Here is a 144,179-nt window from a genome sequence, read left to right as displayed (position 1 = left end):
CAGGTGATAGTTGGATTCCTTGCTATAGCTTGTTATTTCATACACTCTGTAGCCATTTCAGACTTTCGAACCGTTTGCCGCATGCCAACTGCGATGCTATTTTACGGATGAAGGGGTGGTAATGAAAGATTTAGTTAGTTGTTGAAGGTAAGGTGAGGGGGTTAACGTAACAGCAAGTACACTAATTTAATTTGGTGTGACGCGGCCAGGGTATCGAACTTCCAACGTTCCGTTCCTCGGGAAGAAGCTCTATCCACTAGGCCACTGAGTAAATCTGAAGCAAGTGACACCTGTCGTAGATACTTACTACTGTAGCGAAACCCACGACAAAGCATTATGATCAGGGCTGACTGACACAAGGATTATGATGAGAGTTGATAGACAAAGGATTGTAATTGGTACTGACAGACAAAGGATTATGATTGAAACTGGGAGACAAAGAATAATTATTGATCCTGACAGAAAAAGAATTATGATTGGTACTGACAGACAAAGAATTATGATTGGTGCTGACAGATAAAGAATTATGATTGGTCCTGACTGATAAAGAATTGTGATTGGTGCTGACAGGTAAGAATTGTGATTGGTAAGGACAGACAAAGAATTATGATTGGTACTGACAGACAAAGAATTATGATTGGTCCTGACTGATAAAGAATTGTGATTGGTGCTGACAGGTAAGAATTGTGATTGGTAATGACAGACAAAGAATTATGATTGGTGCTGACAGACAAAGAATTATGATTGGTACTGACAGACAAAGAATTATGATTGGTCCTGACTGATAAAGAATTGTGATTGGTGCTGACAGGTAAGAATTGTGATTGGTAATGACAGACAAAGAATTATGATTGGTGCTGACAGACAAAGAATTATGATTGGTACTGACAGACAAAGAATTATGATTGGTCCTGACTGATAAAGAATTATGATTGGTGCTGACAGGTAAGAATTGTGATTGGTAATGACAGACAAAGACTTATGATCATGGCTGACATCAAAGGATTGTGTGATAAGGCTGACAGAGATAAAATCATTATCAGAAAAAGTGTCATGGTCGGTACGAAGATGGGCCTCAAACTGACGATAAATGCATTTTTGCTGCAACGTTATGATAAAAACGATACGCCGTAGCTTATGTTTGTTTATGAAGTGATTTATGTTTCTTTGTTTATACAGTTACAGACAGTTTGTTAGCAATGTCTTATTTCTACGTAGATAAAAATGAAAAGGTATTGACGTTCCCCTAGGGGAATCTGGGTTAGAATTGGTCCTAACGCTGGTCGAAAGATACGACTTAACGGTTGGTCAGGCTCGGTGACTTGGTTGTCTGGTTTAATCGTTCACCCGACATTTCTCGTAATATCACAAACTGGCTTGACAGGTCCACACTCGAATATTTACAAGGCGTCGTCATTTAGCTTGAATATTGCTATTGATACATAAACAAACATACCATAGACTATTAATTTCCCATTGTAATACATGTTTCTACAATCGCGCAAGGGTTATAAAGTCAGGTGAGACTTGGTCCCCTGAACAGGTGTTCTTAAGGCCTGAATCATTTTGTTTATGAACGTAAACATATTTGCACAGTATTTTTTACATTTAAACCTGCATAAACGCAAAAACATGTTTACGTTACTTGAAATACGTCTATAATAATAATTTCACAGACTGCTCATATAATCATTTACGGACAAAAATTCAGTGACATTGTCTGGCGCAATAATGCAACACAAGCCACGCCCACCTTGTTTCTGCCAATCAAAACACAGTAATCCGCTTGGGGGCGTGTACTAATTATTTGTTTCGGTCTATGGGAACACAACGCACAAAATAGCTTGTTCAGCTCATCAAATGCCATGGAAATTGTAATGTATATATATATAACCAATTATTATACCATATTCATTATCATGCTAAAAAGGTAACAATGTTTGAAGTGGTACACTATAAATAACTCCAGATTATTATTCAACCATTACCCTGTTTCATGCCAAAGGGGGGCACGGGTGGCCCAGTCGTCTAAGGCGCCGCGGTTCGCTGTGCAGAGTTGCGTCCCTTGGGCACACCATAAACCTATGATTGTAGGTTCGAATCCCGGTTTTCCCCCGATTGTGTTTCTAGGTTTGTCAGCACCATACCCGTACTCGTGGGTTTCACCGAAGTGGTAAATGTCTGAGACCTGCATCACTTCGGGCTTTCGTCCCACATTAAGATGACACGCCGCGATATAACTGTAATACTGTTAAAACCAGCGTGAAACCCAACTCACTCACTCACTCATGCCAAAGATTAAAACGAGGTATGAGCTAATATCAGTGTGGAACATCAGCGAACTATCAGAACTACCTTCTAGTGTCACACATTCCTCTTTGTTGTTTCATGGTAATAAACTGGAGACGGTTCCAGGATCACGACAAGAGGTAGATCCTCTTTCAATGTGTGTTAATTGATGAAACCCGATTGCGCGGATCTGCTTCGCGTGTGTGATGCAGAGACCTACATAACCATGGTATGGTGTTACTGCCTATGAGACTTGAGACATTTCAATCTTTAGTATATAAAGTGAAAAAAACGTATTATTGTCAATGTACCACTATGTAATGGGAATGAGCATTTGATAATAGGAGGGTGTAGGTGTGCGGGGTGGTGTGTGTGTGTGTGTGGGGGGGGGGGGGGGGGGGGGGATGTGTGATGAGTGGGGGGGGGAGGAGATATTTTGAGTAAGCTGTCAGTTTATTACAGAATTTCTACAGCTGAAACTATAGGGTGACGTCATAGCTGTGTACAGTTATACAGTAAACTACGGTTATAACGAACACGCTTATAACGAACTGACGGATATAACGAGCTTACTGTTTTGGTCCCGACTATTTGCTGTAGTTATGCTGTATATATGCTTATAACGAACTACGGTTAAAACGAACTAAAATAAGTAGTCCCTTTGAGTTCGTTATAACCGTACTTTACTGTACTTGTTTAGTTTGCTGGTATCACGTGAAAGATAGATTAGGTCCCACTGCTTTGATTACCAGCGCATGCAAAACTCCAGTGATTGATAGTGTGAGTGTTTGATACGATGCTACACTACATCAGCCAGGTTCTACCTGCGTCTACGTCTTATACAGCCATTATGACAAATTATCCCCTATGAAGATTGCATATTACAAGCAGTCAATACAGGGAACTTAACGTAGTTTAAGTAAGTGAGTGGGGTTTAAAGCCGCTTTTAACAGTATTCCAGTTATCACGGCGTAGACCGCCTCCGTGGTCTAGTGGTAGAGCGTCCGCCCGGAGAGCGGAAGGTCAGGGGTTCGATCCCCGACCGCGTCATACCAAAAGACGTTAAAAGATGGTACTTGTTGTTACCCTGTGTGGCGCTCGGCATTAAGGGGCTAAAACAAGGACCGGTCGCAATATACGCAATGATTACCTTGTTGCTGTATTTAAGTAGGTTGCTAAATGTCATGATGTGTGAACATCACATACATTATCTAGTCATGATTACTCGAAGGCAAAAAAATATTATATCCAAAATATCAATTCGCTACAATTTAGTTTGCAATACCTTATTTCAATGGCACCATAACAGTTAGCAAAGGCACCAGTACTCATTGAATCCATGTAGTCCGCATGAATAGTCCGCGGAGGGATCTGACGCCAGACAGATATAGAGGTTAACCGTGCTGTTGGCGACGTTAAACGACACAGTCATGCCGCACTGCATGTTTCGAATACATCTTTGAATTTGATTATGGAAACAGTTTTGTCGCTTATATTTACAAATTGACTCCATTTAGTGTCAATGACTCCCTAAAACAACTCCCTGTTGATATGTTTCTCCATTTATCCCAGGTTGACTACTTCCTTCATGCAAGCACTGCACGAAAGGCAAGAGTTAAAGCAGTACGATCTATATTCAGATTTGTCAGCTAAGGAGATGTTTGTGTCGCTGGTCAAACAGTTTACATCACTCATGATGTTTCTTTCATGAAAGGACACTGAATGACTGGGATAAAAAAAAACGCGGATAAAGTTACATTGTACATATTTTGAGGTCACTGTATGCAACAAGTCCCTATATTAATACATGGATTCACTGGGAGTGGTCGAGCTTTGAACAGTGTTTCAATTATATCATTACATGTCAGGTTTATGTGGGCAGAGAGACCAAACTGATACAGGTCGTTGACGTTTACCGCATTGGTGAAACCCTCGAGTACATGTATGGTGCTTACAAACCCAGAAAAAATGATAAGGACGAACCTTGATTCGAACCAACGTCCATATGTTTCTTTCACGCCTAAGGAATGCAACTCTGCACAGCGAATTGCGAGGCCTACCGGTTAGAATATAGTTCCCGGGCAACCTATGTATGTCCCCAAGAGTAATTCCGATTTAGAATATAGGTCCCCAGCAACCTATGATTGTCTCCAAGAGGGATTCCGATTTAGAATATAGGTCCCCAGCAATCTATGCTTGTCTCCAAATGGGATTCCGATTTAGAATATAGGTCCCCAGCAATCTATGCTTGTCTCCAAATGGGATTCCGATTTAGTATATAGGTCCCCAGCAACCTATGATTGTCTCCAAGAGGGATTCCGATTTAGAATATAGGTCCCAAGCAATCTATGATTGTCTCTAAGAGGGATTCCGATTTAGAATATAGGTCCCCAGCAATCTATGCTTGTCTCTAAGAGGGATTCCGATTTAGAATATAGGTCCCCAGCAACCTATGATTGTCTCCAAGGGGGATTCCGATTTAGAATATAGGTTCCCAGCAACCTGTGATTGTCGGCAACCCTTGAAGTGGCGAGTAAATGGATCGGGAGGGTAGGCATTGAGTATTTGTGTTCGTGTCCTTGTAGCGTCGAGAGATGCTCATGATATTCCTCACTTGATTATCTTGTCCAAACTCGAGTATTTCTATACCGCTGTCATATAGCTAGACAACTGCGGTGCGGCTTTAAGCAACAAACAAACTAAACTAAACCTTTATTTCCATCATTATCAGCTAACAATATCAGAAGTGTTTGTCAGTAGTTATTGAATTCTCGGTAGTATTTCGTGGTCGGTCCTTATAAGAGGCGGGCACAATATACCAATCCGCTCACACCAATGCAAACAATGTCACACTTGACCATTGACTTGTATGCATCTTGAAACCTGCACGTGTTGACAGAACTCTCTATGGTCACGAACATGTAAATGTACATACTTCAAAGGGCAGTAAATCTAGAGCGCTTCAATCAAGGTTAAAAGGGGGTAGTTATTCAGTTCTTGACCTTGTTTAAATGAGGTCACATATTGGGAGGATAATTAGATAAAGGCTCACCGGTCCTCTCTATCAGACATTCAGAGTACGGGGAGGTGACTAGCACGTTCAAACCATGTAGGTGAGGTTTTTTAAACTTTTTATGCTTACTCGCGCTCCCTTTCTCGTTTTACCTTATGCCTCTGTTCTGTTTTCCCAGTATCTGACTTCACCACGGTTGTGATTCTAGGTTTATTAGTATTTTGTATTCCTCTGAGGCCTGCACCACTTCGGGATTTCCTTTCTGACAAGCCGTGATATGACTGCAATACTGTTCAGCAATATTCAGATTGTTTTATTCATTGCAAACTGAAAGGCCATAGGCCCATAGTTCAACGTATTTACAAGGTATGGGTGTTTCTTCTAACTAACAATGCATGATGTATGTACAATGCAATATTTTGTAATTTAAGTAATATTCAAAGTTGACATGAGGATACAAAACAAATTAATATTTGGGTAAGTTTTAAACTTCTTTGGAATGTACTTGTTTCTTAATTGACGATAGAGTTTACACACAAGCATAAAATGATACTCATTTTCTACAACATTAAGGTTACAAGATGTACAGATATTGTTAGACTTTTTAAATATACCTTTATAGATTTTTAAATCATAATATCCTGCTTGGAACTGCGCTAGCGATACTCGATTTTTTTTTTATGGTAACAGATATTAGATATTCTTCGAGTATAAATTGTTGTTTGAAGAGAGAATAGGTATATGTACATTTGCTATTTCTTAGTTTTTCTATCCACATTTGCTGAAAACAATCTTTAGCTCTTTAAAGTAATAATGACATAAACATCTTGACATTTCCAACACCCTGATCCATCCTTGCGTATCCAAGGCCTAAACTGAAAAGGGTGATTTTGATATTTGTTGCCCAATTATTTTTATTGCGTGAGTGACTGGCATTTTGATCCAGATAGAACAGCATGTTATAGGCTTTTACTGGGTATCGCGTGGATGGAAGAGTCGTCCGTAATACTGTTCAAAGCGGCGTTAAACCAAACTCGCTCGCTCACTCACTCACTCACTCACTCACTCACTCTCTGTTTATGTCCACTTTGTCCTTTCCACTTCTCTGAATGCGACCGCTGCCTTTATTAGTGAGCGCGACTGTCTTGTTCTTGGTGAAATGGGGTTTAACGTTGCGTTCAAGATTATTTCACTTTTATAGCTACGCGCATGCAAGTGCGTGTGCGTGCATGTGTGCGTGCGTGTGTGTGGCTGCTTGTGCTAGTACCGATTGTATAATGCTAGCCCTTGAGATATCATATTGCAGTTTAACATGAAGACTCCAAACCAACCAGTCCCTTAATGCCGAGCGCCAGGCTGGGTAACACCAAGCAACATCTTTTAACGTCTTTTCGTATGACGCGGCCTGGGATCCACGCAAGAGGGGTGATGTAACATCTTAGTTAAGCCGATTCCAAGCCGACCACTCCCTTTTTATACCGAGCGCCAGGCAGGTATTTTGGTATAGAACCAAAGCATTTCTGCTCACTACACCGGGGGTTGCCGGTCTTGTTCTAACTTTCTAACATGCGACATTACGGCCTAACTTCTCATTTCACTCAGTTTGCTAACGTAGATACAAATCCTAAACTTTAAAACTTTCAACAAAATTCCCACAGGGATTATCACACATGTTGACATGAAACAGACTTCGTTCACCTGAAATTGTTGTATCAAATATACACGTAACGGCTACGCAGTGACCTTCTTTTATCGGTGTAAAGATCCAACTGGAGATTTGAACTTTCAATACGACTAAAGATATTTACTTAACAGGGAAAATACAACGTCGCCCAATCATGGTTGATTCCACACATCTGCCAAGTCTCGGGAAATCTCGCCCGACTTATCGCATTAAGGGACACAGGTTTTTACGGTACACAGTGAAAATATTAATAAAACAGCCAAAATCACTAGACAACTGCGCCTCAGAGTATGTCTGGAATGCGTCAAACTTCTTTTGTTTGAAATCCCTTACTTTTCACATAAAACCTGATTTCCTGGACTTCCGGCATAGTCTAGCTGAAGCGTGAAGAGGAGATGGCGTTTACACTTCATCTTCGGATATAAAAATGACATCTCAAAACTCATGTAATCTTTATGGGCAAAAGAAACATTTTTTTTTTTCAGTTTGAGTAGATATTGTTTTTAGTGGTTAATACTGTGACATATCCGTATTGACTTCGCCAGTATTCAAGAGGAATCTCGCACACAGTCGATGCCTGTAGAAGGCACGGCAGTGAAGCTAACCCAGGCCAATGAGCGAATGTTGTGTAAAGCAAGTCAGCAAAGTCCCGGTTATATCCCGACAACCTGTAAATAACCAAGTCTAGACCAAACAAATGTGTAGCAAAGATTCCCATTTTAGTCGATTCTTATGGCAAGACAGAAAAAACTATGCAACTTAAATGGTATTTTCAGAAGCTATAACATAAAACGTCAACACCAGAGATTAACCAGTCTCGATGAGTGATAAAAAAATCCATTTGGTATGGAATATTGTAAGCGACATTCTCGCGATCCCGACCTATGGAAACGCGAGAATGTCCCTTACAGTATTCCATAATTTGGCGTGAAAGGCAAGACAGCGGTCGTGACTACATAAAGGGATCACCTAAGATTAGTTATGACACCAAGTGTTCGCGTAACGTATTAATGTGTAAATGCCGAATGCTATATATTACCTGAAGCAGTTTGGTGACTACAAGTATCAAATACCGTTTGAGGTACAATTGACCATACTCTTTCTACGAAGGTTTCAAAGAGTTTCATACGACTCTTTCTTCAAAGTTGTTTGATCAGAGTTGCAATATTCAAGGACTTAATTACTTAAGCTTTCAAAACGTATTATGGGAGACATGTGGATAACATTTCCAAATTTGACAAACTGGTAACCAACACAGTTCCCTTTTGTGCATGTATCGTGAGTTACCGAGTTTTTATACTGACCTTTGCATGTGTTTGTGACGGGTGTCACCGGTGGTGCAGGATACGCTCACCTTTTCTCAAACACCTGGTATCATCACTTTTGGGACACCAGAAATTGGCTTCACACATTGTATCCCTGGTCAAAAACACATGCAAAGGTAAGTCAATCGCCTCGTGTGTTTCATATCTACGTCTATGCATAAAGAGTCACTAAAACCTATCAAAAATACTGTATGACAAGCTATGTGAGGGGTGCCACCGCTGGGGCAGGATACGCTCACTCACCTTTTTGCGAACACCTGGTATCATTACTATTTGATATAGTCGGAATCGTACCATCGACTCTTCTGTGCAGAGATTTCTATTGGATATGGAAAAGGTTTTGTGGCTTTACTTTCAATATTCCACAAATAATTTCAGTTTTTGTTTAGATTTACTCCTATTCCAGTAGATATACAGCCATTTTTTAAGAACATTGTTTTGTAGCTGTAAAACACTGTCCGCACGGGTACATGGTCTGCGTATAGATGTGGTATCTCAGTACTAATAAATTGGCCTTGATTCGTCAACACATGTTTCTGGTATAGTCGGAATCGTACAATGGATTTCATATCTGAATAAAAGCGACAAACCTTTTCCAATCTCTGGGAGACAAGTCCATTGTATGATTCCTACTAAATTATAATAGTAATTAATAGTAATAGTATGTAAGGAAGCAGTGGTACGTTTGTCCTCACATCCACATTGCAATGAAGCATCACATTTCTTTGATGGGCATCTGACATATTCACTGATGAACTATGCGGGCATATGTGATACATAGAATACTAAACGAGCTCCCGTGTAATACTAATTTTATGAAACGAGTGAATAATTCTGGTAAGGGGGCGAGTTTAGTCTTTATTTAATACTTGCCGTTTAAAACCTTTTTTTTAGAATTTCTATGTCGTGAGTGAACATGGGCAGACATCTTCCACAGCATAAACCCTTTGTGTTTTACAAAACAATACTTCAAACACGTCAAAAGTTATTACATGACAGGTATTGGTTTAATACCATGCAACGGCCCAACTTAATAATTCAGGGTCCCTTTTCAGAAAGTTATCGTAGCGCTGGACATCAATTACTCCAATATACCTAGACATACAAGTGTCATGGCGCTACGATCGCCTTGTGGAACGTCACAATATCCTATGACGTAATTTGTGAAATTTCGTTTCAAGATCCATCGGCTAAACAATGCCATGTGACGTCAGCCTAACAACAGGGTTGCTGGGGTCATCGACTGACAAGGCTCCTTTCAGTGATCTATCATCTCTACACGCAATGTCGTTGAATAAGCCCAGGGATGTTGAGAGTTTTCAATCTTTGTTCGTGAAATGTGTTCCAGCAGTACGTCAACATGCGCTTTGGTAACGGGTGATCTCTTCACGGGCCAGTAATAAATACTGATATGTCCATTCCGTGGCATTGTTAAAACTAATCAGTTGGCACCCTTCTACCCATTTCTCATAAGAAACGGTGCTTCACAATATATTTAGATAAAGAGTTACAGGAACTATTTCATTTCAGAACTGTATGGTTATTCTGACCTTTTAAGGAACACATGTAATTCTAAAATTACATTCGTCGCGAGTTTCGCTATATCGCTGTATCATATTTTGTTTTCCCTTAAATCTATCAAATGCAAATTCTGAGAAAAGGAAAGTTTGCTCAAGATTAATCCTACAAGTTTACATTCATGTGCAAATACGTAAAATTTAATTTGAGAATTTAATCCCCATCAGTGCGAGTGAGAGCGCGTGAATGCGTGAAAACATGCCACGTTTTATGTACACATCTCTACATCGAAGGCAACCAAACTGTACACCAAGAGCACCTGATATTGCTGAAGCATATGTAACACATGTGGCGTCTCCTTGGGCAAGAAACTTTGTTCGAATTGTGCCTCTGTTCACGTGCACCCAGCAGTGGACGGGTACCCGGTAGGATGGGATGCCAATGTGGAATTCAACCTTCTAGCGCCTGACAGACAGCTGGGGTTGTATGGTCCCCAAGGAGCTGAGAAGGATTCTTGAGTGCACAATGATCCAGTGACCGCAAGGGCCGGAGCATGCCCCTGAGTGGTGTGGAAATATGAGAAATATAGCTTTATATTATTATGTACAGATTAAAATTAAACTACAACAAAAATGCGCAAAGAGGGTTTGGGTTATCCGGGCACAGTCAGGATGGTTAGGCTCATCATCAGCTCGGGGCCCTTGCACCCTCTACACGTAGCCCAGACATCGAATGGGACTTCTCCCTTGTCAAACCCACCCAGAACTTTTCGGAGACTCCCCAGCCTTCTGCATTACCCAGATTGTCAGAAGGGCTGTATTGCGGGTACTCTCCCAATGTCAGTCAACAGATTGGGAGGTACCAAACCTAAGGCACCGAGAACAATGGGGAGTCGGACAACTTGGTACTTGGGATGAAAGCGTGACATTTCGAGGTCTGCATATTTGCATATTTGCATATTTAGTAGTAGTAGTAGTAGTAGTAGTAGTAGTAGTAGTAGTAGTAGTAGTAGTAGTAGTAACCTTAATGCATGGCGGACACGTCGAGGTTGATTCTAATAAGACATTTGGTTTGAGCAAAACACCTTTATGTGAATTTATGACTGTCATTTGTCTTCATGTAATTTTGTTTTCTTTAATTTCAGACGACATGAACAACACAAGAATTTCAATCCTCGTCGTAGTTCTCTCCCTTTTATTAGCAGCTTTGACAGACGCCAGGGGGCTTCCGGATGTTAAAAATAGGTATGTTACGTGTACTCTGATTAGTTGTATAACAAAAGCGCTCCAAATGAGATGCTGTGTAAAATATCATTTCATCGCTTTATGTTTTATTACTCTCTACTTTTTAGTGAATAGTTTATATTTCGGGTGTCTTGATCATGCGAAGGATGGATGGTGTGCACTTAACTTTTTAAATTCTATATGCATATCATCGTGTGTGACATATTATTAATTCACTTTTTAGAAGTAATAACATATTTAACGCCTCATGGAATAGTTTTGTGATTGGAGAGTTATGTTTGACGAAAGCTTGCAGTATATTCTTTTTCATATTCCATTGTACACCCATTTTTTGTAAATCCCATGTAAACATGTTTGTGAGATTCAAATTGACCCGTGTTGAATCAGGTGTAAAGAAGAGATCCCCCGCAAACCATGCTTGCCGTAAGAGGCGACAAACAGGACGGGTGGTCAGGCTCGGTGACTGGGTTGGTTGCGTGTCATAGTACCCCGACGGTATCGATCATTGCTCACAATATCAATCACTGGCGTGCCTGGTCCAGACTCAATATTTACAGGCCGCCGGCATCTGAGTGAACAAACAAATAAACAAACAAACAAACAATCACACTGACGGTGATGTTACCATGTCTTCTACAAACAAAATGCTTTACATTAATGAAATGTGTTATCGTTCCAGTCATAATAGTTCCCACGCACCAGCTGATACTGTCATCCAATCACAAATCGCGTAGCAAATGTTAACAACGGGTGTTGCGTTTCGGCGCTGTTTGCTTTCAGGGTAAAACGCCAGTCAGCCGACGTGCAGGCGGCAGAATACTTGGCATGGATTGCACTTGGCGGAAGGTTACCTCGAAACGGCTGTGCTCAGGTTGCGTGTGGGGTGGTCGATATAGTCAATAGGTTTGTTAGCATTTGGTGATAGAGGGGACACAAAGTAGTCCTACCAATGTTGAAATCACAGATCAAATTGACCTTTCGTAATTAAAAAATTATACAAGGAGAGTTTCGGTCAAAAAAGTTAAAAACGAGGCACTTCTTCTGAACCAGGTAATATGTTTAATCAATACTGGTTGCGATCTTTTTCTCGACGATGCCCGTAATACATTTCTATAAATGATGTTTGGAAACGTTTTTTGTTTGCATTTTCATCTTGGTCGTGGCAGTTTGTAAACCTAGATTGTCGTTGGCTGGACTACTGATGATTGTGCACGAGGCAATGTTACAGTTCGCATGCTGGTTGTGTACCACTACACATGTATGCCTATATACTGCATGCAGTCCTGCATGATGTATTATTATTATTATTATCATTATTATTATTATTATCATCATATACCAATGCAACACTCTTGATCTGTTTGATATTAATCTCAACAAATTGCGTTGTAGTTGATAATCACCGAATTCCTATCTCTCTCTCTCTCACACACACACACACACACACACACACACACACACACACACACACACACACACACACACACACACATCCATTTCCATCGTATTTAGGGCGCCATTCGGAGTGTGAAGATTGTTTCGTCACTACGACCAATGGAACCTGCTAACGTTCTTGTCTGACTTTTAAGGGAGGGATGTGCTGTCATTGCGACCAATGAAACCTGCTCACGTTAATGTCTGACTATTTATGTCTCTTTCAGACAATCGTTACAATACTGAAGGATGTCGTATTCATTCATTTTCTTTCAGGGGACTTCTTAAACAATGGTCAGAGCGCACTGCTTTGACTGTCAGCGAAGCGGCTAAACGCTAAGTTGTCTCTCATAGATGCTTACCCACATAGGAACATCGTCTCAAGCTCTGCGCTTATTGCTGTGTGATTATTTCCTCCAGTAACCATGGTTAACAGTTGTGTCTCTCACTTTGTTTAGAATCAGGCGGTCATCATCCGATCAGAGAATAGCAGAGTTACAGGCCCTGATGGCCTTGGTACAAAGTGGCGGCATGGTTGCCCATGGACAGTATGACCCCCTTAGTATGTAGGTATCCCTGTCGGTCGGTCACGTGTGGGACCATTGTTGGGTCACAAGTGGCGACATCACGTGGTGATGTCACGTGTTCTACGTCCACCGTACAGCGTCACCATGGCAACGTCTTGCCCTGTGCGTATATGTGTTCAACCCGTTACGTCGGATCAAACTCGACTATCTGTGTTTGGTTTTAAAAGGGATATTCCTTTGGGAGCGCAGTATGTGTGCTGTAAACAATGATGTGTCTATGCTGTAAACAATGTGTTAAGAATGTACACACGCGAGATATGTTTAGATCTAAACATGATTAGGGGTGGGTCAAAATCTAAAACGGAATGCACATTAGGTGTGTTGATCGCATTTAGGTCAAAACATATGAAATGAGCTGTCGTCTCACAGCCTTAACCTCATCGAAAAACAATGTCAAAATTATGGGACAAGGAACGTGTTTAAGTTTGTGTTCAAGATCTAAACACATTTTGTACTGTGTGTATAATGTGTCATACTATGCCCGGATATGTTACCTGCGCGTTACTCATGTGTTTTGTGTGATTATTTTCGTGATAGAAACTCGGTCTTTTGTCCCAGATATTCAAACTATGGGTTGGGCGGTCGGGTAGCCGAGTGGTTAAAGCGTTCGCTCGTCACGCCGAAGCCCCGGGTTCGATTCCCGACATGGGTACAATGTGTGAAGCCCAATTCTGGTGTCCCCCGCCGTGATATTGATGGAATATTGCTAAAAGCGCTGTAAATCGCAACTCACTCACTCACTCAAACTATGGGTACTAATATGTGACGTGTTCTCAATTGAATGTTTTTTTGAAAATCGATATTGATTAATCTATATGGATATATTGAGTGTTCTACCTGTATGTATATATCTGTAATGTCGTCTCTTTGTTTGTGAATATTTGTATGGAGATAATACTGTGAATATCGTCTTCGAACGACAAACATGGAGACCGTTCACTTTTGTTTTGTAATATTAGGAATGGGGCGAAGTATTTGAACACGCTGCTCTATTGATAAGCTGTAAAGAGAATGTCGCCCTGTATCTGCGTCTGTCTGTTTGTATGATTGACCTTACTGTATGATTGTCTTTACTGTATGATTGATAAAAATGTATGATTGTCTTATTTTATGTTAACCTTACTGTATGATTGGTCATACTGTATGATGTATTTACGGTGTGATTGACCATACAGTATGATTGGCCATACTGTATGATTTATTTACCGTGTGATTTATTTACTGTGTAAATTACCATACTGTATGATTGGTCATACTGTATGATTTATTTACTGTGTGATTGACCATACAGTATGATTGGGCATACTGTATGATTTATTTACCGTGTGATTTATTTACTGTGTAAATTACCATACTGTATGATTGACCTTACTGTATGATTGAAAATACTGTATGATTGAAAATACTGTATGATTATCTTGTTTTATGTTAACCTTACTGTATGATTGGCCATACTGTATGATGTATTTACTGTGTGATTGACCATACATGTATGATTGGCCATACTGTATGATTTATTTACCGTGTGACTTATTTACTGTGTAAATTACCATAGTGTGTGATTGACCTTACTGTATGATTGTCTTTACTGTATGATTGACAATACTGTATGATGCTCTTATTTTATGTTAACCTTACTGTATGATTGGTCATACTGTATGATGTATTTACTGTATGATTGGCCATACTGTATGATTTATTTACTGTGTGATTGACGATACAGTATGATTGACCTCACTGTATCATTGTCATTACTGTGTGATTGGCCTTTCTGTGTCATTGTCTTCATTGTATGAATGACCTTATTGTATGATTGGCTTTACTTTATGATTGACCTTACGGTTACAGCACCATACAGTGTGTGGCTTAATCCTGGTGGCGATACCCTAATACGGTCGAACATTGTGTTGCATTATAGCGGGTTCGCGCTCTGGTGTTGGGGATTTTGTTACTTTGCCTCAATGCAAAAACACGTGTATTATTAAAATGACTATTGTATGTGCATGTATATGTATATGTAACTCAAAGCACTTTGTATTGAGATATACCTGACCTGTCTCCTCCCTGTATGCGTCCTTCACCGTGTCTGCATGTTCCCTTTGTACAAGACGTGTGTGATACAATGCCTACTATACTAACACAACCAACCGTCACGATATAACAGTCCATAAAAATTGTCATGTTTGTGATTTGAAAACAACTTCTTTATTGCTTGTAACGACGTTTCAGGGCTACTTTTTTGTCTCTTAATTCACAGTTTTCCAAAACAAATACTTGACTGCATGATCAAATTGGGCAAACGTTAATGTGTCTTACTTGAACACGTTCCAAGGCTGTAAAATGCATACACAATACATGCACTTACACTTGTGCTACCGAGACTAATAGATATGATTGTTTCGTTTGTGCGTCAGTACATGTATCCGTAACACTTTGTGACGTAACATGTTTGTATGGTTTGTTTACAATATATCATATCGTCTTTGTGTGTATACGGCAAACTGTTTTTTCTTATGGCTAATTCCTCACGTGTTCATAACACCATGACTATCTAAATCTTGATGCATGTCCGCGATGTCTTTAATATCAGTCTTACTGCAGTCATTTAATGGAACGACTTTTCAAGACATATATTGCTGAAAATGAACCAATACATGCTAAAAGGTTTTTTTCTAAAAATAGGTTTTAATTCATGTATTCGAAAACACTTAATTCATTACTACACTTTTTGCGACAGTGGAAAGAGGAAGCGATCCGGATTCCGGCCGGAAATTCAGTCTGAGGATGACGAGAGGAGATGGGCACTAGTTAACGCCATTGTACAGAAGGAAGCCAATGAGATTTCAAGAGAAAGTGAACAGTGAACCTTTACATTAGGTAAATGACGTATTAATCATATATATAACACATTTGATGAAACTTGGTCAACGCGAACTTCATTAAGTCGATACATTGTTTAAGACTATGTCTGTTTCTAGGACCGGCAGAATCTGCAACGATAATGGTTCATTATTCCAAGGACCTTTTGTTAATGAGTGTCAATTAAGTGAAGAAACATTATATTTATAAGTTTTTCTCATCATAATGACTAAAATATAGAATTTAGCTATACAAATCCTTTCCACTGCCCTACCTCATAATTTGTATTGACCCTTTGGAGATTCCGAGTTAGAATCTGCATGGGCGTTAAGTCCAACTCACTCACTCACTCATTTCCGAATTCGATTTGTTGGTTCACAGCAAGAGAATGAATATGACATCATTATCAGTATCGCAAATTGGGCCACCTTAAAACAATCTGGGATATATACTTACGCACTGTCCATAGCATACGTATGCATAGAGCCGTATTGGTCATCTAACACCTGTTTAATCTTCACAAAGGTAAGTCCCTGATTATCAATATATGATTTGTGAACACATATGTTAACTCAGCTTATTCCTTATTTAATAAAAAAAAAGCTCTTATTAAATCAATGTATTTTTGACGTTTCAGCATTCCTACAAAAGCCGAGAAATCCTTCCAATTCAGCAACAGGGGCGAGACTTCAGCAGGGAAAGGCGTGATTTGTGTTTGAGTTCCAGTACCACGTGACATGCATGAACCAATCACAGTGACCTCGAGAGGAGTTGTTCCACTCTATATTTCTACGGGCGTTATATACATATTTTATTGAGCATCCAACCAAAACCATCCTCTTTCAATAAAAGAATTGTGTAAAAAGGGTCATACGTGCTCCGTGTTCTTAATTATCAAGTTTTGTTTGTTTTGTCACAGAGGATTCATCATCTCAAGTCGCAAAGAAAATATATTTTAAATTATCTATCAGACGTTTACAGGGGCGTCGGGTAGCCTAGTGGTTAAAGCGTTCGCCCGTCACGCCGAAGACCGGGTTCGATTCACCACATGGGTACAATGTGTGAAGCCTATTTCTGGTGTCCCCCGCCGTGGTATTGCTGGAATATTGCTAAAAGCGGCGTAAAACCACACTCACTAACTTTACACATAGTACCGTTTTGTTGGTAGGTATGCTCGCTAGTTATCACAAACAACCATGTAGATCACGATATGGTATTTGCTCTTAAAATGATGTGTAGGCCAGCGGTTAAAATGGACACAGGTTTGATTCAACTATTGGCGTGTCTCACACTGATCTCGCTGGAATAAGACTACAGAGGAATAAACTCGCACCCACTCACTCACTCACTCACTCACTTACTCACTAAACTTAAGCGCCATTTCAATACTGGAAGTAGCACCTTTATTCAAGGCAAGAGAAAGAATAATGCTTGATAAAGGTGACAGAACATGCGCCAAGACTGGCTAATAGGAAACAATTCTCATTCTTTCTATTGTTTTCGATAGCCCCACAATACACAAGTAAGACTTTTTCAAAACATTCAATCTATATTCGGGGGCACGGGTGGCCCAGTCGTCTAAGGCGCCGCGATTCGCTGTGCAGAGTTGCGTCCCTTGGGCACGCCAGAAACCTATGATTGTGGGTTCGAATCCCGATTCTCCCCGATTTTGTTTCTAGGTTTGTCAGCACCATACCCGTGCTCGTGGGTTTCACCGAAGTGGTAAACGTCTGAGACCTGCATCACTTCGGGCTTTCCTCCCATATTAAGCTGACACTCCGTGATGTAACTGGAATACTGTTAAAAACGGCGTTAAACACAACTCACTCACTCACTCACTCAGTCAATCTATATTAACGTTAGTACATTCTTAGTAAGTTTCCTCCCTTATTAAGCTGACACGCCGTGATGTAACTGGAATACTGTTAAAAATGGCGTTAAACCCAACTCACTCACTCACTCACTCTATATTAACGTTAGTACATTCTTTAATTTATACCCCTCCCAACCCCACCCACACGCTTTACACCCCGCCCCCGCGACGTAACACAAAACCCTCTCGTATTTAATCTTTCCTGTCCATTACAAGATCGCGGGTTGATTGCATGTTTCCATCGATAAATCTGTTTCTAGTAGCACCTTCGATCCTTGCGGGTGATTTACATTATGTCCGCACACACCGTGGTGCTTTCCTAAACTAGGAGAACATGCGACCATCAATTATAAGCTTGCATTCCGCCTCAGAATTTTAACTTTGCCTCATGGTCAGTTCTGTGGGAGTATGTTTCATATCCTAATATGGTACTGTCCGATGCAAATATGTAATGTCGACGTCAGAGAATAACCAATTTCTCATTCGTCACCACTCGCCCCTTTCCGTAACCTGCAAGAAGACTCGTCCCCCTATCATGAATGTTATGTGCGGAAATACGACAAACCAATCAGAATGATTTTAAGTTCTTCGTCAAAGAATCCCTCGGAAATAAGTTTTGATTTTACATATGTCTTGCATCTAAAATATACCCAAGACACAGTTAAATGTGTTCAATCATACTGTATAACTTCGCACGTCCCGATGTGCATTAAATTGCATCTCAAATATATATAATATATTGGGAAATATACGTGAACCATTACGCAACGAGTTGACAATTGTTTTCGGCTTGTCCCGGAATAAAACGAGTTGGTCATGAATGCCAATTTCTATTATCATTGGGCGCGAAAAGCAAAACAGTGTTGAAACTTATATGAATGGATTATTAAAAATCAGTGATGACACCAGGTGTCTAACAAACTAAAATCAATGATTCGGGAAACACTTTGTTCGCCACAAATGAGTCAATTATTTTGTTATGTTGAAAACGTATCGCCAAATGTTTTAGTTTATATATCTTTATACTTCAAAACCATCACCCCTCTGGGTGAGGTTGCTTATATAAATACATCACTTCACCGACATTGGGTGAGAATCTGATATTTCAAATCTGTAACAAGCTTCCTCCATGGTGAGGTGAGGTGAGGTGAAATGGGGTTTAACGTCGCGTCCAAGATTATTGCACTTATATAGCGACGTGCACGTACGTGTGTGTGTTTGTGTGGCTGCTTGTACAAGTCCGGACTGATGCCGATTTATAGTCCTAGCTCACTGAGATACCATGCCGTAGTTTAACATGAATACCCCACTCAGACACAGTATACTGACCAGTCCTTGTTTTAGCCCCTTAATGCAGAGCGCCAGACAGGGTAACAACAAGTACCATCTTTTAACGTCTTTTGGTATCTTCCGTCTTTTGGTACCTTCCGCGCTCCGGGCGGACGCTCTACCACTAGACCACGGAGGCGGTCATAATTATATAAATCTGTAATGATATCTCTTTATAAGAAGTCCATTGTTTGATGTTTCATTGAATCATTGGATCGCAGTGATGATGCCAGGTCTCATTGACGTATCCTGCCCCACCTGTTGAAACGTGGGCACGGGTGGCTCAGGCGTCTAAGGCCCTGCAATTTGCTGTGCGGAGTTGCGCCCCTTGGGCAAGTCAGAAACCTATGATCGTGGGTTCGAATTACGTCACGATTATGTTTCTAGGTTTACGCTCTACCACTGGACCACGGAGGCGGTCCCATCGTGAGTTGAATTAAAACATAAACAAATATTGAGTAGGAGCTGAGGTACACCTTGGTACAGTAAAAAAGGGACTGAGTGCAAAAAAGATGACGGCCAAGGGTCGCAACTCTTTGCAGCAGCAGCAGCAGCAGCCGCGCCTCAGACCACTTTACCACACAAGTAAACCTCAACTTGACGTGATGAGTGAGTGATCCAGACAATCTAGTGATTGATATTATGAGCAACGATCCACTCCGTCGGATAACACTGTCACCGAGCCTGACCACCCGATCAAGCACAGTTAGCTGGCCAGGACTCCCCACAGCCCAGCTCAAGAGTGAGTGAGTATGGTTTTACGCCGCTTTTAGCAATATTCCAGCAATATCACGGCGGGGGACACCAGAAATGGGCTTCACTGGCGTGATGAGAGTGCACGTGGATGCAATATTACGAAGACCCACTTTTTAATTCATTCAAGGTTCATTCTACAGAATTGTCACCAACACGCTACCAATACATTAAAGAGGGCTGCGCCATACTGCGTTATAATAGGCTCACGCCTAAGGCCACGCAAGGTAGCATGTACTAGGTATATTTGTTGCGCTACATTAATGGACGAGTGACTTAGGATTCTAGGATTCACGGGACGTTATTCTATTCCCAGCTCACTGGGATTGAAGTCCGATGTCGCGCTGATATAACCATTGTTTCTAATGATTGTAGGGGTGATCTTGTTGGCACTGCAATTTCGCTGTGCAGAGTTGCGTCCCTTAGGCACACCAGAAACCATTGAGTGTAGGTTCGAATCCCTGTTCGCCACGATTATGTTTCTAGGCTTGTCAGCACCATACCCATGCTCGTGGATTTCACCGAAGTGGTAAACGTCTGAGGCCTGCATCACTTCGGGCTTTTCTCCCACATTGAGCTGGCACGCTGTGATTTAACTGGAATACTGTTAAAAGCGGCGTTGAACCCAACTCACTCACCCACTCTAAGACATTTATATCGGATTGGAAGGGTAGAGTCTTTCAATGCGTGATCTTTGTGACGTTTTGGTGTAGGACTGATGGAACGTCATATGATGCAGAAACAGCCCACGGTGACAATAACACCACCCTCTGCACAGGCATTTCTACGTTTCAAGTCAAAAACAAAAACACATCACACACGTCAATGTCCTCCTACATGGACACTGTAAGTCTGACGTCATTATAACTGTTTTTAACTTATTGCGCCTACTTTATCCATCTTTCAAACCATTTTTAAAATTTGACAAAACAGACCGTTAAAGCAATCGGGAGTTCCGCCAATTACGTAAATCACAATTTGCATTTTTCTTGATTTCTCATAGTTTTAAATCCAGGCCTGTGTCATTTTCAGCGTGAAGCTGATCCGCCTATATATTGCTTTTTGCAGAGTTATGCCAACGTGAATTCAGTTTCTACATGAAATGGGTATTGGGATGGTGCCTTTGCATGTGTTTGTGACCTGTCGGACAGGATACGCCCACCTTTTCGCAAACACCTGGTATCATCACTTTTTGATAGTGGTTCATAAACACAAACTCATTATAAAGTCCGAATCGACTTTTGTTCTGAATATGGAAAGGGTTTGGGCGCTTTCATTTATGAGACAGAGAGTGGTCATTTAAAACAGCTTTTCGTCGTGCACTGATGACGAAGGCCCCAGACTTTGACTAGTTTTTGTGAAACCCTCTGGAACATGTATGGTGCTGACAGACCAAGGTCGAATCCTTTGTTCGTCTAAGGCGCCGCAATTCGCTGTGCAGGGTTGCGTCCCTTGGTCACGCCAGAAACCTATGATTTTGGGTTCGAATCCCGGTTCGCCCCGATTATGTTTCTAGGTTTGTCAGCACCATACCCGTGCTCGTGGGTTTCAACGAAGTGGTAAACGTCTGAGACCTGCATCACTTGGGGCTTTCCTTCCACATTAAGCTGACACGCAGCGATATAACTGGAATACTGTTAAAAGCGGCGTTAAACCCAACTCACTCACTCACGCACTCGAACCCACGTTTAGCTGACAGACACACCATTGGGAACAGAAACGTTGAAATTGATACAATACAGAAACATAATACCACGAATAGGTGGGCGTGGGGCACACGCGTCAGATCGGACACACTAGCAAGTGAGTGAGTTTGGCTTAGCGCCTCATTGAAAACAATTTCAGTTACGTCAAGTTTGATGTAGGAGTCAAACCCCGAAATGTAGGTCTTAGACATTTACCACTTCTGTAAAACCACGAACACCAGAATGGTGCTGACAAACCTAGAAAAAGAATCAGGGCGAACCTTGGTTCGGATCCACATCATAGGTTTCTGGCACGCCTAAGGGACGCAACTCTGCAGAGAGAGCACTGAGACAACTGGGCCACCCATGCCCCGATCTGACATACGCTTGTTTGTTTGTTTGTTTGTTTGTTTGTTTGTTTGACGCCGCACTCAGTAATAGCACGGCGGTCTTGACCAGACAGTCCAGTGATTGACATCATGAGCATCGATCCACGCAATTGGGATACGATGACATGCATCAACCAAGTCAGCGAGCCTGACCACTCGATTCCGTTAGTCGCCTCTTACGACAAGCATAGTCGCCTTTTACGGCAAGCATGGGTTGCTGAAGACCCATTCTTTCCCGGATCTTCACGGGTCTGACATACGTAAGACGTATAAGCAAATACGCGCTATATCCGAGCGCACAAGTGAATATGACTCGCTAAAGCACAAAATGAAGCACACTTTGATGCAATATCTGAGCACAAATGAATACGAAGAAGATCTGACACACTATACATACGTACATCAGTAGAGTTGGGGATTCAAAATATCAAAGCATTACAGAATATCTGAGTGGTGTGTTTACAGATTACAGAGGACGACATTGAGGGGATATCAGAGAACACTCATGTTCGTTAAATCTATTTAGATTACACCAAGTATGTATAAAATAAATTTGTTTATTAATGTTCAGTTTAGGCAACATTTAGGAGTAGATAGACAATTCTTAACTGTATCATTTCAAGGAGGAAACAAAAGAATCCATGGAGGTGAGAGACATAAAGGATTCAACAGGGGCATCGTTTGTCGTGCTGTAAAAACTTTGATTGGCATTTTGAAATTTTGGCGTGCCAGTCCATGATCGACCAGATGAAGCCATATGGTATAGAGGGGAGAGATGTCTTGTGTCATGTGGTCGATTTCCATTCTCGCGAGTCACTGCTGCCAGGCGCTGCCCTGTCGGTATCCTTGATTTAGATGAATTGGGAATTGGCGTTTTTACCCTATTCCCCATCTCTGGGGAAGTATTGCCCTACAAAGTCATTAAAAGCCCAGACTAGCTTTTTTAAATGTTGCGGCTGACAAAATTAAAATTCTCATCACAGACGAGCGACATCGCCTGATGAATGTTGTTTGAACTTTAAGGAATATGGAATTGACGAGGTTGATATGTAACGTAATGGTAACTTGATTCCTTTCCATTCCGAAGCAGTGTTTGGAGGACGTTGACTAGTAATGCACAGAGATGCCAGGACATTCTATGATAGATGTTTTCTTATATTTTTTAAAATACCACTTCCAAATGGATGTAATCACACAAACTTTAAATGTACGCGTTGTTAACACGAAATTTTATTCCCCAGACGCACACACATTATCCGTCACAGAGGGACACACACATACATTATCACACAACATGAACAGCACGCACGCACGCACTCCAAACAATATGTTTAGATTCTAAACGTGAACCTAAGCGCGTTCATTGTCTCATAATTTGGACCTGCCTCCGTTTACAGGATGCAAGAAATACTATAACTCATGATCCGTAATGATCCGGGGTAGAATAGGTCTTCAGCAACCCATGCTTGCCGTAAAAGGCGACTAAGCTTGTCGTAAGAGGCGACTAACGGGATAGGGTGGTCAGGCTCGCTGACTTGGTTGATGCATGTCATCGTATCCCAATTGCGTGGATCGATGCTCTTGATGTCAATCACTGGATTGTCTGGTCCAGACTCGATTATTTACAGAGCGCCGTCATAAAGCTGCGGCGTTAAACAACAAACAAACAAACATACCACCTCAACACGTGCATGAACACGACACTGTTAAATACTCGGGGGATACAAACCTGAAAATTCTTGATTTTTGGTGCTGTACGCTACCACTTGACTGTCGTCACAAATGTCAACTTTCAGGTCACGATTAACATGGTTTGGATTTTATTTAACTACAATATCTAAATTATACATCTTTACCGCATTTGACTTTAAAAATGTCCAATGATATGCACTTTATTCAAACATGTTCACATTCTAAACATGTTTAGATTGCGGGTATGTAATACTATGTTGAGGTGTGTTTAGGCTGTGAGACGTAGCTCATTTCATGTGTCTGGACCCCAAAAGTGTTTAGACAGAACATGTCGTGTATGTGTTTTTTATTACATTCTTAACACATTTCACAGTTCACACACTGTTCACAATATAACAAAGGTCACTCAGGGGCCCTCTCAAAAACTAAACACAAAACGCCAAGTACTACCATCTACTCCGTCGTTATTTGGTTTCCTTTAATTTCATTTGACATACTGTTATGACTCAACTCATAAGGCACGAAAAGATCCCAGAATGATGTATCACTGTACGTTAAGCGAGTCGTGTTCGTGATGGATCGACTGTGTTCTGATCACAACCGACAGGTCTTTCAGATTGCAACTTTACCCCGGAAATGTTATTTCGGAAACAATTCTACATTACTTTCATGTGTCTATGACGTATTATTGCAATATATGGTAAAGTATTGCAGTTTAGCGTTTTCAGATGTTGGGGAGGACGTATTACCATGACTCATATTCTGGCGAAGACTTCCGCCTAGCACTTTGGCTCAGAAATGTTAAATTATGATCTTGTAGTAGATGGACAGCTTTTTAACATTTAAATGGATAAAACATTCCATTGATAAGTCAAATATTAAATATCACCGACAAAAACATGTTCATTATTATAAGAAATCTATAATGATATCTATTTTATAAGAAGTCCATTGTTTGATGTTTCATTGAATCATTGGATCGCAGTGATGATGCCAGGTCTCATTAACGTATCCTGACCCACCTGTTGAAACGTGGGCACGGGTGGCTCAGGCGTCTAAGGCCCCGCAATTTGCTGTGCAGAGTTGCGTCCCTTGGGCAAGTCAGAAACCTATGATCGTGGGTTCGAATTCCGTCACGATTGTTTCTAGGTTTGTCAGCACCATACCCGTCCTTGTCTGTTAGACCAAAGTGGCAAACGTCTGAGACCTGCTTCACTTACGGCTTTCCTATCGCATTAAGCTGATATGAAAGCGACATTGAACTCAACTCACTCACCCAACCTAAGACATTTGTGTCAGATTGGATTGGTTGGTTGGTTAGTTTGTAGTTTAACGCCGCACTCAGCAATATACGAGCTTTATGACAGCGGTCTGTAAATAATCGAGTCTGGACCACACATCAGTGATTGACATCATGAGCATCGATCCACGCAATTGGGATCGATGACATGCATCAACCAAGTCAGCGAGCCTGACCACCCGATCCCGTTAGTCGCCTCCTACGACGAGCTTAGTCGCTTTTTACGGCAAGCATGGGTTGCTTATGACCTATTCTACCCCGGATCTTCATGGGTCAGATTGGAAGGATAGAGTTTTTAATAGGTGATCGTTGTGTCGTTCTTGTGTAGGACTGACTGAATGTCATATGATGCAGACACGCGGTAATAACTGGAATAATCGGCGTTACACCCAAGTCACTAACTCACGCACTTGAAAGACAAGCCTACGATGGAAGCTAATACAGTGGTCTTCGTGATTGCTACCGTTGCTTCTGATTGGCATGTCTTCTCCATAGCATTCACGATGTGATCGCATGGTATCACATGAGACACTTGGCCTACGTCTTGGCGTGTACCATACAATCCTAGACAATGTTCGTTGAAGTTTGTATATGTAATTCTGCATTAGATGCTTTACTTGCTATTGTGCAAGTCACCGAGCCCGTCCACAAGTCCCATTAAGTCGCCTCTTACGACCACCAAGGTGTACTATGTACCAGTTCTAACGACTCCAACATCCGGGGTAAAATTGGTCTTCAGCAACCCATGCTTGTCGTAAGAGGCAACACACGGGATCGGATGGTCAGGCTCGCTGACTTGACTGATGCATGTCCAATAACCCAATTGCGTAGATCGATGCTCATGATGTCAATCACTGGATAGTCTGGTCCAGACTCGATGATTTACAGACCGCCTTCATGTAGATAGAATATTGCAGAGTGCAGCGTTTAACAACAAACAAACAAAGACAGTTTCGCTGTGAATAGAATCCACCCTAATCCAGCATGATATACTGATCTTCCCGATTATGAATGATCCTCTGTCTGCCAGATCCAGACTGGGGCTACCAGATCTGCGTCAATTCGTGTTTTCTGAAGAAGACAAATTCCAAATTTGACGCATCAGTGATAAGAGTATGTTCCCCATTTTGACATGTATCACATGTTCCCGTGTTTTGTCAGGTGAACAATTGACTTGCCTTTCCATGTGTTTGTGACGGGTGCTAGGTGGGGCAGGGTTACCCTCCTGTTCGCGAACACCTGGCATCATCACTATTTGATCGTGATTCATAGACAGATGCTCGTGATACAGCCGGAATCGTACATAGGGCTCTGCTTTTAGTTGAAATTCCGGGTGCTACCGGTAGAGCAGGGAGTGCTTAGCCATTTCTGAACACCTGGTTTCATCCATGAATATCAGTGATCCATTCATATAATTTTCAGTATAAGTTATCATTTTACGCTCATCGAATCTGTTTCGGCGGATAATCGAGACTTGTTATTCTCTGGCGTTGACGTTTTATTATACATTATGATCATGTAAAGTTGAAGTCCCTCTTGTCATACAGGCTTCTGGGTTGTTTTCTGTCACTGTGAACCTTTATGCATAGATCTAAAATGTGAAACAGATCAGGTGGAATTCTCTAGATTGATATATTTCTATTTCAGGTAAGTAAATCAGTGGAAGTGAATTGGTTATTTGACCGTTTTGTAACGATTTCTGAGCATCGATATATCTGAAGCCATTCCTGGCCATTAACACGACACCGTCAGTATAAAGAAAACAATCCGCAGAGATTGATTGATTGTTGGTTGTTTAACGCCGCACCCAGCAATATTCCAGCTATATGACGGCGGTCTGTAAATAATCGAATCTGGACCAGCCAATCCTGCGATTGATATCATGAGCACGCAGTTGGGATCGATGCAATGCATCAACCAATTCAGCGAGCCTGACCACCCGATCCCGTTAGTCGCCTCTTACGACGAGTGTAGTCGCTTTTTACGGCAAGCATGGGTTGCTGAAGACCGGATCTTCAGGTAGGGAAGCACAATAGATAACCATGGAATGCCTACTTCTTGCTTTAATGTCTTCACCCAAATTTCACCAAGATGTTATCTGTGAGGACGTCCAGCATTTCACAATTTGTTTTCTCAGTAAACTTCGGACATCATTTGCTTTCTTTGGTCCTACACCTTTGATGACAGTGATGTAATTGTGTGTCTATGGCCACCATGTTTATCCAATAGTTTCTCATGTGAGATACTGTTGTACAAAATTAAAAATTAAAATGCCTTGACATTACTGAACTGGGTTCTCTTCCAAGATTGCAAACATTCAAGCAAATCAATTGAGATTTTGAGAATCCCCATTGTATTAATTCAACTTGTCTCAAATAATTTCTATGATTATATAGAAAGTCCTTCCTTGATTGCTTTAAGGATTCTGGTTAATCTGTGAGACAGGGATTTAGTGGAACATTTGCCGGATGCAGCAATGTGTCTCTCTTTGTACAGATTCTTTTGAGCTTTTGCATCAATAACGGTCTAAACTGGTCTAAAACTGGCATTATTTGATATGTCAATTACACCATGTTTTTTTTTATATATAAAACAATTAATATAGTGTAATGGTTATGTTATTTGAGGTCTTGTCCGTGGGAACTACAAACTGTCCATGTATGGCAGCCATACTTTGGATGACAGCTCGCTCTATTTCATTTGGTGAATTCTACCACAAAATCACGCACTTTACCAACTCTGATAGACATTCATCAGGTTCAAGTTCTCTTTTAGCCCGTTTTAGCGTACACTTCGACAGGATCGATACTTATTTTCAAGGTTTGTTCCCAACTGATACCAATCTGCTCGTGATACGTGGGGCTCTATTTGAACAACTGACTAAGGTTGTTATAGCCAACAATAGAGAAGTCACCTGTGATTATCTAACCTACTTGTTGGAAGCAGCATGATGTTGGTTGGTTGGTTGGTTGTTTAACGCCGCGCCCAGCAATATTCCAGCTATATGACGGCGGTCTGTAAATAATCGAGTCTGGACCAGACAATCCAGTGATTAATATCATGAGCATCGATCCACGCAATTGGGATCGATGACATGCATCAACCAAGTCAGCGAGCCAGACCAACCGATCCCGTTAGTCGCCGTTTACGACAAGCATAGTTACCTTTTACGGCAAGCATGGGTTGCTGCAGACCTATTCTACCCCGGATCTTCACGGATCCATGATGAGTCTTGGCATCCACAAGTAGTGGAGTTTACATCATGACCGGCCAGATGCTATACAGGTTCCTACAATGGAACAACTTGAATGAGATGCTGATGGCATTGGGGAATAAACCGTTGAAAATTTGAAATATTGTGGAATATATAGGAAAATGAGTTTTGTCTGAGAATATCTCTGTTTAATATAAATAAAACGTCATCGCCAGACGATAACCGGTTTCCAGTATCCGTCGAAACAGATTTCATTTCATTCGGCGTAAAAGGCGAAATTACAGTGAAACTTGGATGGATGAATGGATAACTGAAAATCAGTGATGACACCATCTATCTATCTAACGCTGCAGTTAACAAGAGAAACAACAACCTTATTGACTCCAGGGGACCACCAGCGGTGGTACATGAGCAATACATTGGTTGGTTGGTTGGTTGTTTAACGCCGCACTCAGCAATATTCAAGCTATATGACGGCGGTCTGTAAATAATCGAGTCTGGACAGACAGTCCAGTGATTAATATCATGAGCATCGATCCACGCAATTGGGATCGATGACATGCATCAACCAAGTCAGCGAGCCTGACCACCCGATCCCGTTAGTCGCCGTTTACGACAAGTATAGTCACCTTTTACGGCAAGCATGGGGTGCTGAAGACCTATTCTACCCCGGATCTTCACGGGTCCATGAGCAATACAATTAATTGACAGTTACATTATATACATAACATGAGGCACAGCAAAATGACAAGCCCATAAATACTATTGATCTATGTTAAACTAAAATGAGTATCTAGGAATACGATGAACTTTGATAATTTCTTGATAACAGACATAAGTTTTGTGTTCAAACGTTTTGCAAACTTAAAGATGTTTGGCCAATCGTAAAAGCGATTTACAACGGAACAGGTAGTGAAATTCGTCACCAAGTGTACTTATTTCATATAATGTGCACAGGTAGTCTTCACGAGGTATAGGACCCGTGACGATCCGGGGTAGAATATATCTTCAGCAACTCATGCTTGCCGTAAAAGGCGACTAACGGGACTAATGATTGATGCATGTCATCGTAGATCGATGCTCAAGATGTCATTCACTGGATTGTCAATCCAGTGATTGACATCATGAGCATCGATCCACGCAGTTGGGATTGATGACATGCATCAACCAAGTCAGCGAGCCTGACCACCCGATCCCGTCAGTCGCCTCTTACGACAAGCATGGGTTGGTGAAGGCGTTTTCTAACCCGGATCTTCACAGGTCTCTTATTGAAGAATCTACGGTGTGCCACACCAACGCTAACAAAATAATTCATTGTCAACAATCAAGTTTCCGGCCATGAAGGTATTTATATATTAATCTGAGATACATTGATGTCTAGACTTGTTCATTTACTTCACTGAACGTAGAAACATAAGGTTACAAACGTGTCTAGGAGGAAATGTCAGATGATCAGATCGCTCTGTTGCGATACATCGGTATTCGCCCTTATAACGCATCATCGTGGGTTCGAACCCAGATTCGTCCCGATTGAGTCTAAAGGTTTGTCAGCACGCTACCCCTGCTCATGAATTTGACTAAAGTTGTATGTAGGCCTGCATCACTTTGAACTTCAGATCATCCGATGTAAGGGGGACAGGCGCGAATATTACTGAAATACTATTCAAAGTGGGTTTAAACCCAAACATCTTTGTGTAGTGCGTTTCTCGTGCTCTGTCGTCAATGTAACGTTTCCCTCCATATATTGAAATGCGTTGGACAGAATCTTGGCACCCTAAACAAGTTGAGACCCGTGAAGATTCCGGGGTAGAATAGGTCTTCAGCAACCCATGCTTGCCGTAAAAGATGACTATGCTTGTGGTAAAAGGCGACAAACGGGATGGGTGGTCAGGCTCGCTGACTTGGTTGATACATGTCATCGTATCCCAATTGCGTGGATCGATGCGCATGATATTAATCACTGGATTGTCTGGTCCAGACTCGATTATATACAGACCGCCGTCATATAGCTGGAGTATTGCTGAGTGCGGCGTTAAACAACAAACCAACCTACCAACTAAACAAGTTGACATGGGGTGCTTGATTTATCATAGGGTGTATTGGACAGCACTACACACGGCATCCATTGGTCCTCTGTATCTAAATTGAATGAAAACAAATAACTGTCGAGAAGAAAGGACGAGGAAAGGAAATCAGTAAAACTGATACTTTTCTTTCTTGTTTAGCGCCACACATTTAGCAATATTCCAACTATATTATGCCTGTCTGTCAATTTTCGATTCTGGACCAGACAGTGCCGTAAATGAGATCATGAGCATCGATCTACGCAATTGGGATACGATGACATGCATCAACCAGGTTACCGAGCCTGACCACCCGATGTCATTAGTCGCTTCCTTCGACATGCATGGTTTCCTGAAGACCAATTCTTACTCAGATCTTTGACTGGCATTTAGAAGTTTGAAGTACATGAATACGTGATGCTTTTCTATTTTAACAGATAGTTAGATAGATAGATAGATAGATTCAGGTGAGTACTGAATAGATAGATAGATAGATATGTGCTCCCCTTATGGCTGATCTGTGTTGTTTTTTTATACATGTGTATCGGAATTACTGCTGGGATTGGCAAATTCAAAACAAGAATAGGAAGAGTAACTTAAGCTTCAGGTATATCGACACTCTAATATCGTTCAATAACGGTCAAATAGCCAATTTACTTCCACTGATTTACCCACGAGAACTAGAAATAGGAGACTCTAGTGAAAAACCCTCGTCTGATTCATATTTAGATCGATGCTTAAAGATTCGGAGTGGCAAAACATTCTCCACAAGACTGTGTGACAAGAGGGGTGACTTCAACTTCTCCATAGTCAACTTTTCCTTTCTTTCGAGCAATATTCCAGCAGCTTCTGCCTTTGATGCCTAAATGTCACAACTTTTAAGGTACAGTGGAGCATGCTCTTTCAATGAAGATTTCAAAGAGCAGCATACGACTCTTGATCAAAACCTCAGCAAAGTTTTCAAATGACATGTTGAAGACATTACCAAATTTGTAGCATACGTGACAAAAACAATGTCCGATGCAATTCCCTTTTGTACTTGTTATGTTCCCGTGTTGTTTGCTTTGTTGTTTTGGGTTGTTGTTTTTTGTTTTTTGGGTTGTTTTTTGTTGTTGTTTGTTTGTTTGTTTTTGGTTTTTTTGGGGGGGTGTTGTTTTTTGGGGGGGTGCAGGTGAACAGCTGCTTTGCTTTTGTAAACGTATGCTCATGATACGGTCATAATCGTACTGTGGCCTCCGCTTTTAACAGAGCTTTTTTAGGGGGGGGGGGGGTTGTTGTTGGGGTTTGTTTTTGTTGTGTTTTTGTTGTGTGTTTTTTTGTTGTTTTTTTTGTTGTTGTTTTTTTTTTGGGGGGGGTGCAGGTGAACAGCTGCTTTGCCTTTGCAAACGTATGCTTATGATATTGTCATAATCGTACTGTGGCCTCCGCTTTTAACAGAGCTTTTTAGGATTATAGAACGGATTGTGTCACTTCTATTAACTATGCCCGTACTTCTCTCATAATTCTCTGCTGATGGCTATATATATATTTGACCCATTGTATTACATATTTTGATTGTCAACCTGCAAGAGTGTGTTCGAATATAATTTGTTGAATATATACTCTGCAAAAAAAAAAAAAAAAAGTAGTAAAATCGTAAAAATCTAACAGACTGTTGCCGACATCCATACAGATATTAATACCAAAAATGAATTGGTCATTTTTGCATGATTGGGATTTTATTGTGTGGAAAGAATACAACCACGTTAGAGCCTGGCGCCGAAACACACCAACATGACATGCACGTGCAACAATTTGTTGGGCTATGAAAACGTTGGGCTTTCATTTACATGCCATCACAATCTTACTGCAAAGCGAACAGCGAAAACATGCCACGCCTGAAGGAAGCCCAACGCAATAAGTCCATCGGCCGACTGCAAACAGGAGAATCATCTTCGGATGTAGCCTGTTGTTTCCACACAGCACCAAGCACCATTACAAGACTGTGCAACCGTTATCAGACACACGGGACAACTCGTGACCTTCCCAGATCCTGTCGACCACGTATCACTACTAGAGCACAGGACAGATTCATACGTTACTTACGTGGAAGAACCACAAAGGCCACCTCTACCACTACGTAGGATGTCATCCCAGACAGTGAGGAACCCTTTACGCGCTGAAGGTTTTCGCGCTAGACGACCAGTTCGAGGTGTCATTTTGCATCGTCGGCTGCGACGTCAATGTGTCAAAGTCACAGAGTATGGCCACAACTGCGATGGTTTTGTGTCACGTCTTATTCTGTGCTGTGCGGATGATGGACGTCGTGTTTACAGGCGTCGCGGGGAATATTATGCACGAAACTGCATGCAGGAAGTGAACGGATTTGGTGATGGTAGTGTGATGATGTGGGCGGCCATCTCCTACACTGGTAGAATAGACTTGGTGCAACTTCTGGGGAATTTAACGGCGCGACGTTATTCAGATGATATTCTTCGGCCACACGTCCTTCGCATACTGAAACAAGACAACGCCCGACTTCACACGGCAAGAATGACAACAACCTTTTTCGGGAATTACAACATCCAGTTCCTGCTATAGCCCTCCAGGTCTCCGAATTTAAACACGGTCGAAAATTTATGGGATGCACTGGATCAACTACTCCGAGCACGTCAGAAACAACAACAGTTGAAGCTATGCATCCGCGCCAGTCAGTTTTGGACTCTCATGGTGGCCATACAAGATACAGATGGCCTTCACCTTGAAAAGCTACTGTTCCATGTGTGACACTAATGACGTCAATGACAATGATGTGTGCCAATTTTGAACAATCCATTGTCATTTGTCGATTATTTATATGATATATAAAATATATATATTTAATATCAATTCTGTGTTTCTCTTTTTAGTATTCAGTAATCTTTTTGTGATCTGATTTGACAATTTAGTTCTCTACGAGCCAGTTCCTAAGTTTCAATTTGGAAATCACACCCTGAAAACATACTGTTTTACTCGTTTAACATTGGTGTACACCTGGTATCATAACTATTTGATAGCGATTCATAAAACATATGCTCATGATATCGTCGCAATCATACAATAGACTCATGGTTTGATACAAATTGTGTGAGTGAGAAAAAAGAAAAAACAAATGACCCTGAAAGGCTTCTATAGAAAAAGGACATTTGTCGGATAATTTCCACATCGCGACTTGATATTTCCAGTTGGCCATAAAGTGCCTTGTTTCTCCTTCTTCCTTTGTTATGAAGAAGAACTGCTCCCCACAAACTTATCGTCAGTTTGTTACATAAGCTGTATCGCCCAAACAAAATTTAGACATGTATATAAGGCTCCATGTTTATTCACATTCGTAATTAAGAACGCCACATGTTGGCCAGAGGCGCTTTCGAAACAGTAAAGAGAGTGTAAGGAATATGCAATCTGTCCCCCAAATCTGTCCTGATAAAGCACGTTTCATACTGAATTTACAAATCAATTGCTTCCCTACCCATATTGGCACGTGTACCTTTTAGAATTGGTCCTCGGTACCCCATACTTGTAATCAGAGGTGACTAACGAGATCGGGTGGTCAGGTTGATGCATGTCATTGTATCCCAATTGCAAGTGTGCTTGTCTTAAGAGGCGATCGCTGACTTAATAGATTGCTTGGATTGATGCTCATGATGTCAATCACTGGTTTGGCTGGTCCAGACGCTAGTATTTACAGAATATCAGTCATATAGCTGAGACATTGCGGTGTACGACTTTGAATAACACACTAGCAAAATAGGCCACGACAGATACGAGAGGGGTGTACATATCTTTGGTGCTTGTATTCCTGGTGTCCATTATTATTCAACATAATTAAGATTTAATAAGGTGATGATAATGTGAATATGTATTTATAAATCACTTAATGGTTAAACATATCATTGTGGAATATCAAAAATGTGCCTTCCATTTCTCGGAATCGTGACATTGACATGGCTCAACGCCGAAATAGTCATACATTTTTATATCTGTCTGGAGTGGCGATGAGATGTGAGATGACGAGATCAGTCTGCCTCGTTTTCGTACTGTCTCGAGTATTCCCGTGAGATTACGCACAAGGAACCTCTCTGACGCGTCCATCCAAAATGCATACTTCGATACCAGGAGACGAGCCTCCATATCTTTACAAGTGATCTGATGCACTTCTCGAGGTTAGACCCGTGTTTTACTAAATATCTTAATTATAGATCAGATCGTCTTCACTGGGCACCTCCATTTTGTTTGAGGCAAATGCAAGTGATATGAGAGGTGGAATCTGATTGATCAATAGAGGGGCCATAGAAGGGACACAACTCATAATAGCCACTGGTGGCGCTACAATCGAGCCTCAGAAATTCATACTAGTTCGGTAAGGGTGGAAACTGGACTTTTACAGTAAGTTAACTCCCTTGCTTCGGATGTGTGTCTGTATGACGTCAGATGAAGCAGGAAGTAGATTTTGCATGGGTGTGTCAGAATGTATGGCGTCATAGTACCCATCTGTTTGTTTGTTTGTTTGTTTGCTGTTTGACGCCGCACTCAGCAATTCTAGCTATATGACGGCGGTCCGTAATAATCGAGTCTGGAACCAGACAATCCAGTGACTGACATCACGAGCATCAATCTACGAGGTTAGGATACGATGACATGCATCAACCAAGTCAGCCAGTCTGACCACCCGATCCCGTAAATCGCCTCTTACGACAAGCACAGTCGTCTTTTACGGCAAGCGTGGGTTGCTAAAGACCTTTTCTACCCCGAATCCATACGGGTAGCACCCACCTGTACGAAGGTGGATTTCCAGGTGTAAGACTTGAGGTTGCTGAACACGGGGGTTAGTTGGCTGAACGGGAATGTCCTGAGAATACACACAGGGCAATGGGTTTTGAGGTGAAACCAACATCAAGCTTATCATCTGTTTTGTGATCAGCAAAAGCGCAAGAAGAAATAGAAACGACAGGTGAGTGAAAAAAATCAATCTACTATTCCGGAGTAAGGATAAAGATAAGATATATGGAAGAATAACTTCTTTATAACAATTAGGAGCGACGTTTCGGTTAAGGTTCCAACACCATTATCAAGCAAGTGATCTTACCAACACCTCATACATGGCGTGAGACCCTTCACCGAAACGTCGCTCCTAATTGTAATAAAGAAGTTATTCATCCATAAAGCCTATCCTTACTTTGTACTTCTTAATGCCTCTCAAAGAAGTTACTATTCCGGAATCCAATGACAATAGGTTAGTTCAATGGTTGACACAGACGCAGCACGTTTTATAAAGCGGTAGTAAAATCTCCCCAGTTCCCCAGACGCTTGACAAAACGAATATATTTTCATTTGGTGATCTACGGTGGCAAAGGGGGTAGATAAGGCGCCACAATTCGCTTGCGTGTTCCAGTATCTTTACATCGTGGGTTCGAATGTCAGAATCGCCATGATTATGATTCCTTGTTTACCAACACCAGACCCGTGAGGATTCCGGGGAAGAATAGGTCTTCAGCAACCCATGTTTGCCGTAAAAGGTGACTATGCTTGTCGTAAAAGGCGACTAACGGGATCGGGTGGTCAGGCTAGCTGACTTGGTTGATGCATGTCATCGATCCCAATTGCGTGGGGCGATGCTCATGATATCAATCACTGGATTGTCTGGTCCAGACTCGATAATTTACAGACCGCCGTCTAAAATTTACGACTGTTCGTCATATTGGATTTCACAAAAGGAAGTTCAATTTCCAAGGATCCAGCATGTCTATTGTGCTGAAGTGTACAGGATCCAGCATGTTTATTGTGTTGAAGTGTACAGGATCCAGCATGTCTATTGTGCTGAAGTGTACAGGATCCAGCATGTTTATTGTGTTGAAGTGTACAGGGTCCAGCATGTCTATTGTGCTGAAGTGTACAGGATCCAGCATGTCTATAGTGTTGAAGTGTACAGGATCCAGCATGTCTATTGTGCTGAAGTGTACAGGATCCAGCATGTCTATTGCGCTGAAGTGTACAGGATCCAGCATGTCTATTGTGTTGAAATGTACAGGATAGAGCATGTCTGTTGTGTTGAAGTGTACAGGATCCAGCATGTCTATTGTGCTGAAGTGTACAGGATCCAGCATGTCTATTGCGCTGAAGTGTACAGGATCCAGCATGTCTATTGTGTTGAAGTGTACAGGATCCAGCATGTCTATTGTGCTGAAGTGTACAGGATCCAGCATGTCTATTGCGCTGAAATGCACAGGATCCAGCATGTCTATTGTGTTGAAATGTACAGGATAGAGCATGTCTGTTGTGTTGAAATGCACAGGATCCAACATGTCTATTGTGTTGAAATGTACAGGATAGAGCATGTCTGTTGTGTTGAAATGCACAGGATCCAACATGTCTATTGTGCTGAAATGTACAGGATAGAGCATGTCTGTTGTGTTGAAATGCACAGGATCCAGCATGTCTATTGTGCTGAAATGCACAGGATAGAGCATGTCTATTGTGTTGAAGTGTACAGGATCCAACATGTCTATTGTGCTGAAATGCACAGGATAGAGCATGTCTATTGTGTTGAAATGCACAGGATCCAGCATGTCTATTGTGCTGAAATGCACAGGATAGAGCATGTCTGTTGTGTTGAAATGCACAGTATCCAGCATGTCTATTGTGTTGAAATGTACAGGATAGAGCATGTCTGTTGTGTTGAAATGCACAGGATCCAGCATGTCTATTGTGTTGAAATGTACAGGATAGAGCATGTCTGTTGTGTTGAAATGCACAGGATCCAGCATGTCTATTGTGCTGAAATGCACAGGATAGAGCATGTCTATTGTGTTGAAGTGTACAGGATCCAACATGTCTATTGTGCTGAAATGCACAGGATCCAGCATGTCTATTGTGTTGAAATGCACAGGATCCAGCATGTCTATTGTGCTGAAATGCACAGGATAGAGCATGTCTGTTGTGTTGAAATGCACAGTATCCAGCATGTCTATTGTGCTGAAATGTACAGGATAGAGCATGTCTGTTGTGTTGAAATGCACAGGATCCAGCATGTCTATTGTGCTGAAATGCACAGGATAGAGCATGTCTGTTGTGTTGAAATGCACAGGATCCAGCATGTCTATTGTGCTGAAATGCACAGGATAGAGCATGTCTATTGTGTTGAAGTGTACAGGATCCAACATGTCTATTGTGCTGAAATGCACAGGATAGAGCATGTCTATTGTGTTGAAATGCACAGGATCCAGCATGTCTATTGTGCTGAAATGCACAGGATAGAGCATGTCTGTTGTGTTGAAATGCACAGTATCCAGCATGTCTGTTGTGTTGAAATGTACAGGATAGAGCATGTCTATTGTGTTGAAGTGTACAGGATCCAGCATGTCTATTGTGCTGAAGTGTACAGGATCAAGCATGTCAATTGTGCTGAAGTGTACAGGATACAACATGTCTATTGTGTTGAAATGTACAGGATCCAGCATGTCTATTGTGCTGAAATGCACAGGATCCAGCTTGTCTATTCTGCTGAAATCTACAGGGTCCAGCATGTCTATTGTGTTGAAGTGTACAGGATCCAGCATGTCTTATATCGTGAAATGTACATAATGACCTGTCATATTTTTAGACCCGATATGCAAAATATATCGTTAATTAGATGTATTGTCAAATACCGTTATTATATTTTACGATAAGCATCAATGCAGGTCAGTTTGTTTAAACCTATTACGAGTTTCGTCATGTTTCAGTTGTGCGACTCTTCATAAAAAGCTTTCTTCTCCTCGTGACACTGTCCGACTTTTACGTCTCCCCGCGATCTCACATCACATCCCAGATTTCTAGCGGTAAGTCTACCTCTTGGGTTCATATGTAATTGGAATTCAAAACCGTTGAATGTACTGAAAGCTGCATGCAGGTCCTCGTTCATAGATTAGTCTATTTGTTCACACAGGGAACATAGGTTGCATGTCTTGCTTGGTATGCCAATGTTAGCCAGCAACTACAAACCCTAAATAAGAATGGGCTACTCTGGTCGTGCATATATACTCTCAGGAAAAACAAACTGTCATATATATCATTTATGACTGAAAATAGAAAAATATGATGCTTAGTGTATGTAAGTCTCTACCTGATCACATGACATATTTCCCTATCTATCTGATCACACAACTTCTTCCCCTAACTACCTGATCACATGACTTTTTCCCCTATCTACCTGATCACATGACTTTTTCACATATCTATCTGATCACACGACTTCTTCCCCTATCTACCTGATCACATGACTTTTTCCCCTATCTATCTGATCACATGACTTTTTCCCCTATCTATCTGATCACACGACTTCTTCCCCTAACTACCTGATCACACGACTTCTTCCCCTATCTACCTGATCACATGACTTTTCCCCTATCTACCTAATCACATGCCTTTTTACCTATCTACCTGATCACACGACTTTTTCCCCTATCTACCTGATCACACGACTTCTTACCCTATCTACCTGATCACATGACTTTTTCCCCTATCTACCTGATCACATGACTTTTTCCCCTATCTAACTGATCACATGACTTTTCCCCCTACCTACCTGATCACATGACTTTTTACCTATCTGCCTGATCACATGACTTTTTCCCCTATCTATCTGATCACACGACTTTTTCCCCTATCTACCTGATCACACGACTTTTTCCCCTATCTACCTGATCACATGACTTTTTGCCCTATCTATCCGATCACACGACTTTTTCCCCTATCTATCTGATCACACGACTTTTTCCCCTATCTACCTGATCACATGACTTCTTCCCCTATTTACCTGATCATAGGACTTTTTCCCCTATCTACCTCATCACACGACTTCTTACCCTATCTACCTGATCACATGACTTTTCCCCTATTTACCTGATCACATGACTTTTTCCCCTATCTACCTCATCACACGACTTCTTACCCTATCTACCTGATCACATGACTTTTCCCCTATCTACCTGATCACATGACTTTTTACCTATCTACCTGATCACATGACTTTTTCCCCTATCTATCTGATCACACGACTTTTTCCCCTATCTACCTGATCACATGACTTTTTCCCCTATCTACCTGATCACACGACTTCTTCCCCTTTTCTACCTGATCACATGACTTTTTCCCCTATCTACCTGATCACATGACTTTTTCCCCTGATCACACGACTTCTTTCTCATTGCTACTTGATCACATGACTTCTTTCCCATTTCCACCTGATCACATGTTGATGATGGTAAATTTGATGTCATTGGGATTTTAAAATTGTCCTATAATCACTATCACCACCACAAGATGATTTCTTCTTAAAGAAAGGCTCTACACTAGCCCATAACGGGATAAATAAATCAATGTACAGCGAAAACGAAGAAGGCAATGTGAACTATAAGCTTAAGGTATAACGGTTATTTTTTATATTCTTCTTGTGATAATATACGCCATTATCCACGTAGACGCATTTTTGTTCGTTCGAAAGTAATTTGGAGATAGAGATACGGACCGTCTCCGTGGTCTAGTGGTAGAGCGTCCGCCCTGAGAGTGGAAGTTCCGGGGTTCGATCCCCAGCCGCGTCATACCAAAAGACGTTAAAAGATGGTACTTGTTGTTACACTGTCTGGCGCTCGGCATTAAGGGGCTAAAACAAGGACTGGTCGGCTCGGAGTCAGTATACTGTGTCTGAGTGGGGTATTCGTGTTAAACTGCGGCATGGTATCTCAGTGGGCATCAGTCCGGACTAGTACAAGCACACACACACACACACACACACACACACACACACACACACACACGTGCATGCACGTCGCTATATAAGTGCAATAATCTTGGCCGCGACGTTAAACCCAATCTCACCTCACCTCACCGATAGAGATACATCGTTATCATTGCGTTCTTCTCTCGCTTGGCCCTCATCGTCTTGAATGATAATTAAAGGTTCTCAGTGGGTCTGCTGTAATGGGCTACATTAGACATACAATATGTCCAGTAGAATTGTTATACCTTCAATTATTTACCAAGACATATTTGTGAACTGCTTCACTGGCCCGAATGTGGGTTTGAAGTAGAGGCGACTAACTGGATCTGTTGGCTCGCTGACCTGGTGGATACATGTCATCGTATCCCAAATTGCGTGGATCGATGTCCATGTGGACCTTTACTTTGCAGCAGTTCGTATGTTTATTCGATGATGATGTTTTATATGGGTATCATTATTGTGTTGTCGACCTTAACTTTGCAGCGGTTCGTATGGTTATTCGATGATGGTGTTTTATATGGGTATCATTGTTATGTTGTCGACCTTAACTTTGCATTAGTTCGTATGTTTATTCGATGATGGTGTTTTATACAGGTACCATTATTGTGTTGTCGACCTTAACTTTGCAGCGGTTCGTATGTTTATTCGATGATGGTGTTTTATACAGGTATCATTATTGTGTTGTCGACCTTAACTTTGCAGCGGTTCGTATGTTTATTCGATGATGGTGTTTTATACGGGTATCATTATTGTGTTGTCGACCTTAACTTTGCAGCGGTTCGAATGGTTATTCGATGATGATGTTTTATACAGGTATCATTGTTGTGTTGTCGACCTTAACTTTGCAGCGGTTCGAATGGTTATTCGATGATGATGTTTTATACAGGTATCATTATTGTGTTGTCGACCTTAACTTTGCAGCGGTTCGTATGGTTATTCGATGATGGTGTTTTATACGGGTATCATTGTTGTGTTGTCGACCTTAACTTTGCAGCGGTTCGTATGGTTATTCGATGATGATGTTTTATACGGGTATCATTATTGTGTTGTCGACCTTAACTTTGCATTAGTTCGTATGTTTATTCGATGATGGTGTTTTATACAGGTACCATTATTGTGTTGTCGACCTTAACTTTGCAGCGGTTCGTATGTTTATTCGATGATGGTGTTTTATACAGGTATCATTATTGTGTTGTCGACCTTAACTTTGCAGCGGTTCGTATGTTTATTCGATGATGGTGTTTTATACGGGTATCATTATTGTGTTGTCGACCTTAACTTTGCAGCGGTTCGAATGGTTATTCGATGATGATGTTTTATACAGGTATCATTGTTGTGTTGTCGACCTTAACTTTGCAGCGGTTCGAATGGTTATTCGATGATGATGTTTTATACAGGTATCATTGTTGTGTTGTCGACCTTAACTTTGCAGCGGTTCGTATGGTTATTCGATGATGGTGTTTTATACGGGTATCATTGTTGTGTTGTCGACCTTAACTTTGCAGCGGTTCGTATGGTTATTCGATGATGATGTTTTATACGGGTATCATTATTGTGTTGTCGACCTTAACTTTGCAGCGGTTCTTATGGTTATTCGATGATGATGTTTTATACGGGTATCATTGTTGTGTTGTCGACATAGCTGTAATTGGTGTTGATTGGTAAACTTAGTTTTTGTAATACATTTGTTGATCGTAAACCACTTGGTTATATATAGGTTTCACACTAAGTTCTTTTACGTACAGATTTCTGGGTTAACATATTGTTTCAATATAGAAATCGATATATAACACAATCAGGAAGTCAAGCATATCACATTTTGTCTTCTCAGTGAAATTCTGCCCTGAATGGGAAAGTTGGTGGGTTGCATGAACAACAATGTAAAGGTTTAGTGTTCGAAATAACTGAAATTTGTTGATTACCTTGGATTGTTATATTGTTTCTTCTCTTCTTTTTATAAATGTTTTAGCATAACACATTCAGTACAATTGTACATACAGCGTTCAATTACATCCTGAATATTTCTGCAGTAAACTACGGTTATAACGTACTCAAAGGGGCCTCTAATTTTAGTTCGTTATAAGCATATGTACAGCATACATAAGTATTTAAAAAATGTAGCACAGATTTGTGGCACTCTTGATTGACAGAGGACTCTCTAGGTTCTCGAATCCAGAACAGTGCTGGAAGCTGGATTTCGGTGTTTCCACTTGGCAATGACATTAGGAACAAGGCATGTCGAAAAGGTCGTAAATCACCGTCCTGTTGCTCTTGATATGTTCAACCGGCCTATTTTTTATCCAGATACATCTTGAACGATCAAGCCTGTCCTATTCACGTACACAACAAGGACAGCTCACTTGCATTTTAGTACGAAAAACATTCTGGAATGCTTCACTCGCTGCTGTTGATTGTTGTTCAAATCTCATCAGAACAATACTTATATATGTTTTACGTGTAGTTCAATCATTTGCTGACAATTAATACAAATTTAATACATTTTGAACAGTTTTCACCTGCACTGCACACCTGACGTGTTTTGAACACCAAACACCTACATATTTCATATAACTACTTTGTATTTAGACACATAATAATACGCAAAATATTGTGGACAAATGTGCCAAAATCTTATGTCTGATATACATAAAATAACCATTGTTTGGGTTTACCAGTTTGATTTCAATTCCAACAAATAGTTCAGAAGCATCTGCACTTTCATGACATTTACACCAATACCAAAATGACTTCCGTCCGTACTCATCAAACCGGAAGTTAAGTTATAAGTGTCAAAAATGGGTATATCATATTTTCCTAACCCCTCAGACATAAGTTTGTTGAAGGATGCTACGTGACTATTGTCTTGTGATGGAATCTTAGGAGATTTCAGGAGACCAAATTTGTGATTGGCAGACCAGATCACCTTTGGCCATAAAGCTTTGTTCTTTTTCATCATGTCGATAACAGGATATATATATTCATTAAACACCCTCTCAAAGTTAAAATTATCGTGGCTCCCAACACCAACTAGTACAACTGTTTTGTTTTTGTGAAGAAATGAATGAAAATCCGCATGAAATTTTGCCGCATCTTCGAGATGAAAGTATTCCAACATTTTCAATGTCACACTCCCACCGCAGAATGTTGCTTGTCTCTTGATGTTTGCCCTACATATTTTGTCCGAGAATGCGTACATTCCGTTGCAATGGACATGGCTATCTGAAATGCAATAAGAATAAATTCTTTGACAAAAATGAATTTGTTAGATTACTTGAAATATATGTATGTTAACACGTTTTGTTAGGCGTTCGTTTTAAACCGCTTTTACAATCATCCCTATCATGTCACGCCGTGGAACATTAAGAGTAGACTTCACACAGTGTGTCCACGTGGGCAATTAACTCGAGTCTTATCCGATACAATTACAACTCGGCTTCCCAGCCGCCATTACCTGGCCGTTCTTGAAGTCTGTCTTCACAAGAGAGTACTACTTCATTTGCACCATTTATCGAACATACAACAATACGGCGTTTCCGGTACAAATACGACCTTCAAACAAGACACTATTTACTTAAAAAGGGATACTAGACATTAATGTGTTTAAAAAATACAAAAGGATATCCAGACATGGAAATACAGAGAGATAAGTATATATGATTGTCTTAAGTGAATGAGTAAGTGAGTGGTTGTAAAACCACCTTGAACAATGTTTGAACTGCGACTTACTTCCAAAGTGAAGCAGGTTACAAATGCACACTTGGATGAAATCCAAGAGTATGGGAGGGTGAAGACAGACAGGGGATCTTAAACAAGGAGCATGACCAGCGTATCCAGGTATGGCTAAGGGTCGCAACTCTACAGCAAACATTTACTTTCACTATGGCAAGTATATATATACCTTTATCTGGATTGAAGACAGTGTTGTTGGAGAGCACCATCAACATGGCCGTGTACACGTGGCGCATTAAAGAATCCCCAACAAAGGCTAGTGTCAGCCCCTGTAAAGGATCACATGCCTGCTGAGCCGTGAAGTTCTTCACCTGACATCGGGAATCTTCGGGCTCCCACGTAGAGTACTCTGCATAAATCTCGTTCCGAAGATCGAAACAGCTCGGACATTTACAGTCATCCGGGGTCTTGTTAATGCACGTATCACCATAGCAACATGGCGTAGCACCTTCCGGGTTACACAGTGCACGAAAGTAGTGAAGGTTTTCATATGCCACATTCCCACATTTTCCGTCCCTTCTCTGCATTGACTTCGGCAGACCATGAACTTCGAGCTGACTGGAGGAATGTGTCAATGTCAACTTTCTCTTGTGCAGTCAGAATGCGAGGCCTCCATCTTCCTCTCATCATCCCTGTCTTCACATCCGGGCACCGAGGACTCTCAGCGGACACACTATGGTCTACACCAGGGTGCTTTGCTGGGGCAATGAAGTCATTTGTGTCCATTCGAGTCCAGTAGTTTGAAGCAGAATACTGCATTACAGTCCAAATCATGAGGACCGAGACTATCACTATGATATACCCTTTGTAGGTTCCCGTCATTCTTCTGTAAAAGAGACAAATATAGTACAGAAACTATTTTGCGTACAGGTGTCCTTTTGACTTGGTATCCTTTTGGTGAACACCTGGTGTCAGTGGTCCATCCATATACGTTTCACAGCTATGTTGCCCTTTACGATGAGGTGAGGTGAAATGGGGTTTAACGTCTCGTCCAAGATTATTGCACTTTTATAGCGACGTGCATGCACGTATATGTGTGTGTGTGGCTGCTTGTACTAGTCCGGACTGATGCCGATGTATAGTGGTAGCACACTGAGATACCATGCCGCAGTTTAACATGAATACCCCACTCAGACACAGTATGCTGACTCCGAGCCGACCAGTCCTTGTTTTAGCCCCTTAATGCCGAGCGCCATACAGGGTAACAACAAGTACCATCTTTTAACGTCTTTTGGTATGACGCGGCTGGGGTTTGAACCTCGGACCTTCCGCTCTCCGGGCAGACGATCTACCATTAGACCACGGAGGCGGTCATGTTGCCCTTTACGCCAAATCTGATCTTTTAAGGCTGATAATCAAGACTGATTATTCTCTTGCATTGACATTTTATATTCACTTGAACTGGTTTGATGTTATGAAGAACGCCCCACGTCAGTACGATCACGCGGTCAATGAGGTCACGGCCGATACATCCGACTCTTACGACAAGCATAGGTTCCTTAATAGAATTTTAAACATTTCTAAATATGAAAAAGAACGAGTTCATGAATTAACCGATATGTGTGCAAAGTTTGGTCATGAAATATTTAACTCTGTAAGCAAAACGTGAAAAAGACGGAAAAACGGACGGTCAGTACGCATTCCTATATCCACCTAACACATCATTGTGGCAGTGGGGGGGGGGGGGGGGGGGATAAGTTTTATTAGTTTGACAAAAAACATATATCCACTACAGCAATCTCAATAAATGTAATTTTGCTTCTAGCTACCGCTGAACAAACGATCTGAGGACATCCCATTTCGGGTCACGTCAGAACGACCTTTTATCCGACCAATCAGAGCGTTGCTTACCAGATGGGAAAGCAACAAACGGAATGTGTTTTCTGAGGCATGCAACCTCGAAAAGGCTAACACGGGTTATTCCGATAACAGCTATGGGCTGATCGACTAATTCAGTCAAAATGATCTATCTTTCGCTTCAGCGGGATAAACATTTGAACAGTGGAGACTTTTGCATAGCCCCTGTGAGGAATCTCGGCCATCTATTAGAGATTTCTAGAATGTTCTTTTGTTCAGGTTTCAGATTGGAATCCTTGTCAAAATATTTTTCAAAGCGCAGGTCTGGAATGGAAGCCAGCACCGTATAGCTCGAGAACGCTGCTTTCTGATTGGCTAATGTCGACTTCTTGTCAGTCATTTCACTGGTCGGTCAAAGTTCACAAAAGGTCGTTCTGACGTGACCTGTAGTGGAATGTCCTCAGATCTTTGCGTAGCGGTAGCGCTAGCGAAAACTAAGGTCTGATTTTGATGAGATTGCCACTGCGGAAGATGTTCAAGTAAAAAGACTTGACTTGCCCCAGCGTTGATGTAAAGGCCACATTCGTCCCCACTCGCCCCTTCCCGTAACCTGGCCTGGAGGCCTCGTCCCCCTATCGATGAAGGTTATGTGCTAAAATACGACAAACCAATCAGAATGCGCGTATGACTTCAAGTTCTTCGTCAAAGAATCCCTCAGAAATAATTTTTGATTCTACATATGTCTTGCATCAAAAAATATACCCAAAGACACAGTTAAATGTGTTCAATCATACTGTATAATTCCGCACGTCCCAATGTGTTTTAAATTGCATCTGAAATATATATAATACATGGGAAAATGATATGTGAACCATTACGCAACGAGTTGACAATTGTTTTAGGTATGCACGTTTGCGCTAAGACGGAACCCGGTCGCAAAATGGGCCACGAGAGGGGCACGAGTCTATATTCGGCTTGTCCCGGAATAACACGAGTTGGTCACGAATGGTAAAGGCAGTGAATGGCGGTTATTTACGTTTATACTGAATTCTTCATTCAATATTTGCATTCGAGTTTTATCTTACAAAACCTACTTTTAACAAGCAACCAAAAACAAAACATGCAATATATATGCGATGTTGATACGTAATGCTAGCTTGTTTTTTTTTTCTATGCAGAACCTTTAGAGACACGATTTATTAATTAATGTCGATCACAAGTAGCATCCCCAGTTTATGGTTCCAAGACATTTCATATGAACCTTTGGGAAAAGGATGTAAACTATTCTTGCTATAGTACACGTACACGTAAACAATCTTAAAAGCATTACGGTTTATCAGCGCCGTGTTTGTTTGATATTTGTTTGTTTCGGTTGGCTAGTAGTGCATTCACTAGGCTACCAATACGGCGGTTGCAGGTTCGATTCCACTGAAATATAAGTAACATTTGTTTACAGATTGTTCCGCATTTCGTCAAGTTGCCACTGTTATATGTAACATATGGATTGTGTTCAAATACGAAATAAATCTCTGTGACAGAGGGACTTTCTATAGAATATCACTTGAACAGGGGGATAGTCTGTAGAAGTTCGCTGCTTAGAACAATGGTATGACGTCACAAGATGTTATTCGAAGATAAATAACTTTAAATGACAATCGGAAGTTAATATCCTTCGAGCGACGCTGCTCGTGGTCATTGTCTGACCTACAGTCATTGAATTCGCACTATACTTTGACCACGCCATTAAACTTCTTTGAGAGGCATTTAGAAGTTGGAGTACTAAGTAAGGATAAGATATGTGGAGGAACAACTTCTTTATTTCAACTAGGTGCGACGTGTGGGTTCTAACACCGTTATCAAGCAAGTGATCTTCACCTGACTTCATATGTGAATGATTTGCATTTAAGGTCAAGATCAGTCGGTTTGAACTAGGCTTCAAGTATGTTTGCAATCGGGCTAGTAATGCTATCTGAGCGGATCGCAGTGTACTCTCTCTCTCTCTCTCTCTCTCTCTCCTTCTCTCTCTCTCTCTCCCTCTCTCTCTCCCTCTCTCTCTCTCTCTCTCCCTCTCTCTCTCTCTCTCTATCTCTCTCTCTCTCTATCTCTCTCTCCCTCTCTCTCTCTCTCTCTATCTCTCTCTCTCTCTCCTTCTCTCTCTCTCTCTCCCTCTCTCTCTCCCTCTCTCTCTCTCTCTCCTCTCTCTCTCTCTCTCTCTCTATCTCTCTCTCTCTATCTCTCTCTCTCCCTCTCTCTCTCTCTCTATCTCACTCTCTCTCTATCTCTCTCTCTCCCTCTCTCTCTCCCCTCTCTCTCTCTCTCTCTCTCTCACCTCTCTCTCTCTCTCTCTATCTCTCTCTCTCTCTCTCTCTCCCTCTCTCTCTCCCTCTCTCTCTCCCTCTCTCTCTCTCTCTCTCTATCTCTCTCTCTCTCTCTCTCTCTCTCTGCTACGCGTAGGACTAACCTTCCTCGGAATATGACTGTGTAAGTCCTGACATCCTAGAACACATACACCGTGCCTTTGGGAAAACCATGTCCGTGTACTACATCGGCGTCGTCGACCGGGCCTGCTTCGGCTTCATGTCTTGTTTGTGTTCTCTAGAACTACCTTGTCCGTTTTCCAGTGTTGTTTAAATTGTATCGTGTTCCTAGCAACTACATATCAGTAGGTTCGTGTGAGCTTCGGCGGGTTATCGAGTTTAGAGCGTAGAAGTACCGCCACCCTTGAGGTAACTGATAACGCAATGGTCTTAAGTCTTAAGGCTTCAATATCCATGAGTGGGCGGAGCTTATGTGACCACATGACACATGTTTCGTACGCACTGCATTTCACCTGAACACGGAAGTGCATCAGACTTCTGTCGAGTTGTGACAGCATACAGATGTTACCGACACTCCTTTGTTTGCGGTACAATCAATACTACCTAAACAACCTGTAACCTCTTTGTTAAATAAGCAAACGATCATATCAGTGAATCCCTGTGCAATGAACAAAGCGAACTGTATATTACAAAGTGATGTTGAAAGATTGTGTATTTTTTAGGAATGAATGTTACGGTAGGACATTTAATCTCATGATAGTTACCTTTATTTTTGTCATTTGGTCCTGGAAAGAAAATACTGGAAACATGTGCTGAATTGTACACACACTGTACCCATGTCGGGAATCGAACCCGGGTCTTCGGCATGACGAGAGAACGCTTTAACCACAAGGCTACCCTACCCCCCCTTGTCGATAAAGAAGCATCCTTGGCCTAAAATATGTTGTTACATTTTGGTTGTCGACACAGTTAATCGCGAATGCATGCTCGTCCAACCAGTCTTTCAAATAGAGAATCTCACCCGAGTGTCTTTTGATATCAAATATATCAACACTAGTTGATAAAAGTGGAAAAATTCCGAGGCTTGCCGAGGATTTTTGCCATTTTTATCAACGAGTGTTCATATGTTTGATATCAAAAGACACAAGGGTGAGATTTTATTTAAACGCGTCCAATTTTAATTCTGGAAACCTAAGACTGGCCCATGGGTAAGCCCATGGGCAGGGCCATGGGCGAGAATATGTTCCTTTACTTAAAACTCATGTTTTTGTTTCGCAAATACATAAATATATTTCTTTCAAAAATCATGACACAAAATGTATCTCATTTTAACTTAATTCAACGATTTTATAGCGATATTGAAATATTTCGCCCACGGGCGAGAAAAAGGTTTGGCCCATGGACGAGAATATGTTCCTTTACTCAAAACTCATGTTTTTGTTTCGCAAATACGTATATGTATATCTTTCAAGTATCATGACACAAAACGTAACTCATTTTAACTTAATTCAACGATTGTATAAGGATATTGAAATATTTCGCCCATGGGCGAGAAAAAGGTTTGGCCCATGGGCGAGAATATTTTCCTTTGCTCAACAGTTTGCAAATACATTAAGGGATTATAAGCATGACACATGATTTTCAACTCATTTTAACTTAATTCAACTTATTTTTGGCGTTATTAAAATATTTCGTCCATGTTTTCGTCAGTCCCTTTAAAGCGTCAACTAACTGTTTGCAAAGTATTTTGTATCATGTGAAATATACTTTACTTTGGAGGAGATATCAAAGGAGCCGCCCAATATACACAGTGTCGTCCGGTGAACTACCACCCCACCCTGTCCGTAAGAGTTATGTAATCGGTACACAAATATATTTGACGCGGTGTCAGTGTGGAAGGAGTTTGAATTACGTCCGCCACCGGCCACAGAAATCCTCAAAGTATAGTAACAATCAACAAGGTCAATGCCGTACTAATTACCTGGTGACGCACGTAACAACGACTGTCAATCTGTCTGCTACAGCTACCATACCATCAACCCTAGGCCTGTCACAACTGGCATATTAACGGCTTGTTCAAAATATTAATTGTAGAAACGTCGTTAAGAGACTAACGTATGTCGTATACATATTTGATTTAAAAAAGTAAATACGTCAACTGGGAATTCAACTGGATGTTATTTCCTTAAATCAGCTAACAGCCCTGTTTGTGAAAATATGCACTGGACATAAGATTTAAAGACTAATAAAATCAATTGTAAGACCGCATTGACCATAAAACCGAATTAAATATGTCTTGGTATCATCTCTTGTGTGTTAGATGATGGTAGATGATGACCTGAAATGTTATAACGTTAGAGTAGGAAGAAGAAACATTAAAGTGTGTTATAATACTTGGGAACATGATCAATAAGATGTAGTAACATAAACATGCATGGAATGGAACAGGGAAAATGGTGAAAACAAATTGAAATAGATTTTAATAAAATATTATTGTACTAAATAACTTGCAAAAGCGGTGCTTAAAATTGTTTGACCGTGTTATGTGTGTTGTAGACTGACGACTAGCAAATAATTGTCATGCTGTACGCATGGTTCCATATACAAATTCCGATATACGACCAGTATGAAACTGAGAACTGATATGCCAAGTATAACCTGCATTCACACACGGAAGCAACATACTTGTGTGTATGCCCTCTCCTCTGAAAAATGTATCACTAAAGTATTTGCATTATTATAAATATAGTAATAATAAAAGTTGGTAAATTTGGTGGGTCTCCGACAGATATGATTTTCAGTTATTTTACACCTTTGATTGATGCGGATTACGTACATGTAGTCTAGTCACTGTCTCTAATGTATCTGCTTGTTAGAAATTTCAAATGACCTGTTATAGCACCATTCCTAAAATAAGGCAGTTTCTTTTATCGGGTATAAATAGTTGATTCGTCTTGTCACGCAGTCATTTTTACTTGATCGAATGGTTTACACGAAAAAAATCCGGCAGAGAGTTTTATATATACATAAACATATAATAAAACATAATTAAAATGCACACATTTCCAAATAATAGAAATATTCCAGTGTCCATACCGTCCACTATCCTTGAAAGATAATGATGACGTAGACGACAAAAACGACAACGACAACAACGATGTGCTGGATTGACTTTCAGAAAGCATATTATTCTGTCTGTTTGGGAATGTTTGGACATGTTGTAAAAATTTACGTCAGTGTACACATCGTCCACTATCCTGGGAGGTGTATCTTGCCACATATGTTTGCGGGTAGAGACACAAAACCAAATAAAGACATGACATGTGTACGCATACAATTTGGAATAATATGGACAATTTACAATCCTAGACACATTCCACAGTAAGCCATGTTAGATCATGTTTTCACTGCTGTTTTATGTTTGAGAACACAAGAAAGTACGTATTTGTCGGTCATTCAAATCTCGGGTTCAGCAAAAGTTTTCGTATCTATTTTTAGTAAAAATCGTTAGGAGTTTTGCGATCAGGGTATTAGTTGTCAATTTTAGGTGCTTATAAAGTGCACTTTAATGAATCCTTGGAGTCTGTAACCTTGAGAAACGTTGTAATGTTATTAATACAAAATTCAGTAAAAGGTAAAGCATATATTTTGTTACCGGAACTAGCATGTTCGAGGTAAAGCTTACGTTTTGTGTACCATCAAAAGCATGACAGTGATGACATTTCTTCAAAACATGACAAAATCCCTATCATCCACAACATGAGAGATATTTACCACGAATGTGTGTACCGAACTCTCGAACCTTTTCTCCGATCACGACCACCTCACCATAAAAATACATATAGATTTGGACCTGTGAAGATTCGGGTTAGAACAGATCTTCAGCAACCAATGCTTGTATTAAAAGGTGACTATGGTTGTCGTTAGAGGCGACTAACGGGATCGGGTTGGTTGTCGGGCTCGCTGACTTGGTTGATTGGATGCATGTCATCTTATCCCAATTGTGTGGATTGATGCTCGTGATGTCAATCACTGGATTGTCAGGTCCAGATTATTTGCATGATATCCGTCATATAGCTGGCATATTGCTGAGTGTGGCGTTAAACAAAAATACAAACAAACAAAACATCTAAATTTAACCGCTTATTTCAAATTCGAGATAAAAATACATAGCGCCATCTCGAACTCCCAATCTGACTTTACAATAGAACCGTGTACCATGATATCGAAGTTTGAATTTGCCCCCGTGACAGCTTTAAGAAATCTTAATTAGAATTTTACATACCTGTAAACAATTCTCCTCGATACAGGTTGAGGAATCCGTAATGAAGTCAACGAAAGTGATCATTAGCAACTTAGTTTCATCCACAGAAACCACGGACCTTTTTCGAAAAACTAAAATTCAACTCAATCCTTCACTTGGTTTACTGTCATAATGTTTATTGATTATTACCTGCGAAATACATTTCAATAAGTCATCGAGATACATTTCAATTAGCCACACCTTACACCTGTTGTATTCTGAATTGATCGTCCATGAAATCGTATTTCTATGGACTTATAATACACAGTCTGTTACTTAGTTTTATTTCGCTTACTGACTTTCTACATAGGTGAACAGGGACATTTATTTTACATGCAAACAACATGTTATTTAGGAAAATATAATTACATGATAGGGGTTTGTGAAAACACAATTAATTATTTATTCAAACACCTCTTCCTTTAAAAAAACCATACATATTAACACACACAAATGGTTTTTACAAACAATAGTTGATTTTATGCTTCCAAACAAACCACACGCAAGCTATTGTTGAATTTAAAAATATAGCCAATGTAAATGTATCCACAATCATATTTAATCACAAATATCGTTCTATTCTATATAAATGTAAGAAGTGAACTAACCATTTCAGTGGATCTCAACATGGACAAAACTATTGTAGATGTTAAGTGAGTGAATGTTTATTTAATGAAGTAAAAACGTAGATTCTTTCTTTTGGTAAATACATGTAGCTGTACATCTTATAGATGTTCCAAGAGAAAATAATATAATATCTACCTATATACCACTTTATAATGTCTCAGATCGCAGTTTGTAAAGAAAACTTGGTGCTCAAAGTGAAGCCCTTTTCCCTCTACATTGATGATACATCTGTGTGTTTAAAGTTGATTTTGACAGCCCGGACCAAGTCGGACCCAACACAAGCCAAACACTTTTGATAGAGACTATGTTGAGAATGTAGAGGGGAAAGGGCTTCACTTTGAGCACCTTGTTTTCTTTAAATACGATGTACTGTGATATTATAAAGTGGTTTATAGGTAGATAAAATGCTAAGCTACAGATGTAAACACATTTGATGAAACATCTGTGTGTTTAAAGTTGTTTTTGACAGCCCGGGCCGAGTCGGATCCAACACAAGCCAAACACTTCTGAGAAGAGGCTATGTGAAGAATGCAGAGGAAAAATGGCTTCACTTTGAGCACCTTGTTTTCTTTAAATACCGCGATCTGAGACACTATAAAGTGGTATATAGGTAGATAAAATACTAATCGATAGATGTGAACCTATTTCATGTTACATCTGTGAGGTTTAAGTTGATATTGATATCTCAGGCCAAGTCGGACCCAACTCTTCTGACAGAGATTTTCTTAAGAAAATACAGTAAAAGTGTATGTCTATAACGGTTCAGTTTTCTTTAAATGCGGTACACTATGGCATTATAAAGTGGTATATAGGTAGATATAACACTGATCTATAGATGTAAATACATTTGATGATACATCTATGTGTTTAAAGTTGATTTTGACAGCCCGGACCAAGTCGAACCCAACACAAGCCAAACACTTTTGATAGAGACTATGTTGAGAATGTAGAGGGAAAAGGGCTTCACTTACTTACTTACTTACTTACTTACTTACTTACTTACTTACTTACTTACTTACTTACTTACTTACTTACTTACTTACTTACTTACTTACTTACTTACTTACTTACTTACTTACTTACTTAGTGTGTTTCCGAAAGGGGTGAAGGATAATGCAACCCAGAGGGGGAGTTTAGTGGTTGCTTAGAAAAAGGAATTTGAAATTTTTAGATTTGGAATGAATGCCAAGAGGGAATGGTGGGCGTACTAAGGGAGCAGGTTATGGTGTAGTTGGTGGTTTATATGGTTGGTGTGTTTAGGAGGTTGGGTTTAGATGCGCTTGATTAGGTCGGTTTTAATTAGGAATACGCCTAAGGCTTTGAATTCTTCTGTTTTATTTTTAGGGTTAAGGATAGTTGGTAACGTAAGAGCCTTATTTAGTTTGGTTTGTAGAGTAGCTCTATGTGTCTGATAGTGGGTGCACTGTATGAGTGCGTGTTTCCTGTTGCGTGTTTTTTAATTTTATTTAAGTGGCTGTTTATGTTAGTGTGTCGGGTTTGGAGTTTTGTGATTACCCTATCGATTTTTTTGGAAGGATGGAGGGTTTTTGGTTTGGTAAGTGGTTATTTTGAGGATTCTTTTTATTTGACTACTTGAATTTTGATATTGGGAATGCCATTTTTTGGTAAAGGTTGCGTTTGTTGATACTTTTGATTTCTGATTTTGAGATTGGTAGGTTTAGGCTTATTTCAGGTATTTTGAGTGATTGTTTAGCAGCTTTATCGGCGTGTTCGTTGCCGTAGATTCCTACGTGTGCAGGGATCCAAGACTTCAAGACTCTTTTATTCTGTAATAAAGGCCTCCAGCCCAGAGTACATGTGTATATAATCAAATCACAACAATTTTAAGTTACAAACAACAATTACAATCATTAAGAAGAGATCTACTATAATCATCAAGAGGAGGTGAAGCATTCGTAAACTGTATACAAAGTTGTCTCCCTTTAGAAACATAATTCCCACTTGTCAGTTCGACACCGCACGAAATTAAATAATTATTTCGAGATTTCGTTAAAATGTGAGATATTCAGCCAGACGTTATGCAATAAAAGACGAATAGTTTTTCCATTAAAATACGAGCACGTGTACCTGTATACTGCATACCTAGTAGAGCTGTGAGGTATTGGGGCTTAGATAATTACAGATAATAAGCAACACGGCCATTTTTTATAGGAATTGCATTGTTTCATTAGCGATCTGTATAAAAAGAAGAAATTGTATTCCGCTTTAGTTCCGCATTACCACTTTTATGCGATGCCATATTTAGCTACAAATGACGGATATTGAGTCAGTAGCACTGCCATTGGCGCACTTTGCAGAACGGAGTAAAAATAAAAAACACAAGAAGTGCAGATGATTTTGATAAAAGATGGCACTTGTTGTTACCCTGTCTGGCGCTCGGCATTAAGGGGCTAAAACAAGGACTGGTCGGCTCGGAGTCAGTATACTGTGTCTGAGTGGGGTATTCATGTTTAACTGCGGCATGGTATCTCAGTGAGCTAGCACTATAAATCGGCATCAGTCCGGACTAGTACAAGCAGCCACACAAACACACACACACGTACATGCACGTCGCTATGTAAGTGCAATAATCTTGGACGGGACGTTAAACCCCATTTCACCTTCACCTTGTTATTATAAAACATTGTTCACCAAGAAAGTTTAAATTTCAGTTCCAGCAAATAGTTCAGAAGCATCTGTACTTTCATGACATTTACACCAATACCAAAATGACCTCCGTCCGTACTCATCACACCGGAAGTTAAGTTATAAGTGTCAAAAATGGGTATATCATATTTTCCTAACCCCTCCGACATAAATTTGTTAAAGGCTTCTACGCGGCTATTGTCTTGTCTTGGAATCTTAGGAGATTTCAGAAGACCAAATTTGTGATTGGCAGACCAGATCACCTTTGGCCATAAAGCATTGTTCTTTTTCATCATGTCTATAACAGGATATATATATTCAATAAACACCCTCTCAAAGTCAAAAGAATCGTGGTACCCTACACCAACTAGTACAACTGTTTTGTTTTTGTGAAGAAATGAATGAAAATCCCGATGAAAGTTGGTCGCAGAAGCAAGATGGTAGTATTCCAACATGTTCACAGACACTCTTCCATCACAGAATGTTGATTGTCTCTCGATGTGTGCCCTGCACACCTTTTCTGTGAATGCGTACATTCCCGTGCATTGCTTGTGGATGTCTGAAATACAATCAAAATACATTACTTGATGAAATTGTAAATGTTAGATTACTAGATATAAATTTAGTGTTTTCAGTTAGCCATGTTCACGATTAACTCGCGACCCGTGACGATCCGGGGTAGAATAGGTCTTCAGCAACCGATGCCAGTCGTAAAAGGCGACTATGCTTGTCGTAAGAGGCGACTAACGGGATCCGGTGGCCAGGCTCGCTGACTTGGTTGATTCATGTCATCGATCCCAATTGCGTGGATCGATGCTCATGGTATTAATCACTGGATTGTCTGGTCCAGACTCGATTATTTACAGACCGCCGTCATGTAGCTGCAATATTGCTGAGTGCGGCGTTAAACAATAAACAAACAAAACAAAACTCCCACAAAACTCACTCAATGAAATATCGAGAAAACATCGAGACTTCGATGATTCTAATCTATGAATCCATCCACGGATTGCCATCTTATTAAATCCCTTCTTTTATTTAACACAAACGTCTAGTATACTTTCCAAATATTTTTTAGTCTGACCACCCGATCCCGTTAGTCGCCTCTTACAAGCATATGTCGCCTTTTACAGCCAGCTTTGGTTGCTGAAGACCTATTCTACCCCGGATCTTCCCTTGACTGTGGAAGTAATACATCAGGGAATGAACACTTAATATGCACGAGCATGGATAAGGAGCTGAAAAATCAAGGATCATGTTCAGAGCGAATGACCAATCAGAAGGCAGCTTTCTCGTGCTTTACGGCACAAATTTCAAATTGGCGACGACGCTTCGCAACATATTTTGACAAATTCTCGATTACAAATTTGAAACCTGAACAAAAAATATTCTGGAATGGCTAATCGATGGTCTAGATTGTAAGGATTCAGTCGTTAAACCCGTAACTATCGTTCGGAATACCACATGTTAAAGTTTTCGAGATTGCTTGATTAGAAATCACATTCCGACTGTCACTTTCATAATCTGGTAAGCGACGCACTGATTGGTCGGATGAAGGTCGTTCTGACGTGACCCTTAATGGGATGTCTTCAGATCTTTGTTTAGCGATAGCGAGAACTAAGGTCTGATTATAAGGAGATTGCCACTAGCTCAGCCATAATGTTCAGTGTGACATGCATATACTAACCTTTCGGGGTACCAGCTTTGAGGGCACCATCAACACCGTTGTTGGAGAGCACCATCAACATGGCCGTGTACACGTGACGCATTAAAGAATCCCCAACAAAGGTTATTGTCAGCCCCTGTAGAAGATCACATGCCTGCTGAGCCGTGAAGTTCTTCACCTGACATCGGGAATCTTCGGGCTCCCACGTCGAGTACTCTGCATAAATCTCGTTCCGAAGGTCGAAACAGTTCGGACATTTACAGTCATCCGGGGTCTTGTTGATGCATGTATCACCATAGCAACATGGCGTAGCACCTTCCGGGTTACACAGTGCACGAAAGTAGTGAAGGTTTTCATATGCCACATTCCCACATTTTCCGTCCCTTCTCTGCATTGACTTCGGCAGACCATGTGAACTTCGAGCTGACTGGAGGAATGTGTCAATGTCAACTTTCTCTTGTGAAGTCAGAGTGCGAGGCCTCCATCTTCCTCTCATCATACCCGTCTTCACATCCGGGCATTCAGGTCTACCTGATGTCGCTTTGAAGTTTACATCCGGGTACGTTATTGGTAAAAAATCGTCATTCGTTTTAGTTGGAAATTTTTCTTGAGTCCAACAGTTTGAAGCAGCGTAATCCATTACAGTCCAAATCATGAATGCTGAGACTACAACTGCAATATATACCCTACTTGTTCCCTTCATTATTCTGAAAAATAACAACAATTATTACTGAAACTGAAACCGAAAACGTTTGAAAGATATAGTGTACTATTATTCAAATAGTTCTGTGAGTCCGTTTGAGGCGGTGGGGTCCTAAAAGGGTTGTGGATCGATACCACCAGAAAGTGTCAGAGTATTCACTGCAGCCACGACATTACATTAGGAGGGCGGTGGGGTCGCCAAGTGGTTAAATCGTTCGCTCGTCACGCCCAAGGCCCGGGTTCTATTCCCCAAATAGGTACAATATGTGAATCCCATTTCTGGTGTCCCGCGCCGTGATATTACTGGAATATTGCTAAAAGCAGCGTAAAACCACTCTCGCTCATTCGCTCATTTCGTGTCTATCTAAACGATTCTCGGTTGAACACTCATGTCGCTTCATTGTTAAGGACAGTGCAATATGACGTTACCCATGACTTATGGCGTCACCAATCAATAACATTGTGTTTTTTATCCATAAACATTAATTGTCTCCGAGAAATATTGAAAAAAATAATTATGCTTCGTATTGTTAGAAAAAAAATATTTTAGTTCATAATTCTAAATAAAAAAATCTCTGATCTGAATACAAACTTCCAGTCCCCTAGAATATCAAATGGTCAGTCCCTAAATGTGCTTTCCATACCGTGCGATTCGCAGAAACAAGTCAAAGGCAACTGAATCGTATGAGGCGTGTTGCAACACATTGAACGGATATCTTAGATATGAGGCCGGAAATTTTACATTCTTTGGTCTCTGCCTCATAAAATGTTTTCATGAGAAAGGGTGGAGAAAACTAAATGTTTCACGACACACCATTTCCTTTCCGAACACCAAGCTTATCCAGGAAACAATTTTATGGTTTTTTTTTGTAAAATCAGACGCAAGTATTTCATGTTATAAATCAGTCACCCAAACAAATTCATACATTACTGATAACCCAAGAGGTGCTTCACTTCGCGGTGTCAGATATGTCGTGCAAGAAGCGATTATATCTGGGTTGACCAATCGACCCCCAACCACGCTCATTATTCAAGGAGGGACCAAGGCACACTTCAGTGTTTCAACTGTATAATATGACTCCCAGCTGAGAGCTGGTGATATGTGTAAATAAAAATGAAATTATAAAGCTTTGTCCATTTGATTGAATGTCTTGTGATATTCATAGCGTGGCTTACGTTTATTTTTTACATATCTGTATAGTTGCTTTATTTTCTTACATCATGCAAACGGTACATTTCTAAAATAACATTTCTTGGATATGCAGCCTTTAAAAGTCTTCACATTCAATTCAGTTTCCGATTTGAATGTATGTATTCACTACAGATGAAGTCCGCGTGTATGTTCAAGAAAATATTTCCTGATGTAATGTGAGTATGGTTTTACGTCGCTTGTAGCAATAATCCAACAACATCACGGCGGGGAACACCAGAAATGGGCTTCACCCATGTGGGGAATTCCACCCGGGTCTTCGGTTTACGACACCGCCCTCCTAATGTAATATCGTGACTGTGGTGACAAATCTTGTGATATCGAGCCCCACCCCTTTTGAGCGCCAGAGTGTGTCAACATTAAGGATGGTAAACAAACAAGACACATTTAAGTGTTCCTCTAGTCCCGGGGCCTGTTACACGGTCGGAAGACTCCCGAAGACTATTCTAAAAGCATTGTGCACAAACGAAAAGGTAAAATGTGTTGTAACCCCATCGCCCAGCTTGTCGTCTATACTACTCATAAGAAGTTAAAGAACATAGCATGGCAGATTAGTTACAGTAATATGACGACATCGATTGTTATCATCCAAAAACTGGCTCCCACGGGAGATATCGTTTGTGTGAGATCAAGCGATATCTACATTGTAAATATCGCTGCAATGAAATTGCATCACAATGCTTTGCAGACTATCGTGACGTCATTTGTTACCATGCTGTTAGCAGTACATCTTACACTTAAGACACTGCTTATTATTGAAAAAGATGGAAGAATGATGTCGGATGATAAATAAAATCTCACCCTCGTGTCTTTTGATATCAAATATATCAACACTCGTTGATAAGTGGAAAACTCCTCGGCAAGTCATGGAGTTTTTCGATTCTAATCAAATCGTGTTGATAGATTTTACATCAAAAGACACCCGGTAGAGATTCTCTATGTCTTCGTTTGAGAAGTATATACATTGTCTTTATAGATTTTAGAAACGCTTTTAGACACAGAGAGAGAGAGAGAGAGAGAGAGAGAGAGAGAGAGAGGAATGATATATTTATGTGACACATTGTATATATAGGACATTTATAATCACTGGTAATAGTACAGGTTCAAAGAGTATCCAGTCAGATTACGGTAATGAGACACACATTCAAAGAAACAATTAACACAATGAGAAAATGTAATGTCCAAATCCCTCCCTTGTATTAAAATGCATTACTCATTAAATAAACTTCTATACATTTATGCAAATGGACTTGAGACAGGTGGAAGTACGATAATACCCTGCATGAGCTAAGAACGTTTGCGAACGACAAATAAATTCATCATTCAATATAGAAGCCTGCTGTAGCAGATCATCGAACAATTCTTGAGTGAAACACACAATCGAATAGGAAATCATCCCCTGATAGACAGAGAGAGAATGAGTGTAGACAGAATGAGTGAGGGCATAATGACAGAATGAGTGAAGACAGAATGAGTGAAGACAGACTGAATGGAGACAGAGCGAGTAGAGGCAGACAACCATACGCACGTTTGCTATCAAGGTGTGGTTCAGGTACGGGTATTGCCCAATATGGTGGACAGACCAGATATTGATCTTCACGCCCCAAATTAAGTTTACAGAACTTATCGCCATTACCCATTCGCTGTCATTTTATCAGTTCCCATACTTTCAGTCGGTATTATATGATATTGAACTTAATGCGTAGTAGACCCTACCTTGTTATGGAGAAGTGTTTCCTTGAACATAGCCGTTTCATGACAGCTGATGACATGTGTATAAGCCCAGCACGCAGGAACACTGTGTTGAGAGGCATATCAAAATAATATAGCCATGTTCTGGGCCGGGCCCTACATGATCGCACTCAATAGCTTCGTGTACAGTAAAATGGCTTTTATAAATGCTGGGTGTAGTGCAGGCAGGAGAACCGGTCTAAAGCATGTAATGTAATTCGGGTGTGGACATAGTAATTCCATAGACCTGCCATAAGCATCACCGCCATACTACCTACATATTTAGGCTATTCATTGATAACACGTCCACACACACACACACACACACGCACACGCACGCACACACACAAAATTATTGTATTGTTCTGAAAACGTAACTATAAAACACCAACGTCAGAATAGTTCGTATTTAATAACTCAACCTCATGTACTGAACAGACTTACAGTATACGGACGATAGGGTGTTTGGGACATGATGTGAAAGTTGCAAACTATTGATAAACAGGCTTTCCATAAGATCATTTCTGTGTATTTCTTTGTAAGGAGTCTTCTGCCAGGAACAAACTACAACAACATCAACACCACCAACAACAACAACAACAATAATAATAATAATAATAAACGTGGAGGCTCTTCATGATAAATGTTTATTGTGCACTTTTGAACACATTTATTTGTCTGATGATCCTCTTGTAATCGTTTTGTAAAATCCAATTTTCAAGTGTATATTTTCATATTCCCCCACAGTTCAAACGGCAATGTAGTCGGGGAATCCATGTTCGCATCTCTCAAACGAAGAAATTTGGGGATGTGATCATACTGTACATGTAGATGAAACATGTAATAATGTGTATGATGATCTCAGAACGGATTTATTTATGAAATTGTGTGCACATTTCACTGTTTAATAACATATTTGACTTCGTACGGGGACAGAAAGAGAAATTGCAAATTGTCAATATCTGGTTTACTGTAATATCTCACACTGACATCTGTAGAGAGAATATCCACGTCTTTTCATTCAGAGAACCAATTCTCTATTTTAAGATCATTGCAAGTCGCAGGAATGGTGTCACTTCTGAGCACTTCGATCCGGAGTTTCTCAGTCACCATCTCTGAAAATACTGTCCCCAAACGTCCCAAGGTATCCGCCCCATGTTTGACGCGATTTTTTCAAAAACGTCAAGGATGTTATTGAATTTTCATTATTCAACATCTTCATTTTGTCATGCACTGTGGCATTAATCGGGGTATACAACTCCTGGTCAATCAGATCATTCAAGGTGACCTTGAAGATATCCACGTTGAACTTCATCTTCACAAATCTGGCGTAGTCGTCGCGAAGAACGCCAACAGACACGACGTTTATGATGAGGTCGAGTTTGCCGTCGCCGTCCACGTCCCCAACCGCTCCTGGGAAGGAAATGCATACATATTTATATGATAATGATTGAAGCGAACATCAAAAGTCTTTCCTGTGACAAGACGACAAGGCTGTGAGTATAAACTAATTGTTCATATTGTTGAAATTCATCATCAACAGAGCGGATACCCGAAGTGATGTAGATCTCCTTCCAGGCGAGACTCTGAACGCAGGCAGTCCGTTAATAAAGCTGAGATGTTGATACTCTGGTATTTTCTAAATACCGTTGTCTACCTTATCTGATAAAAACTGACGAGGAAAAAGACTTCATTCAGTGTTTGCCAAGAAATTCACTATCAGCTTAATTAGATAGAACAAGTTCTCATGTCCTTAAACTACAAGTGTTCAAAATGGCCTATCTTATTAACAGTGTAGGTATTGACAGAGCAATATTGTATCTCTATATTAAATTGTTTAATGCTGTTTACCCGTGGTTCTCTCGTCTGGCTGGATTAGAACACAATAGGGAGTATTTGAAGTCGCGTTGACATCTCGTTTACCACGAGACCAGGGAACTTCGTTCTCAGTCGCTGTGAAATTTTCTCCATATTTCTTGATAACCTCATCTACGAGTTGTTTGTCTTTCTCTGTTAGTTCTGCGAGATAAATGCAAAGGTCAAACGTGAGTAACGTCGTTTTGATGACATTGATAACATACGTGTGAAGGCAAAACCATGGCTGCATCCGGTTCCGAAAATAACAGCATCGATGAATTTAATTTCATTCAAAAGATAAAAGCATTATTGTTTCTGATTCAGAAGAAAGCATTTTAGCCCCTGGTTCTAAAGAGAGCATTATTGTATTTGATAAAGGGGAAGAAGGCATTATTGTATCGCATTCAAGAGATGAAAGCATTATTTCATCTCGTTCATAACAAGAATGCATTATTTTATCTTAGCTAAAAGATGAAAGTATGATTGTATACTGAGGAGGGAAAGAAACTATACCTATCAGTTGATTTTATCATTATATCAGTTTCAATTGTTAAAGTTAGCGATATTATATCCAACAAATGATATCTATTGACGCTTAGTATACTTCTACATAGTTTTATTATTAACATTTTAGAATTTGAAAACAATTTATACACGACTTTTGATGAGCATCTCAGAAAGCCCGATATGGTCCAAGTGGCTGCAAATTCATCTCTCACCCCATTCTTCATTGAATCAATATATTTTTACACAAGATTACCCACCAACAGACTACCTTTTGGAAACTGTTGCAAGAATGAGTGATAAAATAAAATGTAACAACAGTTTGTTGTTTTGTTTTGTTTGTTTGTTTGTTTGTTTGTTTGTTTGTTTAGGGGGGGGGGGGGTATGGCTGTGTCAAAAGTAGAAGAAACTATGGTTTTTTTCTCGATATCAGGGTTGTCCAACAAACTCATTCATCACGAGGACATTTCGGATTTGTTTCAGAATTTATCTGGAGAAATGTTCCTAAAAGTAACACCCAGTATCCTCTCCCAAACAATATTAGATGGTGGGTCCCAAGCTGGCCGCTTTAACTGGGCTGTCCTTCCGCCCACCTCAGAGGATTAAAAGATTATTAAAATGACAAGCATTATTGTGCATAAAAACTAATAATACACGTAAAAAACACATATACGTACTGTAATAATATTTCTGAGAACCGAAATCCCAGATTTTAAGAGGGCGCTTCATTATTGTTCTATCCATGGCAAATGATTCAGTGATGTAAACTGTTTGGTCAGATTCACACTCAACGTAGTCATCATCCACAGAGCGCATGTCCCGGAAGTGATGTTCCGGAAGTAGAGCTCCGTCCAGGTGAGAATCTGAACGCACTTCTTGTTCATAAAGCTGAGAGTCGCCTTTCAGGGATCTTCTGTTTATCTGAGGCAAAACATTCAAAACTAATAACAGAAAGATCAGTTGCTTGAATACATCATTTGTTTTGACGCGATGTTTAAGTTTAAGATCAGATCATCACGGGCAAACATGCTCATCTCAATTCTTACGATCCTGTTCAGACTGCATATAACAAAATGCCTGCACTGGAATGAGGCTGCTGAGCACGCCACGCCACGCCACGCAACGCCACGCAACGCACGCCATGCAAAACAACGCCACGCCACGCAACACACACCACGCAAAACAACGCCACGCCACGCCACGCCACGCCACGCCACGCCACGCAACGCACGCCATGCAAAACAACGCCACGCCACGCAACACACACCACGCAAAACAATGCCACGCCACGCCACGCCACGCCACGCCACGCCACGCCTCGCCACGCCACGCCACGCTACGCCATGCACGCCACACATCCATCCACATCACACTCATCTCCACCAAGGGCGGTCGGGTAGCCTAGTGGTTAGAGTGGTTCGCTCGTCACGCCGAAGACCCGGGTTCGATTCCCGACATGGGAATGTGAATCCCATTTCTGGTGTCCCCCGCCGTGATATTGCTGGAATATTGCTAAAAGCGGCGTAAAACCAGTCCATACTCACTCACTCGCCCCCACCACACCACAAGTCACCTTACCACTCTCTGTATCCCGGTAGCCCCGTGTATGGCGCCGGTACCCCGGGTGTCAACTCCTCTTCGCCCCTGGGTGCGGAACAAGAAGACGTCTCTGTTCTTGGTCGCGGTGCGAGCCACCAAGTCTGAACTGACGTCATACTTGTTTGTGGTCATGTTCCAAAGAACGGACCCGTCACGGCCGTCAAGGACGATTGTCTAGAAGGAAATCACATCAACTTACTAACTGACATATCCATAGTTATATACAGCGAAACCCCGTTAAACCCGACCCCATCAGTCTGGACATCCAATCATTTGGAATATCATCAAGTGATGAGGATTTACAGCAATTAAAATTGAACACCTTCAAGTTCAACAACACATGAGCTTTTTAACAGGATAGTGAGAAAGATATGATGGGAAAGTCCAGATTAACGGAGTTAGAAACAGAAACCATGAAGATTCAGGTTAGAGTTGGTCTCAGCAACCCATGCTTGTCGTAAGTGAGTGAGTATAGTTTTTACGACGAGCGAACGCTTTAACCACTAGGCTACCCGACCGCCCCGCTTGTCGTAAGAGGCGAATAACGGGATCGTGTAGTCAGGCTCGTAGACTTGGTTGACACATGTCATCGTATCCCAACTGCTTGGATCGATGCGCATTAAGTAAATCCCTGGATTGTCTGACCCAGATGCGATTTTTTACAGACCGCCTTCATATAGTTGAAATATTGCTGAGTGCGGCGTTAAAAAAAAACAAATTAAAAAAAATAAAATTCTCTGTAGGTTTTTATTTAACATATAACAGTGTGGATACTGCTCATGATAAACAATAATAGGGCTTAACTATTGCTTACTGGTTATTTAATCATTCACTCACCCACTCACCACAGTTAAGGGGGGGGTGACATCGATTATAGTCACGTGCCTGAAGTGAGTGGCTGTTTGTACGAGTCCGGTTTTATAGTGTAAGCTGTTTTATAGCGAGATATCATGCATCAGTTTAACATGGACATCCAAATCAGACACATTACACGGAAAGCGCACCCACTAGTCCTTGTTTTAGTCCCTAAATGACGACCGCAGGGCACGGAAATAAAAATGTAGAATCACTTGACGCCGAACCACCCAGCTTGGGACCTATAGACATGTATGGTTCGTCACTATTGGGGTCACATGAGGTCATATGTTTCACCAGACAAACCAGTGATTGATATTATGAGCAACAAGCCTCCCCGTCGGGGTACGATAACACGCTGTCAACCATGCGAGGTCTTTGAGGTCTGTATTTATACTGTGTGAGTCACCCTTGCATGATGCATGGTGCATGATGTCTGTCTGTCTGCATGCATGCAGAGAGACAGGATGAAAGAAATTCTTTACCTGAACTCCGAAATAAGTGAGTGAGTGAGTGAGTGAGTTGGGTTTAACGCCGCTTTTAACATTATTCCAGTTATATCACGGCGTGTCAGCTTAATGTGGGAGGAAAGCCCGAAGTGATGCAGGTCTAAGACGTTTACCACTTCGGTGAAACCCACAATCATAGGTTTCTAGCGTGCCCAAGGGACGCAACTCTGCACAGCGAATCGCGGCGCCTTAGACGACTGGGCCACCCGTGCCCCCACTCCGAACTAAGAGTTCACTGCGGTATTATGTACCCCGAGGTCAAGACTGTTTGCCAGACTGAGAGCCTAAACCTTTCTCAGCCATTACTACATTTATTTGAACAGAACAACGTTGAGAGGGTAATGTGTGCGTTCGTTCGGGTAAACATGCCGTTGCCGTGCCGTTGCCATGGGTGACCAATCTATTGGCTGATATAAGTACTGTGTGGTTTTCAGTGATAACAGCGTAGTGATTCGTTCCTTGGCCCAAACTGCACTATATATATAGTTTGACCCTCTTAAATTTGTAAATTACTAAGCGTATTTTTCATACGAAACATTTCACAGTATTCCAGGCGGTGTTGCCAGACGCAATATTCAGAGGTGATGACAAAGCTAATATCCAAAACTGAGTGAGTATGTGTGGACCAGGGTGAGTGAGTGTTGACCAGAGTGTGTGTTGACCAGAGTGAGTGAGTGAGTGTTGTCCAGAGTGAGTGAGCGTGGACCAGTGTGAATGAGTGTTGACCTGAGTGATTAAGTGTGGACCAGAGTGAGTGTGTGTGGACCAGAGTGAGTGTGTGTGGACCAGAGTGAGTGTGTGTGGAACAGAGTGAGTGAGTGAGTGTTGACCAGAGTGAGTGAGTGTGGAACAGAGTGAGTGAGTGTGGAACAGAGTGAGTGAGTGTGGAACAGAGTGAGTGAGTGTGGACCAGAGTGAGTGAGTGTGGACCAGAGTGAGTGTGTGTGGACCAGAGTGAGTGAGTGTGAACCAGAGTGAGTGAGTGAGTGTGGACCAGAGTGAATGAGTGTGGACCAGAGTGAGTGAGTGAGTGTGGAACAGAGTGAGTGAGTGTGGACCAGAGTGAGTGAGTGTGAACCAGAGTCAGTGAGTGAGTGTGGACCAGAGTGAATGAGTGTGGACCAGAGTGTGTGAGTGAGTGTTGACCAGTGTGAGTGAGTGAGTGAGTGTAGACCAGAATGAGTGAGTTAGAACCACACGACCCAATCACCATTACAGCAAAACCTATTCTAAAGATAAGCAGGAATCACATCAGGGCTAGAGTGGGTCCGTACATCCAAACGTTATCAATGTCAGTGTCACCTTTAAGCAGGTGTCCAGGTGGTACTCACATCTGTTGTGTTGTAGTAGGGCCACGCCCCCTTGCTCCAATGAACCATAAAGTCCATGACGTCATCGTCATTGAAATGCCCAGGTGCAGGTGTACTGTTTTTAAAAAAAGGAGTATTCAAATCGTTCAACGACCACTCTGATTGGTCAGTTCTATTTTATAACATGACTTCATAAAATGTATATAAGGACACAGATGTATCCCATAAGCAATGAAATTGAGATTGCCAAAACCCGGTTGGGCAGGATCCCACCTAGTATCATCAATGTTTGATAGTGATTCATTAGCGCATGACCGACCATTGGATATTCGGCAGGGGGAGTGGTGGGATATCTATATGGAGATAAGATATTTTTTCAACTACAGCTGACAAACCAGATATATTTTTATTAAAACTATAAGCCTAAATATTTCCTTCACAAAACCACCTTGCAACTTGCAACAATGTCTGAAATCATTCTTTGCAAAAAATTATTTCCGATAATATGCCCAGGCCATCCACTAAATATTAAATGGTCGGTTCCTATGGTATATTCTGAAGGTACAATGGACTTTGCACTGATTTCGTATGCTCGGTTTAATCGTTCTTATTTGCACTTAAAGAATGTTCATTATAGATTGCAACAATGTATCGAATCTATGTTTAAGTGGGATGTTCAAGGATAACTACATTACACGCCGTGACTAATTTAAATTCCAGTGGCAAATATTTCAACACATTGATATTACGGAACTATACAGTGAGTGAGTATGGTTTTACGCCGCTTTTAGCAATATTCCAGCAATATCACGGCACCAGAAATGGGCTTCACACAATGTACCCATGTCGGGAATCGAACCCGGGTCTTCGGCGTGACGAGCGAACGCTTTAACCACTAGGCTACCCGACCGCCCCCGGAACTATACAGATCTCTTTAACCATAGGTTGAACAGGCAGAGGAACGTCACGGGTTACCTGTAGGACTCTCGCCCATCTAACTTGATCTTCCACAAATTCTCCAACGTCTCGCCGTCAAACAAAATCACCGTGCCGTCAAAGGCCGACATGAGAATGTCCTTGACCCCGTCGCCGGTCATGTCAATCAGCACTGGAGGAACCATCACGCCTTTGTCCGGCGACCTGGATTATTGATAAATTCAACAAGTGCTTATAAAAAAATGAAGTTAATAGTCAATAGATTGTAAGACAGTTATTTGACCAAAGCACGAAACCTTTGACAAGGGTCTCACTACTTCCTGTCCCGTGAAGATCCGGATTAGAATTGGTCTTCAGCAACCCTTGTTGAGACGCTACCAACGGGATCGGGTGGTCAGGCTCGTTGAATTGCTTGATCCATGTCATCGTATCCAAACTGCATAGATTGATGCTCAGACCCGTGAAGATCCGGGGTAGAATAGGTCTTCAGCAACCCAAGCTTGCCGTAACAGGCGACTACGGGATCGGGTGGTCAGGCTCGCTGATTTGGTTGATGCATGTCATCGTATCCAAATTTCGTGGTTCGGTGCTCATGATGTCAATCACTGATTGTCTGTTCCTGACTCAATTATTTACAGACCGCCATCATATAGCTGGAACATTGCTGAGTGCTGCGTTAAGGAGGAGGTACACGCAGGTTACATTGAAACCTCGAAACCTCCGGACCCTGTTTATTCAGAAACCCCACCTTCCGAGAGATTACTGCAGGGTTCGATTTCTGTTTTGCGTGTACCCACGATTCGTTAATCCGGACAATTCCGGTGGGAAAGATGCCGTCCGGATTAACGAGGTTCCATTGTGTAAAGTTCAGACACGGGCAACAACACTGCAATAACAGTGAGTGAGTGAGTGAGTGAGTTCGGTTTAACGCCGCTTTTAACATTATTCCAGTTATATCACGGCGTGTCAGCTTCATGTGGGAGGGAAAGCCCGAAGGTATGCAGGTCTCAGACGTTTACCACTTCGGTGAAACCCACGAGCACGGGTATGGTGCTGACAAACCTAGAAACATAATGGGGGCGAACCAGGATTCGAACCCACAATCATAGGTTTCTGGCGTGTCCAGGGGACGCAACTCTGCACAGCGAATCGCGGCGCCTTAGACGACTGGGCCACTCGTGCCCCCTGCAATAACAGAATCTCGTACCTGAATATTTCAATGACACCATCATCGCCCGCTTTCCTTGCCCCCCATTGTGTGTATCCCCCCAGGACGTTGGGCACGCGCTGATCACGAGGGTACTTCTGGACATGCCGGTAGAAGTCAGGGACCGATATAGCCAGAAACAAACCTGAAAATTGCAGATGACATGAACGTTAAGTATCAACTCAAAACATGTCGGACGGGATTTTTTTTCAAATACAGTAAAACCGTGTCCAACCGCCTCCGTGGTCTAGTGGTAGAGCGTCCGCCCGGAGAGCGGAAGGTCCGGGGTTCGATCCCCGGCCGCGTCATACCAAAAGACGTTAAAAAATGGTACTTGTTGTTACCCTGTCTGGCGCTCGGCATTAAGGGGCTAAAACAAGGACTGGTCGGCTCGGAGTCAGTATACTGTGTCTGAGTGGGGTATTCATGTTAAACTGCGGCATGGTATCTCAGTGTGCTAGCACTGTAAATCGGCATCAGTCCGGACTAGTAAAAGCAGCCACACACACACACACACACACACACACACACACACACACACACACACACACACACACACACACACACACACACACACACACACACACACACACACACACACACACACACACACACACACGTCGCTATATAAGTGCAATAATCTTGGACGCGACGTTAAACCCCATTTCACCTCATCTTACTTGTCTGGATCTTGTTGTCCCAGAAAGCTCTGATTCCAGACCTTTGTTTTCAGGAATTCGCTCAAATTGCACTTTTATTTGTATTTACTGTGTTAACCTTAGAGTGAGTGAGTAAGTGAATCGGGTTTTACGCCCATTTGGCGATAGCCCAGCCCTATCACAAAGACCTGACACAGAAATAGGCTTCACACAATGTTTCTTTTGTTTGTTGTACAACGTCACACTGAGCAATATTACAGCAATATGACGGCGGTCTGCAAATAATCTACCAGGCAAGCTCGTGTTTGACATCATGAGCATCGATCTACGCAATTGGGATATGATGACATGCATCAACCAAGCCAGAGAGCCTGACCGCCCGATCCCGTTAGTCGTCTCTTACGACAAGCATGGAATGCTGAAGACCATTTCTAACTCTCTCTCAAGTACGTAATGTCTTCACATAGGGAGGTGAACCTGGACCCAAATCGGAACGTTTAGAGCACGTAAGGATCATTGTAAGCTTGAGAGAAGGGGAGGGGGGGGGGGAGTGATTCAGAGCGAACGAGGGTGGCGCCGAAATGTAACTATTAAGGGAGGGGGGAGAGTCATGAAGAAAAACTGTTACTTAAAAAAGGAGCGGGGGAATAGCCCCGACCCCGCCTACATACAATAAAAGACCAGTCCCTAACTAGATTTTAATTGAAAGGTGGAAGGTCTATCAGATTGACTAATAATTGTATAACATATTCACAAAAATTAAATCATTTGTGAAACACTAAAAGTATGTTTCTCTTCACTACATAAACTCTTTCCCATAGATATATCTGTTTTCACATTAACAAATGTTACTTTTCGTAATGTCTTCACACAACGACTAAAAGGTCTCAATTAATTATGTTTTGGCTGATAATGGCAAGCATTAATTAAGCCAACCTCCCACTGTCTCGCCTCCGCTTCCGTACAAGATGTACTGGGATCCGTCTCGTAATGTGTGTACAACAGGTGCGCAGTAGGTCTCCTTGTTCTCGGGCATTTCTAGCGGACGTCCGATTGGTTGCCCTGTTGCCCCTGACAACATCATCAGCCAACCAGCGTGTCTGGTATGGATCTGAAAACACACCAGGGCGGTCATAAGTAACAAATAACCCACGACAATCTTTACTTATTTTAGAAATGATGCAATCCTATTTATTCGGGACTTTACCGGAATTTCAATTCTTTGGATATCCACGTTAAGTCATCACCCGAGTAATAATTCTTTAGATTTATCAATTCTTTATACAACCCAAATGGCTTTGCTGAAATTATGTATCCATTTTTCAACTCGATTCCTTGTGTTTTTAAATGTATCTTATTGATATTGTAAAATAGCGAGTAGCTCTAAAACGTTTTAGGTTCAGTTCACATATGTTCATGATTGAAAAGGGGAGATGGTTAAACCCAAATCACAGTGTCTATGTTCATTTTTTTAAACGAATACCATATTTTAATAATGTGTCCAAAACATATGGAGTTAAGACGTCTGTATTTGCCAAATTACTCATATGTACACCCTAGTGTTTTCAAATGTCCACTTAATGCAAGACTGTCGCAGAAATGTCATTTTTCGATTGGCAAATTGTGTGTACTACATTATGAATGAAGAAAGAATGCATTATGATCAAGATATGAAAATATTTGTAATTACAGTAAACTACGGTTATAACGAACTCAAAGGGACTACTATTTTAGTTCGTCATAACCGTAGTTCGTTATAAGCATATATACAGCATAACCACAGCAAATAGTCGGGACCAAAAAGTAAGTTCGTTATATCCGTCAGTTCGTTATAAGCGTGTTCGTTAAAACCGTAGTTTACTGTATGTATACACTTAGGCAACTAGTGGGGTGGGAGGGTCGGGGTTGTTAGGGTGGCAAGTCTCCAGTCTTGTTTGTTAAACAGTTGAGCCGCACACTGCGGCCTAGCTGTATACGATGTCACCCTCTGTATCTGGCCTGAGGTCTATAAATAAACGTAAAAGTAAGTGAGTGTGCTTTTACGCCGTATTGTTGAGCATAAATGAGTAAGGGAGTATAGTTTTACGCCACTTTTTGCAATATTACGGCGGGAGACCCCAGAAATGGGCTTCACACATTGTGGGGAGTCGAACCCGGTTTCCGACGAGCAAACGCATGAACCACTAGGTTACACCATCAGTAAGGCACAACCATAAACCTTATCTCAGGCATACTGTGGTTTAGATAAACAATAGCATGCTACTTTCTAGACAACGAAAAGCTAGAAACCTCAGCAGCAACAGTTGGATCCCCGCCATGCGCAATGACGATTTCCGGTACACCATCGTAATCAAAGTCTGGAAGAGTGACGGAGTGGTAGATGTTCCATCCGCGGTTAAAGTTGTTACCATCGCCGGCCCAGAGAATCTCACCTGCAGAAGAAGTAGAAATATTTTCAATTGTACATGTGTATTAATCTGACAAATCGGGGTGATCGCTGATCATAAATGACATTTTTTCAGTAATTTTCACTTTCTTTCCTCCGGCTTATGCGTGTTAATGTAACAGTGTAGCGCCAGCGCAGCGTACCCAGGGAACCAGGCTGACTTGGAAGGATCTGCTGGCTCCTACAAAAGGCCCCAGACAGCAGATCATGTACAGAGTTTGGAAACTATCAATGTAAGTTTTATTTAACAATTCTTTGGAAAGATTTTCTTTATAATTACTGAAACTGTACTTAACTACTAGATTCATAAACAGAGTCATTTATGCAAAACTTAATTGTTTAAAATGATATATGTTATTTTATTCGCGCATGTATATCGGGAATTAGCGTATTAATAATTTGAGGCGGAAATAAATAAACATTTGTTAACTTCAGCTTCAGACTGAAAATTAATTTTACTATATTTGATCAATCATTTTGTTATAATTCCACAAAAAGGCTTTGTTTTACATTGTATTAACCGCCAGAAGATCGACGTATTGGCATGCGAAGCTTTAGCACTTATATTTAGAGTTGAAAAAATAACACCATAATTCAAGTAAAAAAATGAGAACACTGTTAAATAGTCTTCCGATTGATACAACATGACATTTTACCAAGGTTGTAACCACATTTACGAAAACAGAGGTGTTGTTTGTTTATTTTCTTAAACAATATTCTGCCGGACAGCATGATTGGTTGAAGCTCCATAAAATATTTAGAATTGATGTCCTGATTTTCTAATAATTGTACTGAATTGAAATAAAACTGATTACAAAACTATGAATGTCATTTCCAGTAATGATGGTAATAACAATGATAATAAGTAATAATTAAACTACATTTATTGTTATCACCATTGTAGTAGTGAGTGAGTGAGTGAGATGGGTTTAACGCCGCTTTTATTATTACAGTTATATCGCGGCGTGTCAGCTTAATATGGGAGGAAAGCCCGAAGTGATGCAGGTCTCAGACGTTTACAACTTCGGTGAAACCCACGAGCATGGGTATGGTACTGACAAACCTAGAAACATAATTGGGGCGAACCAGGATTCGAAGCCAAAATCATAGGTTTCTGGCTCCCAAGGGACGAAACTCTGTAGTAGTAGTAGTAGTAGTAGTAGTAGTAAATTGTCATTATCGACATCACAGTAAGTCATATAACGCCTTTAAGACCAAAAATCAGTATCATTTTACCATTTCTGATATTGATGGCTCTGATGTCACCAAGACGCCCCGTTGCTATGCAGTCGTTAACGCCGTCCCTGTTCACGTCGATGGAGTGACAGTTGAGCTCAAAGATTTCAGCATAGGCCTTGGCCTGCCACAACAGTTTCCCGTCGTAGCCCCGCAGAGCGACGACAGCACCGGCACACGGAGTCTCCATACCTGCAACAGTGGGAGACAATGAACACTACCGTGAAGGAAACAGCGAGCAAACGGTCGTGCCGTGTGGGTGAGTGAGTGAGCGAGCGAACGAGTCTAGTTTAAGACCGCTCTGAACAGTATTTCAATTATATGACAGAGTATCGGCTTAACGTGAGATTTGTTTGTTGTTTAACGCCGCACTCAGCAATATTCCAGCTGTATAACGGCGGTCTGTAAATAATCGAGTCTGGACCAGACAATCCAGTGATTGATGTCATGAGCATCGATCCACGCAACTGGGATACGATGACATGCATCAACCAAGTCAGCGAGCCGGACTACCCGTTCCCGTTAGTCGCCTCTTACGATAAGCATAGTCTGAAGACCTTTTCTAACCCGGATCTTCACGGAGCCTTAACGTGGGAGGAAAGCCTAAATGACTCGTTGACATATATCACTTCGCTGAAGCAGATAAACACCTGTCTTCACAGACCAATGAGCATAATCGCGTGAACCCACAACCGGCGGCTAAGGAATTTAAATCTGCACACCGAGTCGTGTCTCCCACCCACTGGTTTATACTCTGTCACAATCTGAGATTCGAACGCAAGATCAGCGGATCCTGGCAGCTAAGGGACATAATTCTGCATAGCGTATTTTACACCTTTTGTTCCAGAACTCAACAGAGCCAAGGATCATAAATGATCATATTCTTAGCCTCGAACCCACGAGCAGCGTTCCTGGCAACTAAGACATACCCTTTGTACGGTGAACAGCTACTGGGCCTGGCAACTAAGGGATATAACTCTGGGTGGTAGGGAGTGCCACTTTCAACCACTTGGCCTACTTTCTTACATTCGTGACCAACTTGAGGTATTCTGGGACAAGCCGAATTGTGACTTATGCCCCTCTGGTGGCCATTTGTGCGACTGGGTTCCGTCTAAGCGCAAATGGGCACAATTAAAAGAACGTGTGTTGCGTTATGAGTCAAGTATATTTCCCCTATTTTACAAGTATTCCAGATGTTATCAAAAACACATCTCGACTTATATTACAGTATTTATACAGTATGACTGACACATTTAACATATCTAGGGTATATTTTTAGATGCAAGACATTTGTAAAATCAAAAATTATTCCTGAGAGATTCTTTGATCGAAGTACCTGATGCCATACGCGCATTCTGATTGGTTTGTCGTGTTTTCGCACCATTCCTCACCACTCGCCCCTTTCCGTAACCTGCTATTCGGCTTGTCCCGGAATAACACGAGTTGGTCACGATGGATTTTCGCACGATCGATAGGGGTAACGAGTCTTCTTGCAGGTTACGGAAAGGGGCGAGTGGTGACGAATGACTTTCTTCTCAGAGAGGAAGGACTACCCTCGTTCCCGCGTAGGTGGACACGTTTATCATGCCTGGCCTGATGTGCCTGCTCCCAACCCCATCACATACAGACATGTGACGTGGTGTTGCCGAAACGTTGCTGAATACGCATTAACGCCACCTGCATAAATGACAATCAGGTCCTACCTTGGTCCTTGCAGAACTGGTCCATAGTATTTTCGGTCAACATGAAGGTGACGTCCTTTCCGAATGCGAGTCCAATGATGACGTCATCATACCCGTCGCCGTCTGCGTCTACTAGACGGATGCAGGACTCCGTGCCTGACAAGGGAGGTAACCATACAACAGAGTTAGAAGCTAATGGAGTGTTGGAAACGTCGTTTTCTTTCCTCTAGAAAACGTTTACTTTTGTTGTGTGTCGTTTCTACAAAATGTCTCCAAAGCGGAGTATCCCCCTCTTCAGGTCAAATCCCTGTTCGCCCCGATTATGTTTCTAGGTTTGTCAGCACCATACCCATGCTCGTGGGTTTCACCAAAGTGGTAAACGTCTGAGACCTGCATCGCTTCGGGCTTTCCTCCCACATTAAGCTGACACGCCGCGATATAACTGTAATACTGTGAAAAGCGGCGTTAAACCCAACTCACTCACCCAAATAGGCCGCGCTATGACTACTTGAGGTGAATTGTTGAAAATGATTTGTGTAAAAGATCAGTTGACAGAAATATTTGATTCTGTTGTGTGAGGAATGTCATCTAGTGTGTCATTATACATATGAGCATCGGCGTGGATAGGAAATCAAGAAAATTGGTGGTTTTTTTCAGAAGACATATTTACCTCTTGATTGTCAAATCTTAAACAAAATAGCATACACCATGAAATGAATTGTATTGTGAAAGTAAGACTGTAAAACAGTACATAGACCAAGAAATATTTGAGGGAAATAAAAATACTCTGATTAAAACAAAGATAACAGCGGCTTACATTCTTTCATTATTCGCCGTGATCACTTAAAAAATCATCATCATTCATATGATAGATCCCCCAGTGAAGAATCGGGTTAGATTTGTTCTTCAGCAACCCATGCTTGTCGTAAGAGGAGACAAATGGGATCGGGTGGATAGGCTTGCATGATGCTGATGATGTCAATCACTGGATTGTCAGGCTCAGACTCAATCATTTACAGACCGCCGTCATACAGGCAGACAGACAGACATTCTTTATTTCCTCCAATAATTGAAGAGTACATATGACAGTAAGTTAGGTCAAATCATATATGACCTGTAGTGAACAGAACGCAGATAACAAAAAAAATGAATACAATGACCTTCTAGGTAGGAGCTTGTGAACAGTAACGGTTATAACATGCTTTGTTTGATGTGTAACCTGCAAACCTTGTCGTGAGAGGAGACAAACGGGATCGGGTGGATAGGCTTGCATGATGCTGATGATGTCAATCACTGGATTGTCAGGCTCAGACTCAATCATTTACAGACCGCCGTCATACAGGTGTAATATTGCTGAGTATAACAACAAACAAACAAATTATGGACCCATTTTTTTTTTAAATAATCAAACCATGCCATAAAAGAATATCTTACCATAGTCTGTGAACTTGGTCCGCCATGTCCCTGAAGGTTGTATTCGCGGTTTCATCCCAGCCTGTAGAGAAACCCGGGTGAAGATACCTGCGAGGTACCCACCCCCGACCCCCAGGAGAAGGAACGCCACCACCAGGCCACAGATGGCAGGGGTGCAGCATGGGTTTGATCCGTACCGCGTCCGTGGATCGATGGTCTGGAAACGAGGTCTGCTGTTAGAGCCCTTGTTCAAGTCGTGCATCTCCACTGCTGGTGACGGGTATGGAAGGTCCATGGTACGACCAGCGGTGTTCAGCTCCAACTCGTCATCACTGCGATCCAAGAGCTTCCGGTATTGGTCCGTGCCTCGCCCTGGTACACAACATATTTCATAAAAGGGGCCATTTTATATTGTGGGTGAGTGTGTGAATGTGTATGATGTTGCCGCGTGATGTTACCTGTTATCTACCAGTAAGCTTATCTACCCTTGCTCTAATGATGGCGTTAGGATACTTCCCGTTACGTTGCCTTTCCGTCATGTTAAAGCGCACGACATTACTCTGGGTAGAACTACGTGTAGCATCACGGCATGGTTAAACCGGGTAGTTTTATAATGGGTAGCTTTACGGCATGGCTAAACCAGGTTTTATAACGGGTAGCTTTACGGCATGGCCAAACCGGGTAGTTTCATAAAGGGTAGCATTATGGCATAGCTTAACCGGGTAGTTTCATAACGGGTAGCATTATGGCATGGCCAAACCGGGTAGTTTCATAACGGGTAGCATTATGGCATGGCCAAACCGGGTAGTTTCATAACGGGAAGCATTATCGCATGGCCAAAACCGGTAGTTTCATAACGGGTAGCATTATGGCATGGCTTAACCGGGTAGTTTCATAACGGGTAGCATCATGGCATACCAAGCACCGGGTACTATCCTAACTGACATAATGTCATAGACTAACAAGGTTTAGGAAATGAATTAGTCAGTGAAGCGTCAGTAAAATATGTGCATGTCTCTAACAATGTCTTCAGGCGAAAACGGCCGTGGGCAGTACCAACGGCCAATTATATGAACTAAATGTACTTGCTCAAAGACCAATACCAATATACTCGCATAAACGCCGCATGGAAGAATAATCTTTATTTCCTCACGATTAGCTACTGATATAGTTTCGGTAGCTCCGTCCACGTGGTCGATGTGTGTCAGCGTGAGTCCAGATACAGAATGCAGCCAGTGTATAACACATGTACACATCCATCTATGAAAATATATATAAATATACACATTTCACAAAGTATGACCAACTTTAAGATCTTACCAGCCATGTTGAATAGAGCCTTATTTGCCCCTGCTCCAGATATTACGCGGGGTCGTTATCTCCAGATGAGAGTGTCACACGGTAGCTCGTTGATTGGTAGTCCATGAGCCCAATATATGGCGATGTATGTCGTCGGAGATTTTGCGCTTTCCGCGTGTATTAATTACACTATAGCGGATCTCGCACACAGGTAACTGGCGAACTTGGCGTGCGATTTAAATATCTTCAACCTTTTAGGATGAATTCATTGTTCTAGCATTGGTTCGGTGTTACGAGCGGGGTTCGAGCGGTCTTAATCTTGGCACTAACCGCCGTTCCAATGTGCGATTGTTGTAATTACATCGCTTTGTTGTGTTGGCCGCTTATCGTTGGGTCCACATTGTTGTTGGCTGACATGAACCATGATGACAACAGATTAACAGCGGGAACTGTTGTGATGTTTGTGTGTCGGTTTGGGTTGATATGTGTCAGGAATAACTGCTTGTCGGTTTTCTCGTGTCAAGTAATAAATAGCACGGACATGTAATTATATATTTCGAAAACATATTTCATCTGTCATGTTTATTCAAATATTTAAGACTTGTTTTCGGTTCTATGACTATATTTGTTAACTACCTATATTTTTACCCGTGAAGATCCGGTTTAGAATTGGTCTTCAGCAACCCGTGCTTGTAAGAGGTGACTAAGGGGATCGGGTGGTTTGTGCATGTGATCGTATCTCAACTGCGTAGATCGGTGCTCATGATTTCAATCTCTGGATTATCTGGTCCAGACTCGATTATTTACAGAACGCCGTCATAGGGCAGAAACATAGCTGAGTGTGGCATTAAAACAACAAACAAACAAACCTCAAACCTGTATGATCCATCTGTGAATCTCACGCAACATCATGGTGCCATATCAGATTCACCAGAAGCGCTCGTTAAATCACCAACATCACCGTGATATCTTTTCGTTGTTTAGAATTTTCAAAAGTCACGCATATTTGTATTGGACGTTGTTATCTGGCTTCGTGTCACATCTAATCTATTATGAGGTAGTTCTTTATTGTAAAATAGAGCAATAATTTTAATCTATTACATGTCTGTGGTCCCATGTCGACCAGTGTTACGCAACCAAGAGCGTGTAAAATAGCTACAGTGATTAGCGGCCTTGTTCTTAATCCCCGATGAAATCTTTTAATCCTCCCCCCCCCCCCCCCCCCCCCCCCCCCCCCTGTAAACTTTAATTGTGTATGTCACCTGTAGCCGTTGTACAGGTGTAAAACGTGTACCTTGTTGTTTTCAGTGGTGGCTCCATACCTTATTAGTCCACACAGAGTAATGAGTGAGGTGATAAACATACTGTGTTTTCCATTTTCTTTTTGTAACCTATAATTATACATATAATTGTTTAAAAATGCCTAACGAAAATGGACCCGTGAAGATTCTGGGGTAGAATAGGTCTTCAGCAACCCATGCTTGCCGTAAAAGGTGACAATGCTTGTCGTAAAAGGCGACTAACGGGATCGGGTGGTCAGGCTCGCTGACTTGGTTGATGCATGTCATCAATCCCAATTGCGTGGATTGATGCTCATGATATAAATCACTGGATTGTCTGGTCCAGACTCGATTATTTACAGACCGCCCTCATATAGCTGGAATATTGCTGAGTGTGGCGTTAAACAACAAACCAACCTAACGAAAATGACTGAGAAAGAACTACTATTCTATGCAGACGGACGCACGGACAGACAAACAGAGTTTATTAAAGTGTCAAGTTAAACACACATATTTATGTTTAACATCCAGCCATATCTTGGATGACGAGACATTTTTACATTATGTACGATAAGTGAGTATGGTTTTACGCCGCTTTTAGCAATATTCCAGCAATATCACGGCGAGGGACACCAGAAATGGGCTTCACATAGTTTACCCATGTCGGGAATCGAACCCGGGTCTTCGGCGTGACGAGCTAACGCTTTAACCACTAGGCTACCCGACCGCCCCTATGTACGATAAGATACTGTTCACAATGATATAATCGTTATAAAATTATGTAGAACAATAAACAGTGCTGCAGCGGTGATGCTGCCGTCAAATCGGCTGTTTCAATCAGAGGGAGTTTATTGGGATTTGATAACCCATGATTGACCAATCAGAGTCGAGTAATTTCTTAATTCATGGTAAAACTTTTCATATATATTTTTTTTATAAAAAGGAGCCTGGTGGAAACAAAAGAAACGTCACTTCAATAAAGTTTCCCATTTAAATATCAATGCATTTTTGAAGGTATCTCGTTTTTTTATATAAGTCTGTATCCTAATGTAACGTTAACGGCCCAAAAGTATGGATATAATGGGTCGCCAAAACGCGACACTTTTCTAATAAACGGCACCCAATACGTGGATCCAACATGCTTGTATCGATACTAGCGCTATGCAAAGACTTGCAGGCGAAGAACCAGGCTTCAGGAAGACGGCATGCTGTTGGTGACCTGGTATCGCAATCTCATTAAAAACAGATCTTAGTTCTCGCTACCGCTAAACAAAGATCTGAGGACACCACATAACGGGTCATGTCAGACTGACCTTGTCGCGCACTTTGATCGACCAATGGAATGACTGGCGAGAAGTCGACATTAGCCAATCAGAAGGCAGCTTACTCGTGCTTTACGGCAATAATTTCAAAAAGGCAACTACGCTTTGAAACATATTTTGACAAATTCTTGATTAAAAATTTGAAGCCTGAACAAAAGAACATTCTGGAATGGCTAATAGATGGTCTAGATTGTATGGATTCAGTCGTTAACCCCGTAACTATCGTTCGGAATACCCAGTGTAAAAAGGTTTCGGGGCTGCATGATAAGAAATCACATTCCGTCACTTTCAAGATCTGGTAAGCGACGCTCTGATTGGTCGGGTGAAAGGTCGTTCTGACCCCTACCTGTCTTCAGATCTTTGTTTAGCGGTAGTGAGAACTAACATCTGATTTTAATGAGATTGCCTGATATCGTTGCTGTAATCGGTAGGCACTTACACCGATTTACCCAGAAACATTTTGGCATGAACCCATATCACATTAAATCAAAATTTTGACGTCACAAACAAAATATCTGTAATGTGCAGATGATATGGTATATTTGTTATGTTTTTCCGATCAAAAGCCATGCTTGGTTGTTGTTGGTTTGTTGTTTCACGCCACACTCAGCGATATTCCAGATATATGGCGGCGGTCTGTAGATAATCAAGTCTGGACTAGATAATCCAGTGATTGATATCATGAGCATCGGCCCACGCAATTGGGATCGATGACATGCATCAACCAGGTCAGTGAGCCTGACCACCCAATCCCGTTAGTCGCCTCTGAAGCTATGCAGTTTGTAGCAGTAATTGAATCTATACTTATTTTTGTGCTTCTCATCTCAAAGGTTTTCCCAGAGCGGGGCAGGCGAGAAAAAAAGGTTCATTATTGGAAAATACCATTTCAATGCTTTGACGATCAATTCCCAATATTTGACAATTTACACATATCGAGTGGAGGCTGAACCCGAAAACGGAAATTTAAGCACCTTGTGGAAAAAGATATACGCATTATACAATATTTCAGTTATATCACCGTGTGTAGGTGAGTATGTCTTTTCGCCATTTTCAGTAATATTAAAGCAATATCTCGGTGGAGGACACCAGAAATGGGCTTCACACATTGAACCCATGAGGGGAGTTCGGCCGGAATCTTCGGCATGACGAGCGTTGAACGCCACTTGGCTACCCTACCACCCCCATGTCGGTTTGATATGGGAGGATACCAATTTGAAACCCATGTGTCTGGTGCTGGCAAAACTAGAAACAACTCTCAGGGGAGAATCTCTCTCCTGGGATTCGACACTACCGGACGCAACTCTGTCCAGTCACCTGTGAATTGCGAGACCTTATAAACCTCCAGTGACGTCATCCTATCGTTTTTCAGTCGGGTTAAATCTCATAAACAGGGATGCTGAAAAATCCCTGGGATTTTATAGGATATTCCAGGCATATTTGCTATATAATGTCTTTTAATATCCCGCGTAAAATACAACTACCGATAAGATTGTAACATGTTATGAAATGTAAAATCAAATGACAATGTTTTCTTCATATTTCCGAGGATCGAAGACGCAACCTTCGTATCTGTAGGCTACAGAGGCGCTGATAAATCGCAATGCATTTTAAAATGTCGTTTTGAAGATCCGTGCGCCAGCAACAGATATTTTACGTCCGTTTCCTAAGGTTCATGGAATGTATGTTTGAAACATAAAAATGTTGATGAATGTTGTTTTAAGTTTCTTTTTTCGGTTATATAAGTTATATAAAACACTTCCCCTCGAGTTTTTATGACATTTTAAATCTTTATCTCGTGGTTCAGCCCCTCCATTTCGACAATTGTGAATTCCCACCACCTGAGAATACTTCCAACCAAATATGGTTGATGTCTATCCCATAAGTTCCAGAGAAAAAGTGGTTTAGAGCAATATAGCCAAATAACCCCTATTTGGCCCCGCCCCTCAGCCCCTTGGAGGGTCAGCCCCACCATTTATACAATTTTGAATCCCCACCACCGGAGAATGCTTACAACAAAATATGGTTGATATCTATCTCTTAGTTCCAGAGAAGAAGTTGTTCAAAGCAATATAGCCAAATTTCCCCCTATTTAGCCCCGCCCTCAGCCCGTTAGGGGGTCAGCCCTCCCATTTGCCCCACCACCTAGGGATGCTTCCAGTCAAATTCCGTTATTTCCAATTAGTGGTTCAGAAGAAGAAGTCTTTTAAATAAATTGTTGACGTAGGGACAATAGACAGACGAACGGACCCCACGGTATGGCATAAGCTCACCTGTGTCCTTTAGACCCAGGAAGCTAAAAATAAAAGCACCTGTTCCAAGTTTTTATCTTTGTTTATTATCTACTCATAAAAGCTAATTAATAAATCCATAAGAACACAAATACAGTAAAACAATGATTTACAAACAGATTATATTTCCTGGTTGGTCATCCAGTTAAAAATATAAATAACCCTTTGGTCTGTCCTCTCAAATCAAATCCAAAAACAGGGACTCTGTCAAACACTGCATCTCCTCATTAAGTACCCAATCGTTACAATAATAATAATTACATTGGAATCAAAACTAGAGATACGAAATTCTAATTATCACTCTTTACTTCATTAAGAAATACAGTGTCTGAGACAGTCCCCATGCTGTCCAAAAAATACATCCTTTGTTACGGTGGTGGTTTTGTCTGTTATTCTCGCCACTGATACTTGAAGACTATGTAATGAGCAAAGAACCTTCATATAAACATTTTGAACCATATATTCAAATTCATATACTTGATATTTAAGCCAAAAACTGTGAAATCTTCCTTCCATGAAACATGACTGACTTTAGCTGTATCATTATTGGCAGAATGGATGACATCGAACTCATTCCGATCTGTTATTTCAGACACCATGTAGCCCCAGTTTTTTTTATTCTAGGCCGGAGTGCCTATAAGGATTATGTTATCAGTAGTTATGCTATACAAGAGCCTTGCTAGTTGTAAGTAGTAACACAAGTGCCTATAAGGATTATGTAACAGTAGTTATGCTCGACAAGAGCATTGTCAGTAATACTTGACACAAGTGACGATAAGGACTGTCATCAGTGTTTATTCTAGGCCAGAGTTCTGATTCGAATTTTACAGGGGCTACATGGTTGCTTTATATTTTTTTTAAATATGTAAATTGTAGTTGCAAAGCTCTCTTCAAATTCCTTTTCATGATATTTTACTTTTTCTACAGGTGCTCCAACAATCTCCTATATGAACTCACACTGCCAGTAGTTGTCATATCATGGCAATCTCCAGCTTGGCATTCACTCTACCAAATAGTTTAACATTTCTGTTTATTGTAAACATCAGTGATCCACTCATTCTTCCTCATCACCCTGTTGACAAAATAAACAACCTGAACGTACAACATACTTACAAAACATATCTATAGGTATATACACAAAACAATATCTGGTAAAGAAACTTACATAAATTAATACATGTACACTGTATAACAAAGACTTTAACAGTTAAAAGTTGTTTTTTCAAAATGTAGCATACAAAATTGGTATATATGATAAATATATGATAAAAGAGAATACAAAGTGACATTAAACATATACAAAGTTTATGGCAAGAAATAAAGTGTTGTTTGGATTAAAGCTGAGAAAAATCCGACGTTCATTAACATGATCAGTTTATTTAAATACATAGCATACATGGGTACATTTGAAATGTCAATAACGTTCACAGCATGTACTGAACTACATCAAATCAGAATATTTCTGTGAACCATGAAACTAAATATTGATATTCTGATATCTGTTCGAAAACCTTTTTTTCTGAAAGATATTTCAAGATAATTGCTATTTAAATTAAATTTGTGCATCTTTGTTCTGAAAAATGTGACATATTCTTGATAACTGCTTTTTTCAAACATACTTCCCCACATAAGAGGTCACAAAATGCACTGCTTTTAAAATAGGAACACTTTTCATGCTGTCGTTTTCTAAATGATACACTACTCAACTATTCTTAAACTATTCTGAACAAACAGGTGAGGACAATCTGACTGATTGCAAGATGTAGTCATACAAATCGTATTTGATATTGCTGTCGAACGGAAACAATTTTATTCTAAATTAAACTTAATATAAACACAAAAATGACCTTCCATAAGTTGTCCTCAAAGTTTCCTAACAGTATACAATTCCCTATCAAAAGTTGAGCAGTATATACACTAGCAAAACTTCTCCAGCTGAGAGTATATTCAAGGTGAGACAACTCCTAATAATAAATATTTGGCAAAACAGTTCACAAAATGTGAATCACTGAAAACAATATATTGATGAAATCCTTGTTCAAGGTCCAGAAATTCACAAATATTGTTTTCAATTAGACTATGTAAAGCAATGATATTCAAGATACCAGTGCTGCAATGCAATCTCTGATCAATAATTCCCATGCAACATGGACCTAGTCTCAAATTGCAGCACTAAGCGTGCTACGTCAAGCAATGCTCCTCCCAAAACAAACCACAGTGAACCGGCTACATCCAGGCGGTGACATTCCAACTGAATTCATCCAAACTTATACATCCCCAGACTGACAAATTAAGGGTGCAGTGTAATATCGCTTATGTTACATACATACATCCCCGAAAAGTTATTGTTCAGAAAGCAGGAATTCTAAATCCCAGGCTTTCACTGTACATATCATTTTCAGAAAATGATGCAGATCTCCACGGACTGATTTATAAAGCAAAGTTAAACTTAGTTAATGTGAAGTGTGCCGACTTTAAAAAGCATTGGATGAGATGCATCACGGTACTTGTCAAAATATATATCATACCAATATTTACAATACAGTACTCATAATAGCAACAACTTCATCACACAGCCATTTTTCTGTAATCTTTATAGCACATACCAGTAGCCTGTGCCTGTCATATCACACAGCCATTAGCCTATCATATCATATCACACAGCCATTAGCCTGTGATTCTCATATCACACAGCCATTAGCCTGTCATATCATATCACACAGCAATTAGCCTGTGATTCTCATATCACACAGCCATTAGCCTGTCATATCATATCACACACCTATTAGCCTGTCATATCATGTCACACAGCCATTAGCCTGTCATATCATATCACACAGCAATTAGCCTATCATATCATATCACACAGCAATTAGCCTGTGATTCTTATATCACACAGCCATTAGCCTGTCATATATCACACAGCCATTAGCCTGTGATTCTCATATCACACAGCCATTAGACTGTGATTCTCATATCACACAGCCATTAGCCTGTCATATCATATCACACAGCCATTAGCCTGTGATTCTCATATCACACAGCCATTAGCCTGTGATTCTCATATCACACAGCCATTAGCCTGTCATATCATATCACACAGTCATTAGCCTGTCATATCATATCACACAGCCATTAGCCTGTGATTCTCATATCACACAGCAATTAGCCTGTGATTATCACATTACAGTCAAATCGTGATAAAAGGAAAAACATATTTGACAAAAATCTAGGTAGGAAATGATCAAATTATCTCAAATATTTCATCCGAGATATACATTCCAAATGTGTATAATTGAGCTAGTTTTAACAAATTTGTTTTTATAAAAATTCATGGCTGATAATTCTTATAACTGAATGGATTATTTTGTCCGACAATAATCCATGTGATATAGTGCTGCTTGTGAAACAAACACTGGAAATGGTCGCTACTGACACTCAGTTTGGCTCAGTGAGAGGCAGACGTTCCACAACGAGCACCAGCAAGTACTAGCAGAGACAATGTAGCCTTAACGCACAGAATCATCTTAATTCACATCTACCATTTTTTGTCAAGATCGTGCTATAGGCATATTCATTTTCATATTATCTTGGACTTTTTTCCCCAAAGTGAATTAATTCCCTTGAATTGATTTAACTTTAACAAAATGAAAGTACTGACACAACAGAGGCGGATCCCGGATGTATTTTCTTGAGTGAGGATAATCATTGAAGGTTGATGGGGGAAGTTCACAGGTTTGAATTTTTGCCTTCAGCACAGGAATTTTAACAAGCACAGGGCGACAATCAGAACAAATCTAAACAAATTTGAACTCACAATCAGCAGATCCTGGCATGACAAAGGGAGATAAATGTGTCTGGTGGATTTCTTCAGTTTTCTTCTGAATGAACTTGGCCATTCCATGTCCCCAAACTCAATATTATCTAGTACTAACCTGTCTTGGCTATAGCAATAAACATGTCAAATGCAAAGTGTTCACTTAACAGGCATTTTTGAGTTCTATACTTCCCAGGAAGCCAAGAAATCTGCCATGAGCTTGCTCTAGGAACGGTCATCCTCTACACTCCTATACCTCCCTGTGTTCTGTACAAGTCAGAAAGGCTACGTTCTCTCGGCTAGCAAAATAACATATTCTTAGGGTTTCTCCATTCTTTGACAGAAACAGTCAAAGATTATTATGAAGAGCCACAAGTCAAATAGTCTATTCTAACCACTCAACATATACCACCACTACAACCACAGTAGCCAGAACAACAGAACATTGCTGTGCACAGAACACTAACTCCTATAGCACAAACTGATCATAGGTATACAGCATCAGGGCTATGAATACATGTTAATCAGCCCTCGGTAAGTATAAATATTGTGAATGCAAAATGGCTGAAAAAGAAGTACGACGACATAATGATTACATGTTTTATAAAAATTCAGAAATTTCCATTCGGATGCAGAAACAACGTGTGTAATAATTTGGCAAGTTTTGAATTTTTTTAAAAAAAAGAAGCCAATTACAAATTGTTAGGCAAAATAGCTCTGCAGTGATAGTTCACCTGAACTATTCCTTGAGATCTTTTCCTCTATATGCTGAATGAACATAGGTCTGAAGTGGAAATATGATCACTGGTACATTATTAGTTATTCAATGTTGTTAAGCATGTTATAAATGTCGTAATGAGAACAAGCTAATTCAGCAATAATAACAAACAAAATACAAAACATTTTAACAACATGAGGTGAAAAGATACTGACAAACTTAATAACTCGCAAACATTTCATTTAAAGTTGTTTCCAAGCTTATTGTGTTATCAGGAATACATCAACACAAGAGTAGCACAAAGCCTGAATTTGATCATACTAAGCTTAACAAATGATGAGAATAAATGGTCCCATAGATATGTCCACATGATATATTGCACATAGCCTTTTGTAGCATGTAAAGTATCCGAAATATATATCTGTACATTACACAATCTGCTCTAACAATCTTCAGCTGAACATCTAGCAACTACTCTGGGCTTGTCACAGTGGCCTCAGAGACATACAACGCCTACATGATGCATCATTCGAAGATAAGCTTTCTAAACACCTTTTTGTTTACATTTAGAGGTTTTCTTTAAAAGATTACCTCAAATTAACCCTGACATCATTGTCTAATAAGATTTTGCCTCCCGCCTATTGGCATATTGACAAAAAATTAACATAAGAAATAATATCTGTCTCTTCCCAAAATATATACTGAAATGAACGTGGAATACTTAAAATAAATAATCAAAATAAGTTTAAGCAGACCTGATTCTTTCATAGTACTATAGTTAATATGTCATGACATGACAGTTTAACTATGGCAATATGAGTGAGTGAGTGAGTTGGGTTTAACGCCGCTTTTAACATTATTCCAGTTATATCACGGCGTGTCAGCTTAATGTGTGAGGAAAGCTCGAAGTGATGCACATCTCAGACGTTTACCACTTCGGTGAAACCCACGAGCACGGCTATGTTGCTGACAAACCTAGAAAAATAATTGGGGCGAACCGGGATTCGAACCCACAATCATAGGTTTCTGGTGTGCCCAAGGGACGCAATTCTGCACAGCAAATTGCGGCGCCTTAGACAACTGGGCCACCCGTGACCCCTATGGTAATATGAAAGAATCACAGGTAATATTTAATGTCATGACATATTATTACCTGTAGTAATACTAACGTTTGAGTAGTATATGACTTGGGCATAAGGAAATTGGACAATATTATCTTAGCATATCCGCAAATTCTCCGAGGCAAGTCCTGCCAAGGTCACTGTATGACTAGGCTCCCAAGATATTTCATTACAATTGGTGTTTGTTTTCTCAGTGACTAGTTTGTGTTCTCATATACTTGCCATCCTGGCCTAATACAACGTCCGTGTCACTCAAGCGGAGTGATGTGTCCTCTGCTCAGGGTATAATTCTCCTAACATTATAGTCTTCTGTAGCAGTGATGTTACATTGACAGCAACAATGCATTTGAACCTGTGTCTGACACTGGGATTCAAACCCACGATCCTAGGTTTCTGGAGTGCCAAAGGGAAGCAACTCTGCACGGCGACAGGGCGGCGCCTTAGACGACTGGGATATTGAGGATATAGAAGAGTCAGAATCCTGGGTGGAATTAAGGATTCTAAGTGGACATTAATCACTAAGAGTGTGTCTATTTGTTCCAATATCATTTTAATTTTGATTACTTGGTTTAAAACATTTAGGGTCTAAAGATTCAATGTAGTGGGGAAAAAAATAGGAAAAACATTCAACCTCTTATAATTAACTAACCACATGTGTTCAGTGTTAGTAGTCAATGATCTGGCACTTTTTTCAGCTGATCCTGTAGACTTCGTATAGACCCACAAATATTGAGCAAAGGTTCAACATCAGGGTCACTATTGTCTATTATAAAGTTGTTTTAGGAGAAATCAGTTGGAAAATGAAAGTGGTTTTGTCGCCATCCAAAGAGCTAGACTTTAGTTTGCTTCCTCCTTCCTGGGACAATACCTACTTGTGAAAGAGTCTGGGCCCTTACAGTTTTCAAATTGGTCAGTTAAGAAAAACAACTACTGGTAATACAAGTTGAAAGGCCTAGCTGTAAGACTGTATAACAGTATTCTTACTTTGTCATGAAACAATTTGTAATAACACAGGATTTGAAACAAGTAAAATTCAGGAAGAACAAATGATTTTCTTGAAGTCTACCACTTTTACCTTTAGGTTAATGGCAACTTTATAGGCCATTTTATAGGACTTGTGAAAACCAAACTTAATTTCAAACCCTAAACTAGATAAGATAAAGAAATTCAATTCTTATCATGTAAATGATTCTTATAACATGAAGGTGAATACATGTTCCAAAACATATTTCATGATTTTTAGTCCAGAAGCTTTAGAATTCTTGTAGAGTTAATTCTAATGATATATAATGATATATAACAGAATGAATGACTGAATGAGTGTGGTGGGGGGGGGGGGGGGAAAGGCTAGAAATGGACTTCATACCTTCAGTGTGATGAGTGAATGCTTTAACCACTGGACTACCTAACAGTCCCCAATAGAACTGGCCCATACATGTTTTCTTGTACTTTTAGATTTCTTGTGCAATTAATTAACTTGCTTCGTAACACAGCTGTTCTCCTGCATCAGGTTGGTTAAGTTTGGTTTGTAATAACTGAATCCCTGACAAAAAAGATGGCCTAAGATCAAAATGCAGTTTACTAACATGACACATCTATTGTTGTTTACTTTTATTGCTGAATGACAAGCGTAATGACTTATGAGTGTTCTTCAAAGGTTTTAGAAAACAATTACAGGCGAAAAACTTTTTAAGGAAATTTGTTTTGATAAACGAATATACTGAAAAGAATTGTGACAATTATTGTAATTGTGTCATTCAATTTTTTCCTATTTTTATGATTAAAACAATAATTTAACCTCTTCTTGAAAGAAAATTATATTTCTGCCCACATAACATTCAGTTATTCAATCAAATGTAAAAAGTTGCAAATTCCATTTTTAAAACAGTGTATGGAACATAAACAAGTTTGCTTTTCTCTAAATCTAAGTGCTCTGGAAATGCTAAAGGGAGGAGTATAACTTTTGGAAATGGCGCCGAAAAACATCCATCCTGTCTGACAATCCAAGACAGAACTACAAGAAAAAGGTACACAAATATAAGCATAAAAGAATTGTTTTGATTGTTCCTCCAATAAAATATCAACACTGCTTTCAAGAATATCGCATTTTCCTTACAAGTAGAAATAATTGTATATGAAAGACTGCCAATTACAACAGTGCAAAAATTGAGAAATCAATAACTGCACTTGTTTGCAATTCTCACACAGAAACGTCTCATAAATTTGATATGACTTACAAAGGCTTTGGTACATAACTTAGTTATTTTCAAGAGCGAAAATCACCAGGGGAGTAATAACTCTTGCATCTATCCTGTAAGCTGCAACAACAAAAAAACACTTGTAACATTTTGTCATTGGAAAAATTATCACTTCCATTTTGAAAATATTTTTGTCATAATTTATCACTTTAACATTTTGAAAAATGTTTCAAATTAATGAACTAAGGGGTTGGTTAATCACTGATCTGGTCAGTCACAAAGAACTACATCTTCTGGCTGAATCAGTCCGAGTCTGTTTCCTTGGCGGCCGTGGCACCTCCCGATTCGGCCAACTCCAGGATGTGGGACACAGGCTCGGGGCGGCCGTCGGGGCCAATACGACTAGGCTGGATCAACCCTTGCCTGAACAAGAAGAAAGATGAGTGATCATAGTGTAAAGATGCTTTGGACAGTATATGAGACTTTCAGTCATTTCATAGTCTGCATTTTACACAGAACTCCAACAATTGCAAAACATATTATCCTCATGAGGGATCTTGTTGAGCTAGGGACAATGGACAAGGTTGTTTGGTCTTCTATGCCTCCTCAGCAATATCCCAGCTATATTCATCAGCTCTGAACATGCTTCCTGCCCAGGGCGTCCACCAGATTCTGACAAAAAACTCACCATCAGCTTCATGAACCTCGAGTCAGGTGCTGTGTTCTGTCCATGTGAGTGAGTGAGTGAGTGAGTGAGTGAGTGAGTGAGTGAGTGAGTGAGTGAGTGAGTGAGTGAGTGAGTGAGTTGGGTTTAACGCTGCTTTTAATAGTATTCCAGTTATATCGCGGCGTGTCAGCTTAATGTGGGAGGAAAGCTTGAAGTGATGCAGGTCTCAGACGTTTACCACTTCGGTGAAACCCACGAGCATGGGTATGGTGCTAACAAACCTAGAATCATAATCGGGGCAACCCGGGATTTGAACCCCAAATCATAGGTTTTTGGCGTGCCGAAAGGACGCAACTCTGCACAGCGAATCGTGGCGCCTTAGACAACTGGGCCACCCGTGCCCCCTGCCCATGTTAGGCTCACCTGTGTAACTTGTCCATAGCATCCACCAGCTTCATGGCTTCATGCTCCTTCTGCTCTTCAGACATGCCCTCCATCGGGTCAGGTTTCGACTCCTCCCACCGACCAGTCACAGGGTTTATTCTGAGGTAAAAGTGAGTGAGTGAGTTTCAGCAATATTTCACTACTTCAGCAACATAAAGGTGGCGGATAACAGAAATAGAGCATCTCACCCGAGTGTCTTTTCAAATCAAATATATCAACACGAGTTGATAAAAGTGTAAAAATTCCGGGGCTTGCCGAGGATTTTTGCCACTTTTATCAACGAGAGTTGATATATTTGATATCAAAAGACACAAGGGTGAGATTTTATTTATCATCCAACATCATTCTTTCAACTTTTTCAATTTGTAGACAGTAATTAGCAGTGTCCTCAGTGTAAAAAGTACTGCTAACAGCTTCAGTGGCAGAGCCATTAGTGATGTCATTTGATTGTGACGTCATGGTAACCAGTGATGTCACAATGGTCTGCAAAGCATTGTGATGTAATTTCATTGCAGCGATATCTACAGTGTAGATATCGCTTGATCTCATCCAAGTGATATCTCCTGTGGGAGCCAGTTTTATATGATAAATACGCTTCACAGACTATCAATGAAGACATTGCAACTGATCAGTGTGATTCGCAAGCACCTTAACCGTTCGGCTACCCATGTTTATTGTCATTTGACATAACTGACCTGAATTTAACCCAGATTCACTAATTGAGAGGAATTTGCCTCTCACAACAGGTGAGTTAGTGAGCAGAGCTCCAGACAAGCTCAAGGTAACTGTTTGATTGGCATTCAAAAGTTGGTGAGTAAATAGGAAAACATACAACTTAATGGATAACAACTTCTGGTTTATAGCATCTAGCAACATTTCGATGTAAATTCGAGCTTTATAACTGTGTGAGAATCTACATCAAATCATTGCTGGATCTTGATAACTGTGTGAGAATACATGGAAACATTGCTATAGGAAACAAACCAGAAGTTGTTATCCATAAAGTTATATATCTCCTTATAAGCTCAAGGTACTGACTGGATGTTATCATGATCCTGGGCACACTAAAAATCCCAAACCCTACACCCATTTAGTTACTAAACAATACATGTGCAACAGATATTCTTACAAACGGTTTGGTATTGCTGCATATTTAGAAACCTAAAGATACCACTATCTTCTATAACTATCTCCCCCTCTCCTATCCACTTTCTCATCTATCTTACCTGATCTTTTTATACTGTATAATATTGCCTAGTTCTATTTCAAATGATTCCAAATAACCCCCCACCCCCTGGTCACATGGAGCTACATGTATTTATCTGCAAATATAAAATAAAGAAATAAAAAAAAGATATCCATACTGGTCTTTCAATTCTGAGTACTCCTCTGTGTCCGTGTCCTCAGAGTCGCTAGAGTAGTCTCCCTTGGGGTTCCCCTGGTCCAGCTTGAGCAAACCGAACTGCGCCAGCAGACCAGCACAGTTGCCGTAACCTGTGTACTTCACCATACGATTTACTGCAACAACAGACGCACTGACACTAATGATGGGAATCGATCAAATCAGTTCAAAAATGCAAGTTCAAAAATGTCATATTATGCTTGTTTTAAAACTTATGTTAAATGTGAACCTTATTTGTCATTCTTAAATTTGCAAAATATGAAAACAACCCTCACGAGATTCAGACTGAGTTGTCATACTTAGGAAATTGAGAATGGACGTCATTATAAAATCCCAAGAAATTTAAGAAAATTGCAAACTTTGTAAATTAAACTGTTGAAACCGAGTACCACTTCCTGCTTATTTGTCCATCGTATGTCAAGTTACAGCAGCTATATCTCAAAGCAAAGTTCTATTGTCATCCTAATGACCATAAATTTAATATGCTTCTGTCATCACCAGATACATATATTATTACAAATCTAGCAAAATATCTATATTATGCAAATGAAGAAATGCGAAACTAAAAGCTTAAAACCTGTCTGTACTCAACTTTTGTACACAAAGGCCTGTGGCCTATATGTATTGGAAATAAAATGAATGATCAAATCAGTGCAATTTAGACCTGTTAATCCAACAGTCTCGCACTTCGACTCCGACACACCTAATTTGCAACGAATTACCGAAATCACTCATAAATCAGTTTGTTAGTCTGACAGAATGATCAATGTACTTAGTGGTCATCTGCCCGCGAGTACACAGCCCGTGTTTTGATGCGAGATGAGTCGGCTTGTAGTTGTATATTACAACAGCCGCAGAGATAAACTTGCCTAACAATAAACAATTAATGCTTTGACTAAACAAATCAGGATTAATCACATGCTTAGATTACCCCAATCTCATTAAAATCAGATACAAGTTCTCGCTACCGCTGAGGACATCCCATTGCAGGTCACATCAGTATGACCTTTCGCGAACTGTGACGGACCAATGAAATGACTAACAGGAAGTCGCAATTGACCATTAAGAAAGCTGCCTTCTTGAGCCTTGCGGCACCAGTTTCAAACTGACGACTTCCATTCCAGATTACACTTTTTTAAGTATTTTGAATAAGTCATACAGTCTGTAACAGTTGTTTGTGTTAAACTTTAGAGGTTGCATATTTGACAATGTAACATAAAAATATGAATATTTCATTTTTCATTTTTTTATTACGTGTTTGTATCGTTATCATGTAGTTGTCCGATTTCCGATCACGAACGTTGATACTACTTAAGTTTCATTTATCTGACATACTCGATAATCCGACATACTCGTTAATCCGACATACTCGTTAATCCGTCACACTCGTTAATCCGACATACTCATTAATCTAACATACTCGATAATCCAACATACTTGTTAATCCAACATACTCGTTAATCCAACACATTCGTTAATCCGACATTCTCGTTAATCCGACATACTCGTAATCCAACATACTTGTTAATCCAACTTACTCGTTAATCCAACACATTTGTTAATCCGACATTCTCGTTAATCCGACATACTCGTAATCCAACATACTCGTTAATCCGACATACTCGTTAATCCGACATATTCGTTAATCCGACATACTCGTAATCCGACATACTCGTTAATCCGACATATTCGTTAATCCGACATACTCATTAATCCAACCTAATCATATGCAACCAACCATGTCGAATTAACAAGACTTGACTGTATACTTTCTTAATAAAACAAATTATGTTATAACAAGTTGGGGAGAGACTAAGCATGTCAATATTTCTAGCTCCAGGAGCTGAGATGATGAGGATGAGGTGAGTATTGGAAACTGAATGGATCACTTGTACCTACCATTCTCTTTACACAACACAAACATGAAGTGAGCAACTAAATCTTTAACTTCTGTGACAGGAGAAGTCAACTGTTTACACAATCTGAAACAAACAACACATTGTAAGATAATTCATACATTGTAATTTAATGCATTCACATACTTTCGGGACATGTAACTTTTACATCAAGATGAAATGTCAAAACTATGTCTGGAAGGTAATTTAAAGTACCGACGTTTACAACAATATCTGAAAAACTATTGGACCTACTACTCCAGTCAAAGTTGGTATGAGATTATTAAACAGTCATACATAACTGGATATTACATTCAAAGACAATCAGTGCATGAATGACACAGTTGAGCCAATCAACTCAACTCGAAAGGGTGCACGGGAATCACGCACGCACGAATACGGTGTTAGCGTTGGGCGTTTCAACGTGCCTCATTCCCGTGCACACTTTCGAGTTGAGTTGATTGGTTCAACTGTGTCATATGGCCATGTGACGCAGGGGTAGCATTATACAGATGGCTGTTTCAATGAATGCTTGTTCCACCCATAATGAACAGGACTGGTTGTTGATGAAATATAGTGATAGCTAAATAGACCGATTTTTTATTCAAGCACCGATTGTCTTTAAATGTAATATCCAGTTATGTATGACTGTTTAATAATCTCATACGAACTTTGACTGGAGTGGGTCCAATAGTTTTTCAGATATTGAGTAAACGTCGGTACCTTGAATTACCTTCCAGACTATAACATAACCTACTGCAGGGTTCAGTATAGGAATTTTCTGACATGGGCCCTTTGTGAAAATTTAAAATATTCCACAGGACACAGTATACTGACTCCGAGCCGACCAGTCCTTGTTTTAGCCCCTTAATGCCGAGCGGCAGACAGAGTAACAACAAGTACCATCTTTTAACGTCTTTTGGTATGACACGGTCGGGGATCAAACCCCGGACCTTCCGCTCTCCGGGCGGACACTCTACCACTAGACCACGGAGGCGGTCGCACAATGTTAAAATGCCCCATTGTATCTGAAAGTTTAAAGCCAAAAGCACAAGGCCCCACCCTAGAATTATCCCTGCTACTGTATATGTTTCAATGAGCCGAGTTCCGGCACATAGACTCCAATGTCTTTGGCACTATGTCTGGGTCTCACCTGTTCCTCAGGGAGTCCCCCTCCTCCGGCAGCCTCTTTACTTCTTCCCGCAGAGGAGGCAGTATCTGAACACAAGCACATGTGTTGTCATGGTTATGTGTTATTGGAAGTCATGAGGCAGTATCTGAACAAAAGCACATGTGTTGTCATGGTTATGTGGTATTGGAAGTCATGGGGCAGTATCTGAACACAAGTACATGTGTTGTCATGGTTATGTGGTATTGGAAGTCATGAGGCAGTATCTGAACACAAGCACATGTGTTGTCATGGTTATGTGGTATTGGAAGTCATGGGGCAGTATCTGAACACAAGTACATGTGTTGTCATGGTTATGTGGTATTGGAAGTCATGGGGCAGTATCTGAACACAAGCACATGTGTTGTCATGGTTATGTGGTATTGGAAGTCATGGGGCAGTATCTGAACACAAGTACATGTGTTGTCATGGTTATGTGGTATTGGAAGTCATGGGGCAGTATCTGAACACAAGCACATGTGTTGTCATGGTTATGTGTTATTGGAAGTCATGAGGCAGTATCTGAACACAAGCACATGTGTTGTCATGGTTATGTGGTATTGGAAGTCATGAGGCAGTATCTGAACACAAGCACATGTGTTGTCATGGTAATGTGGTATTGGAAGTCATGGGGCAGTATCTGAACACAAGCACATGTGTTGTCATGGTTATGTAGTATTGGAAGTCATGGGGCTGTATATGAACACAAGCACACACATTTTGCAGAACAAAGACCCCGAGTCTGAAGGGAGAGCTGGCACCAGCAACAGCTTATAGTCTACATTCCCCACCAGAACAAAGACCCCGAGTCTGAAGGGAGAGTTGGCACCAGCTACAGATTTGACCGAGTAATGACATTCCGACTTACCTTTGTCCTGCAGAACTTTCTTATTGAGCGGTTGTGTCTGCAGGCTTCACACAGACAGTGGAGGATCGGGGTCAGGCTCTCCTTTAGACTCTTGGATGGCTGCAATTAATGGACAATCACATCAGATTCAAGAACAGCATATAACTAATTTTTCCGAGGGCTGAAAATCAGCAGTGAATTCCTAAAAATTAATGTTCTTTTAAATAGAACAACTGTCTTGGGTTTCATTTTAATGTAATATTAAGCATACCTTTTATAAACTGTTAAACACCTAATATATTATCAGAACATAATAACTTGTATGAACTAGTCACACAGATTCAGTGACAATGTTAAAATAGCGAGAAAAATCTGAACCTCATGCTCACCCTATCCAACCTTTTACTGAGAAATTCAATGAGGACAATGATAGCCTCCATGTTTTTGCCGTCATATTCAACGTCTTTGTTCTCGACACCACGCACATCACTCTCATTGAGCGGGGTCAGCAACTCCTCGTAGAAGTCGACGGGGATGTTGATGAGGAGGTTGACTGTGTGGCTGAAAACATCAACATTTTAACAACATTCACTACATGTGGTTTTGAAAAAGAACTTCTTAAAGAAGTCTTAAAATAAGCTTAAAGTCAAGTCACCTTAGAGAAACCCCAGAGTAGCAAAGCAGGGAGTTATCCCACAGAGGACATTCCATACCTTGCCTTGTCAGCTTGGTGGATCAGCATCAGACTTTGGAACAAAAAGTTCATGGTTCGATTCTCATCAAGAGATTCATCCACTACAGTTTCTGATGACAACTAGTGGGGAGGGGATAAAAACCACCTCAGTCCATTGTTTACCTGTGTAGTTCCTCCTGTTTGTCTTTAGAGATGGTGGTGCACATGAGCAGATCCCGCAGCACGCTCACCAGCCTCATGAAGTGGGCCTCTTCCTCCTGCAACATTCAAGTACAATGTTAGTCTAGTGTGTAGAGGTGGAACAGTACTATGGGAGCGATACGATTGGTTTCCTATCCAATACAGTACGATGAGGTTATTCCAATACTATGGGTGCAATACGATTCATATCCTAATACAGTACTTTTATGTCAAAAGTTGATTGCTTTCTGTTAACATGTGAATAACAACCCTGAATCATTTGTTGTTAAATTTCAGAGATTGAAGATATGATATTGCAGGGCAGTTACCATATAGGCTCGATGGCACTGTGAATGTTACGCTATTTATTGCCAAGCGGGGATACTGGAATTCTATGTATGCTGATTATTGAACAGTTTGTAAATTTTACATTCAATTGTACATTGATTATACTGATCCTATCTCAGACGATGCATTTCTCCTTCTTTCGAAACCAACATGGTGGGAAGCAAAGACTGTATCCGACTTCCAAAAGCAACCCTCCATAACAGCGGACTGGGGGCAATTGCTGTGCAAGGGAAGGGTAGAAGTGATGGCTCGAGTCTCCTTGAAGGATAGTCGAATGGAGCCAAAAGGAGACTGTGGTATGGGAAACTTCCGTTGTGGCCACTGTAGAAAGTGAGAAGAAGAGTCTCTTACATCCCTGCCGATGTGGCTGTACAGCCACTAGATATGGAGAGCTTGAAGGTCATCTGGCATAAGGTCATCTGTGTTGAGGATGGCTGTATAGCCACTAGATGTGGAGAGCATGACGGTCATCTGGCATAAGGTCATCTGTGTTGAGGATGGCTGTACAGCCACTAGATGTGGAAAGCTTGAAGGTCACATGGCATAAGGTCATCTGTGTTGAGGAAGGTTGTATAGCCACTAGATGTGGAGAGCTTGAAGGTCATCTGGCATAAGGTCATTTGTGTTGAGGATGGCTGTATAGCCACTAGATGTGGAGAGCTTGAAGGTCATCTGGCATAAGGTCATCTGTGTTGGGGATGGACGATCTGGTTATTCCCTTATATCCCACTGAGAATGTGGATCTCACTCGATGTAGCAGCTGTTGTAAGGGCCCGGAGGAATATTGTCTTAAGGGTGAACAACTCAAAGTCCTTGTCATCAAGTGGTCCATACTCTGCCAAAGTCAGATGACGAAAGATGCTGTGAATAGGTCCCAAGTGGGTGGATGAAATCAAGACAAGTGGTCCACCAACTTGTAGGACTTAATGAGGGACTGTAGCTCAGCAACCGTGGAGATCTTAGATACTGTTGTAGCGGTAATGACAGAGTTGATTGCAGCAAGGTAAGTAGCATAAGTAGAGCCCTTTGGTTTCCGAGTCAATCCAAGATCTTGGTGGAAGTATGAGGCACCTCAGTGATAGATGTAGGGTTTCAAGCCACAAATGCAGGAGGTGGGAGTGAGGTGGAGAAGTTCATCCTGCAGAGGAAGATGGTGGAACAGAACGTCAGTCCCCGGAACGTCAACCTTTACAACCTGAACGCCGATGCCTTAAATGTCAACCTTTAGAAGAGCTATCACAAGAACATCGATCATACGAGCGATGGCTCTTTGAGGAAGCACAGCGATCTTTGTCAGAGCTAAATGGATCCCTGCTCTGTGGCTCTTTAGTAGAAGAAGACAGTGTACTTAGTCCATCAATCCATGGACATCACGTTGAAGAGCTGGGGATGATTCTGCTGATGTCGATGAAGTGCAGGAAGGGTTGACTGTATGGACTGTCAAGGCTGACGTAGTCAAGCTGTCCTTCGACATGCAAACGTCCGATGAGATAGATTGTTGCAGTGTAGACGTGGTTGCAGATGAACTGAGGACAGATGGTTGGTTTGTTTTGGCAGGAACGTCATCATAAAGAACACTGTCAGACACGCCACTGTCCTCAACTGACAGGGAAGTGATTTTAGAAGCAAGTGGTTCCAGGGCTGTTACAGTGGAAGGAACAGCCAGTATGGTGACGCGTTTAGGCTTCGTGGAGAAAGGCCCATGCTCAGCTTCCCAAGATTTAGATCGTTGGTCAATGTCACTGGCCTAGATATAGAAAGACTTCCTCTGAGAGGTGGGAATGATGGGAACACTTGTGGTCTGGAAGGCAACAGATCATGTGGATCAGCAGTGGAGAAAATATGTCTGCAATCTTTGCAGGCAGGGCGTAGATCTCATTCTGTTCCCATTCTCTTCAATCGTGGCAATTGCATTGTAGATGTTATCACAAGGAGGAGGAAGCTCAATAAAAAATATAAAAAATGAATTCTCTTCGACTCAATACACGTAACTTTTTAGCAGATTTCTCTCTTAATTGAGTTATTACATTTTTCATTGGGTAAACAATATTTCTTCACTCATCTATTCATCATTGGGTTCTTCTTAAAATGAGTAAGCATTTTGAGGTTTTAAAAAAATGAAATAATGTATTAGATGTATATAACGGTTCTAAATATAGGCTTGACTCGGAAATAAAATTTGCTCATGATCGTGTTTCGGAAATTAGCTCCGTTGTACGCTTGCTGAAAAAGCTACATTGGGTATTTACGTATGCTGTTTCCAAACAATTGAGTTTTCCATCTAATGCACGCATTTCTGTACACAAGCTAATTGAAAGTAATTGGGTTTTGAATAATTTTGGGAGGTATTTTACGCAAATACACAGCTTATCTGTAGCTCTGATACCCCTTAGACACAGCATACTCCGGACAGACCAGTCCTTGTCTGATCACCTTAATGGCGCCAGTCAGGGTAACAAGTCCTATTCTTAACGACTTTTGGTATGACATGTCCAAGGATTGAACCACCAAACTTCTGCTCTCACGGCAGATGATCTATCCACTAGACCACGGAGTTGTGTGCTGCTGTACATATTTTACACAATACTACTGATGCAAGTTTTATCAAAATAACTGTATGTCAGTTTGACTCTTACTTTAATGAAGCATCTAACATGTCAAAATAATACCAATACTGTTTCATTATTGTACATTATATCAATCCACATGATTAATTTTCCCTAGAACAGCAAACTGAAGTCTAAAATCTTAATAAATTGGGCCTTCAAAGATTGCTGCCGATCTGTATCTTGCTTGGCAAGGGTTAACATGGTTAAGTGAGCCCAGTTTTCCGATAAAACTAAAAAAACAGTGACACTTACTCAACAAAAACTATCCAAATAATTATTTTAGAGGCATAACATCCCTTGGAGGCTTGCGAACGCTATTTGTCAAAAGAAGCAAAATATTCAAAACTTCAGTATGAATGAAAACTGTTTTAGAATTATCTCCCCTTAATCAATTATTTCCCCGATTGCAGAATTTGTAAAAGGCTGTTAGTGTCTCCAAGGTGATCTTGCATTGATCATTAAAAATCCCAGCCTTCACGATGCAGGCCTTGAAAGTCAATGCCTTGTGTGGGCAGCATGTCATCGTATCCCAATTACATGGATCGATGCTCATGATGTCAATCAGTGGACTGTCTGGTCCAGACTGTCAACCATGACATGACTCAGCTTCTGTCTGGCGAGTAAATGAGTCAGGGGGTTTAACAATATTCAACCACATCACTGGAGGAGTCACTAGCAATAGGCTTCACACATTGTTCCCATACACGTAATGGAATGGACCTCAGGCCTTCAGCTTGACAAGTCAGTTCCTCAATCACTTAGCCAACCCACCACCCCACCTTTTTCTAGACTCACCTCATCTGCAGACTTCTTCTCAACAGCCACCGTGAGGTTGAAGAGGATCTTAAGGATTTCGCTACACAGGTCGACATCCTGGTCACCAAGCCCTGTCCTCTTCTCCTCCGCAGCTCGCAGTGTGAGGTCCAGCACCTCCATCAGATACGTGAAGCCATGAAGTTCATACCGGATCTTTGGTCTGAAGGATAGTCACAGACATGGTACAATAAAGGTGAGGTGAAATGGGGTTTATGTCACATTCAAGATATTTAAACTTAGAGATGATAATGTGTGTGGGTGTCTGATTGTACGATCTGGCATTCCAATTTTATGGCACTAACCAACTAAGGTATCATGCCACAGTTTAAGATGGATAACCCACTCACAAACTGTATACTGACTCCAAAAAGACCACTCCTTGTGTTATCCCCCTAATGCCGAGCTCCAGGCAGGGTAACAACAATTACCATCTTTTAATGTTGTTCGGTATAATGCGGCCAAGGATTGAACCACCAACCTTCCAATCTCTGGGTAGATGCTCTATCCACTAGACCACAGAGGTGGTCACATGGTATAGTAACATAGTAACACTCCTTGGATGCAATACAACAGGGCAGTGTTCAGCAACTGTATTAAAGAACTATAACAGCAATACTTTCTAGGTTTAGCCACTGACCTATAACTCTAGTTCAATAACCCTTCTATCATGAAGGCAAATGTAACCAGTTGTCAATATGCTTAGGAGCAAACAAGTCACAGAAGACAGTGAGTGAGTGAGTTGGGTTTAACGCCGCTTTAAACAGTATTCCAGTTATATCATGGCGTGTCAGCTTAATGTGGGAGGAAAGCCCGAAGTGATGCAGGTCTTGGACATCACAGAAGACAGTCAAGTGAACATAGCCGGTACAGTTTTCCATCTTAGTTACCAACTACATGACTTCTTACAAAAGCAATTCAAATCTGAAGATAATATAGAATGAAAACCTAAAATGAATGTCAATCATGATCATATAGAATTTCATACAATAGTATTTTTTAGTATAGCGGTGTTCGAAGTTAAAGGGGTCCTAGGGTGCTTGAGTTTGCTCCGATAGAAATTGAATCTAGAGACCATTAACGTTTTACTTTTTAACATTAGGGATATGACAAGGGCCCTTGACTCATGCATAATTTCAAACACTGGTATAGTGAAGAGAATGTATGGATGTATACTTATTTATTCTGAAGAACATCGACAATATCTCCATAAATTCTCTTCCTTACGTGCTCCACTTCAAAATGCCTTTAAAAGACTGGTATAGTATATTTACAAAGACATGTACAAAATATTCAAACTTCTCTTACCCATGTCTTAGGTTTCAAATCAGTGTTGGAAAAATAGGGGTCCCTCAGTGCCATGAGGTTTTCTGCTTTAGTATTGAAACAGGGACCCCTTAAACTACCATTAGAGTTATGACAAGAATCCCTTGATTTTCATGCTTAATTTCGAACACTGCATAAGGAACACTAAACAATCAGGTGTCTACGTAAAGATCAAGTACCTGGTCTGAATACATGTTGGCAAGGCAGTCAAGAGAAACAACATTCTCATGTCAAAGAACTGCAACAGAAAAGTACATTGATGTACAATGTGGACATGCTCAGAAAACCAGTTGCCTTGGTTACCAACAGGAATCATAAAGTAACAGGGCGTAGGTGTTGGCAACCAGTTGCCTTGGTTACCAACAGGAATCATAAAGTAACAAGGCGTAGGTGTTGGCAACCAGTTGCCTTGGTTACCAACAGGAATCATAAAGTAACAGGGCATAGGGGTTGGCAACCAGTTGCCTTGGTTACCAACAGCAATCATAAAGTAACAAGGCGTAGGTGTTGGCAACCAGTTGCCTTGGTTACCAACAGGAATCATAACATAACAGGACGTAGGTGTTGGCAACCAGTTGCCTTGGTTACCAACAGGAATCATAAAATAACAGGGCGTAGGTGTTGGCAACCAGTTGCCTTGGTTACCAACAGGAATCATAAAGTAACAGGGTGTAGGTGTTGGCAACCAGTTGCCTTGGTTACCAACAGGAATCATAAAATAACAGGGCGTAGGTGTTGGCAACCAGTTGCCTTGGTTACCAACAGGAATCATAAAGTAACAGGACGTAGGTGAGGTCTTCTACAACAATGAACCATCATGATGATGTCACGCTATTGTTGTTGTTGCAGTTGATTCTCGGAAGGTCACTGCCATTCAGAAATTAAAACAAGCAAAACGGACACAGCTGTAGGTCATTATGCAAATTTATAGAGAAATTACTGTAAATCTTGAAATTAATGCATCTCCAAATTAATACGACTGCTGACCCCTACCCAAAAATGTGGCTCATTATTTATGTGACACTCCCCCCCCCGACCCCCAACCCACCATTCCCAGTGGAATGATACATATCCTTACCATAATCCAACCTTACCATAATCCAACCAAACAGCAAATAGCACCTGAATATATGGTTGTTTGTGTTAATATTCAAGTTGGTATTTCTGCTATCAAAAGTGTGCCATCTCACAGGCCGTCTCATTGTTGATAGTCATTTTTGAGACATAAATGCAAAGTTTAGTTAATGCAACCTAAGACCACTTGCATTTTTCACATTTAATTCATGCTTGATTAATTTCAAGATTTACAGTATATATCAACTGTAACATGGCATACTATGTCTAAAGTCGGAGATATCACTCAAATCTGTTGATTCCGGAAGTAAAATCAATTCTCTCTGCTTCCCATTCCAGAATTAACAGATTCAAGGGATTTCTCCATTGTGTAGGAAACGCTGGAGACAGAAATTGTGAAGCCATTTAGTCAGGACACTAGGCTCAGTGATTACAATATTTCTTCCCAACACAGGACCTTCAATGTCTTATCGCATACAAATTGAGATTAGACTGAAACAATTTATACCGAGTCCTGTGGGACACAAAAACATATGGCTGTTTGAATCATTAACTTTATTAATATTATCATAGAAGACATGTTCAGGGTGTCAACAGGTGACTTTCATCAATTAATCTGACATCTATGAGACGTTTACGACTATGTGCAATGACAAAGTTCTTGGAAATCAAATGAAGCATGCCACAGGTTACCAGCCTTGGACCCCAATAGTCATGTCCTGGAACCCTAAAATTGGTCCCCTGGACTTGAGAATTATGTAGATCCAGGTAAATCCCTATTATTTCCCATCCTAAAACACACTTGCATGACAACCTCTATATAGACGCTTTATAGTCAACATAGCAGGTAAAATATTACAAAGAATTATTATCATACCTCCATGTGAGAGTGATGAGATCTGATTGGTCCACGTGATCCTGAAAGAAGATATTATGTATCCCGCCTTGGAGGGAAATATATTTCTCAGGAGGCGAATAAATCTGTTATACCCCGCATGGGCAAATCATGCTGCACATGGATTTCTGAGAGGCAAAATAAATTCCTTATACCCCACATATTGTTAGTTGTAGCATGATCACTAGGGGTACAAGGGGTTTCATGCATCCTGCGTTAGGTCTTATACCACGAGACTGAGGCGAGTGTCATAAAACCTAACATGGGACGCACAAAACCCCATGTAACCTCATGATGATGCTACAACTGATAATATGCTGTAAAACTGAAATATATCAGGTCACTCAAGAGGAAATACCTTTATCTCATAGTTGAGGTCAGGGTCACCGTATGTTTTCAATCTCTGCACCAAGCCAACGATGCATCCCTTTTCACTGAAATGATAAATAGTTATTACCATCGGTCAACCAATCACGCGTCTACAGAGTTGAGCTGAGAACAAAGCAGTGGCCAATCAAAGCACATGTTAGGAAGCTGACTCACCTGCAATATCTTTGAGCAACTATACTGTTGAAGATGAGATTGCACAGGCATTTCTGGCTTTCAACCATCACTGAAAATAAAATATAAACATACGTCCAATTGCTTTCAACATGTTCAATGTTTTACACATACATATGAAAACACTTTCAAATTAATGAACTTAGCCCAACACAATTAGTGAGTGAGTGAGTATGGTTTTACGCCGCTTTTAGCAATATTCCGCAATATCACGGCGGGGGACACCAGAAATGAGCTTCACACATTGCCCAACACAATGAGTCTGGTTACAATGAAGTTGGTCTTCTCTTATGATTTCATATCATGCCTAAGGTCAATTCAAACCAATTTGTTTGTATGTTTGTTTGTTGTATAACGCCACACTCAGAATATTCCAGCTGTATGACCGTGATCTGTAAATAAACAATTCTTGACCAGAAAATACAGTGATTGACATCATGAGCATCGATTTACACAATTGGGATTAGATGACATGCATCAACCTATTCGGCAAGCCTAACTACCCGATCCTGTTAGTCGCCTCTTACGACAAGCCTAGTCACCTCTTATGACATGCACAGGTTGCTGGAGACCAATTCAAACCCGCATCTTCACTGGTCAATTCATTCTCGCCAGACTTTGTGAACAAACAATCCCCAATTACTCCACCAAGTTGTCTACAGACATGAGATTAAGAGGACCTCCTTATCATGATAAAAGATCTGCAAAACAACATACACTTGAACTTCGTGTCGAAAGTGGATGTGTTAAATTCCCAGGTGTCTGAAACTTACCTTCTTACATCGCAAATATTTATCATCATTTATACTCGGATCTGTTGAACCGGATGTGGCAAAGTACCGGTTGTCTCAAACTCATTTGGGAGTCTCAAGTATCCAAATTATGCATAAAATTCCCCTGATGACTCGAACAGGTCAAATAAAAAATAACGTCAACACACCCACACTTGTAAACTTTCAAACAGATTAAGATTATGTTAGGGAATTTATTATTTGCCAATCGAGCTATGACTTATACAACGACGCTGATCCAAACAGTGACAGTGTCATTGATGCTTCGCCTGGGCTGCATGTATGCCTTAAAATCCAGAGTTGCCTCGAAGCCCGGATAACTCCTGGTTCCCACAAGTTCAACGCAACACGATTCAACTTTATATCAGGTCTTAATTGTCAGGATGAACGTTTACATGATCACAAAATATGTGGTTCTCACCATCTTGGTCTCCGTCTTGGATGGTGACACCCTCCCCTTCCTCTTCTGCGTAGTACTGCAGCCCGGACAGCTTGACCAGGAGCTCCAGGGTGTCGTCCGACGTCAGGACCTCCATCCTTTCCTTCTCACGACTGTAGATCCTAAGAGCCTGCAGGCACAGAATCTGACACTTGGACGACAGTGCCCCCTTCAGGCGACCTGTGATTGTCTGCACGCAATTCTGCAAATAAATCCATGTAATTCTAAAGTTGAATGTTCTAGTCTATCCTATTATGATTACATCGTTCGAAAGCGAGCGACAGAGACAGACATTTATTTCCAAATTAAACAGCCATCGAGTTTCGATTAGGGTACAGTAGATTATAGGGCTGGGACGAGTCCAAATTTACTACCCGGGTACCCACACCCGAATAACCCGACCCTCCCTCTGGTACCTGCTGTTGGTGTCAAGAGATAGGTACAAAATGCCCGATGGGGAATAGTTTGACAATAGCCCAGACAGAATGTATAAAACGATGTGGTCATGCATACACTGAAGTTGATATAAGTTTTAGCTTTATTCAAACATATTTAAGTCAAAGTGTTCATAGTCATAATGAAATGCGAACATTAGAGACTTAAAATTGTCGTGTAACCATGTAGTTATATTGTGAATTTTTGTCATGAAACAATAGATCACATGACTAACCACGGGTCCAGGTAGTCCTGTGGGTACCCGGGTCCTGCACAGTATCCACCCGATCCGGGTACCCGAGTTACCCGTCCCAGCACTAGTAGATTAAATGACCCATTCTTTCCCAGGGGCTATCATTATATATCAATGTGGCTCACCTGTTTGAAGTCAGTTGTTACATTAGGGAAGCTGAATGTCTGGGCATTCTGAAAGGAGATAAACACAGCTATCATCATATGCCCATACAATTAATTACAAACGTATCAGAACAATATGTACAAGATTATTCAATAACAATCTTTTATTGTTTTCCTTGGGTATTCCATATATTTTTACTTTGGTTCCAGTCTATTGTGTATTTAAATATAGGCCTTTTTTAGAAAAAATTCTGCTCAAACAAATGTACGCCATGTTTCTTTCTGTATACACAAATTTACCCTAGCATGGCAATTTTAATGGTGCTTAAGTCAGACTTAAAGGGTATTATGATGAACAGCATAATTGCACCATAAGGCAAGTGAGTTGACGTTACAGCACAACCGAAACTGGTTTAGTGCTTTGTGAGTGAGTGAGTGAGTATGGTTTTACGCCGCTTTTAGCAATATTCCAGCAATATCACGGCAGGGGACAACAGAAATGGGCTTCACACATTGTACCCATGTCGGGAATCGAACCCGGGTCTTCGGCATGACGAGCGAACGCTTTAACCACAAGGCTACCCGACCGCCCCTTAGTGCTTTGTCAAAACAGAGTGTCCCTTTCATATTTTGCCATGCTAGGGTACTTTTGTGTATACAGAAAGCTGCCTTGGGTAAATTTCTGTTGCACCTGTGTGGACGACAACGTGAACAGCAATATATAACATACATCCGATCTGATATCATTGGGTAAAAATCCAAACAACTGAAATGCCAAAAACATTTGACACTGATATTATGCAAATATATGTGTATGTACAATCACAACCCTTGTAACCTCTAATTTTGTCAGCATCAATCACCCAAGATGAAAAAGAATTCAGAAAATAACAAAAAATTACCAGGTAAAAAACTATGCTAGATCTAGCTGGTAACAAATAAGATCGATAGATCAAAGTAATACATCGGATTAAACTTTGTTTACACATCCACAAAGACAGTTGGTGTGCTGCGTATGTGTTGAATTCTGGATCAACACGAAGGTGCAACTGTCAAAGATAGGATAACATTTCATGGGAAACCAATTAGGGTCGACACCTTCAAGTACTGCAACAGAAATCCTTAAAATCGCACGTCAGAATTGCACAAAAGACCTGGGCGCGGTCGCTAATATCGGTATCGCTACAAAAACAGGAATACACGGACTAACACCATAAAAATTCTTCATGAAACTCACCTCTGAATTAAATGCTTCAAGCACTTTGGTAAGATCTGCTTCAGAACCGGACTGGATGGTTCGCAAACTGTCTTCGCTCAACATGACTGCCGCTCCGTTTAATGGGGCAGAGCACACGAAATCCGTTGTTATATACAAAATAAAATTACCTACAGATCTGAAAATAGATCAGTCGACGATAGATTGCCAATAACGTTTGCTAGAAACCCATAATAAGCTGTCTATTTTTTCTGATCAATTCTGTTATTGGTCATTGGCATTATTGAGACTAGTTACCACACGACTATTTCACACTGCTGTATTTGCATGTGGTTTCAGAGACGAATACATTCCTAAATTCAGATATAGTTTCTGTAACTAATATACATATGGATGCACAAGAGTCATAAAATAATACCAATTTTAAATGTGACATACACTAATTACCAAATGTAGAAGTTATTAATGGATACAGTATTAAGTTGTCACGAAATTAGTATGTCATAGAAATCATCATTTTCTGCTCACAAATTTCCCACAACAAGACTGTGTGACGTCAAATGAAATATCTCGGATACTGGTACCAGGGATATTTATAGAAACAGTCAATCAACAAGTCTAATGCCAGACTACGATATATACCCTCGTTAGTCTTCTGGCTACCGCACGTTGTTCCATTATAAGTTTATTTACAAGAAACGCGTCTTTGCAAATTTCACGTAGATCTAGCTATAGGCAAGCTAGATCTTTTTAAAATGCTGGCTGATTAAAAATAAAAGACAGCTGAACACTTCACTTCTATGTGAACTGAACCATCTGTATGCATGCACCGTTGCGATGAATCAGTTGATATAGTTCTTCATTTTTGAATTAGGTTTGTTTAAGTACAAGATATACCGTGCATTGGAAAACATATTGGGAGGAGGGGCAGGGGGGGGGGGGGGGGAGGAGGTTTAGGATCAGCATGTTTAAATAGGAGCTCAGTTATGTTTATATTTTCTCCAACATATACAGGTGCTCATTTTTTTTAAAATAAATTAATATAATGAGCTGTAATCTTTGGAGGCTCGCCTGCATAAAAGGACACACTGTTGTTTTTTGCCCCACAATGAGAGGCATATATGATCATATATGTTAGGTTTTAGTAATATGTAAGGGTTTGATTTGATTATTTTTTAGAGAATGTTTTACAGACCAAAATAAACAACAATATACAGATATATATGTCGCATATTTTGAGTGTTCTCGTTATCTTACGTAAACACGCCCCAGTGAAGTAATGAGAAAACAGCATTGTGCATACATGTGATAAAAAGATATACATGTGTCAAATAAACGTTAAAATTATTGCTAAGCAACTATCACATTTAAAACTTCAAGCTACGAGCTGAAAATCATGTTCAAGTGTCTATTTTAAGAACCTCTGTTCTAAGGTGTGCCATGGGAGCCACTAGCTGTTCGTGGGTTCGAATCCCAGATTCATGGTTTGCCCGCACCATACCAGTGCTCGCGTGTTTCATCAAAGTGGCAAGTGTCTACGAGCTGGGTCATGTTGGCCTTGTCCCCATCATTAAGCTAGCATGACGGGGTATAACCGCAATACGTACGTACGTATTCAGTGAAAAACAGCATTAAACCAAACTCACTAGGCAACACTGGTAAATCAATAGAGCTGGTACACATTAACGGACTTATCACATGGTCCATGTGTGAATCGAACCCGGGTCTACTGAAGAGTGAATGAGTGAGTTGGGTTTAACTCTGCTTTGAACAGTATTCCATTTATATCGCGGCATATGTCAGCTTAATGTGGGAGGAAAGCCCGAAGTGATGCAGGTCTCAGACGTTTACCACTTCGGAGAAACCCACAAGCACGGGTAGGGTGCTGACAAACCTAGAAACAGAATCGGGGCGAACCGGGATTCGAACCTTCATAGCTAGTTCTGACGTGCCCAAGGGACGCAACTCTGCACAGCGAATCGCGGCGCCTTAGACGACTGGGCCACCCTTCCCCCGGGTCTCCCGAAGAGCCAAATTAGCGCCAGGTTGCGCCTCTCCGTGTATCTGTCACGAGATGATATAACCCTCAAATAAAGCATTTATCTGCAAATAGAGTGAAAAGTTCGCATGCATCGGTGGCACACATTGTACCCTTACAGAGTGAGTGAGTAATATTTACGTCACATCGGCAATATTTCAGCCATATCGTGACGAGAACTTTTACATTAAGAATACATATATTTATGTTAATCAAAAACCTGTCTTCGATGGACAGTAAAATAACTAGAATATCACAGATTAATATTTAAAACTAGCATACAACCATAAACAGTTATCACTATATGTAACAGTATAAAAAAGGGCTATAGATCGCAAGCAGCTGCATGAAGGTAGATTACCACACTATAGGGTCCACTGGGACCTACTCTACCTTTGCTACATGCATGGACCCCAGCCGGATTTACATCATCCCTTCAGTTGTTGGCGATTATTGACAAATGTAGCCAAAGTTAAATGAACATATATTTTACGATTAAAATTGTGGTGGAGAAAAACTACCACGAATGACGTGGTCTTGCATACCCTCTCTGGGGGACACCCGATCAGGGACTAGAATGAATGCAGGCCTTTGGCGTGACTAGAGAATTCTTTAACTCAAATTAACAATGATGTCGACAAATACAGGAGGGGTGGAAACCCTGTCCAGACGTAGAAGGGTTATCACCCAGAGTGAGTGAGTGAGTTGGGTTTAACGCCGCTTTTTAACAGTATTAGAGTTATATCGCGGCATGTCAGCTGAATGTGGGAGGAAAGCCTGAAGTGATGCAGGTCTCAGACGTTTACCACTTCGGTGAAACCCACGAGCACGGGTATGGTGCTGACAAACATAGAAATATAATCGGTGCGTACCGGGATTCGAACCCACAATCATGGCGGACCCAAGGGACGCAACTCTGTATAGTGAATCGCGGCGCCTTAGCCGACTGGGCTACCCGTGCCCCCTTGTCACCCAGAGTGCCCAACACTGACAAAACAACACCAAGCAGTATAAGTAGGCCGTAGAAGTTATGGTCAGTTTCTGGTGTAAGAAAATGTAATTTGTGTGATAGTAGTGACATTGGTAATGAATTTCAAGCACTTTTCAACTGTAATTATGTACATGCAACATTGGCCGGAATTGCATATAAGAAAATCAGCTGTCGTATTCGTATTAATGATGATGATTTAGAGTGTGCTTCCGATGAATCCGGCATTACACTCGAGACAACCCAGAAATCATTTGAAAAGCAACATTACATGATAATATAGTCAACATTATTCACAAAGCTTAACAATAAAGTTAACTTGACTATATACGTATAGAAGGGCTTTGGCAAAACTGACCAGTTCTCCTGTTAAACCTAAGAGAAATATGGGTTTGTTCTCGAAATCGCTAAAGGTATTAACGAGAGATATTATTATAAGATGGGAAAGCGATCGTAACCCAAAATGTTGGGATTTCCCACTTGTTAAATTCTCAAGCAGACTCATCTTTCCGAAGAAACTAGGCTTTGTTTTAGGCAAGTGGACACTCTTGACTCGGGACATGAAGCAGACACGGAAACTAAAACATCAGAAAACTACCAAATTCTCGGCAAGTCTAGATTTCTTCAGATTTCGGGACATGAAGCAGACACGGAAACTAAAACATCAGAAAACTACCAAATTCTCGGCAAGTCTAGATTTCTTCAGATTTCGGGACATGAAGCAGACACGGAAACTAAAACATCAGAAAACTACCAAATTCTCGGCAAGTCTAGATTTCTTCAGATTTCGGGACATGAAGCAGACACGGAAACTAAAACATCAGAAAACTACCAAATTCTCGGCAAGTCTAGATTTCTTCAGATTTAAAAAAATGAAGAGATTGACTTGGCACCTTCTGATTACGTATGAAAAAAAATGAACAAAATATCTTTCAAATATTTACATTTCATATATCAAATGTTAGTCTATCCACTTGACCGAGTCAGCTACATCGCTTTATGTACAAGACCCGTGAAGGTACGGTGTAGAATAGGTCTTCAGCAACCTTTATGTTTGCCGTAAAAGGCAATTATGCTTATCGAAAGAGGCTACTAACGGGGTCGGGTGGTCTGGCTCGCTGACTTGGTTGATGCACGTCATCGTATCCCAGTTGCTTGGTTTGATGCTCATGATGCTCTGGACTGTCTGGTCCAGATTCGATTACTTACAGACCGCCGTCACATAGCTGGAATATTGCTGAGTGAGGCGTTAAACAACAAACAAAGCTTTATGTATAAAAGATGAAAGCTTTGTCGGATATTCTACGAGCGCTTCCGGTAAGTCTGATTTCTCACTCGGCGCATTCTTACTATCGTGTTTCCCATGGCACCTGGTGGACTGAGTATTGTCTATAACTACCAGGCCGCGACTGGTGATCAAAATCGTCCGCGGTAGAGGTGAGGTGAGGTGAGGTGAGGTGAGGTGAGGTGAGGTGAAATGGGGTTTAACGTCGCGTCCAAGATTATTGCACTTACATAGCGACGTGCATGTACGTGTGTGTGTTTGTGTGGCTGCTTGTACTAGTCCGGACTGATGCCGATTTATAGTGCTAGCTCACGGAGATACCATGCCGCAGTTTAACATGAATATCCCACTCAGACACAGTATACTCCGATCGACCAGTCCTTGTTTTAGCCCCTTAATGCCGAGCGCCAGACAGGGTAACAACAAGTACCATATTTTAACGTCTTTTGGTATGACGCGACAGGGGATCGAACCTCGGACCTTCCGCTCTCCGGGCAGACGCTCTACCACTAGACCACGGAGGCGGTCCTTCCGCGGTAGAGGATTGTGCACAGTGAAGTCACAGTCAATTACATTCTTGTGTTTGGGAATTACTCAGTTTAATTCCTCGTTTTGACTAAGCTTTACGTTCATGTTTTCAATGTTGAGCTGTACATTTAGTACATGAGTGTTTAGATGGATCTTTGCATATTTTAATGCCTCTTTAATGTGGTGTATGCTCATTTTATACATATGCACAAAGTCAACATGGGGAGATGTGAACATTACATCTTCCCGAGACAAGAGAGTTAACTGACTTTAAAAGTGGAAACTGGACTTTTATAACAGTCAGTTAACTCTTTTGCCTCGGGAAGATGTGAACATTATGGCTGCTTGTTTAACTTCAGTGAGGTGAAGTTTATTTTCGCATCGTCAATATACTAGTTCATATACTAGTAGCTACGAAAAGAATGTTTAGATTAAAAACCCGTGGCAAATTATTATGGCTTTGGATTATGTATGCCACTGTCAATAGAGACAATTAGAGCCGCATGGCAACCTCCGATGGCTAAATGTGTTTCTTATTTAGTGCAAGACCCGCGAAGATCCGGGTAGAGTATAGGTCTTCAGCAACCCATGCTTGCCGTAAGAGGCGACTATGCTTGTCGTAAGAGGCGACTATCGGGATCGGGTGGTCTGGCTGGCTGACTTTGTTGATGCATGTCATCGATTCCCAATTGCCTAGATCGATGCTCATGATATTTACAGACCGCCATCATATAGCTTGAATATTGCTGAGTGCGCGTTTAACAAAAAACAACAAACAAACCAATATGTAATACAGTGGGCGTATGCACAAGCAACTAAACAGCCATAGAATAAATCACAAAGCTGCAATAAACTTTACGAACAAATGTAATTGTTACAATAGCTTAAATTATCACTAAAAAAATGATACTGCGTAATTCTCTGTAAACTGCATCAATAACTTGAACCAAAGACAAGATTAGGCATAACTCGGTTATTATCAGTTGCCAACTTCATGACAGATGGCATCTGTGTTTATCTAAAGCCGAAGTAGTCGCCAATTACGATCACTCCGCCAACCACAGATAAGGCGGTGTTATCGCTGTTAAGCCGCCACCCAATATTATCCTGGGACCATCTGTTCCATAAAACTCTGCCCGGGTCGGCGTGAGGCACTACATGTCGCGCGTTTCGTTTTGTCGTGCAGAAGCTTAGATACAGTAAACATACATAGATAGTTGAACTACGCGCTTGTACAACAGACATACCTCTTGATAAACGTAGCGCTGAGGCTTGGTCTGGGAAAGGGACAGATACTGACGTGTCAGCACGCTGAAGATGGCCCATATTTTGAAGAAACTGGCTTTGGCTGCGTTCCGCACACGCGGGCCTATTTTCCCGTATCCTGCTAGGCACATTGGACAGAGGTATTACGCAAGAAGATTTTTCAAGACATGTTTTTATTAATTTGTCCCTATTTTCAGCATTCTCATCTTATCTCGCTATTCGAACATATGTTTTCCTGGCGGAAGCTGTAATATAACTAGTTGTTTACTTAAACTATGTTATAGGTTACTGTGAACTGGCTTTCGGCCACCATGAAACCGCATATACCATACACAGGGCCACTAAAAAATGTAATCAGTACAGTCAGTATAGTATGGCTATCCGTGGCCCTGTGATACCATAAACCAAAATTAGGGTTTCCGCAAGTACCAGCCTTTTAAGAATATATACTCGATGGTTGACGATTTTGAATTCCTATTACTAGACAGGGTATACATTTAACTAAGAAATACATCCTTTTTATATATGTATCCCCGATAAAAGGACATTCGTTATTGAGAAGCACGTACATCTATCTTGATTATGTTCTTAATCTTGACTTCTTCACGCAGAGGCCATATACCGGTATCGCTATATGGTCTCTACTTCACGTTTCCATTTCTACAAGCAAGTCGCAGAATTTGAAACAGTTTATTATATAAGCTGAACTTTTTAATTAACAAATAATATTTTATTTATGGCCCCTCTCATCCTTCAGGGGCGGTCGGGTAGCCTAGTGGTTAAAGCGTTCGCTCGTCACGCCGAAAACCCGGGTTCGATTCCCGACATGGGTACAATGTGTGAAGCCCATTTCTGGTGTCCCCGCCGTGATATTGCTGGAATATTGCTAAAAGCGGCGTAAAACCAAACTCACTCACTCTCTCTCATCCTTCACCCACAAAACATGTTTCCCCATTATTTGTATCGATTGTTGTTTGTAAACGGCAACTGGCCTGGATGATGAAGGGTAGTATCTTACCCGCTGAATTAAATCCCCACACCATCGACTGCTCCGGTTCGGATGTGCATATACGTATGGTAAGAAAATAGGCAACGTGACTGTTCTTCTTTTCAATTCATGATATTTTCTGGACGAAAAGGAGTGAAAATGGAAAGTTATGAATGAATATTAATGTCATTACGATTGAAATTTGAAAATATATAAGTAAATTTGTTGACATTTCCACTGGACAAACTGAACAATATATGGAAATTCACATCATAAATATACAAATCTTAACGCCATAACAGGAGATTACATTTACCAAAGTTGCAGTAAATCAACATAATTAATCATAACCAACAGCTTTTTGTTTATCTAAAATATTCAAAAATTATTGAGACAGTTGTGTAATGGATGTTTATTTTCATGCATGTTGTGCTGAACGTTTGACCATAAGTATATATTTCATGTAGCCAGTACTGATACTACGTGTAGCAGTGATAACACAGCGTCGATACTTAGTTCAATCACTGTTTAGTACAATGAATACAATTTAAGGTTTTCCACTGTACGAGAAGGGGTTGACTATGAGATTCGACGCATGCGCCGTGAGGACATTCAAAGCCTTTACGAGTTGACGTCGGCCAACCAGTGGAACATGGAGAAAGACTACTTGGAGTGTATTTTCGACACGGACCCCTCGGGACTTGTGGTAGTGGTCACGCCCACTGGGGAAGTTATAGGTACAGCAAACTCCCCACAACAGTAATGTTACTTGTAGATCAGAGTGTTTGAAGAAGGGAAACATTCAGTAGGCGAACAACGCATCTGTTAAATGATAGAAATGACGTCAACTAAACATTAATAGAGAATCTCACCCGAGTGTCTTTTGATATGTATATACAAACACGAGTAGTAAAAGTTTAAAACGCCGATGCTTGCCGAAAAGCTTTAAACTTTTATCAACGAGTGTTGATATATTGCTTGATCTCTAGATCGCCCAAGCAAATTCGCCATTACTTGCCTACTTGGTGATTTAACGAACGCTTTCATCGTAGTTGATATCGCACAATTGTTCTGTGTTATAAACATGTAGATTACTTACAAAACACCGTCATATAGCTGGAATATTTCTGAGTGTGGCGTTAAACAACATTCAAACATGGCTTTTAATCTTAAAGACACCTTTACTTCACCTTCGGCTAATTATGAAGTAGGGAACTACACAAATTAGGACACGTTGTCTGTTGTTTATCTCTGCACTCAACAATATTCCAGCTATTTGACGGCGGTCTGAAAAATAATCGAGTCTGGACCAGACAATCCAGTGATTGACATCACGAGCATCGATCCACGCAATAAGGATACGTTTGGTTTGCTTTGTTGTTTTACGCCGCACTCAACAATATTCCAGCTATATGACGGCGGTCTGTAAATAATCGAGTCTGGACCAGACAATCCAGTGATTAACATCGCGAGCATCGATCCACGCAATTAGGATACGTTTGGTTTGGTTTGTTGTTTTACGCTGCACTCAACAATATTCCAGCTATATGACGGCGGTCTGTAAATAATCGAGTCTGGACCAGACAATCAAATTAGGATACGATGACATGCTACATCATGCAACAATCAAGTCAGCGAGCCTGACCAACCGATCTCATTAGTTGCCTCTTGCGACAAGCACAGACGCTTGTTTACGGCACGCATGGGTTGTTGAAGATTCTACCCCGGATATTCACGGGTCTGTAGACACAATAGACCCCCTTACCCTCAAGCATGTAATAAGATGATACATATGTAGTATTTCATTTATTCAGGGCACAATGGCATTCTGTCACACAGTGACACGTTTGCTTCATCGGGAATGAACATTGTCAAAGAAGAATACCGTGGAAAGGGCATAGGAAAGAGACTGTTTCGGTCCGTCATGGATGTCATGAAACATCGCAACGTTGGAGGAACAGCCCTGTCCAACAGAATCACGTTCTATGAACAATTTGGATGGACCATCCCATCGTTTACATTCCACTATAATATGGGACCAGTAAATCCGGATTTCGTGAAGGAAGCGAGTAAAGGAGATTTTGATATCATCCCAGTAGAAGACGTCAATTTTGATGACGTTGTTACATACGACGCCGACATTCATACATTGCCAAGACCCTCTTATATGAGAAACTGGGCTTTATTTAAAAAGGCAAAGACGTTTGTTGCCGTTCAGAATGGAAAGATATGTGGATATGGGGTACTGAGAGAAGCGGACATTGGCTTTCGTATGTATCCACTATTTGCCGACAGTGACAAAATTGCTCATGCCTTGTTTTGTAAACTGGCTTCATTTGTGCCAGAAAAGGGAGAGGTCATTTTCACTCAGCCGGTTGAAAACAAGATGGCTTGCGAGTTCGTTCAAGCCAACAAGTTTAAGTTTTATCTTTCCATGACGAGATTGTACAATAAACATGACATTAATGTTGACATTAATAGGGTCTATTCGGTTTCATCCACGGAATATGCAATTGTGTGACGTGGGGGTGATCATCGTGGTGTACATATACATACAATTACAATGTTGAACTCACCTTAACAGAAGGTTATTGACCGAGCTTATGTCACCAGGAAACAAATTTTCATACCCTAAGGGCATGGTCCTTAAATTTCAGATAGTTTAATAGAAAGCATAACATTCAGGTTAATGACAGATCATCATGTTTTATACTTCTTGTCAATTTCTACTCCATGTCTACATATATGGCTCTGAAATAAAAGAAATATGAAATGTCTTCAGTATTTTGAGTATTTTCTGAAAGTTAACAACCTTTGACCTTATGTACAGTTTTCTAAATATTACGTTTGCCCTCTAAGACATGCTTTAATGCAGCATGTGTAATCAATGCACACAGAGTTAGAATGTCTGCAGAGACGTATACCAATCTCATTAAAATCAGATCTTAGTTCTCGCTACCGCTGAACAAAGATCTGAGGACATCCCATTAGGGGTCATGTCAGACCGACCTTACGCGAACTTTGATCGACCAATGAAATGACTGACGAGAAGTCGACATTAGAAGGCAGCTTACTCGTGCTTTACGGCACTAATTTCAAATTGGCGACTACGCTTCGAAACATATTATGACAAATTCTCGATTAAAAATTTGAAACCCGAACAAAAGAACATTCTGGAATGGCTAATAAATGGTCTAGATTGTATGGATTCAGTCGTTAACCCCGTAACTATCGTTCGGAATACCCCATGTAAAAAGTTTTCGGGGTTGCATGATAAGAAATCACATTTCGGCTGTCACTTTCATGGTCTGGTAAGCGACGCTCTGATTGGTCGGGTGAAAGTCCGTTCTGACGTGACCCGTAATGGGATGTTCTCAAATCTTTGTTTAGCGGGAGCGAGAACCAACATCTGATTTTAATGAGATTGAAACGTATACTTGACAGGGTTTTTTTTGTTATTTTCCTGAAAAATGAAGTATACTACAGAAACACTATTCTTTCTATACTGATTGTACTTGTGAATAGATATTCAGCAACCTGTAAAAGGTGACTATGCTTGTTGTATGAGGTGACTAATGGGATCTGGTGGTCAGGCTCGCTGACTTGGCTGATGCATGTCATCCTATCCAAATTGCGTGGTCGATGCTCATGATATCAATCACTGGATTGTCTTGTCCAGACTCGATTCTTTACAGACCGTGGCCACAGGAATATTGCTGAGTGTCGCGTTAAACAACAAACTACACAAACAAACTTGTCAGGGCAATTACAATGTGCCAATATGTCCTGGGTGAATGTGGTACTGTAAGGATCAAATCAAGTATAAACATTTGGTTTAGGTGGATGGGTGACAGCACTAGGCAAGCTCTGGTATTGGACCCTGCATCACACTAGAACACATGCAGATATATGTGAAGCCACGAAAGCAGCTGCCCTTCATGGCTTGGTGGCAGAATAGGTCCCCAGTATTCCATGCTCATCAGTAAGAGCTAAACCGAGGGAGTCACATTATACTCCAACTGTCGACCACTGGTTACCCTGGACCATATACACCAACAGTATTTTGGGTTGAGAATACAATATGATAGATGGTCTGTTGTGTGTGGAATCCTGCATCATATCAGCTGACATACTATCTGTAGAAACTTGATCAAAAATATTTCTTAGCATTTTCTTTATTTTCAAAGTCAACAAATGCAGCACATTCATTACTTACATTCAGCTTTCAAAGGACATGTGACAGCATACTTCAACTTCAAATAAAGGTCTTGTTTATCACAGAAAATCATCACCAGTTCATATGGATCAGGAAATACATGTATAACATTGATATAAGTTACATGAACAACATCATTTTATGCTCTTTTATACACAGCAGAGATTCAGAGTTGTTTATATACAAGGACTTTGACTAACTGCCACACAAAATGGTCCTTAGGAAAACACTCATATTCTATTGGAATGCCATGTGAATATTCCACACCTGTTATGACTACAAATATTTCAGTCTATAAATCTGTATACATGTACCTCTGTTTGAAAGTTTGGTATGGAGTGTTTTTAAACAGTTAGTGCCTACTAGTGCCTGTACAGGTTACACAACTGACCAATATTAAAGTCCAATATCAAAGACTCATTAAAAAAATTTTCGGAAAAAAACCCCATCTAATGCAAACATGTATACTAATGTCTTGTTCATCTGAGGGAAACTTACAACTCCATTGACTATGTACACAATGAAGTAGTCTTACAAATATGAATTTCTTCAACATAACTGATTTTAAATATATATGGAAAACAAGATTTGATAGTCTTTTTCCTCATTGAGTATCTGGAAATATGTCTGCAGCAAGCATTTCCATAAACACCCGATTAGTGTTGAGAGTCAGAGAAGTTAATATTTCTGTTTTGTGGCGAGCATTTTATCTACCAGAGACTAGATTATTCGGTGATATTTACAGGCACATAGTATAATAGATATCAGAGTACATGTTACACTTTTGTAGAACAAATTAAAGACATTTCTTGAGAAGTAAGAACATATCAAAATTACCAAAGTCCAACAAAGGAAACACATGCAGTCTGTACGAAACACTTCTGCCTACAAGCCTCAAAGGTTTTTATTCAGAATTATTTTCTTAAACAGATCAACCATTATTGACTATGTTTACTAGTCTGTCAAAATAATGACTTGACATTCTTTCATTTTCATTTAATATGAAGTAGACAGCCAAGAATACCAAATATTTTTCATTGCTGCAGGATTTTATACACAATAATAATAACAAATTTTAACTTCATAAACCCATGATCTGCTAACGAAATGTGATTTTAAAATCATACCAGCAAAATGTGATAAACAAACAGTCAGAACATTAAGTTGGTATAATCTAACATACACCATTTCAACAAAGATGAAGAAACTGACTTACTGTTGTTCTGTTTATGGCACTTACTGTCAAAAGTAAGATTAAAAATTTAAGTTCAGGCTAAATCAGAACATGTCCACAATATTAATTAGCAGTTCGTATCACAGATACAGCATTCTGAGAGTGTGGTCACATGTGTCACAAATTTATCCTAGGAGGCTTTTGAAAGCAATATGGACCACCCTCTTTGTGAACTCAGAGAGGGCCATGACCAGGTAATAAAGTTCACCATCGTGTCCATCACCTGAAAGAAAAGATGTCCTTTATATGGCAACAGGGTTATCTTGCCATGGTATACACAAATTTTGTTAAATTATGACTTAACAAGTCACAAAGTAATGTCAGTGCCAATTCAAGATTTATTAATATAAACAACATTATTTAATATTGAGAGGCTTTCGCTGCCTCAAAAATAGTATCTTTGTATCCAATTTTCTTTTCAAATATTAAGGTTCAATTCATCTGATAATGCAATATGGCTGCAATATTGCTGATGCGATGTAACATTTAAACTTTCTCAATTGATCAGAAAGCCAATTTGTAACATCATCTATCATTAAATGTTGTGTAGAAGAACTAGTTTAAGTAACAGTGAGCCGAATGTCATGGAGCTTTTCTTAAAATATAATTATACTGTAGAGTTTAATATTTTGATGTAGTACCTGATTCTGTGTACTCATGCATGTCAAGGATAAGCTCCTTGAACATGTCCATCATGCTGTTGATGAAAGTCATCCTGTCTTTAGGGCTGTCCATTACTTTGATGATGTTCTGCAGCATCGTGATTACATAGCTCAAGCTGAAATTGTTCTTCACACACACCTGAAAAGACACTGAGGTTAACATAATGCCTCTCATTCAGAACTACTTGAGAAATAGTGAGTGAGTGAGTGAGTATGGTTTTACGCCGCTTTTAGCAATATTCCAGCAATATCTTGGCGGGGGGACACCAGAAATGGGCTTCACACATTGTACCCATGTCGGGAATCGAACCCGGGTCTTCAGCGTGACGATCGAACGCTTTAACAACTAGGCTATCTGACCGCCCCAGAGAAATAGTGCCATGGCACTGTAGCTCATCTGTATACACAGTCGACAGTTTGAAATGTCAACCAAGACAGTATCAGTGACTGCGAGTTGTCAACTTGGTCAACAGCGCTTATAATACTGCATCAGCACGTTTTTTCTTTCAGTTAGTTCTGGTATTGTGTATGCTGAACACACTGCTAAATATAGCTGCTTACAGTTACCTGACTCCTCAGTCTGATTGTAACCATGTGATAAAAACTCAATGATGATGTTTATAGGTAGCAAAATGCATATTTCTTGAAAAGCACACTTTGCAAATTTTGTCGTTACTGTGAGTAATATTCCTTATTGCTGGAATCACTTGTTTTCACTTTATTAGTACTAGTTCACATGCAGCTATATTTGGTAATTAATCATTGCGATAATTCATGAATCTATTTCAAGGGGAAAGGTTATAGCCCTTACGGAGCTCCTTCATGAATAGTCTTGAACCAGTAGACTAACAAACCTTTGTAGTGTCACTCAAATGAGTCTCAAAATGAAGTCATGGTAACAAATGAGTCCAGGGTATTATCAAAGTAGCATAGAACAGTTTAGAGAATATTAGAATCTTTGCTTTATGTTCTACGTACCAAACAGAATGAGGTAGTGATGCTGCACAGTTCGATAATTCTTCCATTGATTGCTTTGCTGATGAGAAGTTTTGATGTTATCTGATCTCCGCACATAAGTAAAAGATGTGCCACATTCTCTGCCAACCATTCGTCAGGGTAACCTGCCAGGATGTAAAGCCATGTATTTTACAACGCTATCATTCTCTCCAAGTAAAACCGATTACTCAGTCTCCAACATTTTATGTGTAAAACTATTTGAAATAGCTGCCTGCTCGTGAACATGTAACCAGCAGTTTGTGACAAAAAATGTTTGAGTATTGTATTTTGGCATAATATCAAGTAAGTTTTTGTGTTAATGTTCAGGACTGCTATATTAAGCAGCGTTTACATGACAAATATATTTATCACATAATCCATAGTGTTATGATCAATGCCTTAAACCACTCCAATAAACTTGGAATCATGATATAATAAGTATGCAAATGTGGGTACTGAACATGTACTACTTTTAAGCCCCATACATTGATGTAGTGTCTGCTTCATCAAAAAGTTATTGACTTTCATGATATGTGAGTATTTCTGCAGACAAATGTGGCTGCAAATAATTTAGTTCTATATGATAAATAGGGCAGTTTACTCAAACATTGGATTTATACATGGTTTCTAAAGTTACTTTATCCAGTTAAAATATGTCTTAAACATCAGTAACTTTAAGAATGATATTATTTTGATACATGCTGACAATAAAGTTCCTATGCATCAAAAATTCATTTAGCTCCTAAATAGCATAAATGGTTACTGGAAAGATTCATAGCTGGAACATCATGACTCCAACAAGAAAAGTGTACTTTGTGTACAAACATAAAGAGCAGAGAGAGAAAATAACTTTAAGGGTATCCTGGGACCTGCTGTGTCTGAAACATGGGATTTTCACTTTCAACATTAGGGTTATGTGAGGACACATTTTTTTCATTTTTGTTTCCACTACAAGAGCAGCTGACTTGCATTGATTGTAAGTCTGAAATGGCAATAAATGCAAGAAGGGCAAAGATGTTTACTTGTAAGTTCATCCAGAACACTGATGATGTCATCTTCTGACCATTCCTTGCTTTGGAGGTACAGAATCTGAATAATGTTTGCAATTTCTCCAAACTGCCGTGCTGATTCTTCTGATGTTGAAGGAGTGCTTTCACACATGTCATACCAAAGTAATTCACCTATTAAAAAAAGAGGAAACATTCATATGCTGTTAACCAAAAAAGCTAGTTAAACCTTGTGAAAATACTGACGCAGAGGTCATTATACAAAATAAACAGAAATCATTCTTCATCACTGACATCATAGAATAAATAACTGTCACAATCAAATATAAAAACCAAAAGTGACAGAACATCAAATGAACATGTGTTGTATTAACTTTAAGTGTCAGACACAAGATTCATCTGTGTGGATTTCAGGTAAGACAACAGGTCCAAATCATGCAACCTATGTTTGTCATAACAAGCAACTAAATGGTGGATTGGTGGATTAAATGTCATCATATTCCAGTTGTGTGGATCAGTGGTAATGATGTTCACCACTGGATTATCTGATCCAGACTTGATTATTGACAGACCACTGTCATATAAATGGAATACAGCTGTGTGCAACATTAACAACATACACACAAACAAACAACCCCAAGATTCCTTTTGCTTTACAAAATCATAGTCAACATCATACCTGGACTTCTCTAAGCAAAATGCATCTATGGTATGCATCTAATGAACTTATGAAATGCCAATGGCAGTATATCATTTTATCAACTAGTCCGAAGTCTAGTCAAATTCTGTTCAGTCTTGAAAGCTTTGCTAATAATACTCTGTATCATAACACTAAAATCTACTGAACATGATGCCAAGAGACAGACACAGACTGCAATGTGCCAAAAGATGGTAAAGAAAACAGAGAAAAATATGGTTTAGTCTAGCTGACTTTTGCATCTTGCTGCAATATCATTTCATACATACACACACAAAATCACAGCTCATATACGTTTTACATTGCCAGTTTTAATATAACTTAAGTGTCAATTTTAATCAAAGGTTTGATAAAAATTATATATAAACTTACTTAAACGCAAGACAAACATTTGATGAATTGGATTACTATTCATCTAGGACTATTTGAATACATTTCCTTGTCCCAATGATGGCAATTTTATCTAACAGGAAAGGTTTTGTCTCTCAGTTATTCTGATCAATAAACATTCTGTGCAGTATATTATGGCACAGTTTAATTTAAGTTTCACTGACAAGCAAAACATAGTGGATGGGAAGAAATACATTAGTTTCATATTAAAACATGATTGCTAAATTTTACACAAGGACTGTTATAGACCTTCTATATCAAAAGAATGGTATTTGTTCTAAATAGGATATCTTACTGACTCTAAGGACTGTACTAATACATGTACTTGATCTCATAGCATCTAATCTAAATGTGATAAAGTTTAAAGCTTCATAGCTGCAAAAATGAAAAACAAAATCAAGAAGTTAAGAACAAGGTCAAAATATGAAAGGTCAAATAATGACATGGCCACTATTTCATTTTAACATATAGCATTAAAAATATTGTGAAACCATTGATTATTTTTTCATGTTAATGAAATAATCCGGGTACTGACCGTCTGTCTCAGCCCCATAAAGTAAATAAAGGATCTTTGCCTGGTGGACCATGGGCCATGGCTTGAGAATTCTGCTCAGCCAGAATGCCTTGTCTTGGGATGTTGGACATGCATCTAGAAACACTCGCCTGAGGAAGACACGACACTTCATCTCTTGGTCCATACTGTAACCTGAACACAAAGTTGCAAGTTATGAAGGGGCTTTGTGTTGACATGTAGTAAACCAAAGGGTGCCTGATGGTTGTTTTAAATTAAGCCTGAAAGTCTTGAGGGATCCTTGTCATAACCCTAATGCTAAAAGTAAACAATCTATTAAGGGGTCCCTTAAATGAAAAAGGCAAAAAGTAAGCAAGGCTCGCTTAGGCCACACATTTTTTATTTTTCCTACTGAAAGGGAGTTAGTCAAAGTAATAAATTAACATAAAAATATATATTTTCATTGTCTCCCGCTAATAATATAGACCCACTTATATAATATATAATGTTTTTAATTTATATAGATTCCATGTCTACTGTCAGTGATTAAAGAGGCTACCTGTAGTTTTAACTTCATGTCAGAAGGACTTTCATATAAATAAATAAATAAATAAATAATTGACATTTATTTTTGTTTTTACTTTGACGGAAAACTGGAATAAATCTGTGAAACATTAAATTATAAAAGTGTGGCCTAATACTCCAACATATTTCTAAGTTCAAAACATGAAAAAAGCAATATTTTCACAGAATAGCCACTTGTTGAAATCACACTTTGAACTGCTCCTCTCCTATTGGTACAGAGACTGTACCCCAAATAGGAACAGAAACCTTGAAGTAGTTTTCAAGTTACAATTTGCACAAATGTTGAACTAAAAAATATTCAATGATCAAAATATGAACAAAATGATATTTTTTCGAAAAATACACATACCAAAATCAAACTTTGCAGTGCACCTCTCATTAGTAAAGAGAGTTCTTTAAATTGAAAAGAATCCATGTAGTAGTTATCAAGTTATAGGTCGCACAAATGTTCAAGTACAAATTCTAACAAAATTCTCAGTAAAAAAATGAAAATTGCTATATATTTCAGAAATATTGCCGTCAACCTTCCCACTGCACCATTGGTATAGAAAGTGTTCACAAATTTTGAAAAGGATCTAAGCAGTAGTTTTCAAGTTCTAGGTCATGCACAAAAATGTCCTCGGAAAGGACACACAGAATTCCTTGGTATAACTAAATACCCCCACCCTTATAGGTCGGAGCTATAACAAACCTCAAGGATCCCAGACCCCTCTTCCTCAGTCCCCTCCCCAACCCTCTTTCATTTGAACACTGTGGTTGTATTTGTTCTTTTTTTCAACACAAAAGAAGGAAATTGATGTCACTTATCCCATACTATCTGGAGGCATTACAAAATTAAATTTAGGCTCATGGCAGTGAAGCTTTTAAGATGAAGTGGTGAGGATGTCCTTGTCACATTTTTAAAAAAAAAGCTGACTTTGATTAATATTCCTTTAACTAATTAAAATTGTAAATCTTACTCCAATCTTCGTGTCTACAGTTTTGATACTACAATATGTCAGTACCACAATCAGTCTCGTCTCTTTCTATAAAAAACATAACAAAACATGGCTGAGGTTAAATGTTCACTATAATTACCTGGATTTCCTGTCACTACATATTTCAACGTCTTGAGTATACATGAATGTTGACAGACAACATCATATGCTTTCTGGCATTCACTGTCATCCCAGCCAGCTATCACAGTATGGAAGAAATGCCCAAAGCTGCATAGAGCCACACAACTTACTGCCTCAGTACAGTATTTTGAGTTGGAGCACATCATCTGCATAAATGAATTCAAGAATACCCATGAATGATAAGGACAGTTTAAAGCAAGTAACCTTTACCATTGGCCAAATATTTCAACAAAAATTATATTGATTTGTGAGTGTGTCAGTGAGTTGGCTTTAAAGCTGATTTGAACATTATTTCAGTCATATTAGGGTGGGTCAGCTCAGAGGAAATCTTACAGTACGCAAACTGTGGATGTTTACCATCAAAAATGGGTATTTGTGTGACAAACCATAGGATCAATACTAGGATTGAGATTCAAGCTCACAATCAGTGGATCCTTCACAGGTAATAGTGATACCTTTGACAACTGTACAGTGCCAACCGTACCCCACTGAATGATACACAAATGCATAATAATCATCTCATACTAAAATGTCACTACAGTTTAAGTTTATGATAATAATTTTTAAAGTGTTACCCTCGTTAAGAAATCATTGACAAATTTCAGCCTTTCCTTTGTGGCATACAAGCATGAGGACCTCTTCATAAGCAGGCCTGTAACAAAATACACAAATACCTAATGTATGTTATTACTGAGGGATGATCAGGTGAAATAATAAAAAATCCCTTGACAACAAAATAGTTTTCAGCTTCAGTATCAAACAAAGTATTACAAACATGCACACTGTGTACATAAATAAGGGTTCCAGAAAAATATTTATTTTCAAAATAGCATGCTCATATCTTATCATCCTTAATTTTGGCTGATTGAATTAAATTATTCTTAGTACTATAAACCATAACCATGGTTTGCTAGCAATCATTCTATAACAGTTATAACCAGAAATATAAGTTACTTTTCAAGAAACTACAACATGAATTCTGTACACATATAGCAGTTAAAACCATGTGGTGAAGTGAGATAAAAAGAAATTGCAAGTCACTTGGCATGTAAGTTACAACATTATTCATCAGAGGTATCTGGGACAGCATTTACCTAATCTTTGGTACTTTTTGAAATACTCTGCTTGTTCATCTAAAGGCAGAATGACATGAGGATCAGGCAATTCCAAGAAGTGACGACTCAAAGGCCTTGTTACTCTGTATCCTTCAATCAAATTCCTCATTGCTTTTGATGTAATTGTCATAAGACTCAAATCAATAACTGCAAAGGAAATGAAAATTATAAGAAAAATATCAAGTGGGAAACTAGAATTACCATCATGGAGTAGATGAATGGTAAAAAAATTAATTTATTCTTATGTTGATTTATGGAAATTAAATCTATGAACAAAGAAATGCATCATAAAAAGGATTCTGAAATTCTCTTCAATTTTGAATCAATGTCTGCTAAATATATAATAGGATATGACATAGACACGTACATTTGAATGTATATTTTCAGTTAAAATAACAAACCTGAACAAAACTTAAGTATGTAGAATTTCAACTCAAGTGGCAATATGTCGAAAATTCCAAGCGGGCTCTGTTTTATTGCTGTTTCTTTCATGTGTTCCTGAACTTTTCCTTCAAGGCGTATTGATCGTCTAGGTTTCTTACATGACATGTATGTTTTGATATCCATTTCTGAAAGAAATAGTTTCACTATTTTCAGAAATGTCAAAGTATTCAGAACTTTCATAAGATTTTAAAACACAGGGCCAAATAGACTTTGTTAATAAGATTAAAAAATATATTATGTTGTTTTGAATTTTGTTATCAAAACGAGAGTGTGACAGATCAAGGATTGGTACAAGGTAGATCTAGTAATTTTTGTTGTTTCTATTAGGATCCATGTGATTTTTCAAAAGGTTGGGGTATGAACCCCATGATACATCATCATAATCAGTTATAACATTTAAAAGTGATGCATGAATATCGTAATGTAAGCCTACTACTACTCCTGAACATAAGAAAAACGTCAGTAACTATTATACCAGCTGATCATGAGTGAAATTTCAAATTTGTAACTAAGTGGTTAAATAAATCTTGACAACAGATAATAAACAAAATAAATCTGAACATTTAATAGTAGATCTAGGCCCACTATGTGTAAGTACTTCATATACATAATCTTTTAAATGCCATAAACAGATTAATGTGCATAAGTTTCTGACTGTCATACTCATATCTCGAAAGCCACTTTGCCTACCTCATCAGTACATGCATCATTTAGAATACAAAAACATCTTTTAAATATACCTACCTTGGTGCGTCTTTTCAGCAGTAACGTTCCAAACAAAATACTTAACCTAAAAGAAGCACAACATAATACCCTGACGTCTAACAAAAAGAATACAACCGGATGTAAATGATCGTCTGCTTCTGTGACAGCAACGTCGTCTGCTAGGCTTCTACAACTTGTCAAGGCGGGAGTTTCAAATCAGTCTTCCAACCTATATTACTAATATTGACAAAATATTGAATAATGTTATTTCCTTTATAACAATTAATCGTAAACACAAAAGAATGGATTTGATCGCGGATGAGTCAAAACATAAACGAAGATCACGAACGCACGTGCAATGAACACATACTTGTTTACATTTAGGTACTACTTACTATCCAACTAATACTGTCATTAGAAATACCTTCAGTTGAAATGAGGCCTCATTGAAATATCGTTACCCCCATCAAGATTTTACATAGATCCGTGCTTCCATACGACACCACACACACATTTTTGAATATGGTCTTTACTCCCATACGTAAACATATTCACTACGACAATATGGACAAGTATTCTCCTGATCAACATTTAATCTCTTTATGGCGTTCATTTATTTTTAATACTATTATCCAGAAATGTCATGTGGCATCCCCGCTACTAAAAGAACGTCATTTGCATCTGTCGATATATATTACGTTTGAAGATGGAGCGGTTGTTTCCTATTTTATACTGGGATATATATTAAAATAATCGGTAAATTATTAGATATTAAATTAACTAAATATTTTACCATGAGAACTCAATCAGTATGTACTCCGTAATTTTAATAGTTTTAGTATCTGGTGTTTGTATTTTGCGTCTGTTTTGTGTTCAGTATGTCACATTGTGCACTTATGCTATTGCAGACTTTGTGTTCTAATGTTTTCAGGAAAGAAATGTATGAAATGTGATATTTACATAACAACGGTTTTTAGGAATACAGTACTCCTAATTTTGTATCTCCAAGCTACAAGAGTTGCATACTACTCGATAAAATAGAGCCAAACTGTGTAGCGCGTTGCCTGGTTATTTTCTCTATTTCTTAGTTCAGACAGATCATTTTCAGTATTTATAATGTTTCTGGCTACATCACAATGTGTATATGAGAATTACAACTAACTGCCCCCAAACACATCTAAACCATTTTATCGACTTAAATAAAATTTCAACATGGCAGCATCAACAAGCTTTCAGAAGAAAACACGTGTAAAAATACCGCAAATATCTGGAACGAAACCATCACTGTTAAACAGTCAATTATTGATATCTACTGGTGTCCCGTCTTTAGATAATGTCATAGGTATTTAATCATCAATTATGTCTTTGTGGAATTTTTCTTGCATTTTATCACGTCATCTAACTCAGGTGTTATTAAATTAGATGGAATTCGTATTTCTGAATATTCGATTATAAGACAATATTATCATCAACATACAATCAAATACCTACATACGTCTTTGATACAATCAAACCCTTCAGGGTAAACAACAACCAATATCCCAATGGCGTTGATCGATGCTCAATCACTGCATAGTCTAGTCCAGACAGACATGATAAATCTGGAATATATTGTATATCTCATAAACAGTGTTGCCAACCGTCATATTTATGCTTGCTGATGCGTCTGAATTTCCAAAACGCATATGATTAAATAAACTACTCCAATCAAAATCTTAACTGCTACTTGGATCAAGGAGCCAAGAACTAATTGTCAATGGAAACAGTGTTTTCTTAAAGGGGCACTGATCTAAAGCAATTCCCCGGGACTGGTTGTTGCCTTTGTTATTGTTTTTCCCTGTGAGTACCCTGATGATATAGCAGAAACCTAGACTGGTTCGCAACCTGTGCTGCGCAATATTCGCTGCGCATTTGTCACTTTTATTGATAGTATAAGGGCGTATGGTCACATTGATCAACAAAATGAAATACAGTTTTGGAAATAATAAGGAAATGTAGGTATCTTTGTGGGTAGCATCATCGGTAATGGTGCTGAAGTTTTGATAAGTCACTTGCTTGGTAATTGTGCTATAATCATTTACACTATTTTGACTTGCAACACAAAATAAATATTTCTCCTGGACATTGCTTATTTTATCGTGTTTATATTTTACAGTCAAAATGTGCAACATTTTCACTTAGGAAATTTATTAAACGCCTGAATGTTCAGTTATTTTACAAATTGACTGAAAAATATGTCCATGTGTAGTATTATGACAACGAATTCCAAACATTTTTATGTTTAATATCATCACCAAGAGACTGAAAATGTTATGATGAAAAGTACATTTCTATATTGTTTGGCTTCTAATCCTACATAATAATCTGTTGTGATGTTTTAAGGCCCTATTGATCGTCTTAATCAATTTTGGTCTATCTGTTAAAGAAATGGACAGATTTTTCAGTCAAAATGACTGAAATATTTACACATTTTATAAATTGCCTGAGAGAATCACATTTTACAAATTGACTGTAATATACAAAGAAAAAGACTTGTGAAAACAACGTCCATCGTGCTTCGAAGAATTTCCCAACCAAGACTTAGAGGAACAAGAATGAATCTGTCCAATGCTACTGCAAATTAAAGTTGGAAAACAATTAATACTACAATATTACTTACTTTCCACCTTGAATATCCCTACAATGAAATGCAGTTAGTCTTAAACCCTGTTCTATTGCATGTCAAATTGGATGAAGTGTTCAGGCTCAGTGATTTTGTTGACTGCTTGCCATCTGCCCCAACGACATGGGATGTTGTTTGTGATATCAACTGAGGTTGCCTTGTGCTGAAAGTTGTCGCTCATCAAATATAACGCTCGTTTTAGATTTCCCACATGTGTGAAGCCCTATTCTGGTGTCTCCTGCAGTGATATTGCTTGAATATTCATAAAATCAACCTTTGGTTTGACTGGCCGTGTCTTGATCCATGTTTGGATTCAGGGTCAGGATTGTTTACCAGCAATCTATGCCGGTCCTGAGAGACAAATAAACGGATCAGGTGGTCAGACTCAGTGACTTGGTTCATTGTTGCCATCGTACTCCCAACGGAGTGGATAGTGGCCTATAATATCAATCACTGGCATGTCTGGTCCAAACTCAGTTATTTACAGACCACCATCATATAGCTGGAATATTGCTAAAAGTGGCATAAGGCTAAAAAAAATAATAGTCTTGGTTCTCAGGCACCGCCCGCATCATCATAAAGTTGGCGCACGTTTCGCTTTTATTTCAACTTTTTACAAAAACACCAAATCCTTAAGTGTTCCGAGTTCAATGGTAGTCAAATACTGTATTCCAGAATTTTACTCATCAAGGAATACATTTATGTAGGGAGGCCCTTTCCCAGGTTGAGTGAATACGACTGTTTATTGATTACACAACTGTTTATTGGTAACATACTAGTTTGAACAACCAAAAAGGAAAAACAGACACTGCCCGCCCGCTCTATATTTTCAAAAATCATTGCCTGAGAACCAATGCTTTTAATTTTTTTAAGCCTAAAACAACAATTTTGTTTCTTTTTAATTGATTGTTTACAGGCCGCTGTGATGTAGCCTAATAAGACGAAAAAATCAGTTTGTTTGTTTCTCCTGCAGGTGGTGGTTTGGCTGTTGGCACAGTGCTGCTAATAGGTAGGTTTTTGTGTAGCTTCTGATTAGACATACTTTATCTTTATCCTTCACTGTTAATCTTAAAAAGATATCATCAGAAAAAAAAAAGTAAATATTTTTCTCAAACTGAGAAGCATGTCAACATTGATACAGAAATTGGACCATCGTTGGTCGCTTCAAACCCATGGTCTTCAAGTTGATATGGCTGAAGGAGATGAAAGTGGAACTAGGCACCATGCCCTATAATCTACAGAACTGACGGGGCAGTCGTGTAGCCTAGTGGTTAAAGCGTTCGCTCATCACGCCGAAGACCCGGGTTCGAATCCCCACATGGGTACAATGTGTGAAGCCCCTTTCTGGTGTCCCCCGCCGTGATATTGCTGGAATATTGCTAAAAGCGGCGTAAACTCACTCACTCACTCACTACAGAACTGACAATTATCCAAAGAAATATAACCATGGGCAGTGTTTGGAAATGAGCAATAAAGTCAAGGGGTCTGTCTGTGTCATAACCTGACGTTTAGAGATAAAAATGTAGAGGGAGAGAAACCATCAAGGGGACCAGGATCCTGTTTAGTTTCAGGTGATAAACTACTTTTTTATCGATTGTATCATGTTTTCTTTGTTTACTTTTTAAACTGATGACTTATGACTTATTCAAAGTATTTGATACTATTATCATGTTTATTGATAGGTGGGTCCAGAAGGGGTGTGGTCCAGGGTGTCCAGACCACCACCCCCCGTTATAGGCAGTAAAATTGACTGACAGAGGATTTTGATGGTTTGGTGGCCCTTTAAAAAATGCTGGATCCACCCTTGTTATTGCAGTTACTGGTATAAAAGGTTGCTGTTTATAGCAGGACAATTTTTATTTTAAAAAAAAATGAAATTATGGCAAATATATACTGTTAGCATGATCAGTTCTGTTCATCAAAAACTCACCTGTGAAGATCCGGGTCAGGATAGGTCTTCAGCAACCCATGCTTGCCGTAAAAAGTAACTACGCTCTTCGTAAGAGGCGACTAATTGGATCGGGTGGTCAGGCTCAGTGATTTGGTTTGTGCATGTCATCATATCCCAGTTGCGTGGATCAATGTTCATGATGTCAATCACTGGATTGTCTGATCGAGACTTGATTTTCAGACCGCAATCATATAGCTTGAATATTGCTGAGTGTGGCATTAAAGGACAAACAAATCATCAAAAACTAAATAATGATATTTGTCTGGCCTGAAGGATGGCAGGACAAATTCAGTAAATGTAATGTACCTTTTAGGTGATAACTTTGTTGACTAATTTCTCCAAATCCTATTTTCCAGAGGAAGATACCTATGGTAGCTATGCCCGACTGCTGGTGAAGTATTTTGTGGCAGAGAGTGTTATGACCAGGCAGGCAACTCTCCTGGCAGACCTTGACACAGACCCCGACTCACTCATTCAGGTAGAGTCACACAGACCCCAACTCTCTCATTCAGGTAGTGTCACACAGACCCCAACTCACTCCTTCAGGTAGAGTCACACAGACACCGACTCTACCAGGTAGTGTCACACAGACCCTGACTCTACCAGGTAGTGTCACACAGACCCCGACTCTACCAGGTAGAGTCACACAGACCCGACTCACTCATTCAGGTAGAGTCACACAGACCCCGACTCTACCAGGTAGAGTCACACAGACCCCGACTCACTCATTCAGGTAGAGTCACACAGACGCCGACTCACTCATTCAGGTAGAGTCACACAGACCCTGACTCTACCAGGTAGAGTCACACAGACCCCGACTCTACCAGGTAGAGTCACTCAGACCCCTACTCTACCAGGTAGAGTCACACAGACCCCGACTCTACCAGGTAGAGTCATACAGACCCCGACTCACTCATTCAGGTATAGTCACACAGACTCCGACTCTACCAGGTCGAGTTACACATCAGCAACCCATACCTGCTGTAACAGGTAACGGGATCGTGTGGTCAGACTTGCTGACTTGGTTGATGCATGTCATCGTAACCCAATGAATCGAATCGCTGCTCGTGATGTCAATCACTGGATTGCCTGGTCCAGACCACCATCATATAGCTGGAATATTGCTGAGTGTGGCGTTAAACAAAAAATACAAAAAACACATTACTTGCTGAGTTCGGAGTGCTAAAACTGTGAAGAATTGACGATGAACACTGTTATGCTGGGTTGTTGCAGGAGTTACCTGCCCCTATTACAGACGACCCAGCCGAGGCCATGTCTGAAGGGGCAGATTCAGGGTCCATGAAGATCGCCTGGAGGTACCAGAATAAACCTAAAGTTCAGGTGAGCTGTCAGGTCAACAGGTAATATTCAGTTGTGAGAAAAGGTCATAGTTATGTGGATGTCATATCAATGTGACTTAACTTAGAGATGCCGTGAGAGTCAGTGAATGTTGTTTTACATTGAACAATATTCCATCTACCATCACAGCAGCCTTTAGATTATTAAATCTGGGCCAGGCAAACAACTGGTTGATAGCATGAACAACCATTCAGGTCTGATTACACAAATGATGAGATTAAGGTAAGGTTGGATTAAGGTAAGGTTGGATTAAGGTAAGGTTGGATTAAGGTAAGGATATGTATCATTCCACTGGGGATGGGGAGGTGGAAGTCACATTAACATTGAGTCGCATTTTTGGCCAGGGTTCATGTAACATGTACCTTGTATTGTGTATTATGTAACATGTAACTTGTATCGTGTATAATTTAACTTGTATTGTGTGTCATGTATCATGCAACTTGTATCGTGTATCATGTAACATGTATTGTGCGACTATGCTTGTCGTAAGTGGCAACTAATGCGATCGGGTGGTCAGACTCACTGACTTGGTTCATGCATGTCATCGATCCCAATTGCGTGGATTGATGCTCAATGTCTGGATTGTCTGGTCCAGACTTGATCATTTACAGACCGCCGTCATATGGCTGGAATATTGCTGAGTGACGCGTAAAACAACAAACAATGTAATGTGTAACATGTAATGTGTGTTACGTGTAACATGTATCATGTAATGTGTGTAACGTGTAACATGTATCATGTGACATGTTTCATGTAACATGTAACATGTTTTGTGTAACATGTAAAATGTATTGTGTTTCATGTAACTTGTAACATGTAATGTGTGTAACGTGTAACATGTATCATGTGACATGTTTCATGTAACATGTATTGTGTAACATGTAAAATGTATTGTGTAACATGTATCTTGTAACATGTTTCATGTACATATGACACTCTCACAGTTGTGAATGTGTTTGGTATCACAACAAGGTGTATAATTAGTCACAATGCTGTCACGTATGTTTTGCTGATGTGGGGTGCCACACAGCCGTGCTATAGTATCACACTGCTGTGTGTTGACAGTCCAAACATTGAACAGGGATGGAGGGGTAGCCCATCTTCCTGAGGCAAGGGAGTTAACTGAATATAAAAGTCCAGTTTCCATCCTTGCCGAAGTAGGCTGGTATTATGGAGATATATTTGGGCTGGACTAACATATCTTTGCATAGTCCAATCAAAATCGTACAATGATATCAACATACGGTTCATAAACTGTCATGCAGATTTTGGTCGATTGCAGGATTTGCAAAATGTGTACTGACAACTTGGAGTCAACAGATATTTTCCGATTCTTTTCATGGTTTTAATCAAGGTGCTCACATGATTTGATGCTCTTCGCGAAGTAAGACCTGTTTTATTACAATATAGATTTTGATTATCGATCAGATCGTCTTCACCATGTTCACTAGGCGAGACCATTTTATTTGAAGAAAATTCAATTTGTATCACAGATGGAATCTGATTGGTCAGTAGGAGGGACATAGAAGACACATAACTTATAATAGTCACTGGTGGCGCTACTATTGGGAAGATGGGGGTAGTCTAGTGGTCAAAGCATTCGTTTGTGACACCCAAGTTCAATTCCACAGATGGTTGCAATGTGTGGAGCCCTTTTCTGATGTCCCCAGATGTGATATTGGCGTTAAACAATACTTACTCAATAACCTAAGATGTTGCAGTATACCACAATGATTGTGATGCAATCGTTGTACCCAGGCCTTATGGCCAATCGGTTACGCCCATAGATCTTGACATGTTTGGATGACATAACCCTCGTAAGTCATCGTTGACAGTTATGCTAGATTAAATCAGCAATATATTATTATTGTTATTATTATTATTATTATTAGATTATAATTGCAGTCTAACCAACCCTCCGGCAAGTTCGGACATTACTATGACCTGACGAAGTCTATGTCGGAAGAGACCGTCCTCAGTTCTGATGTCACGACACTATCAAAACATAACTTTACGCACAGGTAGGACTCTGTGAGGGAATATACGTTTTTCAAATACAGTAAACTACGTTTATAACGAACACGCTTATAACGAACTGACAGATGTAACGAACTTAGGTTTTAGTCCTGACCATTTGTTGTAGATATGCTGTATGTATGCATATAACGAACTACAGTTATTACGAACTAAAATGAGTGGTCCCCTCGAGTTTGTTATAACCGTAGTTTGCTGTATGTCAGAACTTAGTGTTTTAAAATCTGAAAATAATTTCTCATTTAAGTCATACCTTTAGTGATATCCTTCATGTCGATCCAGTAGTCTTTTTAAATGAACACATGATGACATTATACATGAACATGCTAAAGCAAGAGTTCTGTCCCTTCCCAGCCTTGACCCCTGTCCATTCATGACCCCCCACTACCGCAAGCTGCTCCAGCACATTCACAGCAAGATAGAGGCCGGCAAGTTCTCCACCAGCCAGCAGTGTGACAACAGGAGGATACTGAGGATAGGTAAGGTGTCCCTCATATTGATATGTTGATTGGTGTTGTTATGGTGCCTGAGTTCTCTTTAATTCCTGTATAACACACACACCCCTGTCTCATAGCAGCAATACACTCCAAGGGTTCTCCACTGTGTGGTGAGTGTGGTGGGGTGGGGTTGACAGTCCTCCTGGTTTCTGTATAACACACACACCCCTGTCTCATTGCAGCAATACACTCCATGGGTTCTCCACTGTGTGGTGAGTGTGGTGGGGTTGGGTTGACAGTCCTCCTGGTTCCTGTATAACACATACACCCCTGTCTCATTGCAGCAATACACTCCCTGGGTTCTCCACTATAAGGTGAGAGTGGTGGGGTGGGGTGGGGTTGGGTTGACAGGTCTTCCTGGTTCCTGTATAACACATACACCCCTGTCTGATTGCAGCAATACACTCCCTGGGTTCTCCGTGGTGGGGTGGGGTGGGGTTGGGTTGACAGCTCTCCCTGGTTCCTGTATAACACTCACACCCCTGTCTCATTGCAGCAATACACTCCCTGGGTTCTCCACTATAAGGTGAGAGTGGTGGGATGGGGTGGGGTTGGGTTGACAGCTCTTCCTGGTTCCTGTATAACACACACACCCCTGTCTGATTGCAGCAATACACTCCCTGGGTTCTCCATTGTGGGGTGAGAGTGGTGGGATGTGGTGGGGTTGGGTTGACAGCTCTTCCTGGTTCCTGTATAACACATACACCCCTGTCTCATTGCAGCAATACACTCCCTGGGTTCTCCACTGTGGGGTGAGAGTGGCGGGGTGGGGTCAGATGGTGTGAGTGCGGACCCCTCCCTGCCCCGGTTCCTCTATGCACTCCGGTCGATGCTGAGGACAGCCTATGCCTGTTGTCTCATCACCGTGCCTTCTCACCTGTTCCAGGTAAGTCATCTCAACACAGCCCTTAAGGATGTACACGTGAGTCCATGTTTCCGACTCAACATGATAATATTAACTTAAACAGATGTTGAAAGACAAAATCTTGTATATTATATGTAGAGTGAAACATGATTATAACTAAACACACATTTTATCATATACTTCGGTGTGAAAGACTGAGTTTTCTGAAGTTGATAAAATTTATATTTCATTGCAGCGAACATTAACACTTGATATCTCACTGCAGTGAACATAACAAGTGTTACCTCCCCTTAAATTGTCATCAGTGACTAGTGCGTACACAAACTGTTTGACTTCTTTTTACGTTAGGTCCACATTGACAAGGCAAAATAATGACAGATGGTCATTTATGGAGTTAATATAACTTCTTGCCTTTTGTTATTCTCTCAAAAATGTTTCCTTATAAACTGTAAATTTGATATTTAACTCGTCAAACGAGACTGTTCGTTTCACAAAGCGCCATTTTTGTTACTTGACCAGCATGTATTCTTTCGCTTTCAACAGCGGTCTCCTAGTTTTCAAGAATATTTTTTGTTAAAGTAGATTTTGTATATAATCATATCTGAATGTATGATAAACAATTTTTGTGACCCTAAATATTTTTTAATACTTTTTTAAAGATTTTTTAAGATTTTGCAAACACCAAACTACTTTTTAAGTCGCAAATACAAGGGGTGGTGAACCGTCCCTGTGTTAGGTAGGGAGAACTTATGTTTCAACGTTTTACATTTGTAATGAAATGATTTAATTTTCTGGTAGACAACTACACAAAAAATATTGCTCTTTCTGTGTTCAGGATCCAGGTTTTGTGGAAAGACTTGTACGTCTGAGTGACACGGCGATACGCCTCGAGAGTTTTGCTGGATCCAGTAAAGAGAAAAATCCTGCTTTTAAGGAATATCATGGTAAGTTGTTAGTTGACTGCACTGAGAATCAGAGGGTACACATTGTGTGGCGAGGCAAGGGTGACGGGTGTTGTGTGGAACCAAGAGGTAATCATAGTGTGGCGAGGCAAGGGTGCCTGGATGTTTGTTTACAAGCCAACATGATAGACCAGGAATATTGCAGACTGGGCATGAAACAGTGTTTGACATCCACACTGATCCAGGTTTTTGTGACCCCTGCTTGTCCTGGGTGGCGACCAACAGGGTCGGGTGGTCAGACTCGCTGACTTAGATGATGCATGTCATCATATCCAAATTGCGTAGATCGATGCTCATGATGTCAATCATTGGATTGTCTGGCCCTAACTCGATTATTTACAGATAGTCATAGTATTGCTGGAATATTGCTGAGTGTGGCATTTAACAAACAAACAAACATACATCCACCTTCTTATGTTGCAGGGGCGGTCGGGTAGCCTAGTGGTTAAAGCGTTAGCTCGTCACGCCGAAGACCCCGGGTTCGAATCCCGACATGGGTACAATGTGTAAAGCCCATTTCTGGTGTCCCCCGCCGTGATATTGCTGGATTATTGCTAAAAGCGCCGTAAAACCAAACTCACTCACTCACTCTTATGTTGCAGGACTGTTGCACCTCCGTCAGCTGCCACGTCTCAACTCTCTCATCTCGCACATGCCCGACACTCTCGACCTGGCTTTCAAACTTAGGCGGAAAAAATTCACAATTGAGGTGGGTTCATTCACATGTCTGTTGCAGACCAATGTGATATTCTCACTGAAGGACTGCACAGTATTTCTTCATTTTCTAAATTTCTGAAAAATTTCTGTTTGATACATCGAGATGTTATTTACAGCAAAGTTTGCGCGTAGGGCTTAAGATGAATTGATCAGTACACCTACATTTTTGTCGTGGCTCTGGGGCTGTCCTGTAGCCTAGTGGATAAAGCGTTTGCTCGTCATGCCGAAGACCCGGGTTCGATTCCCGACATGGGTACAATGGGTGTCTCCTGTCATGATATTGCTAGCATATTGTTTAAACTCACTCACTCATTTGTCGTGGCCCTCTGAGGGGACAACACACATTTTGACCTTAAAATCATAAGCAGTGGCTCACCATCACATTCAAAAGACAAAGAATCAGGGTTTTTTTATTTCACTCACCCTGATATTGTGTTGTGTTCTATGTTGGCCAGATGTTGCACCTCCCCCCTGAGTTGTCGGAGTCCGCTAGTCGAGACCAGGAGGACCCTGCACCCAGATTCAAACCCACATCTCTAGCGTGTGGCGGACCTTCATCAAAACTTGACTTCTAATCAGTCCGTAAAGTCGGATCCCAGTGTTTACCTTTCTTCATTGCCAAGGCCAAGATTTAAAGTTACCTTGATACTTTTGCACGAGTAAAAGGGACCTAAAAATGACCGGTTATATGACTTCTTGGAGGTGGTCGGGTGAAACAGGGCATAAATCCCTGCTTTGCAGAGTTGTGTACATTAGCTGCTTGGTCCAATCGTCATGGTTACAGAGGAAGCCTACAACTGTTGTTAGTCCATGAAAATGTATGGCAGACACAGCACTTAGATTACTACGCTGGATGAAGCCATAATAATTGGAATTCAAAATCCAATTGACCAACAATCTCATTAAAATCTGATCTTTTACTCAGATCCGACACCTCTCTGAAGATCTGAGGACCCCTCCATGGAAGGTTGTGTCTGGGGAACCCTTAGGGATGCTTGACCGCCCAGTCCAAACAAAGCATGTGTGGGTTATGGAGTCACTCTGATGTCAGCTTTCTAAACCGATTTGGCTCAGTTCCTTTACCACCTTGATTCAGTAATTTCGGTTTTAATACAAGGAAACCCACATAGGACACAGGTATTCCTTCAGTGGTACTTCCTTTCAGGAATAGATGCCATGGAGCTCGGAAACTACAAGGTGTATACTAAATCTCACAGCAAAAAATGACGTGGCCTTCACCATGTGAGTGAGTGAGTGAGTTTGGTTTTATGCCGCTTTAGCAATATTCCAGCAATATCACGGCGGGGGACTCCAGAAATGGGCTTCACACATTGTACCCATGTCGGGAATCGAACCCGGGTCTTCGGCGTGACGAGCTAATGCTTTAACCATTAGGCTACCCGACCGCCCCCCTTCACCATGTACATTCAGGAAAGGTTTTAAGTTGCTTTCGAGATACAGAAATCAGATCTGGTCTGATTGCTTCACTCACTCATACATAGAATTTAAAAGCCTTGACGTAAGCGCCCTTACTTCTTTACGCAGAGAGGTATCGTATTTGTTTAAAAGATCATATTTTAATGGGATTGATTCACCCACAATACATATGCAATAAACTTTTGTTATACCTGTTTTGGTCCCGTGAAGATCTGGGTTAGAATTGGTCTTCAGCAACCCATGCTTGTCGTGTGAGGCGACTAACAGGATCAGGCTCACCGACTTCACTGATGCATGTCAATGTATCCCAATTGTGAAGAGGGGCGGTCGGGTAGCCTAGTGGTTAAAGCGTTCGCTCGTCATGCCGAAGACCCGGGTTCGATTCCCGACATGGGTACAATGTGTGAAACCCATTTCTGGTGTCCCCCGTCGTGATATTGCTGGAATTTTGCTAAAAGCGATGTAAAATCAAACTCACTCACTCACCAATTGTGAAGATCAATGCTCATGATGTAAACGAGTGCAACGAGTGCTGCGTTAAACAACAAACAAACAAATATGCCTGTTTTGAAATGCACGAACAAGTGTCATCTTCCAGATATTGGGCCAAATACAAGCTCAGACAAAAGAAACACAACCTATGTACATGAGGTTTTTGTCTTGCATAGGGGTGGTGGGTATAAAGCGTTGGCTCATCACGCAGAAGACCCGGGTTCGATTTCCCCCATTGGATACAATGTGTGAAGCCCCTTTTCCCCTGTCCCCCGCTGTGATATTGGCGGACTATTGCAGAAAGAGGTGTAAAACCATACTCACTCACTCTTCTCTCGCACACCCACCACATTGTTTCACATCCCAAACCTTTGTGGAACCTTGAGGTAGAGGACCCATCCTCACTCATCAAGGATCAATTAATGCCTCAGTTCCGCCTGAATGTTTCATAGAAATTTGCAATGTAAATTTGTCTTGAGTCTGGTTTCGTGCCACTTAGGACAGTATTCCAGTTATATCACTGTGTGAGAGGAATGCCCAAAGTGCCTATTCTTGAAATGGCCACCAACTATTGTTGAAGGTGAGGGAAACGAGGTTCCAGGTTGATGTGTTGTGAACCCTTGTACCAGCTGGCATAAAGGCACAGGTAGAGGCTCCAATGAGGAAGCAGTGGGATAGTGTAGTGGTTAAAGCGTTGGCTTGGCATGCCGAAGACCCGGGTTCGATTCCCCACATGGGTACAATGTGTGAAGCCCATTTCTGTTGTCCCCAGCTGTGATATTGCTGGAATATTGCTAAAAGCATAAAACCATACTCACTCCCGTCCAATTACAGGTGAGATGAGGTGAGGTGAAATGGATTTTAACATCACATTTAAACTTATTGCACTTATATAGTCGTGTGTGTGGCTACTTGAAGGCTAGCACTATAAAACGGACTAGCGCACGCACACACGCATGCACGCACACACACACGCATGCACGCATACACACACACACACACACACCACTATATAAGTGCAATAATGTTGAACACGACTTTAAATCCCATTTCACCTCACCCGACCCAATAATTTGTTGTCATACTCCCTTTATCTCTTACTTGAAACAATGTTGTTTTTTTTGTATTAATCGAGTCTGGATCTGCAAGTGAATGTGAAGTTTAGGCCTGAACTAGAAGCAGATATCAAAGGATCATTTCCGGTTTTGTATGCTAGGTGTTTCACTTTTCAACTGAATTATTTTAATCAAGTGAAAAT

The 144,179-nt window shown here is 40.4% G+C and overlaps 7 protein-coding genes and 1 pseudogene across 7 annotated transcripts in view; 3 read left to right on the top strand and 5 right to left on the bottom strand.

Annotated features, from left to right (window-relative positions):
- The window catches only part of LOC139461566 (uncharacterized), a 23,342-nt gene extending 6,520 nt beyond the window's left edge, over positions 1–16,822 (top strand). Inside the window, exons 2-6 of the mRNA XM_071243046.1 lie at positions 10,974–11,073; positions 11,854–11,976; positions 12,966–13,073; positions 15,832–15,971; positions 16,591–16,822. Coding sequence (XP_071099147.1) covers positions 10,979–11,073; positions 11,854–11,976; positions 12,966–13,073; positions 15,832–15,958 — 453 coding nt within the window. The 5' untranslated portion in view covers positions 10,974–10,978 and the 3' untranslated portion in view covers positions 15,959–15,971; positions 16,591–16,822. The remainder of the gene's footprint in view (positions 1–10,973; positions 11,074–11,853; positions 11,977–12,965; positions 13,074–15,831; positions 15,972–16,590) is intronic.
- Positions 16,823–42,694: 25,872 nt separating this feature from the next.
- LOC139461907 (uncharacterized) lies at positions 42,695–44,577 on the bottom strand (annotated as a pseudogene).
- Positions 44,578–55,448: 10,871 nt separating this feature from the next.
- Positions 55,449–60,781, bottom strand: LOC139461906 (uncharacterized). Its single transcript, XM_071243394.1, has 3 exons — positions 60,741–60,781; positions 57,134–57,819; positions 55,449–56,005 (listed from the first exon to the last, which is right to left on the bottom strand). Exons 1-3 carry the CDS (start codon positions 60,779–60,781, stop codon positions 55,449–55,451), a joined length of 1,284 nt encoding a protein of 427 aa, XP_071099495.1.
- A 612-nt stretch (positions 60,782–61,393) lies between these two features.
- On the bottom strand, positions 61,394–78,324 carry LOC139461905 (uncharacterized). The gene is made up of 13 exons (XM_071243393.1): positions 78,289–78,324; positions 76,990–77,340; positions 75,577–75,711; positions 73,874–74,065; positions 72,481–72,623; positions 71,128–71,302; positions 69,533–69,677; positions 68,365–68,529; positions 67,411–67,504; positions 64,695–64,889; positions 63,794–64,037; positions 62,607–62,774; positions 61,394–62,168 (listed from the first exon to the last, which is right to left on the bottom strand). The coding sequence occupies exons 1-13, from the start codon at positions 78,293–78,295 to the stop codon at positions 61,858–61,860; spliced, it is 2,325 nt and encodes a 774-aa protein (XP_071099494.1). The 5' UTR covers positions 78,296–78,324; the 3' UTR covers positions 61,394–61,857.
- An 11,835-nt stretch (positions 78,325–90,159) lies between these two features.
- Positions 90,160–109,431, bottom strand: LOC139462351 (chaperone Ric-8A-like). The gene is made up of 15 exons (XM_071244008.1): positions 109,194–109,431; positions 107,978–108,025; positions 107,147–107,366; positions 105,917–105,986; positions 105,732–105,807; positions 103,584–103,642; positions 102,061–102,241; positions 98,291–98,385; positions 97,824–97,995; positions 97,456–97,554; positions 96,573–96,637; positions 95,424–95,506; positions 93,487–93,640; positions 92,102–92,221; positions 90,160–91,434 (listed from the first exon to the last, which is right to left on the bottom strand). Exons 1-15 carry the CDS (start codon positions 109,275–109,277, stop codon positions 91,314–91,316), a joined length of 1,647 nt encoding a protein of 548 aa, XP_071100109.1. The 5' UTR covers positions 109,278–109,431; the 3' UTR covers positions 90,160–91,313.
- Positions 109,432–115,241: 5,810 nt separating this feature from the next.
- LOC139461904 (holothin acyltransferase-like) lies at positions 115,242–119,000 on the top strand. The gene is made up of 3 exons (XM_071243392.1): positions 115,242–115,417; positions 116,818–117,002; positions 118,080–119,000. The coding sequence occupies exons 1-3, from the start codon at positions 115,329–115,331 to the stop codon at positions 118,784–118,786; spliced, it is 981 nt and encodes a 326-aa protein (XP_071099493.1). The 5' UTR covers positions 115,242–115,328; the 3' UTR covers positions 118,787–119,000.
- A 2,840-nt stretch (positions 119,001–121,840) lies between these two features.
- LOC139461902 (F-box only protein 47-like) lies at positions 121,841–129,363 on the bottom strand. Its single transcript, XM_071243391.1, has 9 exons — positions 129,198–129,363; positions 128,776–128,943; positions 128,257–128,333; positions 127,641–127,827; positions 126,003–126,173; positions 124,396–124,554; positions 123,356–123,498; positions 122,357–122,516; positions 121,841–121,938 (listed from the first exon to the last, which is right to left on the bottom strand). Exons 1-9 carry the CDS (start codon positions 129,361–129,363, stop codon positions 121,841–121,843), a joined length of 1,329 nt encoding a protein of 442 aa, XP_071099492.1.
- Positions 129,364–131,157: 1,794 nt separating this feature from the next.
- Positions 131,158–142,264, top strand: LOC139461901 (elongator complex protein 4-like). The gene is made up of 10 exons (XM_071243390.1): positions 131,158–131,287; positions 133,581–133,616; positions 134,915–135,036; positions 135,792–135,899; positions 137,823–137,938; positions 138,306–138,430; positions 139,171–139,334; positions 140,149–140,257; positions 140,878–140,984; positions 141,448–142,264. The coding sequence occupies exons 1-10, from the start codon at positions 131,158–131,160 to the stop codon at positions 141,565–141,567; spliced, it is 1,137 nt and encodes a 378-aa protein (XP_071099491.1). The 3' UTR covers positions 141,568–142,264.
- Positions 142,265–144,179: the final 1,915 nt, after the last annotated feature.

Source organism: Haliotis cracherodii, unplaced genomic scaffold (assembly GCF_022045235.1).
Source record: "Haliotis cracherodii isolate W230 unplaced genomic scaffold, xgHalCrac1.p SCAF_15, whole genome shotgun sequence".
Lineage (NCBI taxonomy): Eukaryota > Metazoa > Mollusca > Gastropoda > Lepetellida > Haliotidae > Haliotis > Haliotis cracherodii.
The sequence above is the reverse complement of the archived record's forward strand: the minus strand, read 5'-3'. Positions and strand labels throughout refer to the sequence as shown.

Coding starts and splice junctions, on each gene's coding strand:
- LOC139461906 (XM_071243394.1), bottom strand. CDS start 60,781: ATGAAACGGCTATGTTCAAGGAAACACTTCTCCATAACAAG. Junction 57,820..60,740: donor AAACACTTCTCCATAACAAG/GTAGGGTCTACT, acceptor GTTATTTTTCAG/AATAATGAAGGGAACAAGTA. Junction 56,006..57,133: donor CAAAGCTGGTACCCCGAAAG/GTTAGTATATGC, acceptor ATTGTATTTCAG/ACATCCACAAGCAATGCACG.
- LOC139461901 (XM_071243390.1), top strand. CDS start 131,158: ATGGCAGCATCAACAAGCTTTCAGAAGAAAACACGTGTAAAAATACCG. Junction 135,037..135,791: donor ACCCCGACTCACTCATTCAG/GTAGAGTCACAC, acceptor GGGTTGTTGCAG/GAGTTACCTGCCCCTATTAC. Junction 139,335..140,148: donor TGCCTTCTCACCTGTTCCAG/GTAAGTCATCTC, acceptor TTCTGTGTTCAG/GATCCAGGTTTTGTGGAAAG.
- LOC139461902 (XM_071243391.1), bottom strand. CDS start 129,363: ATGGATATCAAAACATACATGTCATGTAAGAAACCTAGACGATCAATA. Junction 128,334..128,775: donor CAAAAAGTACCAAAGATTAG/GTAAATGCTGTC, acceptor ATTTTGTTACAG/GCCTGCTTATGAAGAGGTCC. Junction 122,517..123,355: donor TCACTACCTCATTCTGTTTG/GTACGTAGAACA, acceptor GTGTCTTTTCAG/GTGTGTGTGAAGAACAATTT.
- LOC139461905 (XM_071243393.1), bottom strand. Junction 74,066..75,576: donor CCAGTTCTGCAAGGACCAAG/GTAGGACCTGAT, acceptor CCACTGTTGCAG/GTATGGAGACTCCGTGTGCC. Junction 72,624..73,873: donor AGCCATCAATATCAGAAATG/GTAAAATGATAC, acceptor CTTCTTCTGCAG/GTGAGATTCTCTGGGCCGGC.
- LOC139461904 (XM_071243392.1), top strand. CDS start 115,329: ATGGCCCATATTTTGAAGAAACTGGCTTTGGCTGCGTTCCGCACACGC. Junction 115,418..116,817: donor GCTAGGCACATTGGACAGAG/GTATTACGCAAG, acceptor ATACAATTTAAG/GTTTTCCACTGTACGAGAAG. Junction 117,003..118,079: donor GCCCACTGGGGAAGTTATAG/GTACAGCAAACT, acceptor TCATTTATTCAG/GGCACAATGGCATTCTGTCA.
- LOC139462351 (XM_071244008.1), bottom strand. CDS start 109,277: ATGTTGAGCGAAGACAGTTTGCGAACCATCCAGTCCGGTTCTGAAGCA. Junction 103,643..105,731: donor ACCTCAACTATGAGATAAAG/GTATTTCCTCTT, acceptor TTTCTGTTGCAG/TTCTTTGACATGAGAATGTT. Junction 97,996..98,290: donor AAACAGGAGGAACTACACAG/GTAAACAATGGA, acceptor TGATGTTTTCAG/CCACACAGTCAACCTCCTCA.